This window comes from Neltuma alba, unplaced genomic scaffold (assembly GCF_004799145.2).
Source record: "Neltuma alba isolate B1F8T4 unplaced genomic scaffold, ASM479914v2 tig00011487_pilon, whole genome shotgun sequence".
NCBI lineage: Eukaryota > Viridiplantae > Streptophyta > Magnoliopsida > Fabales > Fabaceae > Neltuma > Neltuma alba.
In genome coordinates, this window is record NW_021636156.1 from 30,636 (window position 1) to 140,579 (window position 109,944).

Below are 109,944 nucleotides of genomic sequence, written 5' to 3' on the forward strand. Positions count from 1 at the left end.
ATTGTAAAAGAAAAATCACATTCCCGTGTAAAAAATGAATTCCAATGTTACTGAGAGGGGAAAAAAGTATTAATTATTTCAAAGTGTGCTATTTTCATTTCATTTCATTCATCAAATGACACGTCATACACTACTTTATTTTTAAAGAATTTAATTATATTCGCTTTCGACCAAATGATGAGGTAACAGCCAATTGGCAATTATTATAGCCTTTGCCATTGATGCAATGATGATGAGCTATCTTTATTTTATTGGACATGTATTATTAACTGATTAACAATTTATATATCTTTTTCGCTATGACATGTATTTTAAAGATGACGGGACAAATATATACTACCTCCGGTCTCAATTATAAAAACTAATTGACTAATTTGAGAACATTAAAAAAATAAATTAAGTTAGTTATTTGTAATAAATAAGTGTTGTTTTTTTTAAAATATTCTGACTAATCAAATGTATTGGTTACAACTATATTATTAAAAGAACTATCTTAAAAAAAATATATAATATAAGAGACAAAGTGGATTGAAATTATATTTAAGATCAAAATAAAAATCAAATAAAATTTTATATTAAGAACCGGAGGTAGTATATGTATATATATTATCTTCAACATGAAAGCCCCGCCACCAAATAGAAGCATCATCAGTGGTGCCTCTTATTTAAGCAGCACCTATCTTTCTTGTTGATTGGTGCCCCTTTGCTTTCTAAACGTGGCTGGGGAACAGACAGGGTGCATATTGCTTATAATTATCATATATATTTTTCATATGATGAAGAATAAAAACTTTTATCTTTTCTATAATTCCTCTCGTCCCTTTTGAGTTATAAATAATTAAACATGCGGATTCAAAAATTATTCAAAATGAGTTAAAGGTAATAAATATATAATAAATACATTTCTGTCAAGCATATCCTCATTTATACAAAGGAAAACTGTTATAATTAACGTAGAATCAGAATAATTTGTGCACGAAACAAATTATGATTTGTGTGTGTCATAATGATGAGTTGAAAATAATTAAATTTTTTACATACACATATAAACATAATTAAATTCTGCACGAAGAGATGGCATGCTTAAAATTTGATTTTTTTTTTTAACCATAATTTTCGTAACTTTTGCCAGCACAGTCCTAACGAATCAAAGATTATTAAAGACGAAATCTCAACCTCTTAATGTGACGCCATGTCCACGCCAGCCACACCCAAACTAGCCAGATTTCTTACCAAAACCACGTCCCTTGATGCAGCCATCTATGCTTCTAATTAATTAATTAACACTATTGTTATGATGAATAGATGCTTTTACATTAAAATTAAGCTATATGATTGTGATCATAAAAACGATTAAATCAATCATCGCACATCCTTGCATTAATTTATATTCCTTCTATCATAAAGATAAAAGTTAGGTAAGACATAGCTATTTATCTTCAATATATAATCTCAATTCATTTTATATATAAGAAAAAATTCATATTGGATGTACCTATGCTTTTTTATTTTATTTTTTAATTTGGTGCTCACTTGTTTTCTTCCTCTTAATTAAATTATTTAATTTTATTTTTTTTAACAACATTACCTCTTATAACTTTGTTCTATTAGTATTTGTAGTCTTTATATAGTATTTGTAGTCTTTATATAGGGGTTAACCATATTGACAGAGCAAAATTAAAAATTTAATTAAGAAAAAAACACAAGGTACCAAATTAAGAATTAAAAAAAAGTATTAAGTACTTCGAAAATGGTTTTTCCTATGTATAATACTTATCATGTTTCTAAACCGATCCACCTAACCCATCAATTAATATAATATAATATTATAGTTATACATGAGTATTTTAGAGAAATTATGTCATATTTATTATAATTAAATAATCCATATCTCCTCCTTAATATATTTAAATTAATTAAATAGGCGTAGTTTATTTTGGAAAACGCTAATTCCGTACACTGCCAGAATTAACATGTTGGGGCATTTTGGGATAAAAGTGTGGCATGTGAGATACCCAACACAACCAAACTAGATTCTAATAGTAATATGAATATTATGCGGTTCAATCCAACGAGGGTTTGGTGCTTCTAATAATCTAATTGCAATTGGATAACCATTCTTTTGTTTAATTATATTTAATTAATATAATAATATAAATGGATGAGGGAATAGTAGGTGACATAAAGCTGTACTATAGTATTTTATAATAAGGATGCAGTGCATGATTAAAGTAATTTTATAGTTATATATGCACACAGCTGGGTTATATGCTCGTGCCTCGTCGTCGTTCCACTTGATGGAGAAAATTAAATAGATTAATTAAACAAGCCCAGCAATAATCCGCCAATCAATAGGTGACGCGGAAACATACTGATGGACACGTGAATGATTGATTCTCATTTATATAAAGGTTTCAACCTTCAAGCAAATTTAAGCATTAATCGGTTTTTTTCCTTTAAAAAAAAAGTACCTTCTGTTTCCCAAAAACTTCTATAATATGTTGTCAGAAATATTCCTATTTTCATACGAGTATAATTTTAATGTATTATTTCTGGTTATAATTATAAGATCCTGTTTGTAGTCTATAACCGAGGTCTTATAATTAGGATCAGAAGTAGTATATGATTGAATAATGATAATTTAGAAAAGCCAACACACATATTTATTACAAATAATTAATTAATTTTTTAGATCTCATATTAAGGAGCGGTGGTAATGTGTTAGAAGAATATCTCCAAGATTTGAAGCTGGATTAGAAAGTAAAATCCTGAATATATAACACTCAGTTATAAAACACTCAATAAAACAATTTGAGCATTATTCATTTCTTGTTTCCAGAACACCAGAATGGTTTTTTCCCCCCTGAAAAACAAAATTTTTTTTAAAAAACTGCTAACAAATTTGTTCTTGGAGACCTGATCTGGAAAAAAAAATAAAAGATTTCTGAAAAGTAAAATTTTTTTAATCTATAAAATTAGAAAGTAAGTGGAGAAAGGATTGATATAATTTTAGTTTTTTAAGTTTATTCTTATCTTGATTTTAGTCTCTTTAATTTCGAATTATATATTTTGATCCCTAAATTTTTTAAATACCGGTTTTTATAATCTGATAAAAATTTGAATTATTTTACCTATTGATAGATTAAAATTAAAATTTATACAAATTTAAAAAATAAAAAATTATATTAACTCATGTAGAAATATTATATTTTCATTAAAAGCAATTATGTAGATACAGAAATTCATTTATTTCATCATTCATGTTAACAAAGCTTGCTTGCTTCGCCCGTCACGATGCACGTGCTCGTTAATGCTTCCCTCCCCTTGGGAGCCATATGTTCATTCACGGCGCTTCCCCCCCCCCCCCCACCCTATTTATTGGAATATATTATTAATTAATGGAACTGCATAAATATGTAAACAATATATTTAAAGAGAGGCAAAATGTAGCATTAAAAAAAATAGAAGCCATGTATAAAATCATTTTTTTTACCAGATGTGTAAAATCATATTCAAACTTTATCTCTCATCCTTATTTGCTGTCCTCTCTGCTATTATTTATATGCGTGTAGGCTAGTCTTGACGGCAACGTATCAATAATGAAGGGTCCTCTCTTTTTCTTTCTCCGCCAAGAAAGGGAGAGGATAATCTACTAAATATCAAGTCAAAGTAAAACGATGGGTTCAAAATTCAAACTTCAAAGTGTGAGATATTAAAACAAAACAAAAAACAAAAAAAGAGTGAGCAAAGAGGGATGTGACTGCTTCACTTTATAAAACTCATGATTTAATAAATAGATATTATTTTTTAAAATATTATTATTAATTATGTATATTTGAATTACAAATTGATAGTAACTCTATAACATATGGAGTTATTATAAAGATTATTTGAGAAAAAAATCAATAAATATTTGAGACAAGATGGATCTGGATCTTATATTTATGATGACTAAATTAAAAGTTAAACTGTCTTATATTAATAAATGATCGGAGCTAGTATTTTCTTTTAGCTTCTGCTTGATTTTGGGAAATATGTGATTTGACTTTTAATAAGGATAAGGAAATCTTTGAAATGTAACAAATTTTTTATGCATTTAGAATTGACTATCAATTTCTATTTGCGTGCAATAGTTAAGCCGGACATATATTATTTGACCCTATGAGCATTTTATATTGGTATTTTCTGGCAAAGGAAATTTATATCCGCAGGCATTTCCTCTTCTTTTTTTCTTCCCTCTCATTTTGTAAAAGTGGTTTGATTACGCAAAATTCAAGCAAGCGGGGTTTTGGTTAGTCGAGTAAAGGAAAAGAAATCTGATTCCAAGAAAAGAAATCTCATCATAATTTATTGTATTAAATAAAGATAATCAAGCCAAATCAAATGGTCAATATGATTGAATCAACAAATAAAAGTTTTTTTTTTTTTTAGGGCAGGGATGGGATTGGAAAGTTTCCAAAAATGGGGGTTTTAAAGGGGGCAGCTGAAAGTTGGAGCGCGACGGGAAAGGGGTGAAACCGTGAAATGACCAAAAAGGGGAAGGTGATTAAAGAAGCTCCCAGGTAATGGGTGGTACTGGTGGTTTGAAAATTGACCCCCGCTACTTACCATTACCAAATCTTGCTTATCCATCTGGTCCTACCTGTTCATTTTACGAGTCATATTATTAATTTTACATTTTATTTATTATTATGCAGGCTATTTTTTCATAAAAATATATATTAAATAAAAATAAAATTGAAAAACGGTTAAATTTTAAGATAGATATAATAATATATAAGTTTTTTTGGATAAAATATATTAAAAAAAACTTATAAATAAAAGTAGGAAGGAAGAATATACTAAACAGGATAAAAAATGTATTTGTTCACTAACGTGTGGAATTTAAAAATAAGTAAGCTGGTCATTCATAATTAAAATGCAGAGAATTTATGACACTATTTAAAAATGTTCTTTCCATTTAATGATCAAAATTAAATGCAAGTAGGTAAAAATGTCTTAATAAATAGGAGTATTGTAAAAAATTAATATAAAAAAAGATTTTATATTTCGAATCATATTAAACTCTTAGATTAAATTTTATTTCGGCTTAACGGGAGCATCACTCACCTCAAACATGTCAACTTTTAATCCCATTTTTATAGGAAACTTAAATCATGCGGATTAAGGTATATAATTAAATAGAAGGGAGTGGCTCTCATAATTCGCGAAGAACATTATTTTGCTGCATGAGTGGAGCCTAATTTAACTTTGAATTTTTAGTTTATGATGGGATGAATTAGTAATTTTCACTCGTGAAAGGGACATCTCAGTGATACGCGAGTCGCACAAGGTACGCATGCGTCAGGCATTTAAGTGAATTCCCACTGTTCACCAGGCTTTTTTGTCAATTCCAGAACGTTCCAGACACAGAATCTTCCTCCTCTCTCCGGCTCCGCCTGCGAGTACCTCATACCACATCCAGCCTGGCCCCTCACAATTATTATAACACCCCTCCCTTCCTAATTTTTCCCACCAACCTGTCCTTTTTTAAATTACTCAGTTTTAAATATAAAATTTTTATATTAATGTATATAATAATATTATATTTAGAATCATAAAAGTAAATTAATTGACATCTCTATATTTAAGTATTCTCGACCTCATTGATTAGTATTATAAACCTTTCAAAATTAAAATCTATCTAATTTTTATATATATTTTTGAGATGACTTGATAAGTATTATTTTTTTTAAATTACAACAATAGGAATTGAATAATTGATTTCTACCAAAAGTTGACGTCGCTCTTTCCAAAGTAAGCCCCCTTTATTTCTTCTAATTATAACAAGTATATTTTACATAGAATAAAAGGTATAAAACATTAGATTAATTATGAGCATTTTTATTGTCCCACTGTTGTAATAAGATTGTGAGATTCATGATTTACTCTTGAAGTTTAAAATACTTCATCCAATTAATTAAGCGCTGGTTATATAGTGACAGAAATTTTAAGTTAAATATTTAAATATGATGATGTCTTGAGTTTAAATCTATATAGGTATTTGGATGGAAACCAAATTATAATTTTAAAAGTGATTTTACGATATACGAAGTAAATATATGAAAAATTTATGTTAATTTCTGAAAAAGTGTTTTTAAAAATTATTTTTAATGACATACAAACACCCTTTTACTAAATATGTTATTAATATATTAATTTTTCCGTTAGCTGAATGTAGATTGTTGACGCTGATTTCTTCGTACTTTTTTTTTTAAAAAAAAAATTTCCCTTTCACCTGAAATTTCTTTCTTCTTTTGGACAGCTAGATTACCTGGAAGCCTCTATCCACAGCTTAAGTACGTACAGCGCATTAAATGTGCCCAGTTACGCGAATTATTTAAAAAAGCAGTCTTTTGTCCCTTCATGCCCTCCGCATCACAATTTGATGTTTTTCAAAGGTGAAAATGTCTTGACACAAAAAAAAAAAAAAGGTGAAAATGTCATTCCATTTGATAAACAAAAGGCGAGTCAAAATTTTGGCAGGTAATATTTAAAAATTACTCATCAATAAAAAACCTCCTATTAATATTAAAAATCGAATCAATTCTCTTATATAAAATAGGCTCTAAATTTTAGGATGAAAACTACTGATTTCAAAATTTTAAAATAAAAATTAAAATAAGATCAAATTTAAAGGACTAATAATATTTTAGCCCAAAAAAAAAAGAAAATTTACAGAAAAACAACTGAGCCGAATAAGCGAAGCCGGGACAGGGCGGGCCGATGAAAGGAGCAGCTGTATGGCTGATAACTTGAAGGTGAAGTTGACCCTACTTAGCCAAGCCATTTAAAACAGAGACCTAATCATTAGCTTCCCAACCTCTGCGCGACAATAACAAAAGGCTCAAAGGCCACGCACTAACCAATCACAAGAGGTGAGAGACAAATCCCATACCGCTAACCGTAGGTGGTTTTTATTTTTAATTTTTTTTAATTCCAGCAAGAAGCTTCCATGACCCATTCGCCGTCTTGCGACGGTCATCCCGCAAGTCCCAGTCCTAGCCGCCAGTTATTTCCGGTTTAGCCATCACTCTTGACTAACTTTATCTTTTTCCTTGTTTTTTTTTTTCAGAAAAGTGGAAAATTAATAAAAACAGTGAAAGCGAGTGCTCTAAGCGCTTTCAACACTAGAATTTGACTCTTTCTATCATTGGAGAGATGATTTAATTTATGATCATCCTACGTAATACACAAAATTTGCGAAACCCATTGGTTTATTTCGTGCCGCCTGTGGAACATCCGCCACGTGTGTTCCTTGTAATTACGTTCGGTCACGCATCGTAGCAGTAGTTCACTTTCATTACGGAAGTGACTCCCCTGCGCGTCCATCATGCGGCGATCTCCGCTAATGTCAGAAAAGCCCTTGCTTCTTCGTACAACGAGATGAAACTGAGCGAGGGTAAAGGAGTATTTTCGTGCATAAGCCTAACTAACTGGAAGGTAGGTGGGTGTTATCCTGTACAGATCGGTAGTTTAACCGAAAAAGTGGACACGCAGCAGAGGATTTCACGTTCCAGAGCCTTCGAGAATGGACGGTGGGATTTCAACGTTTTGAAGATAACCAAACTCTGTCTTGTTCTACGTTAGTATTCCCTCTTTCCTGCTCGTATTACTTTTCTCTGACCGCTACAGAAACCAGAACCAGACCTCATCGATAACACCGTCATTATGTTGATTTACTAAGATACCCTTATCATGTTTCCACGCACTTGCTCCTCAAATTTTATACCCGCCAATAAATGATAAATCCGGCGAGTTATAACTGTAATTCCGTCATAAACACCGAAACGGAGAAACGGCTGAGGGCAAAGAAACGCGTTTTGGACGGCAAGTATTTTGGTTGAACCACCTGACAAGCAACAGCCACCAATATCGCTCGCATTTCTTCTCCGTTATCTGATTTCTTTCCTTTTTTTTTTTTTTGGCCCTTTCTAAGCACAGGAAAGGGAAATAAATTTTAAAAGTTAATTTTTTTTTGAGGTTTTCAGAGCTAATAAAGCGGTAATATTTTACAGTATAAAACTATAAATTATCCCTTCCTTCATCTTTTTCGGTTTTCTAAGCACTCGTTTCCTCTCTTTCCTCATCCACTGTTTCTCCCCGCTTTATTCCTCGCCGGAAAACCTCTTCTTCCGCCGGCAAACCGCCTGCTTCACCGGCGACATACTCCCGTGACTCCTGAGGAAGCCGGCTGCCACTTTCTGATTGAAACGTCTGTATATCATCATAACTTGCTTTGTATGTCTTAGAAGGCTTTGGATCTCTCTGTGGTCTGGTTTCAGCCTTGTGCTCGGTTCTCTGCGAGAATGTGGCGAGTCTGGTTGTTGTTGAAGGCTCGCTTTTAACCTGTAAAATCCAGGATCGTGATCTAGGGTTTGGCTCAGGGATTTGGATTCAGTTTTGTCATTGTTTTTGTGATTTCTTGACCAAGTGGGTGAAGACTGAGGCCTACACGGAGCTACCTCGGGATGAAATGGTAGGTCAATCATGCTTTCTATGTTCTTTTTCCCTCCACCTTGTCATCTGGTCCGTAATTAAATAGTGCTTCAAAGTCTCTGCAAAATGTATGTTCTTTTGATTCATCTTTCAGATCTCCGCCCCAGTTACGCTTCTTCCAGTTTCTTCTCGATTTTCCGTTTTTTTGTTTTTTCAGTTTGAATGATCATTATCAAACCCACTTACCTGGCTATATTATTTCAGCGATTTCATAATTTGATGTGGAGTGATTTACTTTCTAAACCGATACTTTAGGTGCATTTTGCGACGGCCGATTTTTTTTCCTCATATAAATTACCAGGTCTCGTATATGATTTTTTTAATAAAAAATTACTGTAGCAGTTTCAATTCCTTTTCTTCCTTTTCCTAGAAAAGAAAATTTGAAGGTTTAAAGTCTCTGGCTTATTTTCTGGAAGGTTTTCGTGATTCTCCGTTATCAGTATGAATGCTTTGTATATTTTCTGTTTGATTGGTTTATCTCAAGTTAGAAAATAATGATCCGGTAAAGGGCAGACTGTTCAAATTTCCGCCCACGCTTTTGTTGAATTTTTTAGGCCAGAGTTTTCATTTGACCACATCGCGTGCTAACTTTGGATGAAATGGTAACGTTTTCCGGTGAACGCCTCCATGTCGGTGAAGTTGTAGTCATCCAGTCGGCAAATTAATTTTTATTGTCTTAACGGTTATCGGCCAGTTTTATGAAGGAGGCGGCTTAATTTCGATGGAGATACTTTTTAATGTTTGCTGGTACCTGTTTTATGACTTTCATCGCGGGGTGATGGTATGCGGTGATCATCTATTATTTGACTCCAGTGGTAACATAACGAAGAATATCGTTTTCGTTCGAGACCCTTTTTTGGTTGTTGTTTTCCCCATTTATGGTTAATTATTTTAAAGGTTAATTATTTTAACTTGTTTGTCTCCAAAGTGGCTTTTTACCCTCCACTTATTTACATTTTTATCTCAACCCGAGTGAGCTGATGCAGAAGAAACTATGCCTTGCAATTGCGATTTTGTTTTCTTGGAGAACGACTGGACAAAATTTTGCTGCCCCCCTTCCTCTTATAGTTCAGAATTTCCGTGGTGCTAGCGATTCACACTTTCATGTTGCTAATAATAACTCAGTGATTAAATTTGTTCCTTCATTTATGTAGCTTCTACTCTGAATGTCAATTGATGGTTTCTTATCTATGGTAAATGATAACGCACCTATCAGGTGGAAGGAAGAGTTTGTTTGCCCAAGGAAGCTAGAAATATACTAGAACCTTCAAAGTGTAAAAAGCTTCACCGAGCAAAATCTTCGACTGCCAACAACACAAGTGTTGCTAATATGATGACAAGAAGCGGAGGAGATGCTTTAAGGGCTTCGTCATCATGTGGTGTGAGGTTGCATGGTAATGCAAACGCCTTTTCCAAGAGGAAGGTGGATAAGTTTGACATGAGTGATCTAGAATGGACTGAAAAGATTCCCGAGTGTCCTGTGTACTCCCCAACAAAGGAGGAATTCGAGGACCCTTTGGTTTATTTGCAAAAGATAATTCCTGTGGCTTCAAGATACGGTACGACCTATTGAATCTTGTTCTATACTGAATCTATTTAGTGGCCAAGGGCATTCAATGACGCACGAGGCGATACATTGCGCTGAGTGAACTTTCAAGACCTACCTTCTTTTTGGTTTTCTTCTGGGGTTTTTGGGCCCCCAGGGTTTTTTGTGGGGAGGGGCCCCCCGGGGGGGGGGGTCTCTGGTTCATTATGTTTGAAAATGAAAGTTATCATAGTAGATAAGGATAGACTACGTTGCAAACTACCACATATAGAGCAATTTGCTTTGTTTCAATTTTGCGCGGCTGTTCCTTTTTTTTTTTTTTGGAGTTCCTGGCTTGCTGATAAAATTGTGATTCATTATCATGTTCTTTTCCGGTCTTCATTATAGAGGCAACCCTTTAATTTGACTCCTTAATCCCCCCCCGGGGGAGGGTGCATCGTGAATATCTCCAGACTTTTTATTCTGCATGTATGCGATTCCTGATGGGCGGCTACATGATAGACTTGGATTGTATTTAACTTTGCACTGGGGATGCCTAAACTATTCCATAAATCTTCATAAATCAGACAACTGATTTGCGGTGGCCAATAAATTGATAGAATTGTGGCCGAACCTTTTTTCATTTCTGTGGATGATCAATTTCAGGTATATGCAAGATTATTTCTCCTTTGCATGCTTCAATTCCTGCTGGAGTCGTGTTAATGAAGGAGAAAGCAGGATTTAAGTTTGCAACTACAGTACAGCCACTTCGCCTTGCTGAGTGGGATACTGAAGACAAAGTCACATTTTTCATGAGTGGAAGGTAAGTTTTCTATTTATACCTGTTTCTAACTTCAGTTAGCTTATCTACTTAATTTTTAATACAGTTTTAATTCATTCAGAAACTATACATTCCGCGATTTTGAAAAAATGGCGAACAAGGTTTTTGCACGTAGATATTGCAGTGCCGGATGTCTTCCTGCCTCATTTTTGGAAAAAGAGTTTTGGCATGAAATTAGCTGTGGAAAGATGGAAAGTGTAGAATATGCATGTGATGTAGATGGTAGTGCCTTTTCCTCTTCTCCCAATGATCAACTTGGGAGCAGCAAATGGAATTTGAAGGTGTTAATTATAATATCTCTTTGATTATAAAAGTTATCTTCGCATTCATTTGAGTTGCTTTATTTGGGATTTTTACCAACCAATTCATTTGCACCTTTCTTCATGATTTCCAGAAGCTTTCTCGGCTGCCCAAATCCATTTTGCGGCTCTTGGAAACAGTAATTCCGGTATGGTATTCATTTAACTTTAATCAAACTGATTTGGTACGCTTCTTCCCTGTATGACACCATCAAGCTCATTTCAGGGAGTAACAGAACCCATGTTATACATTGGAATGCTGTTTAGTATGTTTGCTTGGCATGTTGAGGATCACTATTTGTACAGGTAAATGCTAGCTTTTTGACAAATTCAGCCCACTAAGAATTTTTGCTGTACATTTTTTATTTAATGATATTTACATTGTTTCGGCAGTATTAATTATCATCACTGTGGAGCATCAAAAACTTGGTACGGAATTCCGGGTCATGCAGCTCTGGATTTTGAAAGGGTGGTGAGAGAACATGTGTATACTAAAGATATTCTGTCAAATGAAGGGGAAGATGGAGCCTTCGACGTTCTTCTGGGGAAAACAACTCTGTTTCCTCCAAATATTTTGTTGGAACATGAAGTGCCGGTCTACAAAGCTGTTCAAAAACCAGGAGAGTTTATTGTTACCTTTCCTAGAGCGTATCACGCTGGTTTTAGTCATGGTAAGATTTTGCACTTATACAACAAAGTTTCTAGAAGTTTTTTTCTTTCTTTCTTTTTTTTCTTTTTGGAAGTTATTGCCTCATTCATTGCTCGCATCCAAGTTATGCATCTTTATTTATCCTTCATAATTCAGGTTTTAACTGTGGAGAGGCAGTGAATTTTGCCATTGGCGATTGGTTTCCTTTAGGGGCCATTGCCAGCAGGCGATATGCACATCTAAACAGAGTTCCTCTGCTACCTCACGAAGAACTTTTATGCAAAGAAGCAATGCTCCTCTATACAAGTTTAGAACTCGAAGATTCAGATTTTCCTTCTGCAGACTCGATGTTTCATAATAGCATCAAGATATCTTTTGCTAATTTGATGCGCTTCGAGCATTGTACTCGCTGGTTATTAGTTAAATCTGGGGCTTGCACAAATGTCTCCTCACACTCTCATGGCTCAATTCTCTGTAGTCTCTGCAAACGCGACTGCTATGTGGCATATGTTGACTGTGACTGTCACATGCATCCATTGTGTCTTCGACATGGTATGCTTCGTTCAATAGTAGTTGTCATTTTTGAACTTTGATCACATGGGATGTGGTTGGTTGGCTCATTAATCAATTGCTTCTTCCGTATTCTTTAGCAGGGAAAAGAGAAAACCATTAATAGTTATTAATAACTTTTCAACGATTGTATTGTATGTAGTATTTTCTGACTTTACGTTTCAATATTATCACTTTCCAGATATCGAATCTCTTGACTTCACCTGTGGGAGCAAACACACTCTTTACTTGAGGGAAGATACTGAAGATATGGAAGCTGCGGCCAAGAGGTTTGAACAGGAAGATGGTATATTGGATGAGATAGTTAAGCAGATCAAGGCTGACAGTAACATTTATTCGTATCCCTTGTCAAGTATGTTTCAGAGAGCTGAGGCCGATGGATATACCCCTTATTGCGAGATAAAATTTGAACCTGTTGAATCTTCTCACTCAGGCTCAGATCACTTAATGAATATTCAAGAGTGTGCTATTCAAAGTCAATGGGCTTTGAGGCATTGCTCAGGATCAGAATATCACAAACCTGAAGTGTCTGATTTTTCCTTCGTTTCTGCTGCTTCTGCTCTTTGCTCTCTTTCAGACCCTCTTGAGAGTTATTCTTATGCTACTAAAAATGTAAGTTTATTTATCTGTTTTATCAGTGTTTTCTTCGTTCTGGTAGCTAATGTTTGTATCTTTGATCTTCCCTCTAATTTGGATCAGATGTAGAATACTTTAATCCTGACATTTGTTATTCTTATCCGGCAATCAGGATGAGGGGCGTGCAAAGTCGGGCATCATTAATTCTGAGGAGCTTTGTGAAAGAATGTCCAGTAGTGTATGTGAATCTTTAGTATCCCCTACACGGAATCGCAACGGCTCGATTAAACCTCAGGGGGGTGATCTTTATAGATTAGAGATGAAATCCATGGTGAATAATGACAGTGATGATTCTGATTCAGAGATATTTAGGGTGAAGCGGCCTTCTTCTTTGAAGGCAGAGAGGAGAAATGGGAATGATCAGATGTGTCCCAAGCATTCTGACCACCAGGTATTGGCAATATTTTGGTACGGTGGATGTCCTACTAGTGTGTGCTTGCTGAATCTTCCACGAGTGTGTCTGTGAAAAAGTCTTGGATCATTAGTCTTTATATATTTGTTGACTGAATTTATGTTTTAATTATTAAAGTGGGTCCTGCGTATCGTATGGAATTTGATGCATGAATCAATCTGTACCTGGCTTTTGAATGGAGAGATTCTTGGTTTGCATTTGAATGGACTTATGATCATCTATATGAATATGGGCAGGGACTAAAACGATTGAAGAAAAACTCTGATGAAGGAAGAAGCGGTCAACTAATAGTAGATTACAGCAGAAGCAGTGAATCAGATTACAACAACTGGAGGTACCCGGCAAATCACAAATTTGATAGCGAAAGCGGTACGAGGGAAAGATATCCGAAGGTTAATAATGGCATTCCCATTTCCATAAGGTACAGGAAATTAGGAAACGAGGACTTGAGTGGCCATGGAGATCACCACAAGAGGAATTGGTTACAACAGAGTATAATGGAGCCATCATCTCCCACGGAGGTTGGGATTGGACCAAAGCGGCTTAAGGTGCGAGGCCCTTCATTCCTGAGCTTATAGAGAGCCAGATGGGGATGCATGTGTCTGACCCTGCTAACTTGATTTAGCTAAATGGGCATTTTCTAATAACACGGGAAATCCAAAGGATTTGATTCTGGAAGCAGCAGCAGATGAAGACGATGACATTAATTAACCACGTAGGGTAAGGATATTACATTCTTTGGTGCGGCCCCTACAATTTGGGCTGCTGCACTGTGGTGATCTCTGGGGTTGTGGGGCCCAGGTGTTTTTCTAACCCGAGCCCCATAACCCATCCTGCAAAAGCTAGAACTAGTTAGGATTGGCTTAGTCACTCCACTCCCCCCTCCTACTGTAAATTTATTTTGTTTTACTTTTGATCAATCATCAGTCGTATAGGTCTTCATAGGAATGGGGTCTCTCCGTTGCTTACTGATTTTAATGCCTCCCTGCTGCTTCCTGCTTTGTAAGTTCATTCATTCTTTATTGTAGCAACAGGTCTACGTACCTTGAACTACGAAAATAATTTTCATAGAAAGTTACCCCTTTTATCCATATGACGCTCCCTTTCGTAAGTAATTCATATAGCACCATAAAAAGGTCACATTTTAGTAGTGAAAGACTGTACAGGTAGGTTACTAATTGCTATTGTGTCTCTGTTTAGCGTTTACTTTCTGGGAAAGAGGGTTAGATTTTTTACTAGTTATGGCTGGGGAAAAAAAGGAGATTTTTTAATATTTATGAATATAATCGATCTTTGCAGCCTTATAAAGATGCTCAATGTGTTTTTGCTTCTTAGAAAAAGATGTGCAGATAACAATAGGAAGATTATAATATAATTTTAATAAATATTACTATCTTCAGTCCTAATTATAAGATTTTATTTGTAGTCTACAAATGGGATCTTATAAATAGGACCTGAGATAATATATAATAATCTCTTGAAAAAAGAATGATATTTTATAAATCTAGTTGTTGTGTTTGATCAGGAAGGGAGGAGCATTTAATCATATACTATTTACTTTGATATCTGCATTGGTCAATAGCAAGTGTGTTTACAGGGGCCGGGACCTTTGTGTGTGACCCAGCGTTGAAATGAAGTGTGGAATGATATTTTAATAACAGATTTTTCATATTAAACATTGCGTATAAATGTAAAGCCCGAAAAAAAAAGAAAACATTGCAGTATAAGGGATTGTAGTACCCTTAAAACAGGGTATGAACCGTAATTGTACTCGCTTGTCGCTAACGCTAATAAGGCCACGCCACTAGCCTGTTCTCTAGTAGTTGCTCTTCTTTATCCGTTCAAAAACCAACATAGTTAACAATTATTTCATAGTTGCTCTTCTACTAATAATGGATCTTAACTAATTCATAATCCACAAGTATCATGGCCTTGTTCACTATTGACCCGAACTGGGTTAGCATTGATTACTTAGTTAGCACTTGGCATTAGAAATTAACCATGCTTTTCCCCTCAATTGTTGGTGACTGTTCTAGTCCGCAGGAACTAGCTTTGTCTAATCCATATGAACAGCCTACAGCTGACTAAATTCTCATCCATTGGTCTTATATATAGCTTCTGTCTTGTGTCGAGTAGGACGAGGGCAGATTCAAATGCCAAAACTTTTTACCATTGTCAAAGTAACACCACCTTTGTTTGGAAATAAGTTGGCGCACATCAATCTAATGTGATCACTTATAACAACGTAATTACTGGGTGTCAAGAGTTGCATCACCTTCCGTTGATGGATCCCAACCTGGGGGTTTGATGTTTGGCCAATCACCGCGACATCCCAATCTTATGTAGAGGCTTTTCTTACCTTCAACAAAGGCACAAGTGAGTGAAATCGGTCATGTGCTAATACATCTCATAACATACTCCTTTCAGAGTCAAGTACATAAAAGTTGTATGATGTTTTTATTAGTTTCAACTGACAGTGATGCAGACTCCAACTGTTATCCTAAATTAAGCATTGAGAAAAGTTTTTTTTTTTTTTTTCCAGCGCCAATTGGCATGTAATGAAGTTACTTATAAACCAGGTGAGTTATTCGCAAATAACCACAAAACTCTAATTTGCACGAAACTACTACAAGAGCAAGATGACATTCCTGGGGGCACAAAAGCCTCCTCAGTTAGGTTTCTCCATTCACTGGTCAAGACCGAAGCTTATAAAATGAATAAGATCTGGTCTGTTCTCTTGATCCAGCATGATAAAAGAGGCAGAAAGAACAGAGAGGACAGAGATGAATGAATAAGTGATTAGGTTAAAAATTTGATTTCACGTATTTAATCAACTATGGGCTGAGAATTTCATCTTGTGGTGAACACCACGCCATAACATAAGATGCTAAACTGGCCTCACATCTCACAACTAAAAGAGCTTGAGTTATTTAGGTTAAAAATTTGATTTCATGTATTTAATCAACTATGGACAACTTTCACTTGGTAGTGCATGATAGTACGATAGAGAAGGAAAAAGGATGGTTAAAAGTTAAAATTTTATTCCTCTTGCTTGGCATGACTGAAGAGTAGAGGCAGTGAAAAGATATTATTTATATTTATGATTATAATTTTATCCAGTTAATATACACACATTTTTCATTAGAGTTTTGAACTCGTTACAATGCACTCTCACCTCAATTTTGTCCCTTACTCCATCCCCATCAAAGCAAGACCCAAAACTTCTAATCATCCCTTTGAACACTCTTATTTTCAAAATTCTCATTTTCATGCCTTAGAAGCACATGCCATTTTTTCCAAGTCAAGGTATCAACCCAACCATCTATTACTGGCTTTTACAATTTTGACATCTGAAATGAAACGGAACTCATTGGATCTAACCAGAAAGCAGAAAAGCCTTGATAATAAGTACCTGGAAGTTTCTTGTCTGCGAGAATTAACTGTTTTAGGGCACTCAAACATGCTTGCGCCACACTTTTGGCATGAGCAGGATCCCATCCCTGAAGCTTAACAACCACATCTGAATTTGTGTACGCAAGCTTGCCATCTTTCATGTTTTGGTGAGTTTCCTTCCTTGCAGAATCTTCATCTGCATTTTAATCAAGCCAAGGCCCAAGAGGATTTATCTCTCATTTTGTAGCAGCTACTATTAATTAGCCATAACTCATGGTTCCTAGCCTGTCATCTTAGGAGAATTGACAATAACAAAATCAACCAAATCCATTAAAATTGATAATCCTATCTAGTAGTTGGAAAGTAAACTTTATAACAATGGCATAGAAAAAAGAAGGGCATTTATACTTGCAACGCTAGTGTGTTTTATCGCATCAAGCATGTTTTTATGTGAGGTAAACATTAGAAAGAATGAGTTAGTGTCAGACAAAGAGATTATGGATCAAAAACACATTGGATGTAGCTTTGCAATGCAGACCAATCCGGAAAAGAAAATGAACGGATGGATGGATGAATCAACCGATAGGCACTGAGAAAAAGAAAAGCTAAGGGCAGATATTGAAGAATTGAAGGGAAAGAAAATATTGTAAATGATGGTTGCCAATCCTGAATAAAGTTGAATGTTCAAGAATTGGTAGGTGCAAAGTTTTAAATATGTAAAATCCCAAGCAAAGCATGGAGCAGAAACATATATCCAGTAAATAGTAATTACGAGAGTGGAATAATAAACTCACCTGGTGCTTCTGTCTGTGATAACCAGACAGTAAACCCCGCATAAAGATGCCGCCAGTTATCAGCTCGTCCAGCAGCACCTTGTTGCCCTCCTAATGTTGCAACTACAGACCGCACATGACTGGAGACCACTCAATTAGAGAAATAAATGCTTTTGTTTTCCAGTTGCTAACTTAGCCAGGAGCAAAAAAATAAATATTAGACTTGCCTACTTAGGCTCTCAAGCACAGCACTTTCTGCTTTTGCAACAGAGTCAGCACCTTCAACAAGCACCCCTGGAATTTTTGACATTTATTAATCCACTACAAAATATGGTATTCACGTCACTTCAAGTATTCAGATGAATAGACTAGTTGAAGCCCGGATGGATTATTACAGTAAGATGTTCCACCTAGCCCCTTCCCCTTTCTGGAATATGGAAAATTGTGCTCGAGAATAGATGGAATAGCCTGAAGCAAGGATGACGACAGACGAATGGAAGACACGGGAAGATTGTGAGAATCCTACTGTGTCCTTTGCCAAAAAGTTGAATCAAGATATTCATATCATGGCTAGCATTCTAGTGAGGCAGCAAATAGAATGGCGTGATTAGGTCACACTTGCACATTAAAGCATCAGCCATTTTAATTCTTAAAAGTAACAGAACTCATAAAACCATTATTTCTTGCACTACCAAATACCAACGACTGATGCTAGAGCTCTAGCTGTAAAGACAGAGTATTGAAGATGTCATGGTATATTAGAGTGTAGAGTGTTGATGTTTCTGTCATTGATTTCTCAGAATCCACAAGCATGAATGGAAGAGGAGGAGCAAGTTTACTGAAAAAGGCAAGGCTTAGGAATCACACTTACATGAATCAATGGTTTGCTTGGAATATGTTTCCAGTAACTCTTTTGTACAGAGTGGTGCGTACCTGAAAAGATATCAGGCGTCAAAATCAAAAGCTGTTTGAGGAGAATTTCATGTCAATTATAGGCATAACTGAAAGTTGCAAGCATTTTTGGAATCAAGCTTAAGCCTATTATGTAACATGAGAATCATCTTCTATCACGAAAAATACAGATATAGATTTGGAATGAAAGAAGCTTCGTGTAAGGTGTTCAATGGTGAACAGATGACTGGAGATTGACTGTCAGAATCCCAAATGCATATACATACCCGAGACCAGTAGCAAGCTCTCGAGCCACTATCTGGTTCATGTCGGTTGAATCACCCACAAGGTAGATTGATGTTCCTTTCAGAAGTTGTGTAGATCCTGCTGTAAGTGATTCCCATGATTCTGTGATGTCAGGCCATTTCAAATCAGGATCATGTTTCTTTAGGTTCACAACCAGTTGATCGTCATCAATGTACCTAAACAAAGTAGACATTTCAACCAAAGGAATCAAAGGCTAAAACCTGAAACTCAAATTGATAACTTTCAAATGCACAAACCATATTGTTTCATCAGGTTTTATCTTGTCAAAAAGATTATTAGTCTCTATGAGTGTGATTGGAGATGCGGGTCGCTGCACCCTGACAGCTAAAGACGTATGATTTGCATCCACTGATATATGTCTAGGATTTTGGACATCTTGGCCTCCTATGTTTATTCTCAACTCTACCTCAGAAGAACTATCAGAAAACTGCATTTATCAGCAAAACGAGCATTAGATGATGTCAAAAGCCATCCGAGAGGGGGGGGGGGGTTTAACAAACAACATGCTTTTCTATGGATTGAATGGATGGGTGGCAAGGACAAACTGACACGGGTTCAATCAATAGAATGTCGAATCCTAGTTAAAAACCCAATTGCTCACAAGATATCTACAGAGTTACATAATGGGTCGATTGTGGGAAAGAAATGCGGTTGTTTTGTTATGCACGTCACATTCACACACTATATTTATATACTCATTACATGGCATCACAGCACAAAGCACCCAATTAGATTAGAGAATTCCGATCACTAGCCAGTTTGAAGGTGGGCCATGCACATCAAAGTTGGATTCAAATGCTTAGCGGAATCTCATGCTCCAATCAACAAATATCAGTTCGACCTACGATAACAAAGTCACCAAGAACCAAAAAAGTTACCTCGTAACTCCTAGTGGCGACAGGGGAGGTGGAAGAGCATTTGCAAGAGAAAAGAGCTTTGGATGATGTCAGGAAGAGCGCAGAATTGCGATAAGAGTAAGGAGAAAAGGAGGGAAGCGATAAGAGATTGGGTCTGAGAAATGCAAAGGAGGGCTTTGGAAGCGAGAATGCTAAAGGCTTGGGGGTGTTGGGGGTTTTGGAGAGGAAGCAAAGACCAGCAGGAGATGACGACGCCATTTTCAGACCACGATCGATACGGATTGTGTTGTGATAAGAATCACGTCGACATTCTCATATAACCCATGTTCACTGTTTTTTTCTTTCCCTTTCTTTTTTTCCTGTGACAAGGGACGAGATTGAATCCAAATATATCCGTACCATATGTATGTTTACTAAATTTATCCATCAAATAAAATTTTAAGTAGTATATTAAGAACTTTCTGGTAAAAAAAAAAAAATCCGAACCGTCTAAAATTTAATTGAAATAGTTAAAATTTGTAATCTTTTTTTTTCAGTAGTATATTAAGAACTTTCTCAGACTTTTCCAAGCAATTAACTGCATCTCTTGGGCTGGAATTTGAACACTGGTTTAATTTTCCCTCAAAGCCTGAATGAGCCCATAAACATTAATATGGGCCTTGTATCTATGCACAAATTGGGCTTTTCCAATAAAGTTGAAAACCGGAGAACAGAGACGTAGCCCATTGACAAATCAGATCTCTATCTTGCATATATGAATGAAATCATGATCAATAGTGTAATGATCCCAATTTTATTATTCATATATGATTTCCCGGACATTATTGACCACAATTTTATTCTTTATTAATCCTGATGGCCCGTTCAGGTATTAAAAGAATAGTAACTGAAAAACTCGTAATACTTTTCAAACAAGTTATGAATTTTCAATTTGTGTGTATCATCCTTGTGCTGTGTAGGGGCCATGCTAATCTCATCCATACCGTTCCAATTTTATTAGATGCTCACGAAGGGACAATGAGTTGTGAATTCTCACCATGCTATTGTTTGTTCTTGTAAAATAGTTTCATTTTTTTGTACTAGATGAAAAATAATTTGGGCTAATGAGAAAAATTATTCACGCAGACAAATTACATTTTTTTTTTCCTGAAAAGAAAAATTAGAGCAGACCCCTTATATGTGTGGAGAGTTTGACACCGAGTGAATTTATGAATAGTATGATTTTCTGCACCAATTATGTTGTATTACATTGATTGATTGATAATTATAAGCTAAGTGTAAGATATTGGTGGGGAGATGAAGCTATGGCTCTGCTGTCCAGTAATATCAAAAGTCTCTAAAATTTTTTAGCAAGAATTTATGAGTCTAAATTCTCTGGAAAAAAAATATTTATGAGTGAGTTATGGAAATAAATTTACAGGAGAAGATATAAATAAATAAAAGGAGGTGATGATGTGAACAAATAAGGATGAGAATTGATTTAGGGGAAATAAAAGGAAAGGGAGGGCGGGAGTGGGAGGGGAAAGGGGAAAAGGGGGAAAGCAATAAAAAGGAGGTAATAATGAATGAATGATTTCAGATGTCAGAATTTTGGGATGAAGATAAAGTCGCCACTGTCACTCTCTCCCTCACATTCACACCCCCCCCCCCAACCTCTCCTCGCCCATTTCTTCGTCACCTTCATTTCTATTTTCCATACCATATTTACCATTTTAACCCCAGATTAAGAATAAAAAGTTGTCACAGCCATATATGACACCCCCCACAGTAACTCGGATGAAGGAGGTTGTGAGATTAAACTCCTAAATGATATGGGAAGTGGGTACGTGGATTAATAAGGTTAAAAAGAATGAAAATAATAATGTAATGGAGATGAAGCGAAACACCATAAATTTTAATTTAGGGAAATGAAACAAATTTTAGTTAGTGAGCCCAGTATTGTTTGAGTCTGATGATGTCATGATGATATAAAATCCAGGACATGACAGAACATGAGAGGCGAATGGATGAAATGGGCCAGGATAAGGCCCAGTAAAGCAATAGCGCTTCGAAACAAAGTGAAGGGGGCAAAAGTCAAATCTGTCGTGCTCTGCGCGTGTGACTCTCTGGGTGCGTGCGTGTGTTTTCCATAATTTTTTTTTTTTTTTAAAAAAGGAATACTCGTCACCAGTAAGAAGAAATGAAAAGCAAGAGCGGGGAGAAGGGTAGGGTGCGGTGGGCCTAGGGGAAGGGGAAGGTATGGTCGCAATCAGTAGATTCTCTCTCATGACCGTGAATGGCTGACCGACTTGCCCCAACGACAAAGCTTCTCTCTCTGTGATGCTAAGACGACAGTCCCGAGGAAAGAGAGAGAGAGAGGCGTCAATCATAAAGCAATGGATTGCCATATCATTTTGCCTCCTCTCTCGTGTTCCTGCTCCCTCTCTCCTCGCCCAACGATCAAGTAACTTTAGCATTTCCCCTCCCCTCATTCGTATAAAACCTACAAAATTCAGTACCATCATCCAAAATTCCCACATTAAATTAATTATACTCTTTCATGTATTTGAACACCCCTCCCATCTGCTCTTATAGTCTTACTAGTTATATTATCTCTTATCTTTAATATAGAAGAGTAACATTCAATTTAGTACTAAATATAAGATTTTAATTCACATTTTTATCATTTTTTTTAAGTTAGTCTTTAAAACAGTTGTATATGTTAAAAGTTTCATTAAATGATAGTTCTAGCTAATATATATGATTAATAAAGATATTTTAAGGAAGGTAACATTTGTCTATTACAGATAATTAACTGAATTAATTTTTTTAAATCTGTTCAAATTAGTTAACTAATTTTTATATTAAAGACAAGAGATGATAGTATTATGTAGTAGTACATTTTTTTGGTTGAATATATCTATATATTAACCATTACTATACTAGCACTATTTACTGATTATGATCTGTACGTCAACTTCAAATTAACGAGGTGGTAATTAAAATACTTCCAGCATATATTTATCGGTGAAGCTTGAATCATTCCCTACTGGCTCCCTTGTTCGTTTCAAAATCCAAACCATGACTAGAAAATGAGATTTATATATGCTTCATTGCTTCCTATAATTCTTATTTCTCTCAAAATAAATGACAACATCCACACACGCATTAACACTGGCCATGTTACTCTCCCCCGCTTTAATTATTTGTCTTTTTTCAGTTGCATTCTCTCCCTTCAGATTCCCACCATAGAGTGGATGGGGATTAGATTTTAATCTGAGCCCAGATGACAGTAGTAGTACCAATATATACGAAACGCAATGTCGTCGTAAGGCGCCTCACAGGTAGGGCAGATTGAGCTGTCACGCGCACATGTATATGTATCATGTCACTGATCATCAATGTCCCTCTGGAATCACCAACGCATTTACATATGAGAAGACTAGGAGCATTGAACGACGTAAACGTCACAAAAACGACCTGCGCTGTGAAGAAACATCAAAATCATGGACCATTCTACATCAAAACTCGTGAACCTTTTACCCTGTTTTCACCCCACATCTCGTACGACAGTTGACCAGTGACCACCATCGTCTCATAATTTTAACTCTCTCTTCATTCCAATCACTTTTCTTCATTCCCATAAATATGAATGGAGGTTTCTTTCACATCAGTGATACATGCACGGAAATTCCATAAGAGCCCAGAGAGGGTGGTAATTGGCAGGTAGGGGACATAAGAAGGACCATCGTATCAGAGTGCAACTTTTTCATGCAAAACGTCTCGAGCTACTCAAGTAGTAAAACCTCTCTCTCTCTCTCTCTCTTGTGATGAGATGAAAACAAGGGCGTCAACTCTGTTGTTTTCTTCCATAACACTCTGAAAACGGCAGAAGAAGCAGATCTGATCGAGGGGCATCGATCCATGCAGGGATGGGATGATGAGATGCAGACATGTGGACTGAGGATGAATCATGGTGTAATGATGAATAAATAATTAGGAGTGTGTGTGAGAAATAAAGAAGAGGAGTGAACTGTGATGTGGGGTTGCTTGCTAAACTGTACAAATTGGTTTGTCTACAAGACTATAAGTGAAGGGAGAGAGTCCTAGCTAGCTAGCACCATGCCCTCTTCAAGCTTTCGCTCTCTCTGTCTCCTTCTGATCTGTACTACTCAATATACCACATTTGGTATTCCTCTCAACATTTTTATATAATTCGACAGTATATATGTTTCTTAAATTATCAACATGCGTCAATGAATGTCAATAGCCTAACATGAAAGATTTTTTTTATAAACGAAAGATTACAGGTTCAATTTTAATTATAACTTAGTGCTTGTTTTTTTTTCATTCAAGTAAATGCATGAATGAATTGAGTTTGCTTTTAGCAAAGGATAAATGTTTAATTTTATCCCCATTATTTTTTTAAAAAATCATGAGTAAATATCACACACACAAAAAAAATTAAGCACAAAATTACACCACTAGACAAATCAGAATATTTGGTGCACCTAAGAAATAATTTAAGAAGTAACATTGCACCTTTACCATTTAGCAATTAATAAAATGGATAGATTAATTATTGAAAGATATGATTGTACAGAGTTTGGGGGTGGCAATGCCAATTGTCACCCTTGCATTGCATGGCAAGTTTTTCCAAAAGTTTAAAAAGTGTCATCTGATCAATTATTATCACAATCATGAAACAATGTGATCAAAAGTCAAAAGAAATTAGGACCAAATGTTTCTCCCTTTTTTCTTTTCCTTTAATTCTAAATTAATTAATTATTACCTTCCTTTTTCAATGATAAGCTCTTCTTTCATTGCAAATCAAATCTAAACTTAGTTTTTAGTATGTATTTATCAGTAATTAGTTGGCTGATCAATTTAATAAGGTAGGCTAAACTAAAATCAGTTGGTAATTAGGTGGCATTTGTTGTAAAGAAGAGGGGGAAAGGGCAAAGAGAAAGTACAAGTATACACGTTTTGATTATATGTCGAATCAAGAATATTATTGATTATTTATTTAGCTTTTATTTTATTTATAAAAAATTTAACCCATTATAAAATTAAAATCTAAGAATAAAGGGAAAAACCTAATCCAAGTGATCATTATCATGCATGTTTGGTACGTACGTGCTTTAATTTTGTTTCCCTTTATATAAATGAATAAGCTTTGACGATAATGATTATCTCTTTTCACCCATGCCTTTCGGCAAATCCATTGTTGAACAAGCTTCCTTATTTTTTCCTCCCAAAAAAATGGCATTTTATTGATTTGTCTGTCGCCTCAATTTATTGATCCGGTAAAGGAGGTTGTATTGCGCATGGCATAAACAATTTGTTTTGCGCATGTAATTTTTCTAATTTTTGAACCTTGATGGCAAAACGCTATAACTTTATACTAATAACCTTCATATAGTAGTAGTTGATTTTAGTCCATTATTTTACTCATGAAATACATAATATATATTGTAAGACAGTAAGACGCAAAATCTGAAATTTAGAAGCTATCTAATTCAAAGTCAAATTTTAATTTAGAAAAGCGTGTGTGTGTGTGTAATGCGATCAATAAATACCCCATCAGTATATACCATAGCTAATTGCACCGTTAATAAATCATAAACAGTGCAATTCATTCTTAAATTCTGTCGAACGCATGACAAACTTTTATGATTATATGTTGGACGACGGAAAGGAATTGATAACACGGCCAAATACACCAATTAAAGTTAGGGCAAATTAGTGAAAAGTTTCTGTTTCAAAATTTTATTCGACAGAATGACTTGATGAACTGGAGTACTGGTATTTTCTGTATATGAAATCTCGCGGAGTATTGGTACTTTTTATGTATAAAAGCATATCAGATAATTCTGACTAATAAAATTTTGAAACATTGATTTTTCACTGGTTTTCCCTCAAATAAGTTATTTAACGTTGAGTAATATTATTGGATGGTGGATGGGGGGGTCTCTTTTTGTTTCTTATTGTTGTTAGGAAAAGATTAAAACAAAAAACAAAAAAAAAGATTGTGTCCCGCTGGAATAGCTGTAACGTGATGAGCCTATGTCATGCATTCATGCAAAACAAAAAAAAGGAATGGGAAATAAAGAAGCAATAAAAAGAAAAGAGAACAAAAGCTAAAGCATGTAAATATTATATAACTTTTTCTTTATCTTCCTCAAATTTAACAACATCTTGTTTGCTTTTGCTTCTTTTGAACAATCCCTCTTTTCATATCCCACATGCTCATCCATCCATCCACCATTCAGCTAACTCCTTCAACAACCTCTCCTTTTAATTAAACCCAGACCCTTCTTTTAAATTTTTCATTTTCTCCTCAATTTTAAAAAATATCACTTGTATATAGTCCCCTTTTTTCGTTTGAATATTATAAATTAAAGTTCCTTTGATTACGTTTTGGGGGTGAGGTTCTAATCAATGCCTCCTAAAAGGAACATACCTCTTTGTTTCTTAAAACAGTAAGTAGTTCTAGCTAGATCTTATACGTACCCTCTTATATTTAATTGTTTCTCTTTATACTTCATTGAGGTACACTTAATGCACCTTTTGTTCAGAGTATTTAAATTCCCAATATCATTTACAATTCGACTAGAATTAAGCGCAATTAAATATTATATTCTTTTCATTTTTTAAATAAATTTATAGTACCGGTAAAAAGTTCTTTAAAATATTTAATTAAGGTAGGCTTATGTGTGTGTGAAAAAAATACGTTGGTAAAACGAAATGTGCATGAAATAATAATAATAATAATAATAATAATAATAATAATGGCACCATGCAAGTTGCACAAATCTTAAAATCTTATTAAGCGTAAGCTGTAAATTCGAACTGTCAATAGAGAGTATATATGATAAACGCGTGGGTTATGATTAAAAAAAGCTTGCTGTTGTATATTATTAAATTATGAGTACATACATAATAAAGAGCCTTTAAAGTCCAAAGTGGTGGAGGGAAAGGCTAAATTAATAGATGCCTTGATAGAAGGATAATTAGAATGAACACGGGTAACTTTGAAGCTTGGAAGAGAGGAAGAAACTTACACAAAAAGGTAGAGAAAGAAAAAGAAAACTTACTATATGCTGAGAAAACTGTCCCTGTAGGACTCCTTTTTGACTGTACTAAAAAAAATTCTGCTTCGTGTTTCTTTCCCTCCAATTATTGATTCCTCTTTACAATTAATTTAATTATATCATATCAATCATTTCCATGTATTCATCGTCTGGTTTCAAATTTTCCTCATTAAGTTCACACTACTCTACAACTTGATTATGCCAGTATATATTCCTTGTCACAAGAGTCACTCACAAATAGTACTGTAAATAAAGAACCCATGATTTTGACACCTAAATAATCTTTTTTTTTTGGCCAAAAGACACCTAAATAATCTGGATAAAATCAAATACTGATCCATCACTTCGAGAAATGCGCGTCTAATCATAGTTATTTAGTGACTATAATTTTACTTAGACTATTAGGCCATCGTTAGATGATGATTTAACTAACCATAATTGAAATGGACGTAATTTTTGTAACAAACGTGATTATTGAAAAATACTCCTAAATTTCTTTCGACAAATTTTGTTTAAGTGATATATATCGAGTTTTATTCACTCAATTCAATTGTCGTTGACAATTGGGCATTCATTTTTCTTTTTATAGTATTGATCTTTTTTTTCCTGAAAGTAATTCAAACCCATAGTCAATTTAAAGGGGTTCGTTGTAACATTTAATAAAAGGACCTGAAGAGTAGTTCAGGCCGGGGGGAAAAAAAAGGACCTGAAGAGTAGTGAATGATATGAATATACTCCTATTTGTGAATACAAGGCATTGTCGTGTGACCTTTTTGAGTCTCTCTTTTTTTTTTTTTGAAGTATCAGAACAAATTAAAATATCGTTCGTACTAACAATTTCTGTGTATGATCATTTCACATAACGTCAAAAGTACGCAGTACACATATAGAATCACCTAATTGATTCCCTCTACATATGTGTGTTATGGTTATGGGTACACTCAGGTTATATTTTTTTGTCCATCGCTCACATAATTTAGATAATTTGCAATGCCTTAGCTTTCTTTTTTGGGCTAAACTAAACGTTTAGATGAATCTGAGATGTAAGACTTGTTAAGGATAAAATAGATATAAAAAAACTCAGAGTTAGGTATCGATAAGATCTTTGTATTATGCCCTTATAAAGTATCCTCTCCAATCTCCATTGCCTTCTAAAAAGATTATTTTATCTATAAAGTAAATCACTTGAAGAGTCATTAATGATTATTTGTTAATTTGTTCCTGTAATTAATACATAAATGTGACTCTTCATATATTTTTTTCCTTCGAAATTCCATTATTAATGGAGATAACTATCATTCATGGATTTATGTGAATTAGTGTCGCGTAATAGAAACCAGGGAATCAGTTTTGGTGTTTATCCTTTTGATGAGCACTCTAAACTCATCAAATTTGAATCATTCATATCTCATTTAGATAGTTCAGATTTGTTTTCTTTTTTATTTATATTTATTCAGAATAATTATTTTAATATATATAATCTAAAATAGTGATGATTTGTTAACTGTCATTTTTTTCAAAAAATAGTTTTTTAAAAAAATAATTAATTAAAAATTTTAAATCTGAACCATTTAAATCGAGTATAAATGGTCCAGATCTGATGAGTTTAAGGTGCTCATCAAAGTATGAGTTGCACCTTTATCAATGAAGTCAACTTTTGTTAATAATGTTTCTTAATTCTTATCAATTTTTAACACTTTCATTTATTAATTATTTAGTTATCACTGCTTCTCTAAATAAAGAAAATGCTAACGACTTCAAGTAATATCATCCATGACCCATTTTATAGATTTGTTTCTTTTTAATTAGGAAACGTATCATCGTCCTTTTATCCTATGATCTAATTAACGGCTAGAAGAGTCGTGAGACTTCATCCAGTAAATGTGCGGCATTTTATGTGCACGTTATTTTGGATCAATTCCCTCTACCGACAATTATTATTATGAGATTAAGACGATGAAACAATATGAAAGAACATCATAAATTAATCAATCTTTCTTGTTGATCATTTTTCCCTTGACATTCAAATTGTAATAGCAAGTTTATGGCATGACCCGATAAAATTACAAGTCTTATAAACATAAATTCATATTCCCTAGTTTAAATTTATCCAATACGACTCACACTTGAATTCCAACAAGTTCATAGTAGAATTGCTTAATTATTCTTTGCTTGTTTCACATATTTCCATGCTGTGTTTTTCAAAGAATCTTTGTTTTCTTCTAGATTGATCGTTGTCATTAATTCAAAACAAAGATGACATGTGCATAATTCTAGTACCTTTCAAACTCAAAAAAATATACTCTAATATGACTTGTAGTCGGCAATAATCATGTGTGTGTATGTGTGTGTTGAAGTAAATGGTTGAATTTCATACGCAAATGCTTTATATGAAAGCGGAAAGAATATATGCTTTAGATAACGATTTTAGGTATGGGCATGAAAAAGGAGACATATTGATTTTCGTATGGGTTAGCAATTTCCTCGGAAAATCAAATTCCCTGAGCATGAGAGAAGAATATATATATATATATATATATATAAGATTCCTTTTTATTTCTTTGTTTTTTCCCCTTTCACTTTATTATTTATCATTGCCCTTTTCATATATTTCAATCATCTCTTGATGACTATGTTTCAATTCTTTTCGTGACTATAAAGTCCATATTCTCAGGTCTTTCCTTTCCTCCGAAAGTGTAAAGCATGTGACGGTGTCTAGCATCGATCAATCACACCAAATTCCTTACATTCACGCGCATATATAACACATTCAGCGAGAGCGATAGATCATAGAGAAGGGAATATTTGATGAGTGAAACAATGTAAGATGATACTTCCTTCTGTACTTAATATAAGAGCTTGTTTGGTTTTTATTTTGGTCCTAATTATAAAATTCCAATTCATTTTGTCTCTCATTTTTATCTATTTTCTTCTAAGGTAGTCATTCTAATAAAGATAGTTCTAGCTAATAAACTTGATTGACAATAATATTTTAGGAAAGATAATACTTATTTATTACAAATAACTAATTTAACTAATTTTTTTAATATACTTAAATTAGTTAATTATCTCTTATATTAAAGACCGAAGATAGTATATTCCACTCACAATTATTACTTTCATTTATGTTACATTTTCTTTAGATATATGAGCATACACAACATTTATATTCAAGATTAAATAGAATAACATACTCTCGTTATATATATATATATATATATATAGGAAAAAAATAAAATTTAAGTATTTCATAAATCTAAATTAAAGTGCTATTACAATAATTACTAGGGATTGCTTCATACTCAGCGATAATATAGGTAAAGCTCTCTCTGATCTCTCTCTCTCCCCTGTCTCTTTCTCTCGCAGATTGCAAAACACCATATAAATCCAATTAGATTTCATATATTTACGAACAAACATAAAATACGTTGATTTGGATCCCACAAGAGTTCTTTTTCTTTCTTTACTTTTTTCCCTTTCTCTCCTGCTCTCTTCTCCTTTTGTTGCTTTCTGTCTTTCTTGTCTCCTTGTCTTTCTTTAGCTCTTTTTTGCTTTGCTTTTCTTTTCCTTTTCATTTCTTTCCTTTTCTTTTTAATTTTTTCCCCCTTCGCTTTCGTATTGTTTAGCTTCCTTTTTCTCTGGTTTTCTCAGCAGGTACCTGATTCTCATTCCAGCCCTACAGATATATAGCTTGCTAGATATCTCTTTCATCAGAGAAAAATATAATTATTCCTTTTTCGAAATGATTAATAATACTACTATATCAGAATAACAAAGAAGAGAGAGAGAGAGAGAGATCTCATATTGGCTGTCCCAAAGTGAACTCCAGATCAAGATTAGGCTTCTTAGGACTTGATCCTGAAATGCTTGACGATGAGCTCCCATCTGATATTCTCTCTTTCTGTAAATTCAGCAAAAGAGTATAAACGTAAGAACAAAAATAAAACACAGTACGGGAACATTATTAAAAAGAAGCCCAAAAAATATCCTTCTGAATTTCCAAGTTTATATATATGCCACTGGATCTGACGCACTCACTCACTCTGTGTGTGTGTGTGTGTGTGTGTGTAGCTGCAATGCTGCATACAAGTTTTTTGAATAATATAAAATTATAATCCGTGCGTGCATGCCGTCTCAATTCCTCGTACATTGAGCAGTTAAAATTCAATAAGGTAAGGGTTTGAGATAATAAAACGCAATGTTACACATAATTTAGATAGTTTTTGAAGTTTTGATTAACATATTATGCATATATACTAGTACTAATTAAGAATTACATCGTCCTTAAAATTTTGTACACCATTATTGGGTCAAAAGGAGTTGGTGGCTAGGGTTTATAGGGTCAAGATTAATTAATACGGTCAATATTAATAAATTAAATGGGATGATAGAGTTAAAGCAGAATTCTTTTTCCACCCCCTTCAAAACCATTGTAAAACTGTGAAAAAGACAGGTCTCCCCACAAATTTGAAAATAGGGAAGGACAAAGCAGCTTTTGAAAAGCCTTTTCCTTTTCCCATCTCCATAAAAACAATAATGTATGTAGTGCATGGTTAGATGGAAAAAGATCAAACGTATTCCCTTTTCCTCTCACCTCCCTTTCAAGTATGCATTATTATATGATAATAATTCCAAACACAGATAGAGATGCTGGCTTAAAAATAAATAAAGCTTGCCAACAAACACTCCAGCTTCGGAAATAAAGGTGATGATGATCAGAGAGAATGCATTAAAAAATTATACCTCAAGACAACTAACATTGTTGTTCCCAACAGAATCAATCTCCTTTGGCTTCCCATGCAACCAAGCTTCTCTGTTACAAAAATGAGAGAATATTTCCAATTACTCAGAGAGCCATGCACAAGAAAAAGCATACTGATAAAAGAAAGCCATCTTTTACTGTCTACTTATATATATATATATATATATATATATATATAAAAGGCCACATGCGAGGAAGTTTGAAATTTCGAAGGGGGCATATAGCTAGCTTTGACAGGAAGATAGTTTTCCAAGAACGGGTGAGAAGGGCTTAGCTTTGACGCTAAGCTTTCGGGGGTCCCATTGTAAATAGGGTTATGTATGAGCCCCACAAAATCATAAAGAAAGAGATATCTCTATTTTTGAGGTAGATTTTGGCAATATCAAACTCTCATGTCTTCTTGGAATATGGTTGTGGTAGTAGTAGGAGGAGGAGGATCTATAGCGGATTTCTTTCTTTTTTACTTCCTTTCCATCCCCCACTAGCTAATACAGATTATTAATTATTACCCCATCATGGAGTTTTGGACAGACAGCACAAAGCAAAACCTGAAATCATCATTTATTCTTTTTGTGATTTTTTGCGCCTAGCTATGTTTGTATCTATATGAGTTTATAGGGGGGGGGAGAGAGATGCTCATGTGAATATATAAAGATAGACATATGCATGAAGACATAATGGTCTCTCTCTCATCACACAAACACACACACACACACACCCTAGTGTTTCTAAATCACATACAAAGTTTGCAACATGACTGGCTAAACATATATATACAGTATATGGAACATTATGAGAACTTTATAATGGAAAAAAAAATGAAATGAACAACGTTTTCACATGGAGCTAATTAAACAAGGAACACATCAATCCAACTTGATCACCAAATGCAAGTGACCGCTGGTTGGAATTTAGATATTTCCTTCTGTTATTGTACAGTGAAGCTAATTGCAAGTAATCATGTATCAATTATAACTATTAAAAGCGTTAATACCTGGAAGAGTTGCTCCAGAGGCGGTGATATTCCTTTTCTTGTTGAACACTTTGTCTTCCCTGCTTGGGAGATAGATCGGATCTTCTCAGATTGTTCATGTCAAACGTTAATTCCTCCGAAGTATCCCCAGATGATCCGTTATCATATCCGTCCGATTGGCCTTCAGGATTAAACAAAAACAAAGTCAGAAAATCAACAAAAGAAAAGAGTTATTAATTAGCCAAGACTAATCTTAATGACAAATTGTGAGAACTTATAATAAGATCTAACCTGTAGAAGAAGCTGCCGCTCTATCTGTGGTTTTCACTGTCCGATACATCTGGAAAATGTTGAAATTTGTTGATCATCACTATCAGTATATGAGAGGTAAAAATCTGCTATCAAATTGTACGACGTAACTACTCGAGGATGATTAGCAGAAACCGAAGAACTTCACAGAAAAGAAGCAACTCCATTAAAAAAAAAAAGAATAAAAAACAAAGAAAAGAAAAGGAGCCTGTAAGGTTTAAATTGGTAGACAGTGCAGTACTAGGTGTGAAGCAGAAGCATTTATGGTTATGGTCTCTGGTGATGTATGGGTGTATGAATATACGTATGTACATGCATGGAACCATGTGACTAACCATGGTTAAGTAGGTACAGGGTTAGGGTAACCCATCTGAGGAAGAGATCATTGAGAAATGATGGTGTTCTGTACTTGCTCATCATCATTTTTTCTTTTCTATAAATCTGATTCGTCATTTTATATAAGAAGTGGACGAAAATATGAATTAATTAACTTCTCTAGGCTTGGCTGCGACTCATTTTGAAATTTCTGGGGGCTTTGTCTTACTCGTTTTCAGAAATCGATTAGTACCTCTCTCTCTCTCTCTCTCGGGGAGAGAGAGAATTGATTTTTTCTTGAACATGGGGGGGTTCAATCTTCCAGGCAAAAAGCTGTTTATGAGCTTGCAGATACAGAGCTCACAGATATAATAAAAAAAGAAGAGCTGAGATATGATACATACGAGACACTCTTTGCAAGGAGAGCCCGTAACTGGATTCCCAGCATAAATATGAATTAATTGCTTCATATGCAATATAGTGAACAAAGAAATTAAGGAAAATTTAGAACATTGCACACAGATCGATGAAAAACAGTTGAATTAACTACCTGTAAATGAGATTTAACGTGGGCTAAAGTAAGATCCTTGACATCCATTAGCTCGAGAACGGATTTGGGTGTAGCCCCTAAAAGCCCAAAGGGAATTATAAGATTAATTAATGAGCTATAATAAGATACACACCAAGAAGAAGAAGAAGAAAAAGAAAGTGAAATTAATCATGGGTGTAAGCGGAAGGAGAAGAAGAAAGGGAAGGGGAAAAGTAAAAGAATGAAAAGAAGGATACTTTCGTGGCCACCCAAAAGCTCAACGGCATGAACAAAGCGAGCATGGAGGGTGGTAGTCCACCGCATCCTGGGAGCTCTCATGCTGCGCTTGGTAGGGAAGCGATGAGACAAGAACCTCGACCTCATCAAACCTTGACCATGATGATGATGAAAAGGAAAAGGGGTGGTGGAGCTTGTACAGGTGGTCGTGTTGTTAACTGCAGCTGAAATAGAAGCATCCAGATTCTGAACTTGAGAGAAAGGAAGAGTTCCGGGATGAGGATGATGAGGAAGGTTCTGGTACACCGGGATTCCTCTGATAGGTCTGAGAAATCCCAGGTCTTGTGTCAAGGGTGGGTGTTGGTGTTGAAACGGAGCTTTTTGGAAGCGTTGGTGAGCGAGGTGATCCGAGGAAGAAATTGAAGGCGTTAATGTAGGAACTGGGTTGGAATTATTGGAGAGTGAAAGGTCAAAAAAGTTACTAGTGTCAGTTTTAGGCACTGATGAAAGCAATGGGCTTCTGGTTTCCAAAGCTCTCTTCCAGAACCCCAAATCAAGCTGATCCTGATGTGTCCCACTATTCCTCCATCCTGATGTGGGCTTCGAGTTTGGAGGACTAATCTGCAACGACAAATCAGGTTGTGCCGGAAAGAACTCCATCTACCAATTTCCCCTTCTGTGATTTTCCCACCTAGCTAGCTATATCTTCTTCTCCAAAAACAGGCAATTTTTCTGCAAGATGTTTATAACACAGTGCGGTATTTGAACTATATACGTGTGTGTGTCTGAGTTAATCAGAGTGGGTTTAGATTTTGTGGGTGTGAGATGAATGAATTGGGAAGGGGAAGAGATGTTTGCAGAGATGTTTGAGATAATGGACAGGAGATGGGGCAAGGACACACGGAGAGAAAGAAGAAATGACAAGGGGATGAAGTGAATGGCTGTTTCTTTTGTGTGAAGTATATGTGAGAAAATGACACTTGAGAGAGAGAGAGAGAGAGCTGTTTTGTTTTGTGGACGTCGGAGAGTATAGGGTAATAAAGGATGTGGAAAGGAAATGGCAAAGGGACGATAGGGAAAAGGAAATTATAAACAAAAGAAAATGATGAAAAGGAAAAGGTGAAATTATAAGTTTTGAAGCTTTTGTTATTCCCTTTTTTTTATCACAAATATACTCTCTTTTTAGCTGTGATTTTCTTTATTTTAAAAAAAAACGAAAGGAAGAAAGCACGAGAAAACTTACTGCTATATAACCTTTAACGTGTGCATAATTTGTCCCTCTGCAACCCATAACTTTCTATCCCCCACACACGTACAGAGAGTTTCTCCCTCTCTCTTTCTCACTGAACTGAAACCTAGGGCTCTCTCTCTCTCTCTGCTCCTTCCTTTTCTGCAGAGCAATACTGGTATTATTATTACTTTTTGTGGGATTTTTATTTACTGCAACGTGACTGATCACAAATTTCAACACCTGAATTATTATTATTTGGGGCTTGGATTTTGGCTAATTATACACCCAATTATTAGAAACCACTCATTGTGGTCACCATGAAACCCTAAATCTCTCCACAAATCACATCATATCATCCACATTCCCTTCCCTCTTTGTTTGAATAATAACTTTAGATTTTGATATTTGGACCCATCAGCATCACTTCTTGTTGTTATTGTCATTTTCCCTCTTTGCTAATCCTTCTTCAAGATAACTTCAAAGGTATATTTGTGGGTGCTTATAGATACTGTACCCACCGTGAAATGTCACATCTGCCCCTCCATTCTTTACTTGTACATTATATTATATGGATGAGATGTATCTCTCAGAGGTTAAACTTTGTCTTCACAAAATATATAGTAGCTCGTCCCTGTATACAGATGGAAAATGTGAAGGGTAAGATGAAATTGGTACAAGATTACTTTGACCTTTTCCCCCTAATTGCAAGATCAGAAAGTTAAATTTGACCCCTATTTTATTAATTTAGTCGGCCACAATCATTCTAGAGTACTAAATTATATAAGTACAGATATCTATTGAATCTTGCAAAAACCGACACAAATCTCTTCTATATTCTTGCAAACTAGCACAAACCAATCCCTAAACAAAAAAGTGATTTACCCGGAATTTTCTTGGATTTTGTAATAGACAGGTGGCATGTGTAATTTGATCTAAATTGAAAGGAGATATTTATGAACTCTACTAAATATGAAGGGTGTTATAGATTTTTTTGGTTCGATTAGGATAGATGGATCTTTAATTTAACAGAATACATCAAGATAAAAGTGATTTTGACGATTTAAAAAGACTCATATGTCCATACATTAAAAATGTAATGAAAACAGATAAAAATATTGATATAATAATTACAAAAAAAATATAATAGACATTGTAGGCAAGAAAATTGGATTAGGTTGATGATATTAAAAACTAGTAATAAAATTACAGGAAAGATGTTCAGCTTATTTTACATAATTAAGATTTCCAAATTTAAATCATGGAAGGTTTATTGCAAAAATTTGCAACGGGAACAATAGGTCAAGAGGTTAATTGAACCTCTTTTTCTGTATATAGTAGGGAGACACTACATAGAATTATAAACAAAGATGAGGAAGCGTAAATAGAAATCGAAGTCCCTTAATTTTTTTTATAGGTCTCTTAAATAATTTGGCTCCAAATTAAACAAAAATTGAAACTCTCTTTAACTCGATTACTTCTCATTACTAAAGCAAATTAAATGAAACACACGCACACATATCATACACCACACACGTGAAACGCCAATGTATTGGTGGGTCGTGGAGCTCTATCAAATATTAATTCTATGATTTCGTACGAATGTTAGGGTTCAAACATTGGATGGTCCTAATAATGTAATCAATGTGATTGTCAAGTTTTACGAGATTCACATATTCATTCACATATGTAAAAAATTACGATGAATGAAAATGTGTCTAAATAATGGCATAAGCAATTAGTCAGAGTGGGTAATCAGTCTCAATTGCAATCAATTGGTCTATATATTTATTGATAATTTTATTTTATTTGTACCTTAAATAAAATTATTGTTGTCTTAATACTAATTCAAATTTATGCCTTAGTTTGAAGTAGATAATAATTTTAAAAAATAATTTTGGAATGGGATAAGTCTCCTAACCTTTTACTTTCATGCCGTGTTTTTGTTTCTGTTGAAGAATGTGTCTTAATTTTGGTAAGAAAATAAAGTTGTGTGATAATGCTTCCTTGCCGACCTTCCAAGAAAATTTATGTTATGATATTATGTCGTTGCGGAAAAATACGTAGGAATGTTGAAGGATATATTCAGAAGTGTGACAAAGGGGGAGGAAATTTTAGATGGTTATAAAATATCTTTTAATAGGACACATATTTTTGTTAATTTTTTTGTCAAAATATTTTTGTTAAATTTAGAGAACAAAAAATCAAACCGCATCAGAAACTAATGAACCAGCCTGGAGTTTGGTTTGGCTCAAAGCTTAAACTGGGAACTCGGAAAAACATTTTGGTAAATGAAACTTTCTGTCGTACTTAGCTGATATGGATGTGTGTGTATTTAGCTGATATGGAGTAGAAGGTATTTAGTCAGAAACTTAAAATCGAACTAATTTGAGCAAAATGAGATCGTTGACATTTCTTGATTCATCATAAATAGCTTTTGAAGAAGTGCCTTTGTGTTCCACTTATAAGATTGAAGATATATGGCTTTTTTAATTTAAGAAAATTAAGTAAATATATAATAACATTTTCCTAAATATTTTATTTATTATAGTATAGCAAATTAAGAATTCATATCTCTTCAATAAATTAATATAATTTTTGTATCTAATTCGTATGATCATAGCAATAGAATTATAAAAAATAAATAAAATATTATTTTTAAATGTGATAATTATTATTTTGTAAGTTCGGAGAATATCATATCATCATTTTTTTTTAAGGACAGAAAAGCTTTGTACTTTATAAGCAACTAAATATTCGTTGCTCTTGAATTTATGGTAAGCTTAATTTTTCCATCTAATTACCACAATTTTGGAAGTTATTGGATAAAAATCAAGAAGAAGGAAAATGTAATTTGGTGAATAATGAAGGGTTAAGGTGCATCCAGCACCCCCAAGTATTTTTCCAGGTGCACCTAGTGACTTAAAATAATTTATGGTGCAATTTTGCCTTCAAAGTAATTAAAATGGTGCACCGGTATCCCATGCTAACAGATCTATTACTTTGACCGTGAAATTGATGAGTTAGCACAAGTTTGACCAAAATAATCTGACCTGGCATGTCTAATAAGCAGGTGACATGGCTTTTCTTATTAATTCCATTGTTTTGTCTGAATATTACTCCTCTGGTTCTATTTATAAGGCACTTCCAACATGTTTCACACAGACCAAGGAAAACCTTAAACTTCATTAACTCTCATTTAAATTTTAATAACTTTCCAACTTTATCCCTATTTAATATACATTATACCTCATATAAACAAAGTCAACACAATAATAAATGAGGGGTAAATTTGTATATCCATACAAAAAATTTCTCTCAGTGCCTTATAAATAGAATCAAAAAATATCTTCTTTTTCTATCCTATAAATAGGACTAGAGGAGTATCTCTGAAAAAATTTCTTACTCTGAAAAAAATTCCAAGAGCCGAAGAGAGCATTTACTGAACAGAGAAAACAAAGCAGTGGCAGACGAAAAAAATTCCACATCACCTGCTTATTAGACGTGCCAAGTCAGATTATTTTGGTCAAACTTGTGCTGACTCATCAATTTCATAGTCAAAGTAACAGATTTGTTAGCATAGGATACCGGTGCACCATTTTAATTACTTTGAGGGCAAAATGCACCATAAATTACTTTAGGCCACTGGGTGTACCTGGAAAAATACTTAGGGGTGCTGGATGCACCTTAACCCTGAAAAAAATTCCACATTACCTGCTTAATAGACATGTCAGGTCAGATTATTTTGGTCAAACTTGTGCTGACTCATCAATTTAACGGTCAAAGTACCAAATCTGTTAGCATGGAATACTGGTACACCATTTTAATTACTTTGAGGGTAAAATTGTACCATAAATTAATTTAGACCACTGGGTACACCTAACAAAATATTTGGGAGTGTTGGATGTACCTTAACCCAATAATGAAAGGTAATTGGCAATAAAGAATTATCATGAACAGGGACTTGCAGTTGTTGATTTGATTTTGATTATTAAAGCTGAACCTATTGAATGTCCTAACTGTAGGCTTGACAACTTTTTGTTGGGTAATTTTATATAATGGGCAAATAATGCTTTCCTCCCTTAATAGATCATTGTTATTCTAATTGCGCGCGTCAGTCACACCAACGTGATTCCCAAAGCAAGTGAAAGTTAATTTCACTTTTTGACCTTAAACTTGGGTTAATTGATCCACGTACAGTTAAAAGATTTCATTCGCTTGATTTGATTTTATATGTCTTTTTTGTGTTCTCTTGTAACTAAGTATCGCTTTCTTTTTTGAATAATGTGTTAGACACAAATTAAATTTGGTCACAGAACAAAAAAGTAAGATTCAATATTATTTTTCATCAGTATTTGGTCATGTTTACGAAAGCATTACATGTAATTGTTGTCCTGTTTTGAGATTTGAAAACAAAGAAAGAAAAATAGAAAATGCAATAGAGACGGTGCCAAATAATAAATCATTAATTACCGAACACAATTATTATTCCATGCAAGGAAAGAGAATTTTGTCGTATTTTTTCTAAAAAGGACTTTGAAAAACATTTTGATAACTGAAACTTTTTTTGGCCTTCTTCCTACGAAATTTCCCACTAATAATTCTTCAAGAAAACACACTACTATACCACCTAATATGCATTTCTATATCATTAAATTTAATTACTTCATTACGACCACCAACAACAGCCACAATTTTCCAACATTCTATCACTGTACTCAAAACTCGTTTTCAAATTAATTTTTCCATGCGATTTTAATTTTATTGTGAATTTCAAAATAATTACTCGAACAATCCCCCCTAAAACTTGTTCATTATACATCTTACTTATTTTGAGGCAATGTTTAGGGGATTTTTTTTCCAAAAAAGATATAACAAATTCAAATATAGTACTACCTCTAGTGTTTAATAATAATTCATTGACTAATTTGAATATATTAAGAAAATTTGTTAAGTTAGTTATTTGTAATAAATAGATGTTATCTTTCCTACAACACTCTTACTAATCATGTATATTAATCAAAACTACCACTTGATAGAATCTTTAACATGTGTTACGAGGATTATTTTGAAAAATAGATAAATATGAGAGACAGAATAAATTTAAATATTATATTTAGAGCCAAATTGAATGTTAATTAATCTGGCTTTTATATTATTGATCAAAGGTAATACAAAATAAGTGAAAGTTTAGGTGCTCATTTAGATTGGGTTATTTAAGTACTTATAAATACATTTCACGTAAATTAAGATAATTTTTTTCATATACTTATCTCGTATTTTATAAATTATAATTTAAAAATTGCTTATAAATTATTCCAAATGAATGCTAACTAGCTAGAGTATTGTACAGCAGGTGTTGTAAAAAATGCAAAGAATAAAAAAAAACTTTAAAATTTGCAAGGTCAGGGGCATTTATTCTGAGAATTTATGCTGAGACCCAAGAAAAGAGGTGTGATGAGAGAAAAGTGAAGGAAAGGGTGAAAGGAAAGATTTTAGTTATGGAGAAGCATAATAGCTTGAAAGCAACAACGGTTTGATTTTCTTCTTTTCTTATTCCTTTCATGAAACAAATTAAAGCAGAATCACCTATTGGGTATTTAGAAAGAAACAAAGAAAGATGATTCATATTGCAATGGAAAGGCTTTATTAAATGCCTTTTACGCAACTACGAGAGAGCTTTGGTATGTGTTATCCTTTACCATTTGGCTTTGCTTTTCCAAAGGCCAACACAATCAAATATCATTCCATACTCCCTCGCCTCCCCTCGCATCTGGTCTTTATTATAAGTTTTAAATAAGTAATTCATAAATAATAAACAAAGAGTTAAAATTAATTAAAAATAATAAAAATGTTAGAAATAGACTGATAAAAAATGTGTGAAAAATGCAATAAGAAAGAAATAATTAAGAGCAATATTAAAAAAAAGCACTAAATATTAAAATAAACTCAAATTGAAACTTATAAAATGGACCACACTCCTTCTCAATTTTGAAGCTTATAAACAAGATTGGAAGGAGTATATACAACGTGTATATATATAAATAATATGATTTTACTCCCTCCAATTTCTTTGATCGGCTAGTCCCTCCAATTCCTTTTATATATAAAAGGAGCCTTCTTAAAATAAAAAAGTTAGTCCAAATTATAAGATGTATAGTTAGAATATTAATTGATCGGTGTTCTATTTATATCCTTAGAATTAATAGTCGTCTCGTGATTCGATAAGGGATCTCTTTATTTAATAAGAATATAATTGGAATTTTTGAATATTTTTGTACAAATAAGACAGTTTAACATTTTTTCTTTAATTTACCTAAAACATCTTATACTCCTGTAAGAGATTAGAGGGAATATTTTTGTACTTGTCTCCTTCCCTCCCTCAAATGCATCATATGTACACAATCTATTTTCGTACTATATGTGTAATGCAACCTAAAAAATAAATAAATAAATCATCAGAATTAGGGACTGATTTGAGCCATTCAATTTTTGAAGTTTTCCTAGCCATTCCTTGTGCAAAATGAAACGCATGTGTCTGTAATTAATAAAGTCATTGTATTTGGGGGTTGCATTTAATTAAACATGTATATATGTACACAGCACAGAAACTTGTATCAGATATTCACAATAATTCTCTATTCTTGTGAAGATCTGGGGTCCTTTCCTTTGTGTGTCTCAGCCTTCCATTAGACTTTGCTCTTTCTTTTTGTGTATAAAGCTATGGTCCCCTCACCCTCCTCCTGTAATCAACCCTAGAAATCTCTCTCTCAAGCTACAAAAATCTCACTCGCTTTTGCCTCTCTCTCTCTCTCTCTCTATATATATATATGTATGTATCTATGTATATGAATATATAGTAGATAGTCTCTCATCATTATCAGCGATATGCAAGCCCAAAGGAGGCTTGGGCTTTGTGTCTGCCTCATGCTACACTTGAATAAGCATCTGCGTTTGTACACTCTCTATATAATAATTGTCTTACCATTAATATTTCATATCAATGCATGATTTTTATGTTCATTTGAAGTAAATGTAGTAGTGAACGCAAATCCTCCAAACATTGGTGTTTAATTAGGAATCTTGATGCGCGAGAGTCGATCGGTTTATTGCAAAGAATCTCACTTGAGCGCACTTAAAAAGATTTTTAATATATAATCCCCCAATCAAAAGTAAGTCACATACGGACATGTAAGTACAAGAGACAAGAGGGTATAATAAACTTTATGTTCAGAATTAAACCAAAAATCTCAAATGAACTTTATAACTTGGATAAACGGAGGGACTAATTATTAAGTAAGGTCTAGCTGGAATGGGAAGTGGGAACAAGAGGACAATGTGGAGATGGTCAAAGGGGCCATTAATTAAGCATACGAATCACCCAACTGCTGCCGGTAGCTTCCTGGACTGTCTCAATGTTCAAAACAGTGAGTTTGACCTTAGCTGCTTCTTTCTTCTTCGTTTCATTATTATTCACAAAACCTAATTAAGCTTTGCTTTGGACAGACACTACTTTTTTAAACATCGAGGACACTTCCCTCATTTCTCACAAAACCCCTTACCTTTAAACCCTTCTCTCTCTCTCTCTCCGTGTGTGCCTTGAGATTAACAAAGATTGATTAATCGAAACTCCCCATGCGAAAATGACATCAATTTTATCGGTACCCCCACGGATGATAGAATTTAATTTAGGGGACCGACTGAGATGCCTGCATGGCCCAAGTCGGTTGACATCGCACGACTTGTTCATTTCACTCCAATTATCATCTTCGTTTAATTGCTTGCTGGGGTCTCAAACAAAACTTCACATGCCATTAAGATCTATCCTTAGGAGTCTGGATCTTCATCAGACTCCGACTCACTCCTCAACTTCCTATTCCTAACAATCATCTTCATCAAGCCAAGCTTTCGGCACTCGATGATCTCCGGCCTTGTTGAGTATTAGAATAGAAAAGAGTCTCACATTGATTAATTAAAGGAATGATCAAAGGCGCATAATGTTAAAGGAAGAACACAACCCCCACTTATACCTATATCCAAAAAAATTTGGTAGCCCCAAGGGAGCCAAGTTGGTTTTGAGGGATTGGCACAAGTTGATCCGATCCCAAAACAAGTGTGCTATGGAGTTGCAGCCAGGAGGATGGATCCAATAAATTAATAACAACACTTTGAAGTCAAACAAGGTGAGTCCAAAATCTCACACATCTCCATCTATATCTATCTGCAAATTTAATTGGCACAATACAGAGTATAAAATGGAATTGAATATACGCTTTGGGGGCGATGTTTTTGCAGCAAGATGGATTAAATTATTGTGTTCTTCGTCGACCTAGGGTTCCCGACAGCATCGAAAACAACGTACGCAACATACAAAAATTAATAGTGCTACTACTAGCAACTTGGGTTTGTGTCTGGTTTTAATGTCCATGCTTCAAGTGAAGGGCATATAATAAAAATCTGACATCTTTGTTTTCGTTTTCAAGTTACGATCCATGATCTTCACTGAATCATTTAATGCCTGGGATTGTTAACGATTTTTTTTAATAACTAGCCAAAGCAATTAACATCAACCATACTCCTCGATCGAGAACAAACATTTTTTTGGGTTTCGAATATTTAGGTCTTGTGTCCATATGTGCGCATTAATTATTGTTGGAGATTTGTGCCTTAATAGAACCATCTAAAATTTGTCTCTTCAAGTGCTTCGTACTACATATGATAAAATAATCCTGGTCGTCGTCACAGTTTTCCCAGGCTCAAGAGAAACGAATCTTAATAACATAATTATAAATCTTAGTGAACAAACGCTAGTTAGGGTTTTGATTCAATTGTAATAAACATTATTATCTTAATTGATCGAGGCAAAAAAAAAAAAAAGACAGATAGAAACAAGCTCATCCAAAGATATGATAATTGAGAATTAAAAAATTCTATATTTTCTTTAATCATTCAATTTTTAGATTCCGTTTAAAAGGAAAGCAGGGGATGATATCGATGCTAGGACCCCAAATAAGAGGGGGGAAAAGTAAATGAATAAAGAAGCATCATAATTATCTATTTCCACCTCTTAAAGCTTCTTATGTGTGTATGTGTGTGCGCGCTTGTTTAGGATAAACTTTAATTCCATTTTATTATATGGGAGACACGTAATTAAGTTATTCATAAATGGGGCCTTCAACATGAATAAAATAATTTTTAAAAGTGAAGCTGTGGCCTTGACATGATTTAACATTTTAACTGCCTAACCGACATCCTCTTTAAATCATTTCACTGCTAGTTATTATTCCCTTTTCACTCTCATCAATATGGTAAATAAAATTATCAATAAAATATCTCACAATAAGTTACATTGCTTGTGCAAATTAAAGTTGTGAATAACACCTTTCGTTATCCGAATTACGTACGTACATATATATAGCATAGCTTGGAAGTTGGAAGCCTATATATGGTAAAACCAATCGTACCCATATATAAAAATTCATTTTTTTCTTCTTCTTAAAATAGTGCTAGTACAACATATATAAAAGATTCAAAGTGGACCAAAAGGCAATAAGAGAGCGAAATTAATACAGATTATACGTTGCAATATTTGAACCACAGAAAGAGAGGAGGGACGAAGAGATTGAAGAAGAAAGAGGATGTATATATATGTATATATGAGATGGGAGGAATGGGGAAAGTGTATAATGAGGCAATTATTCAGAAGTAGAGCTGAGATGGGGACCAAGTTAGAAGAATTATTTAATTTTATGATTGAAGGCCATCATTTTGCAGGCTATGACCAGACAAACTATTAAATGCAACTCACCAAATAAAAAGAGAATTTAAAGACGATAGATAGAGAGAAAACTGTAAAAGTTTCTCTCTGCTTTTACGATCAAAACTTTGGAAACTCCATCTTTTGGGTCAACATTCAATGTTCCTGCATTTTTATTAAAGTCAGTTTAATCTTCTTCAGGTACTTATATTATTTATGACCCATATTGATATAACATCAAATCACATTGAAAAAATTATAATAACAATATTTATGCTTGCTTTATTTATTTGATTTTTAATGAATGAATGAATTGAGAATAAAAGTGAAGAGAAATATATATATAGAATGATGAGAGAAGGAAAGGTACGCGGTTTATGTCTAAAGTGGATTTGATTGTTACAGCTCTGATTCTCATCAGTCGTGGCTTTGGCTGATAAAGTCATCTTTTTATAACTTGGAATCACTTGTTTGAAAATTTGTCTCCTACTCTTTTCTCTCTTTTATTACTATAATTCCTTCTGCCTTTTCTTTTTTAATTTTTGCACCTAGCGCTAGCTATTGGTGATCTAGAATATATAAATATATATGTATGTAATTACTGCTCTAAATGTGGTCTCATCCACGAATCTCCCCAATGCGATTTAGAATATATTTGAAACGTAATAACTCCACTTAATAATAATTACTCCTCCGATATAAAAACCTAATTGTTAAGTTGATATTGGTCTTAAATATAAAACTCTTAATTATAATCAAATAAGAGAGGGAGAAAGATGTTAAGGAAGATGGCTATAATATTTAAAAAAAATCATATTTCTTATAATTAACTAATCTATTTAACTTTAGTTAAATAAGTCTTATATTAAGAACCAAAAGAATATTAATTTTAAGATAATTTGAATATAGTCGTAATTAAAGTCAGTTTCATTCTGTTTCGTTTATTAATTCTAGCCAAATATATCTACATGAATTCTCTATTTTAGCATGAAGAGATGATTCACATTATCTTGTAAGTTATGAGCCTCTCACATATCGCCTTTCTCAAACTCTGAAATATAATTCAAATTATTGAAAGATAATTCAACTTAACATATATATAATGGATTTTAAGGAGACCCAATTGTGTAAGGTTTAAAAAGTGATTTTAATTAGCTTATTAATATAAGCTGACAATCCTCCCATTTTTAGCTTGGCTAATTTTCTTCCGATAAGCCTTCATATTTCGCCTAAAGTTGTCCCAACAATTCGCTCATGTAACTCAACTGAAATAGTTTTTTGTTAAGTTAAATCGCTCCTCCCTGTAGAAATTGATTTTAAGGTGATAATCTTAATAACCACATTGATTAGATTAAACAGAAAATAAGAGAATTAATGGACAACCTTTTGAGACACTTGGGATAAAATCTGAATCAGATATATTTTATTCCTCAATTAAAATCAATAAAAATTATATTTAATTGGATCTTACAAGGCATATCAGTTCAATGATATTCCCTTCCAAATTCCTTTCTTGCCTATTTCTTCATTCAACCCCACACGTTAAAGACTTCAAAAGTGGTAAAAGCTTCTTTTCATTTAATTTATTCCGACTTTTTCATCCACACACACACGCACACTCAATAAATATTTAGGATAAATAATGGATGAAGGAGGTGCAACACGCAAATGAATCTCTCTTTTTTTTTTTGGGTAATTTTTTCCTTTTATATTAGATATAAAATTTAAATACATATCGATCTAGTCTGAATTAATTACTAAATTTTTATCTTTTTCATATTTTCGTCTGGGAAGTTTCAAATAATTAACATCTAATCTAAGTGATGGATCTAATAAATTAAATTGGATTAAAATGGAATGTGCATCATATCCCAGACACATGATATGAAAGATATTGACAAGAAAGCATTAACATAAATTAAGGCTTTGCTGCCTATATTAAATCTGACATAATTTTTCCTTTAGGGTTTGCTTCACTTTCCACAAAAATCAACAAAATTATTCTCTATAGTAAAAAGGGAGAAATAATTGAGGCAGACAGATGGATGGTCCTACAAAGTCTCTTAGGGCATTCAATCAATCTGGAAAATTTGTGGCTTTCACAAACAAGTCAAGCTCTGCAAAAGCTTCCACCCACCTTCATCTGCCCAATTTTTCCCTCCTTGGATTTTGTGATTTTACTTTTTATTTATTTATTTTTTTGCCAAAATAGTAGCATTTCATTGATTGGAGTGCACGTAAATTCACCAGTTCATAATGCAAAACCAGCCCATTTGAATTTAGAATGCAGCGGAGGGATTTTGCTCTATACTCCTTTGTTATTAATAAACAGAATGAGTGAGAGAATTTAATGAATTTTCCCTTTTATCTTATCTCCTTTTAGTAGAAGGATCTGTGGGATATGGGACCAATATATTCATGTAATCAATGATCAAGGTATCCTAACTATTTTCTCAATTACAAAATTGCCTTCAAATATTCTTGCCTCTTAGTTTATGTTACCATTCTCTGTATTTCTAAATCATCTGGATTGTATCAAACAACTTCCTTAATCATTTGGGTTCTTTTTTTCCTATTAGAGAGGGAATCACCAACGTTTAAGATTACAAGTGGGATCAATCATGTGACTTTTCACTCATAGGAAAACTTTTATGCTATTAGATTACAAGGCCATTAGTATTATCCCCATTCGAATAGTATGTAAATCATGCTTTATTATTATTATTCTTTTTTTTTTTGTATTGATCAAAGACAGTTTAGTTTATTAGAAGGCAAAGTAAAGAATTTCTACGCAAAAACCCTTCAAAGATGACAAAGAAATTTAAGATCTTGTGAATGTCCAATAATTATGTGCCCTAATCGAGAATTAAGTCCAATGGATCTACCAAAACCCATAGCTATATCCATTTATGTGAAGATTGATCTAATGTCCAACTCAAAATACAAATTAGCATCGGAGGCAAAAGGCTTCAATATTGACCAAAACTTGACAAGCTGTTGGAGACTTGGAAATAGTACCATTACCCCCCCCCCTTTTTTTAATACCTTTATGTTGAAGATCTTCAGTAACATTTTATTTGCAGTTATAATTTGTACATGACTGCATATGATTATAAAATATGCATGCAGCAAATAAATTAACGTCATGGTATAAATTTCCCTTTTTTTAAAAAAGAAATCATCATTTTACTAGCATCAAATGCCGTCATACTTTCTGGGCTTCTGGTCATTGCATTTTTTTTGTTTGGGTGAATACACGGGCCGAAAATCCCACAAATAAAACGAAAAATAGAGAAGCAAAACGACAAATATGAAATCAAATTTCCGATCCAAACTTCACTAAAAGAATGCGTACAAAATATGGGCTAAAAAAATCCATTATTGGATTAACACACATGGAGGCTTAACTGTAATTAACATGAGCGTGGCTTCGCGCATATATATTTAATAATTCACTAATCCAATACAAAAATAAATCTACGCGCATCTATTTGAAATTGACTGAACTCCAACCATTAAAACTCAGTCCCGAAAAGACTCTCGAGTGATATAACTCATTTGATAGTCCAATTTACACAGTTCAAAGTTCTGTCTGCGACACTAGCAGCAAAATTGCTTGACATCAAAATATGAAAACAAATTTCCTATCACTGATAAATCATATGATTTTTCAATTTTCATCACATTAAGTTCATAAGAAAAGAACATCCTCAGCTTCTCAACAAGCACAATAAAGAGCGACTCCGTAAAAAGGAGGAAGAGGAGACAGAAAATAAAGATGTCATGTAATCCTATTTTACAAATCCATCGCCCATTTTGATAAGCAGTCATCGCTTGAAAGATGTCAAGGCTGACAGAATTAAGAAGCATGTGAAAAATATGAAAACTGGGGAAGTTGCACGTGCAACAACACAATTCCACATACATCGGTTAGGATTTAGTGATTTTAGTTAAACCCAACTAAACTACCCAAATTGAGAGGTCAATTCACACGTTAAAATACAATTCAGAAAATGCATGGCAAATATCTAACGTCGAGTCGCAAATTATAAGCTACTTCAACTCTTCAAGGTACGAGTTCAACAAATAATGCCATTGTAACGACTAAATCAAAATAAACTCTAATGACCACAGTATCAACCAACTTTGGGTACAAAAGTCACAGACAGCAAAGTAAAAGTCTCAAGCCTAAAAGCTAGACTGTCCAGAAACAGGTAAAGATGATATTCACAGCTTCATGTCGACACATAATGCAATCCAAAGACATCACCCCAGAGTCAGATCTCTAACCTCCCATTCAGAGGCAACCTCAGGCTTCACTGCAGTTGTGTTGCTCTTCGTTGATTCACTCGATGATTTGAATGGCATCTGCATACAGCCAGGGAAACTTTTAATTTGGGGTACTCTCAAAACACGGAACAGATAAAATGCATCCAAAATAAATAAGTTCGGTGAGGCTTACACATGTAAATGAGCAATTATCATATCCAAGAAAATAGAATTTGAACTATCACTGAAATATTTGGCAAAATGGCCATTCATTGGAATAAATCAATTTAGTAATCCTCATTAAAGATAATTTTTGGGTTAAATTATGTTAATTTAGTTTTTTTTTTTTTAAAACTGCTGTTATCCATCTTCAATGGTTTCGTGCCACAGGATATCCATCCACTTCCACAACCCATACTGAATATAAGCAGAGGAGATATAGATATCTTGTCGATAACAAATACCGGTGGTCCTGAATAATCATCAGCTTTGCAATAAAAAATCACCCAAAAATGTATCAAACGCGTCCAAGGTAATCTCAACCTTCAGCCACCCGAAGATCCAGAGGTTAAAAGGTATCAAAATCATATCTCCCCATCCGAAGATGTATTTACCCAGATACCCCAACATCCAAAAGGTACAGCTGATGATGAACAGCAAACAATGCCTTCAGGAGTCAATAAGCTTGGAAATGGACATAGAAAACCACGTGCAAGTTTCCAAAGCCAAGTAATTCTAATACAACCCTACCTTGCCTTGAAGGTTTGTTATTGTAGTTCTCAACAGATTATCTCCTACTATCACCCTCAGCTTCTTCACAAAATCATCTCGGGCTATCTTCTTTGCCTGATGATTATAATAATATTTTTTTTAAAAAAAGGTCATGTTAGAGGCATTTCAATCAGAATAGCAATAAGCATGCAATTTGAACTACTTGACGTACCCTGAATTGTTCATAATATAAATTGATGAGCTCCATATCCTTGAGAGGAACTTTATTAGAGATAGCAGCAAAAAGCATAGGGAATGGCATCCAAGGGGACTTTGGAGCTCTTGAAGTGCTAGCAGATGCACTCGCAACCTTCCCCTGAGGTACCTCATGTAGCTAATCATTAGAATATTCAATGCAGAATAACAAATTTATCATATGAGAAAGGCACCAGTCAAGTGATAGACAGTGCATCTTAGAGAAATAAAATGAAATATCAAGTCTTTGAAGGGATTACAACACTTTCAAGAAGAATCACAATCCTAGGAAACATTAATAAGAAAAAGTGTGCATCACTCAACCACATAAAGCAGAAATCAACCAGTAAAAGGGGCAACCCCGAATAAAAATTGATCTTCTTCAAAAAGAATCACAACTTAAGAATTAACACGGGAAGTGTTTGTCATGAAACCGTAAAAAGCAGAAATCAACCAACAAAAAGAGTAGCTCAAAATGCAAATTTATTATTATATTCCCCCGAGGGTGCCCATGTAATCCTACCATAAAAGCAGAAATCAACTACAAAGTTTAGCATAGCGCCAGAAGCAAGATTTCAATACGAAGTCCCTTACCATATCTACTGTAGAAGACTCTGTATGTACAAAGCCTTGAGGACCTTGAAGACCGGCAGCAGTAGTAACCCCAGATATATCAGGCTTGCTCTCAATTTCATAACATTTGCCTGCAGAAACAGATCAAAATATTGGTGCTCTAGTAGTAAAAGTCTTGCAACAACTTGACTGCAGATATATCAGCCGATCTCATTGAAATTCCAAAGTTGAAATGTCGAGACATCTCTTCAATATAAGATAACCAACAACAGGACCCAACAACCAAAGGATGAAGTCCCATTTCCGAGTAAGGATAATTTAAAAGAATTTTTCCAATCCATATGAAAGGACCGACAAGTAAGTTGTGCATAACTAGATATCAATGAACTTGACTCTAACTGATAAAGTACAAGTATGTATCTAAACACATCTGAGTATAAAAACTAAAGGAATAACATATCACCTTCAAAATCAGAAGCAACCTTGAAACTAACGACAAACTCTGGATATATGTGAGTATTCATGTTCATAGTCCACACTGTAAAGCATTTGGGGCTTTCAATATCATCCACCCCACTATCATAATCATTACTACGGGGATGAAACTGTCTACTGCCAGGACAAAGAAGTTCCATGTTCCCCAATATTACACGACATAACACCATGTGCTGTGCTCCATTTTCGTCAACATCACAATAACTTGCCCTGTAAGTCAACGTTAAATACTTCTCTAAACATGTATACTCATGCTGACAATAAGGAAAACAATTCAATTACAAATTTACCTATCGGACAGAATATGGGATTGATCATAATAATGTAAACATCACAATAAATTGGGAATTCAATGAATAAAAATTGTTAACACGCAAATAAAATACTTAAAACCCAATATCGGGTCTCCCTATGTATTATGGTAAATATCTTAGCAACCCATTACTTTGAAATGCAATACAATGCCAATCAATTGCAAAGATCACACTGGAAAACCTAATAAGATAAAGGGAGCCAGTTGCTTCCTTTCATCATGTTTTGATCCGAAAAATTTAATTGCCACAAAAGTCCATCATTATAATTCACGGTATTTTGAACTTCCAATTGGTTAAAGATAATGATTAGAAAACCGAACCTGCTGTAAGGGCAGTTAGCAGCTGCAAGATGCACACCATTGCCATACACCGAATGCCCGAACCCATACTTCATAATTGTAGACAATTCAGTTTTTGAACAAGCCAGCCATGCATATTGAACATTTGCATTCCCCCGGCATTTTTCTGTAATTTCAACTTGCTTCTGAAATAGTTCCAATCGAGCTGGCAGCAGAGTGCTTGAGCAGCTGTATATTTCAACTATGTTTGTACTTCCAAGACTACTCATTCCCTTAAGAAACAACTCCTGTACAGTATTTATGTCCAACTTACCATTTACAGATTTGGAATAATTATCTAAACCTAACTCTAGATTTTTCTCAGTAGCTTCACCAACAGTTCCGTTATCAGGATTATTACTGCTATCTTCAATGTCTACATCATATTGATTGCTGGCAGTTTTTGCATCAATATGAATATGCTTAACTAGAGCATTAGATTCCCCACTACATTCCCTCAGGTTAGATTCGCCAACTCCATTTATTTCAATTTCTAAATGCAAGTTTATCTCATTAGATTCATAAGACTCATTAGATTCATAATGATCATAAATTTTCCCACTTTCATACAGTTCATCATCCGAAGTAGCATAAACTTCAGGAAAGAAGCAGCAGCCGGCCTCATCAAGCCAGGCAATAGGCCGCTGCGAACCAGTTTTCAAGTCCATCTCATACATATGCAAAAAATCTAGCACAACCTGACGGTCATCAAACTCAATCTCCACAGCAGCATTCTTTACCTCAAAATCTTTCCTGACCGCATCAATAATATCCTGAGGGTAGTCTTTCCATTCATTATTCTGATAAAACAGCAAACGTTCAAGCCTCCCACTTTTCTTAAAGTTCAAATAGCATCTAAGTAAAGATTGTCTAAAATGAGTCTCATTGCTTGTCAGCTTGTTTTCATACCCATCCAGCCTCCTCTGCTTCAGAAGCTTTTTCATTGGCAACGTTATGGATGGGCAGTGTTGCAAAACCTCACGGGGAGCTTCACTTAGATACGCAGCATATCGAGTAGCCCGCTTCCGCTTCTGATTAAGCACAACTCTATCCGATTCCTTTCCGATGTTTGCTTCCATATCTATCTACTAGATCAATTCTTATACACAAACTGGAACCTAAAAGCTCCGATAGCACTGGAATAGAACTTTAGACCTTGTTCAGTTTAAAAGCAGTAGCAGCAGTGATGGTACAAACCATGACATCAAGAATGACCTCGCATACCTGGAAATATAAAACATATAAGATTATTGAGATAATATATAGGATAATGCTTTCATAGAAGTAGAGTTAATAATGACAAACAAATACTGGGTCCAGAAAGGAAAGAACAATTGAATAAGCCAGCTATGACCAATATGATGAAGAGGAAAAAATTAATGTTAAATTTAAGAAACATCGCAAAAGAGTAAGAAGCAATATCTTGTCAAAAAAGTACACATCACATAACTAGTAGCCTGGAATGGCCTTCCATTTCATAGGCACAGCTTTCTACTAAAACCAAATTCTTCGCTCCAACACTTACTATGCTTCCTGAGCGGCTGTAATAATATCATTTCACAGCTAATCTGTTTCATACGCATAACTAGCATAACTGAGAGAACTTCTTTCAAACTTGTCCATATAGGATTGAACTCATTCTATGATGCAAACTCCTAGTCTTCAACATCATAGTAGGACTAAACAATATAACCACCAAACTTGTAATGGAGACATAAAATAATAGTTGTTCATTAATCATTAAATCAGTAAAGGACTAAGAAAACCAAAAGCATACATGGACTGAAGATAAATAAACGAGTAATTCATACCGAGCACCGCAGTTACTACTCATATCGGACATGTTTCTCATCTCTATGACCTCAATTTAATTAAATAAAGTAGATCTCCTGCCGACGATGAAGTTTTATAAAGAATTCAAACTTTCATCTCACCCAAGACTGCTACAAAAAAAAAAAAAATGAAGTAACAGCAGAGTTATTCAAGTTAGAAACCCCTCCAAAAACCTCAAAAAGGATGAATCAGAAAGTCAAATTAGATCTCAGACAGCCAATCAAACTTAAGCCATATCTTCCAAATCAACGCAGACAAAACTCATAGCATCAAAAGCTTTAAGTCTATTTTAAACAGGAATAATCGTGAAGCGGAAAAATTAGACAATCCAGCAAAATAGTAATTTGCGTACTCAAAAAAGTAGAACCTGACAGTTTAATATCACCGATTGAAGAAGATTTGATAACAAACTGAAATTAGATTGAAATAAATAATCGAAAATATGTACACACGTATAACATAAACAAATTACTCGAGTTAATAGATTAAAATTCACACCAACCAATCATAGTTCCCAATCACAGATCAAATAGATAGTTGCCAGTAGTTTTAGCCAAAAACATAAAAATATCAACTTGTCAACAACCCAAATATCATTCGCACGAAATTTCACAAAATCACACTAAAATCAACAGAAAAACGATGAGAGACAACCGAGTCAGCTCAAAACCCCGTAACAATTAAGATCAACGCCGATCTAGCAGATCCAATTCCCAAATGAAAAGTCAACGATTATTTCGTAAAAAATCCACACTTTGTTCCAAAACCAAACCCTAGAAACAGCGCTCCAACAAAACAAGATCCGGGGAAAATTTTCTTTTTCACCAAAAAAAAGGGGGTCAATCAAGGGCAAGGATTAAGACGAGACTGAAATTACCTCAATAAACATAAAACACAAAGTAAATTATAATTTACCAAAAAAGATGAGATTTTGAATAGAACATGGGGATTTCCAGGAGGAAGGGTTTAGCGGGGGAATCGATGGAAGGAAAAACCCTAACTCGAGAAAACGCAGCATGAGGAAGGCATACGCCGCCGTAAATTAGGGCTGACCAGGAACATGGCTTAAGTCGGCGGTCTAAGATCGATCTCTCGCATACACACCTGGGGCTCTGCAAGTCGCTTTCGCTTGAACGATAAGCAATTAGTCCACTGACGTTACATATGAGGCTTCCCAATCGTTACCCACCCCGACACGTCATCCCCCTCACCGCCTCATGGGTTTAGTATTTTATACGGCACACGACACTTTGCGTCTACTTCGCTTATCATCTCCATCGTCTGTTCTCTAAGATCTCAAATTATAAAACGGTATGAACATTTCTTTCACTGGTGATTGGGTTCATTATTCTTTAATTTTAATCCCTTAAATTTTAAATTATATAGAGTATTTTGGTTTCTTAATGAGTAAAATAATCTAAGTATTTATTGAATTATAAGAACAAAATTTTTTTTGAGAGACTGAAACTAAAATAAAAACAAATTTGAAGAGTAAAAATGGTATTAATCCTAAAATAATTTTCTATTTTTTTCAGTCTCTGTGTTAAAAACTGGTCGATGTTATATTTTCAAAATATTTTTAATTAAAATAAGTGGACGTATACAAAAATGTCCCCCATGACCAGGCGACATCTTGTCAGAGGGGATAAGCACAATTGAAAAGTATTTATATTAAAGTTAATATATTTACCAAAACTATAACTTTCCAAAAAATTTAAAAATTACACAAATAAGTATTGTGCGGACTTCATAAAAAGCAGCTTCTAAAAAAATATAGTAATCTTTAAAAGTCGATTTCTTAAAAGGCATGATTAACCGAACCAAATGACTCCTTGGATTAGCAAATTTAACAACTTATATTTTTCACAAATCATTTATAACGCTGTTCTCCGACTCCATAGACCATTAATACCTTATTTTAAATTAAGTAATGCTTTGTTTGGTATAAAGAATAAAGGGATATGGTGTATCCAGCATCCGAAATATTTTTTCGGATATATCCAATATCTTAAAATATTTTATAGTGTATTCAATACGTCAAAATATTTTTTAAATACGTCCAACATCTTAAAGTATTTTTGGTATATATAGTACTCTAAAATTTTTTTTTGGGTGCTGAAATATTTTTAATACATCCAGCACTAAGGCAAAAAAAAATATATTTAAGGATGCTGGACATATCTAGAAAAAAAAATTTAGAGTGCCGAATGCATCATAAGATATTTGGGTGTTAGATGTATCCGAAAAATATTTTGATATGCTAGATACACCTCAACCTAAAAATAAAACAAAAACGTGGACAAAATAATTGTGAGATTTCATTATCCCTGATTCCAGTAAAAAAAGGCTAAAAAAATTCATTAATTCATTTTGTATCTTGCTCTGTTATGCACGATTTCCTCATAAAGCACGTTGTATTGATCTTTGATGAGAATAAAAGTTTGAAACTTAATAAAAGTTTCCTTAAAGATTATGGAATACTAAAATAGAATAAAATCCGATGCATGGCATCAATTTAATTACGGAGACAAATTGCAAACTAACCAAATGTATTTCACTATTTTGTAAACTGCAAACACGTAGGAATAAATGCCCTGCCATTAGAATGCAAAAAGAAAAAAAAGAAAAGAATATATTCACTTTCCATGGAAATCTAACAACGCAAATGAGTTTAGATTTTTTGTACTGAAAAATAAATGTATATTTGGAAGGAAACGAAAGGAAGATTCCTGGAAAGGCAATTACCAATGCTTCGTGGTAATTATTAATTAAATATAAATAAAATGACTAAATCCCAGGTGAAGACTTGAAAACAAGGACGCACTGAAGGAGAATCGTGGAAAAATCCCCTCAATATCAATAAATGATGTTGGAATCCAAGAGAATTCAGCACCACACAAAAAGCAAATTTCAAAAATTTCGAGTTGACTTGACGTATTTTTCGTCTGACTTTATTAAAAACTGAAGTCTTGCGCCAAAAATATCAAGCGATGTAAATTCACGTTCATAGACTCAAGAGAGCTTGCCTCATCCAGGACATCAGGGAATTAATGCTAAACAAAATTATATTTATATGTATATATCTATATTATATTGTTTGCAGTTTTTTTTTTAAAAAAAATTTTTTGGACTGAGGTGTGTTAAAAGGCAAATGGCTTGGTAGGTAGGGAAGTGAATATTTGTACATTGGAGAGCAAAACTACAACATTTTGTTGAGAGTCCTATACGAATAAAGGTTGGATCCCTTTTTGACCAAAAAAAAAAAAAGGTTGGATCCCTTACGATTGCGCGAATGAGATTCTCGAGTGTGAAGTTTCATTTACTTCTCCTATAAGTTCCCTTCCATTCCCCACTTTATTGACATCATTGCCAGCATGAGAAAGCAGGCTATGCTTTTGGATTATAATTGGAGGCCACCAACTGGAGCCACAACAACTCAGTTTTTTTTTTTTACCTGAAGTGCTCTGAATTGTGATATAAAAATAAAAAAAGTCATACCCTGTGGTTGATGAAAGGTGAATAGAGTCACAGACTGACTTATAAAAATGATATAAATTTCACGCACAAATCACAATCGCATTGTCTCATGTGGCTCTTGATTCAGTGAGCGCCTTACATTCATTTGGATTGTTGGGTTAAGGTTACATGATTTACATATGATTTTATTTCATCACCATATTTTTAATGTTCTTTTTCATGTTAACACAACAGATGCATAATATAAAATAATTTCAAAAATAGCTGTCACCTTTTTTCTTTTTCTTTTTCTTTTTTTGGGGTGGGGGGAATGAATTCATCATATGTTGGAGCCCGAACGGAACGCGCCCAGATCATTTTGTGAACAACTAGAAATTACTTCAGCGATACTGTCCTAACGTATTAGAATCGAGAGAAGCCTTTTTCAACAAGCTTCTGATCTCTCAAGGTTGTATTATTAGTATTTTAATAAATTGTATTGTTTTTCACTGCTCGTATGCTCGTCTGGGTTAATACAGCACGCAAGCACTAGAAATGGGATAATCATATCCCAAACCGGCAAACACAGACCCAAAAAAAAGAAAGAAAGAAAGAAAGAAAACGATGCCAGCTTTTTCCAAAGAGTCTTAGAAAGTTGTACACAAACATGGATCTTCACATAAATTCTTAGACATTATATAATATGTATATAACAGATAGAAGTCAATCTGTAGTGTTGTACACGTGAAACTCTCATTAGATTATGATACTGTTACTATATCATAGCAAAGTTTGAACGAGAGAATTAAAAAATTGCCTCAATTTTCTTACCCCCTGTACGATGACTGCAGTACTCGGCCATATTGACCTCATTTCCTATTCCTGCATTAGGATCATACCCTCACTTTTTCTGCAGCCTCCTTGATCTGATCAATTGTGAAAATGCCAAATTCATCATCGTCCATGACAGCATTGACAACTGCTAGTGCAACATCATCAACACTAACGGGCGGGGCTAACAGCAGATCAGATGCAGGAAGAGAGTTTAAAGGTTTGGTGAAGTTCTCTATGGCTTTCAGAATTCTCTCTGCTGGCTCTCCCACCAAATCTAAAGGAATCTCAAAACCATCCACTCTTCTCTTCCCGTATATGAAAGCCGGTCTTAATACCACACCTGAAGAATGAAAATGCTGGGGTTCAAGGGAACTGTCAAGAATGCAGGTCAATGAAAAGCAATCCAGTTCATAGTTCATAAGATACGTGCTCAATATTTGATAGTTGATACAAATAGCAATAGGTTACATCTAGTGGTAGGTGCTTAATTACCCATGTTCGCTCAGCTTTATACCCATCAAAAACAAAAAACATGAAAGCCACACCTGGTTTCATAAGCATTTTCTTTTCTGGAAAATGTAAAATGCGCTGATATGCATTTTCAACATACAAACCACAATGATTTCGCTTCTGTTCTACTTCAGAAGCTATCAGATCTTCTAAGGAGGAAAATTCCTCACAGGGGTATCTGGGGTCCTTGTTTCCGAAATTCCCAACACCAAATTTTGTAATGCTGTGACATGGTAGGCATATTTCATGAAGTACGAGATTATAAAAGGCTAGAAGAATAACCTGAATTGGGGTACTTGGAGAGAACCTCAGACTCTGCTTTCCTCTTTCCAGTGAAGTACCCAGATGAGAGTAAAAATGAAGGTAAGTTGTAATCATGAACTGAGATTAAGATGAATTTGGGAATCCCTGCAAAGCAATAAATATATTTTAAGGGGAAAAAAAGGAGAGAATTAAGCATCCAATGCCTTCTGGCCCCACAGTCTAAGATGCATATTAAAACCTGCATAACAGCAGGTCTTTGTTCACCTCCAGGAAGAAGTGCTTTAACCAAAGCTGAAAACTTTTGTCAAGATTTTACGAGCAGAGCTTATTACCTGGCAAAAAACTATCAAAAAAGAGCATCTAGCCCCTAATTTTGGCTTTTATAAATAAAATTAGAAGATTTATGAAGACAAATTTTTTTATAAAAACGAAATCTGTCAACTGCATACAAAAGAATGCACCAGACCAGGCTTGGTTGACAATGGACTTGACACTTATAAAATAGGCAACCATTCCTTTGTGCTAAAATTCAGAGGAAGCAGCACAAGATGGTAGAAAGGGAGGGGGAAGGAGAAAAGGGGGCAAGGAGGCAAGGGTTGAGGGAGAGTCTGAACGTGGATTTAATAATCAATCAAAAGTTAAGCCCTAATACAATTACTAATGGGCAACAGTAAAAATGGAATACAGATAAAACAAAAGGACAATCAGAGCATGAATTTAAAATAAAAGCAATTGAAGTGCCGTTTTCTAGACTTTTATTTCCTAGGGTTCTCATTATTTTTCAAGCGCCTAAAATAATTCTTCCGTGGATTCCAATCACTTCCAATATTGAGCCTTAATTGATGCTTTATCCCTAATTTGCATATAATTTCCCAGTACCACAGTCGACATGTCACTTCTAATATTCTTTTCCCATACTTAACCACTTCTCATCCAGAAACATGGCCACATGCTAGTGCTTTTGTCTAAAATTAATTTGACAATGGCAGAGGCAGAGCCCACAGCTCTTTTTGACATTGCTTATAAACCAAAATGAGTAGCCCCATATCGGTTGTTCAAAAAGGCATGTTATACACATTGCTTTAAACGTTACAAGTCTATATGGAGCACAACAAATATGAACAAACAGCTAAGTACATATTATGAGAAAATTTAACAGCAAAATAAAATAGTGATTCCTCACCGTATTCCTTTGCAGCATTCACAGCAACAACATTAGCCTCACCATTGATCCTTTTCATCTGTTCCTCAGTACCAAAACCCCCAAGGGTTGAAACCACAGCAGTGGCTCCAACAAGTACTTCATCCCAGTTGACGTAAAAAACATCTCCTACAAGTATGAAGCATATCATTCAGAATTCCCACAGAAAACCAAAATGCACACAAACAGAGGTTGTGATGATAATTAAACAGTATCACAGTACTTGATATATGATACCGGATATCTCATAAATTGCAGTTCATACTATTCCTTTGCAGTTTTAATACTCGCAAAGTAGCCCAACTATCTGGTCAAAGGACCCAGTAAGAACTTGTTAAAAATTAGAGTCTTTCTCACTCTATCAGATCACACCAGGAGTGCCTGTCTTCAGGCTGATATACTTCACCACTTGCTAAGTTACTATAAATAGGCTAAGATTAACAATTACGAAATTATTTAGTCACATGTAAATGTACAAAACTCAGCAGAATATCTTAACTGAACCAAGGATGTTTCACTTTGGAGTCATTAGATGAATTCTATTGACAACTAGAAGACAACCACATTGGTGAAGGAAAATGCAAGAGACAAATATTTAAACACGAATCCATTAGGGAATAAAGTGGAGAGGAAAATTTGTCTGAGGAATTATTTGGTACTCTCTCCGGTCCTATATATAAGCTTCACTTTTAGAGATGTGCCTGATCCAAAATATAAGCTTCATTTTTTAGTTTGTCTAAGCATTTATTACTTTTTTTCCTATTTTGCCCTTCGTTGACTGTAGTTAATACTCTCTCTTTCTCATTAATATTACCCCCATATATTCTCTTTCATCATTTTTTAAACATTATTCGGTTATTTGAAGTTTATATATAGGACCGGAGGAAGTAATTATGAACAAATATTTTTTTATATTAAAATTTACATCATTTGTTCACTCCCCATCCCCACCCTAATCTTGATTTTCTTAGAATGTTTTCACAAAAAATATTGTTATTCATTGGAGGAAAAAAAATCATAATCAACAGCTTTTCGTCAGAAAACTACAGTTAACATGCCTGAAATCCAAGTAACCTGGTCTACCCAGTTGCTTGGATACGTAGGACGGCCTGACCTGTAACATTAAAAACCAGTTACAAATTTTATTTTACCAAAGCAAAGAGGAGAGTGTATGTGTTTGTGCGCATGTGTGTGTCCATACAGACATGCATGCATATAATTATATGTATGTATATGTAAAATGAACTGCATATGTAATGTTGGAAGTTTAAACTCTGCATATGCAATGTGAGCTCAACAGGTAGAAACGGGGCCAATTTGGTGCTTCAGTTGATGGCCTGTAGGAAAGAAGTCCAGGCATATCACGATGCTTTTAACTAATTTCCTTTGTGTTAACAGGGTTAATCCATAACAAGAACATAAAAAAAGAGATTCAAGGATCAAGCAGTGATGAATATGCTCATGGTACTAATCATCCATTTCTCACTGTAAGTATCACTCCCCTTAAAATGTATATAGGCATTTTACATTCTGAGGATATATTGATATTCACTCTTTCTAACCCTTCATAATGTCTCGTATTTAACTCCAGGTAAATTTTATATTCCCATCTGCTACATTTACTACACCTTGATTCTATCTATGTACTATGCATTCATAAACACAAAACATGGACACAAGAAAAGCAAGAGCCTCGAGAGCACGGGTGAAGGAAAGGGAGAGAAGGGAGAGACAGAAACAGATAAACACATGTAGCCAATCGGTTAAACAATTCACATACCTGCTTAGGCTGATGACCTCTATGCCCTTGGATACCGCTGCCTTGCATATGGCAGAACCAACAAATCCACTGCCTCCTAAGACGACAACCTACTAAGAAAAGCACTTAAGCAAGAATTATTTTGCCAAAGAAGTTCCAGAAATCAACTTTTTTTCTGTACTTCGAAATTATTTCAGGACAGTTAGATGGGTCCACATACCCGTTCACTTTTAATGTCAGCCGCAACATCTATAGGGGCAGAACTATAGTCATCCCTGATACCTGCCTCAGCATAACTGCTACTAACCGCAAACCTGCAGAAACAAATACATTGACTATTATATACGGATGCAAAATACAGAAATCTGGTCTGAGATCGCACTGCAGGCAAGATCTGAAAAGCAAGAAGAAAAACATATTGTTCAATCACTTTGTTAGATAGTTGGCATTGTAGATTAGTATCCTGATGCTGAGGCCACCTGATTCTAATGCAAAGTAATGCAATAAGCAACATGGGGTTCAAGAACAAAGAAATTCATATAGGAATAATGGGCTCTCTGCAGGATAATCCGGAATATATAGGTTACACGCACTCTAGAATGCGCAATACAAATGTGACGACTTTTAACACCAGGGCTTCTCTTCATTACGACCAGTCGGCCGTTTCTAGGCCAAGCTAAATAATTACAGGCTTGAAGCTTGTCAAATGAGTCGGTTCCGGAGAAAATAACTTCCTTAATGTCTAAAATAACATTACATACTCATCCTCCGCAGGCACAACCATGCAATTTCCCTCATTGTAGGGCCAAATTAATCTCCCAGCAATGGGAACAAGGGCCAGAAATGATGCCTCAAACTAGGACTACTGCTATAAACATTTATTCATTGATCAATAATATTATCACCAGGCCGAATTCGGAATCAGCTCTATCAATTGAAGAGTCTTTATATTAACATAATTATTAACCACAGCCAAATGGGAAAAAAAATCCGCTAATTCAGTGGCTCCACGTTCTAAAACACAATAAATAACGGGAAAAGAAACAACATCTATCAACGATTGCAAGCTTACTACTGACTTCATCAACCAAACACGCGAGAACGAAAGGAAATCAACATGCAAGGGAAAAGAAAAGGCAACAAAGCCTGAGAATACAGAACAGCGAGGTGCGTTAACATTGAATATGGTGAGAAGGATCGCTAACCGCCTCTTGAAATGCAAGGCCGGTCGAGCTGGAAAGAAAGCTCTTGTAGAAGTAGAAGAAGCAGAAATGGCCGGTAAAAACGAAAACGACGCCATTCAAGAGCTGAGGCTGATGTTCGATCCTGCTCTGAATTCACAAGTCCCCGAACATACCGATTCAGTGAAGCTCCTGGTTCCTAAAATAACATAATATTATTAATAATTTGTTCCCTCAGAATTCGTTTGGCTCAATTTTTTCCGCTCTAAATTGAATTCTATAAGAATTTTATAAATATAATTACATTTTCAAAGTTTTATTAACAAAAAGATTGCAAATATATATCAAATGATAAAAAAAGGGAAAATCACAAATAAAGACCCTCGAATTAGCAAAATCACTCTAGGTCACCTGAATATGCCAAATTACCATGAGGGACCCGGTCTCAAATTGTAATTATGAAATCATGGTCAAATTACCAAAATACCCCTCTTTAATTTTTTTTTTTTTAAAAGAAAGCCACTGCCTCACCGGAATCCAGCCACCGGTGCCGGAGCTCCGGTGGCCGCTTCCGGCCACTGTCGGCGGCCGGACGCCGGGGTCCGGCCGCCGGAGCTCCGGCTCCGGGGCCGCTTCCGGCGGCCTTCCTTTGTTTTTTTTTTTTGCAACTTTTTTTTTAAATAGTGGGGGAAGTGAGGTTGGGGGGATTTGATCCCCCAACCTAATACTTCCCAAAATAAGAAATGACCATTGAGCCAACAAATTTTTGTTAACATTATGATGAAAAAAAAAATTTAAGTTAACTCATTTACTCTTGTTCCAGGTGATAACAACAATACATTTGGAAATAACAAGTTCTGATTGTAAAATAACACGTCTGGAATAAAAATTTAACAATATGTTTTTTTTATAACAATAAATTTTGTTGCAGGTAATAACAACAATACATTTAAAAATAACAAGTTCTGATTATAAAATAACAAGTTTGGGATTAAAATTTAACAACACGTTTTTTTTATAACAATACACTTTGTTTCAAGTGATAACAACAATACATTTAAAAATAACAAGTTCTAATTATAAGATAATAAGTTTAGGATTAAAATTTAACAACACGTTTTTTTATAACAATTAATTATTTTATACTTTTAAAAAATAAATTATTTATAACTTATAAAAAATATTTTTAATATATTTATTTCTCTAAAAAATACTTTTTAATCTGTATATCTATACAACTCATTATAAATCAAACAACTTCTTATAAATTATAAAGTATTTATAATAAGGCATTTTTAATCTATTAATCATAGTATAAATTTTATATTATTTCATTTTTAAATATTAAAAATAGTTTTTATATTTAAAGAATAAAATAGTATTTTTAATTATAAATTAGAGATAAATTTCATTTATAAATTTAAGCAGTCAAAAAGTATTTTTAATCCACAATAAATTGTACTATTTATAATTTATAAGAATTAGTTTGATTTATAATAAGTTGTATAGATATATAGATTAAAATTTTAAAAAAAAATTAAAAAAGTGTGTTGCCATTTTCCCTAAATTTTATTTATAAATTTGAACAATAAAAAAGTATTTTTAATCTATAAAAAATTATACTTCAAGTTCTGATTATAAATTGGAGATAAAAATTATTTTTTTAGCAAATTAAATAGATTACAAGTACTTTTTATAAGTTATAAATAATTTATTTTCCAAAAGTATAAAATAATTAATTGTTATAAAAAAAAAGGTGCTATTGAATTTTAATTCCAGACTTGTTATTTTATAATCAGAACTTGTTATTTCTAAATGTATTGTTGTTTTCACCTGAAACAAAGTGTGTTGTTATAAAAAAATGTTGTTAAATTTTAATCCCAGACTTATTATCTTATAATTAGAACTTGTTATTTTTAAATGTATTGTTGTTATCACTTGAAACAAAGTGTATTGTTATAAAAAAAACGTGTTGTTAAATTTTAATCCCAAACTTGTTATTTTATAATCAGAACTTGTTATTTTTAAATGTATTGTTGTTATTACCTGCAACAAAATTTATTGTTATAAAAAAAACATATTGTTAAATTTTTATTCCAGACGTGTTATTTTACAATCAGAACTTGTTATTTCCAAATGTATTGTTGTTATCACCTGGAACAAGAGTAAATGAGTTAACTTATATTTTTTTTTCATCATAATGTTAACAAAAATTTGTTGGCTCAATGGTCATTCCTTATTTTGGGAAGCATTAGGTTGGGGGATCAAATCCCCCCAACCTCACTTTCCCCACTATTTAAAAAAAAAAAAAAAAAAACAAAGGAAGGCCGCCGGAAGCGGTCGCCGGCGCCGGAGCTCCGGTGACCGGACCCCGGCGTCCGGCCGCCGGTGGCCGGATTCCGGTGAGGCAGTGGCTTTCTTTTTAAAAAAAAAAAATTAAAGAGGGGTATTTTGGTAATTTGACCATGATTTCATAATTACAATTTGAGACCGGGTCCTTCATGGTAATTTGGCATATTCAGGTGACCATAGAGTGATTTTGCTAATTCGAGGGTCTTTATTTGTGATTTCCCCTAAAAAAAACCCACACCGTTCTTTCATCTTTTTAAGCTTTAATTGAATCGGCTTTTTAATTTAAAGTAATAGCAAATAGTTTTTCTTTCCAACCGTATGGTTATAGTAAATGTTTCTTTTTGGCCAGAAAATAAGTTATAGTAAATGTTTCTTTTTAGCCAGAAAATAAGGGCAAATATTTTTTGGCCAAATAAAAGCAAATAATTAGCATAGAAGAGGCCACATCCTATATAACGACCATTAAATGCAATTTATTCCTCGAAGTAATGAAGTTGGCTGGGCTCAGTTGATGAAGGGGAATAGCTTGTCTTTTGTAGTAGCGGTAGGTTGCTAGCTGAGCTCTGCCTTGGCTCTGATGGTAGTGTAACTCCTGTTTTAATGTAATGATATTTCAGTTCTTATTCCCAAAAAAAAACAAAAAGAAAAAAGGTTAGCTGAGCTCTACCCCTTATCAGTTTAGGTGGTTCTCTTATTTGGTGTCGGTCCAAAACTATTTCCTTAAATGCATTGGCACCTATCACTGAAATGAAAATTTGTTCCTGCTTTTCTACTTCTATGCATTATGTCTCAATATACTCTTTCAGTCTTAAATATAAGATCTTTTTTTGTTGTATAAATTACACTATAAAAAGAGTTATTTCCATTACAAAAGGGGTCTTATACTTGAAATTGGAGGAATATATCAAGAAACATGTTCTTTCTAATGATATCAAAATATACATTAAATTGATATTTTTCTGCATTTATCTCTATTAAAGAAAGAGTATTGATAAAAAAAAATATGCTATCCGTTTTCTCTCCCATATTTTTCAATTTTTTTAATTGTATTGAGTAGGAGTAAAATTGAAAAAAAAAATTATTAACTAATTACAAGTGACTTATACTGATGAACAAACTTTTCTTCCATAAGTGACTCGGAAATGAGTGGCATATATACACCACAAATAAAAAATAAATAAAAATTTATATTATTTGAGCATGCCTGACTTGAGGGTTGGCCCAAAAAACCAAAAAGGGCAAAACAAAACGAAAGACCCCCAACTCGAGACTCTCTACTGCAGACCCTTCACGTGTCTGGGCTAAATGTGGGCCAAGTTGGGACTGGATTTCCAACGTTGCTGGTGCCTTGAGTGTGAAAAGACGACGTTACCCCTAAGGTCCAGACGACGACTTTGCGAATCGTGTGACCTGGTTCGACCCAAAAGAGGTGAGGGCTCTGCAATCTTCATCATCGAGTGCCAATCGAGACCGGAGAAAGCATCCGTCTAGGAGCAGAGAAGAGTAGCGCCAGTTCGAGGATGGCGAGGTCAACTAGCAAGGATGCTCAAGACCTTCTTCGCGCTCTTTGGTCTGCTTATTCCGCCACTCCCACTAATCTCAAGGTTCTGTCCTCTCTCTCTCTCTTTCCCTGCCTTTGATTCCGCTCTCAAAATTCTAGATTTCTTATCCATTTCATTCGTTTCTACAGATCATTGATTTGTATGTCATGTTCGCAGTGTTCACGGCTTTGATCCAGGTACTTTCCGAGTCGCAGTGCATTTCAGTCTGTGCACCTCGCATTATTTCTAGATCTGTTCTCTTTTAATGTCTTTTATGTGTTTTAAATACGTGAAACGGCGAAATTGTGTTTGTTCTGACGTGAATTGTGTTGACCATTATTGCGCAGATGGCAGTGCGCTTAGATATTGATATTTTTGAACCGATCATTTTTCTTCTGATTCTGTTTTATGTCGTTCGAGATTTCAAGAGGTTAAATATAATAATAATGTTCGTTTTCAGTGAAAATTAAACCGAGCTCCTATGTCTGGCACATTTTAGGGCCGGTATGTTGCTAATGATACATGCTTTGTTGTCATTGTATTGCCAGTCAGATCGATAAAGCTTTTGCTTTTCTAATGATGTCTAGGTTCACATTTTTTTTTATTGAAATAAATTATGGTGAAATAAAAAGAACTTCGAGAATCAATTTACATTGCCTAAGTCTGCCGATGCCTTACCGCTAAATCTTCGCTGGGATTGGAGAAAGCTGATAGGGATATCTGTTTAATAGTATGGTTTGCTTTAACTCACTTTTTGGATTAGTATTGTACGTGAACTTGGATGTCAGGAATTTATACCACACACCAGTCAAGTTGAATTTTTTTATGTCAGAGCTGTGGTTTCCCGTATGATGCCCACCCCCTGAGTAGCTTTTGTTTTTAAATGAAATGAAAATTCAAAATTTAGTGCCTTTCACTTTGCTTTGGTGTTTGCTGTCGAAGTGTTGTAGGAAGGTGTGATTTCAGTTTCTTTGCAAAGTGCAAACAGTTCATAATTCATAGTTTGATTAATTTATGCATGTATTGAAATCTATGGGCGATATTCTCATCCCTCATTCTTTGTATACGAGACATGAGTTGTTGAAGTTGGCCCATGAGAATACAAATTTGGATTAAATTGTTATTATACACGTGGAAAGATAGCTAAAAAAACTTGATAGTCTTGTTGAATTACTGTTAAAGTAGAAACTGTATGCTTCCTGGGCACCGGGACACGTAACTGTGGAGATTGACATTAATTTCCTCGTGAGCTTCAGACGCTACTTTATATTTGTTGGCTTTACTCCTCATAAATAGCTTGTATAAATAAATAAGCAAGATTGATTAATTGTCATTGATAACTCGGGAACTGAGTTTGCTCCAGAGTTGACACTGCTGAAGCCTATTTTCTTACTTTGCTGTAAAAACAGGTAGTTTACATGGCTTTGGTGGGATCATTCCCATTTAACTCCTTCCTTTCAGGAGTCCTTTCTTGCATTGGGACCGCAGTTCTTGCTGGTAAGTGCCAATTGTCTAGTATTGATGTTCACACTAGCAAATTATGCCTATACGGTATACACTATACACTTATCTCTGAACACGGTGAGAATAAGTCATTTGTAGAGGTGTTGATTTGTTTGTTATTGCCTATTCTTCTAATTGTCGTTGTGTTTTCATTTGGGTTCAGTCTGTCTCCGGATCCAAGTAAACAAGGAGAACAAGGAATTCAAGGTAAAATTTCTGCTCTTTGCCATTCTCTTCTTTAACTTTATGGATCCTTCTCTGAGGTCATAAATTAGTGATATATTGTCACCGTGTTCCATATGTTGGCTTGTTCATATGGTGGATTGCAGGATCTCGCACCAGAGCGTGCATTCGCAGATTTTGTTCTCTGCAATTTGGTGCTCCATTTGGTGATCATGAACTTCCTCGGTTAAGTTGAGGCCGTAGCTTTTGTCATGTGCGATGAATCAATCACATGGATTATAAAAACCATAAGTAGCACACCTGCGTCTTGCCTATGTATTAGCCACAACACCCCCGCCCCAAAAAAAAAACGTTAACTTATCACTAGCTTTGAGTTGAGCATTCTTGCGGAGTTTTTTCAGCTATGCTATAAATTTTACATTGCGACCATTGAAATGAATTTTTGGAACAGCTTATTCGCTTTATTGTTGTAGTATAGTCTCACGTGTTTTTTTTTGGGGTCAAATAGTATAGTCTCACGTGTTAATCGTGTATGAGAGTTTACCCTTTCTGACTTTTGTCTTTTATAGTTTCGAGCCATGGATTTTAATTCCTCAAACTTTAATTTTTATATTGTAATAAGAATTTGGATTATTTTGTCGTTTGAGAGAGCCTAAAGCTTGTGAATCAAAATTACAGGGATTAAAACTAAAATAAAAACAAAATGTAAAAACTAAATATTCCTCTTTTTTTCCCCAAAAAAGAAGATGAAGCCCGAGGGGAGAAAGATGCGACTTTAGTACGCCTTGGCCCGTTGTCAATCGGAGGGGCGAGGTGAGGTTATGATGTCCTTATCCTGATCCAAATACTAAACGTGCCACCTTCTGAGTTGGGAGTAGATCACCAACCATCACCGCCTTGCATTGCTCCTTTTATTCTCCCACCCAATTCATCCTCCTTCGGAATTAATGAAATCTAACCAATATCGCACGCACCTTCAGAAAAATATCTGTAGATGGAAGAGGGGCGGTCTTTTTAAGCTTATATTTTACGTAAATTTGAAAAATAGTTAAAATTCTCTTTCTTCTGTAGAATTTTAAAATCATGAAAAGCAATTGGTTTGATTATATGGATGATAATAGGAGATCAGTTGGGGGGATGATATTGCTTCTTTTAGATTCCACACAAAGGTCGTCCTGATTATGGTTTTTTTTTTTTTCCGGTGAAGGAAGAGGCCTAAGGCCCAAAGAGACAAACAAACTCAATCCTCATCAATCCTGATTATGTTGGAACCAATTGATGAAATTTACAACAATTGCTACTATTCGCAAGTGTGTGAATAACTGAATATGCACGTAATTTTATTAGCTCAGGGTTGGTTTGATTTAATAGCTTTGCTTTGGGAATATTAATGGAAAAGTAATTTTTTTATACACTAATATGTATAGGGTGCTTATTATATTTTTCATTATTGCTGCATTTGCTAGTTATGGTTAGATATTTTCATTATTTTTATTCAAGTATGTAAAGAAAATTTCATTTTCAGTGTTTGCATTATATTTTCCTTGTATTTTTTTTTTGGGTTTTTGGAATAAAAGAGAATATAAGAAAAATAAACAGCAAGTATGAACATTGAGACTGCCTACGAAATTATAAGTATCAAATACTGCCAATTAACTCCCTCCTTTTCTTACCAAAAAAAAAAAACTCCCTCCTTTTAAAACGCAATTATTGTTGGGATTAAGTTATCTGCGTAAATTAAACGAAAACGTTCAAGTTCAACATTACAAGGCAATTTAAAAATTCAAGTTAATTTTGCAAGGCATGATAGAAAATGTTCCCATTTTGACTTTATATATATATATAGCTTGACAAGGTCAATATACTTAACGAACTAGATATTCTAATGAGAATAATTCTCTCGATTGAAAGAATCAATAGTTTAAATGAATATCCTGTATTATATAGCTTTCGTTTCAATAGGCCTTGTTTTTTTTTTTCTTTTTAATTGCTTGATATGTATGGCAAGCTCAACTTTTCATTCAAACGGGGAGTCTCATGATTCAGGTTGTTAGTTACAGCTTCCTAAATAAAAGTGCTAGAATCTGTTTTAAGAAAATGAAATAGAACAAAAGAAACGGATGAAAAGAACTGAAAGATTCATGAGTTAGCATGAACATAAGGCGATTAATATTGTAAAACTAAGATTAAAAAAAGGAAGAAAAAAAACTAAATTAACGATACCGTGGGTCTTGGGTACCAGAAATGAACATGCTATGAGTCTGTGCTAAGTGTTGTGAATCTTGTAGAGTTGTAGAGAATGCATGCTATTTTTTAGAGAAAATGTTGGTATTCTTGCCTTGTTGGTGTCTCTTAGGTTCTCCATTTTCACAGGCAAGGCAGTTAACTTCTTCAGTTTAGTACGCAAGAAATGAAAACCCCTTTGTTTCGATTTTTAAAAGGGTAAAAATGAATTTAGTAATTGATTTTATTTTCTAGATACATCCAATATTCTAATCTTATTTGTAATACATTCAGTATTCTAGTCTTACTTTTATAATACATATAGCACACTAATATTATTTTTTTTACTTATATCCAGCACCTTAATTTTTAGAGCGTTCGAGACATAAAAAAAAAAATAGAATGCTAAATATATCATAAATAAAATTAGGATGCTTTTAATTTTTTTTTTTAAAATCAAAGTCATTAAAAAATCTTCTGGTACCAAAGATACAACAAGGGGCTACTGGCGGCAATATTCTCAAAACTACATTTTCTCCTAAAACTCCCACATGCATCTTCATAGAATTTTGTTTACGTGTTTCATCATGTCGTCGTGATCTCATAGGGACCTGCAACTCAGGTGATAGCAAATTTATCCAAACCGCGCCAACCGCTGAGACTGCTCCACGTGTCCTGCCACCCCCAATCCTCAAACGGAACAGTTCCACAGAGCTCCCTGCTTTCTGTTCCGCTATTCGCGCCCTCTCTCCCCCCTTGTGACATGCCCTCCTCCTCCTCCCTCTTCCTCTGGTCTTCGCTTCTCTAGTTCCAGCCCTATGACTGGTCGTCTCCCTGTGATGCAAGCTGCCTCTCTTTTCTGCCCCCCAAATATGACCATGTCTTTCCTTTCGCTTTCTCCACCGCCTTCTCCCTCTTTTTATTCTTCGCTTCTTCTTCTTCTTCTGAATATTTATTTCTCCCTCTGCCTCTGCGATTCTCTTCTTCCAGGAGTTGTTCTTCTTGTTCTTGCTCGCTTTCGAAGCTCAGCGCTGAGGAACGCCTCCTCATGGACAGCCACTCCCCTAACAACCTCGCTTCTTCTGTTTCATCCTCCAGAACTTTCCTCAATGCTCGCACTGAACAAGGTTTTATCTCTGCTATTTTCTTGACATATATGCTAGGATTTTCGGAAGCCTCATGTTTTAATCTGTTGTTACTGAACATTTCTTCTTGTTATATTGCTTCTGTCTGGCATCATTTTCCGGTGAATTCCGGTTTGAGTGGGCCTCAAAAGTAGGATTCAAAGTTCGACTGTATTAGCAGCTGATGGGGAAGTGATTTTTGGATAGAGAATTGACGATGTTTCTGCTTACATGATTTTATTAGTTTATGGGTTGCATGTAGCTAAACTTGGTAGAAGAAGAAAAATTACCGTGGAAAGTTTTAATTTTGTTGCAGGAACGTAATATGTTGTTCTTTCGTTGATATCTGCAGTCTTTTTTGGGACAGAACAAGCAGGATTGTGAAGTTCGAATGTTTAACTGATAAGAAAATGCTTTTCTGATTTTTTATTGACTTGGGATGGAGATTTTACTATGTTTCTGCTTATCTGAGTTTATTCTTGTGTCACTTGTTGCTAAGCTTCAGAGGGGGAAAATAGAATTTTCAATTTTTCGTGGTCTTTTGTTAGTATTTGCCCTCCTTTTTTTCCTGGTTATTTCCGGATTGAGTGCACCGGAAATGTAGGATTATGAAGTTGGACTGCTTAGAAAATGAATTTTTGGCTATATTAATCTGGGACAGAGACCTCGGCTCTGTTTCTGGTTGACTGAGTTTAACCTAGAAAAAGATCAGAAGACGATTATCCTATATCTGATACGAGGGAATTGGGAGGAAAAGAAGGGGAGAAAAAATTTTAATAAGTTAAATTTAAAAAATTAGAGAAATAGGATTATAAAATTTCAATGAAAAGAAGATGTAAGATTAAAGGATAAGAAAAATAATTAAAAACTTTTAATTCTTTTTTTTTTTCAACTTTTTAAATTGTCCTCATTGAATTTCTTCCTCCCTTTCTTTTTCCTCATAGAATTGCCAATTTTTGTTTCAGGAACACGTAATGTCGAATTTCTCGATATTTTTGCCGTTCGTTTTTAAATTAGGGATTGAGTTGACCAGAAATGTAGGATTATGAATTTTGACAACGTAGTTCACTAAGTAATAAACTTCATCCTTGCCAACTGGGGATAACAAAGTGACTCTGTTTCAGAGCTTCTGTGTGGAATCAGGAAGGAAGCAGAAGGAGGATTTCTTCCCTCTAATGTTGCTTCATCCATGGAACAAGTCTATCACAACTACAAAAACGCAGTAAGTTTATATTCATTGGATATCCTCTTCTGTATTTATACTCACAATTGGCTTTTACTTGTGTAATGTGGATATGGTGCAATTGATTTTTAATGCCTTCTATCTCTAATTATATACTCCTCCGATCTAGATATAAGGGTGCACATATATTAATAGAATTAATCAAGTTAGTTATTTGTAATCTGTTTCTTAAAATAGTTTTTTAATCATTACCTGTAATAAAAAACTTATAAGTATATTATTTCGTCCCTTATTATAAGATCCTTTTAACTAAATTGCGCGGTTTAAGAAAACAGTTAAAATTAGTTAAAAGCAATTAATATGTAGTAAATATAATTTTTTACCCAAATATACTCCTATATATAAATGAGTAGATGTGAGAGAGTAAAAATGAGATAAATGAAAAAGAAGAATGTATTAAATGTATTAACCTATGGGTAAAATAGATAATAGTGCATTAAATGTTCGGACAAACTCAAAAAAGATCTTATGAAAAGAGACAAAACTATTCAAAAAATAGATTTTATAATAAGGAACGGAAGGAATAATTAATACGGATAATTTGGGAAACAAATTATAAATTTAAGATGATATATATTAGAACTAAAATAAACTTCTTTATTAGCTTTTATATTTAACACCGGAGGAACATATACTTCTAACATTTAAGCTAGGGACATGATACTTTTCTTATGTTGGAAAAATTATGTTTCAGGTTTCTCGAAGTGGGGATCCACGAGCAGATGAGATTGTACTATCGAATATGACTATTTTCTTAGACCGCATATTTATGGATGTAGTGGTAAGATTGGATTCTACGTTTCTGTGTGCCTTTTGTTTAATTTGCCAGATTTAATTAATTATCATTTCATACGAATATCAAGCTTATAACGTTGTTTTTGTTTCCCCCAGGATCCTTTTGTCTTTAAATCACATCATAAGGCAAAGCGAGAGCCTTTTGACTACTACCTATTTGGTCAAAATTATATTCGCCCTTTAATTGATTTCAGGTCAGTTCATAGCTTTATCACTCATTCTTCATCTCATATTTGTTAGTCTCGTTTTTTTTTTTTAAAAAAAAAAAGCTGGATGTTTACGAAAATGTTCTTCAAAATTCACTCATATTATCGCATATTGTGCCATAATATCCATATAGAAATATACGACAAAAAATGTATCAAGGCGAATCAATTTGATTTCGGAGATAACTCGGTTTTTTATTTTTTAAATAACGTTATATTTTTGCCTTGGTGCAGAAATTCATACATTGGCAACGTTTCCCTTTTCTATGAAATGGAAGAGAAACTTAAACAGGTGCTAATTTTTAACATCTAATATGTGATTATTATTTTAGATTCTTTGCTTGTCCAAAAACATTGATAGTATTTGTATTAATTTTTTTCTAATTAAACTGGAATTTCCTCCGCTTAAAATTGTGAAGACATAAAGAATGGAAAATTTAAATAAGATTGTGCTTGTTATTGCATTCATTTGTCTTTGCTTATATTTTTGCATTCATGTAGGATCCTTCTATTTAATTCTAAAAATTTATGATTGTAAAAGGACAATTCTGAGAAACTGAAAAACCTAATGCAGGGACACAATATTATCTTGATGTCAAATCACCAAACTGAAGCAGATCCTGCAATTATTGCATTGCTAATTGAAAAGTTCTTTCCATATATTGCTGAAAACCTGGTAAATTTTCTATTTTTATTCTCTCACTGCTCAGCAAAAAAAAAAAGTCTTTAATGGACGTTTATAATGCTCAAGTTGTCAGATTCTCTGTTTTTGTCTTACAGACTTATGTAGCTGGAGATAGAGTCATAACTGATCCTCTATGCAAACCCTTCAGTATGGGCAGGTTCAATTTCCTTCAGTCTTCTATAGCATTTACACTAAGATTCATGCTCACATGTTTTCCTAGGTGAATGAAGTTAAGCTTTTGTTGACTTTCGATTCTTGTTTCTAGGAATCTGATTTGTGTTTACTCTAAAAAGCATATGAACGATGTTCCAGAACTCATAGAAATGAAAAGAAAAGCAAATACACGAAGTTTGAAGGAAATGGCCATGCTTTTAAGGTACATGTACTAGTTTACCTGGAAATGGCTGCGCAGTTTGAGTCCTCCATAGTACATCTTCTGTTTGTCGTGTTTATTATAACATGCTGCTTCTTGTGTACAGGAGTGGCTCACAGATAATTTGGATCGCACCAAGTGGTGGCAGAGATCGACCAGATCCTGTAACCGGAGAATGGATTCCGGTAGGTTGTGAAATAGAAGATTCTATTGTAATGTACCTCATGTTGTTTAAAATGATGAGTAACATCACCAATTTTATGGGCTTTCCATTGCTGCTATGAAACATTCAGGCACACTTTGATGCTTCTTCAGTAGACAATATGAGAAGGCTGGTTGAAAATTCGGGCGTACCAGGTCATATGTATCCTTTGGCATTGTTGTGTTATGATATAATGCCCCCTCCTCCTCAGGTATGGCATCCTTGGCTTTAAAGGATCCCACTGATATTTCATTGTTTGTCTTACTGTAATGGGTGCTTAAGTGGGATAGAGAACCCTACCTCAAATAAGTTAAGTGTTGAGATAGGAGAACCAACCCACTTAAATTTATTGAACATTCTATTCTACTCAACGTGGGATTTGGTGTCATAGACTCCCAAGTCTCCATCGTATTGAGACCATGTAGTTCTGCAGGTAGAAAAAGAAATCGGAGAGGAAAGAATTATCTCCTTCCATGGGGTTGGACTCTCAGTAGCTCCAGAGATGAACTTCTCTGAAACTGCTGCTGCTTGTGAAACTCCTGAAATGGTAAGTTAAATCTGGCTAATCACATTTATTACCTCATCATTACACTTATTTTCTTCTGACAACCCACGATTATCTTTATTCGATTCTTGATCACTCAAGAATGTGTCATAACTGTTCCTTTAGCATAACTTGGTCTCAGTAGTTATATTGGTGCATATAGTACACAAGTATTCATACTTGCGGGCTACAAATTGTGTGTTTACATTCCCTTTTCATTTTGATTATGTCTTGAAACAGAGCCCCCATCATATTTGGTTAATTTTGATTGAAGCCATATGAGTTTTTTATATGGTGCAGGCTAAAGAGGCATATACGGAAGCCCTGTACAATTCTGTGACAGAGCAATATAATGTGTTAAAATCTGCTGTGCACGGCCACCAAGGATTAGAAGCTTCAACTCCAAATGTGTCTCTGTCACAGCCATAGAACCAGCTCCAATCTGTATACGATCAGGAGAAGCCTCTTTTATACAAGCTTGATGGAAATTTACAGCTAGTTATATATCTTCTTTTTGCTTTTTCAATCTAAATATTTTTACTGTGCATATCTTGTATGAGGGTTTCATTCATTGTTCTTTTTTTTTTCCAACGAAAGGTCCGGTTAAACTGTTCATTGTACATGTCCGTCTTAGTTCTCTGTAACATTGAACCGTGTAAGGTTACATGTTAACTTACCCAACACCTGGTATTAGGCTCTGCTTCTTTTTAACCCCCTAGCTGAATAAAAGGTAAGGTTATTTTCTTGAAATTGTAAGTTCAGATTTGATCTCTTTCACAGTTTACCATTCATTGGTGGCGACTTTCGGCCTGGCACGGTTTAAGTATACAATTTGGTAAATTGACTTGAGAATTTGAATATCTTACTATTAATTTCCTCAGTCATCATTAATTAATAGCATAAGACAAATTCAAAACAATTAGAAGTTCCGGAATACTATTTTTTTTTTTGCCCACTTTCACATGAGCATGCCAAGTATCAGTTGACTTAGCTTTATTTATAGATAACTGTCATGTTACTTTAAATATAAAGAATTTATTTCACTCCAATCCAAAAACACTTGATCTAGGGGGAGTTTAAGCACTTCAAAAAAAGTATTTTCACGTAATCAGGAAAAAAAATCCATTTTTTATATTTATCTTAAAGTCACTTTTAAAAAAGTAATTCAAAGAACATGGGAAAATTTTAAACGCGGGTATTTAAAAAAAAACTAAAAATCATGTTGTCAAGAAATAATTGCGTGTATTTTATAGTGAACACGGCTATTGTCTACGATTGGTCATGTTGGAATCCCATGAAGCGGAGGAGGCAGGTGCCGGAATGATTTACATGGGCTTTTTGGTCAATTAGTCCAGATTCTAGAATTTGCTTCACGAACCAGGTAGTCCGCTCAAGCTGATCATATCCAATAAAGGCCAATAGGAACCAACTTTTTTTAAAAAAAAAATATTAAGTGACAAAAAATCGGATCATTAATGATTGAAAAATCAGAAATCCAACTTTAAACTAAGGTGAACAATGAACCTAATCATGACGAAAATGATATAATTTAAATTATATATACAAAAAAATTGTATCTACCTTTTAAAAAGAGTAATGTCTAAATAAAAATCCATTAATTTACTACGTGTAAAGAACTGCTTTTGAGAAAAATAAAAAACTTCGACCAACATGATTTGGGTATTAATACCAACGTTAAGAATACAAATTATTTGTACACGTCATGTCATGTGCGTAAACAGAGAAGGGGCTCTTTTAGTTTTCCTCTGGAGAGGACGATGCATCGAGGTGGAGTGGGAATTCGAAGGGAAAAGCCAAGCATGCGCCCCTTACGCCCCTCCTACTACGTGCTTCCCTTTTCTTATTCCTTTTCCTTTGGATTAGGATTCCTCTCATCTCAATCTCGTCCATATTCTCTCTACTCATTCCCACATTTTACATCTCGTAGCCTTTCCATAGATCCCTCCCCCCCTTTTCTGTTCATATCTCATGCCCACACGCCCCCCACCTTTCCCTCGTAAGGGCTGCTCGGATTTATCTAAAAGTGTTTTTTAAAAGCACAATTTTATAAATCGAAACAAATTCCTCTATGTATTTATTTCATATACTGTAACATTGTTTTTAAAACTATAGTTTGGTTTCTATTCAAAAACTTCCTAAATTACTTTCTCCCTTTGATTCTATATTTGTACTCTTCTTAATGTTAATGCTTTTTCCATTTTTTTAAAAATAACAACAATAATTATTATTATTATTATAAACAGGCCACACCATGTAAAGGCACGGCTCGGCCCCTGATTCAAGGCCTCTGGATTCTCCTCACGGAAAAGATTAAAACTTAAAAGCACAACAAAGCTTTATTCTTTTTTTTTAAATAAAATAAAAGGAAAAGGGGAAAAAAAAACACGTTGAATCCTTGTGTCGTTTCAAATAATCCCGAAGGGGGAAAAATGGAGAGATGACAGTACGTGCATGCACCGCTGAACAAGGGATTTTTGAAAGTGAGTTAAGGAGCAGCCCAAGACGCACAGTAGGCGCTGTTTTTGTTTCTCTTTTGTTGCGTTGTGTTCCTTCTTCCTATAAGATTCCAACTTGCCTTTTCTTAATAAACCCGACAACATCATTAATCAAATCAACAATTTTTAACTTTGCCATTATTATTAAGAAAATGCCCATTGCCAGTGGGGCTGTCCCCACAACCGCCCCGGACGGACGTTCACTGCATCTCCGTCTTAATTACTCCTTCAGCTTTTCATTGTAAAAGACATTTGATACTTATAACGTATTTTTATATATAAGAGACACTTAAAAGTTGTTTCTATTTTTTTGTATTGATTTTTTATTTTACTCATATTTATTGTTTCCAACTCACACTCTCTCTCCTTCCCACTCCTATTTTTTTGAATAATTTACCATTGTTCTCTTTCATGCTCTCTCTCCTTATTAATGAAGGCTTTTTTTAAAAAAATTATATCTTTTACATATTGATTATTTTTAACTAATTTTAACTGTTTTTTTTATTAACCTAATTCAGTTATTGATCTCTTATGACAGGAAACGTGAGGAGTAACTCCTAAACGCTAACAACACTGTTTATGGTAATCAAGTGTAGGGGTCATGTCATTTGAGTAGATACCATACACGCTATATTTCAGTCTCGTGTATGCTTCCTTCTTCCCGTCATTAACTGCTTTTTTTTTTTTAAAAAAAAACTACATTCTATTCTTAATATAAAAATTACTTAACTAATTTGAGTAGATTAAAAAAATTAATTAAACTAGTTATTTGTGAACAATAGGTATTATTTTTCTTAAAATATCATTCCTAATTAAGTATATTAGTTAGAACAACAATTATTATAAAAACTATCTTGAAAACAAAATAGATAAATATACGAAACAAAATGAAATGGGATCTTATTTTTAAGATTGATTAAGATAAAAGTCAAGTAAGATCTTATATAAAAAATCGGAGGTACGACTTCTCAAGCATGAGATCTGCCTAATGCATGAATAAATCATTCAGTATGCAAGTAAGAATTCCTCATTAAAGCAACCAGGTCTTTGTTTAATCACACTTATTGATAGTTAAAATCTTACGCCTTTATATTATTTCAAGTCCCATTTTCTAATTGAATTATCAAATTAGAATTTTTAACCAATTTTCTCTATTTTTTTTCACAACTGTTATACCATGTACACACAGTGCACATCACATTGAAGTTGTAAAGCAGGAGGAACACAGACTGTTGCTATCTGTGAAGAGCCGTTCACAAGTTTTTCTTTTTTTTGGCCAACGGTTGTTTTTTTTTGTTTTTGAAACACGGATTGATGGTTGAATTACTAAAAAAGGATTGCGGGATATCCGTTTAAGGGAATAATTGATGAAGTTGATTGGCCAAAAAAGAATAATTGACGGAGTTGCGAATGAGTCCAAAAGGTGAAGCTGATCCTGCTCATAATACACGTGGAAGATAATGAGAGGATCCCACTCAGGGACATTTTCCAACGTAGATTTCCAATATCCAAGGGATCGCTTGATGCTTTTCATGAAAAAAGAATATTTCCCCACTCGAATAATCAAATAAATTTTATTTACAATTATCTCTTTTTTTTTAGCTGAATATTTACAATTATCTCTTATTATAAGATTTTTTAATTCAATTATATAATTTAAAAAAATTAAAATTAGTTTAAGATAATTAATATGTAGCAAATATATTTTTTTTCAAATATATCCTTATATATAAATAGGTAAGTGTGGGAGAGTAATAGTGAGATAAATAAAAAAAGAGAATATATTAAATGTATTAAATTAGAGGTAAAATAGGTAGTAATACATTAAATGTTCAGACAAATTCAGAAAAAGATCTTATAAAAAGCGACAAATCCATTTAAAAAATTAGATCTTATAATAAGAGATGAAGGAGTACTCTTTTTTTTTAAATTAAATCATATTTTAATTTAAAATATAATTAAAATTTAGTTAGGCTCAATAGATAGCAAAATGAAATGAGACGTATAAGCCATATATATACGTGTGTGTATTATTAATTTACATTTTTTATTTTTTTTAATATGTCCAGCACAGAACCAGTTAATTCGACCATTATGTTGGTAAGTTTGCAACAGCAAATGGAGCGTGACAATTAGACGTGATTATTTTTTAAGCTTCTATGTCCTTCGTTAAGGTTTTGATTTGAGATATTACCTTCAAATCTTAATATGATATTACCTTCTATTCTTAATATAAGATTTTATTTGATTTTTATTTTGATCCTAAATATAAGACCACAATCTACTTTATCTCTCATATTTATTCATCTTTTCTTAAGATAATCCTTCTAATAATAGTAGTTTTAGTTAATAAATTTGATTAGTAAAGATATTTTAGAAAAGATAACACTTATTTATTATAAATAACTAACTTAATTTATTTTTTTCAAATTAGTCAATTAGCTGTTATATTTAATACCAAACATAGTATATAATTTAAAAACTAGAAATAATACTTGTTATCATTTTAGTGTTCTATAAGTTATCGTATCGTTTTGGGAGGCACTTACGGAGATGAGTGATGCTTTGCTCCTCCACATCACTCTTCTATCTTATTTGGACCAGCATTCGAAATTATTTACAAACACGTCTTATAGAAATCAAATAAAATTCTTTTTACATATTTATCTCATATTTTATAAATTATTATTAAAAAAATTTATAAATCATTTTAAACAGTCATTCATCTGTGTTTTTCATGGCTATATGGTTGAATTTGCGTGATTTTTTTAGTTTTAGCTTTTAACCTTATCACGACTTGAGCTTTTTCGATTGGTTTTTTTGGTTGGTGTAACTTATTTTTATATCAAAATGTTTGTTGATTGTTGATAAAAAAACAATGTAAGCATTGTCAACAGGGTCTTCCTGGCTGCCTCCTGCAGAACCAACTAATTATGAATGGGGACAATAATTAAAATTCAACGTAGCAGTATTTTTTTTGGACTGACAGATTCAGTGTACTGTGAAGAAAAATATTTTAGATTGTTATTTGAGCCAAGAGTATACTCTTTTTTAATAAACTAATAGTACGTAATTTATTTTATTTTTGTGTATATCAAAATGTAAATACATAAAATAAAACTTACGAGAAATTGTGCTATTTATGATCCTTTTTTTTTTTGGAGTAAATTTATGATCCATTCGGTTTCAACTTTCAATATAACCGAACACCGATCGGCGGGAAAAAATCCCATCCAAACGCCGTGAAAGCAACTTGACAGCCGGGGGGGTAATTCCACGCGCCTCTTCTCATGATTGATGATGGTACCAAAAGAGCGAGAACGTCGCAATTTCTACCACATTTGCATGATTATTTTTATGTAAAATATAAATAAGAAAATTTTATAAGTAACCGGTCTAATGTTATTATTTTAATGTATTTTATTTGTTATGATAAAAAAAGTATGAGAAATTGATTATGTTAGGATATCCTCTTCCTAACCCAATGTAAAAAATTAATTATTCATCCGATCCTAAATATAAAATCTTTATACTAAAGTTTTATATTTAAGACCGAAAAAGTATCTTTAGAATAATACTAAAAGCTGAAAATCGTTTTCAGTACTAAATTATCTCTCTCAAACTTAATCATAGGGGTTTTTTTTTTTTTGCCAGAAATTTAACTATACCTTCACGATGTCTGTTACTATTTAGAATCTTCAACAAAACATGATAGCATGTTTCGAGGGAAAAAATAGGTATAAACTTTTTATTGAAAGTTAGATAATAAACACTAAAAAAGAAAATCAACTTAGAGTGCAATCAATTGGGGAAAATCAAAAGACAACCAGAAGCTTTATAAAATCAAAATGGGAATGATAAGATTCTCTCCACTTGGAGCACGAAAATGAAACAATGTTTCCCAAATCCCTGCACGTCACATTAATTTGAAGCCTTGCCTTTAGGCTTTTGTCCAGATTTTTAATTTTACCGGAAGATTGACAATTAAGCTGCCTAGGAAAATTCGTGGCCTCCGAAAAACCTAATGAATACTGTTAAAAACAAGACAGAGCGTTATCAAGTAGATCAGGACAATTTCTTTTATTTTTTTTGGTAAAGCAAAGTTTTAGATGAGTTTGATTTAAGAGGTTCACTAAAACCAATGCATGTTTCTGGGCTTAAATAATGCTTATAAAGATACTCATAAATCACCTATCAATAAAGTCATCATATAACCAATAGGGATTAGATTTAATAGAAGGGATCAGTCTCCCACAATGTAGTGAACTGATATTCAAATTCCTGTCAAAAGAGATGCCCACATTTAGTGTCTGACAGTGTTTCAAACAAAATTGCTTTCCATAAGAGAGCACTTGTGTTTACCAAAATAAAAAAGTTTTCACATAAGTAGCTGAATTTGAACTTATAACTTTATGAGTTATGAGTTGATTTTTTGACTAATTAGACCAACTCTTAGATTTTTGCATCAAGTTCAAAATGAACCACGCTAACAATTTGCGAGCAGACGACTTTATGCAGTCTTTTATGTTTTAATATTTTATATTTTTTTAAACCAGCATTTTAAATCAATATATTGATAATTGTCATGAACTATACATAATTTGATACGCACATACATATCTCGTTCATTCTTAACGCACCAGAGACATTATAGCCTGAAAATACATGGAGAAATGCTAAAAGAATTATTAAAAAAAGGTACGTGGAATTTGAAATAAATCCCATTATTTAGATATTATGCATAACATAATAGTGATCCCCCTGTCAATTTTATATATAGATAATGTTTTATACCTTGCATTGATACTGCATCTTGTTATTTATATACTGTTCATTAAACCTTCCTCGTGAATTTCATTCTTTTAAGAATATCAATTATAAAACATTTTGATATTTATATTTTTAACTGTCCTTTTCAAATTTTTGAATTTCATTTTCCTCATTTGAACAGTAGCCCAAATCATTGTACGTCTCACTGCCAAGTATATAATTTCGCCCTCCTCGTCCTTTATTTATTTATTTATTTTTCCCTTTTCTAGTGACGCCTTCTCTTTCGCTTTCTTCTCGTGTGAGTCGTTTTGGTAAAATTAAAGAAAAATGGCGAATCCCCTGAAAATGACCAGAAACATTATGTGTCACAGTCACTCTGTCCGAATTATACTACAGGACGAAGCACAGAGCCAAAAAAAACTCCCAAGTTTTCAACGATCATCAACCCAATGCTTATTATTTCCCCACTTCTTCATCATTCATCCTTATTGCTTTTTCCATCCTCATTTCCCATTATCTTCTTTGCTTTTTCCCCCCTTTTCATAAAACCATCCTTCTTTAATGCATCATTATGTCTGATTTAAATCATAAGTAATCATACGCAGCCACTAATCTTGAATTTTATGGCACTTAGTCCCCAGCACTTCACAATTCTTTAACATTTTTCACCATATCACCTTCAAACAAAATATAATGGTTACTGCTCACCATCTTGCTCAGGCACACTCAATTTTTATATTCATGCGTATGAATATGTTTTTCAGATTATTTCTTGATTTGTGCGTGTAATCTTTGTGCAGAACTATGTTATTATTATCACCTGCATCGTTCAAACGTCATGGGATATTCTAAAAAAAACTATGCATATCTTTTTAAAAAAAATTTAATCAAAGTATTCCTAAATCACTTGATTTTAGCGTAAAATTTTTTCATCTCTTTCGTGTTTTTGAAATTTGAACTCAGATTATTCTCCTTACAAATATAAGATTGCTTATCACCTTATCTAATTAGGCGTATGAATGTTTTATGAGTCATAAAAAGCCTAAAACATAAGTTGCGTTGTTGATAATTTATAATTGAAATAATTTGTTATAAATTCGTGTGAGGATAGAAGATGGAGATTTGGATGAAGGTGGACAAGCGTCAAGGGGTGGGGGAGGATATGATACTTTAGGGGGTATGCATGATATGAATATCCTTACAAATAAAAAGTGACAGGAAATTAAAAAAAGAATAGTTTTGTAAAGTCACAGCTTACCACATGACCTGCTTCTCTGTATAACTGACAAACAATGAAGTCATGCACATAAATTAAACCAAGTCTTGAAATTAAGACTTGCGTCCTTGCTTTCTCTCTTTCTTATTTCCTTGCCACCAGTACACTCCGCTTCCCCTGCAGTCACTCTCTCTCTCTTCTTTTCCCTAGAACGCTCCCACGCTGCAGATTTTTTGGGAGTGAAAAATATTTCATCTTTAATAGCACTCTCCTAGCTGAGCCACCTCAACTTGTTACTCCTCACTACCTAAGCAATCCGTACTTGTTTTTTCTTATTATCATCACAAATCCAGCGAAACCCAGAAGCCTTTGAGATTCATAGACCCTTTCCTTTCCTCTGCTATCTGTTGATATTGACAAGCTCCAAAAGATTTCATTTTTTGCACTAATCTGCCTGAACAAGCTCTCCACAAATCTCTACACTGTTGCTATAATCTGTACTTGTCTTCTTTCTCTGTTTTTTTCCCCATTCTTACATGCCCAGAAAAAACCAGAAGCTTAGAGTGTATGAGCTTTTCTGGGGCCCTTTTGCTTGATAGTTGATATCGACAAGTTCCAATGCACTCAGAACCTCTCTGACCATCAAATGAGTTTTTGGGTATCTCTCATCTCTTTCTCTTGGGGGGTGGAGAGTGAATGGGGTGTATGTTGTCTCAGTTAGCGGCGAAATTTGCCTTCTTTCCGCCGTCTCCTCCGACGTACCAGCTCAAGAAGCGAGATGACGGCAAGCTCACGGTGGTATCACCCTCGTCGCCGGCGGTGTCTATTTCTCACGCCGACGACAATTCCTTGGACGTTTTGTTGGTCGACACGAAACATGGGAACAAGATTGTAGCTTTTTATCTGAGGAACCCATACGCTCGCCTCACTCTGCTCTACTCTCATGGCAATGCTGCTGATTTGGGTCAACTCTACGACCTATTCGTGCAACTCAAGGTCAATCTTAGAGTTAATCTCATGGGGTTAGTGGTTTTTTCTATTTCTTCATCAAACAAGCATAAAAAAGTGTTTCAAGCTCATTCATTTGATGATTTTAGAAATGAGTTCCGTCTCACTTAAGAGTTCAGAGACATCACGTTGTTGTTGACCCTTACTTTGTATCATTAGGGGACTGTACCGCAATAAGTATGAAATATGTTTGTTTTTAATTGGGTTGGTGTTGGTTTTGTCGTGCTTCGATTTGAAACCATGAATTAAGTATAGCAATATGTTTCTGATTGATGACTTATCCTGGGCTTAGTAGATCTGATGAATGACTGTACCCGAAATGCAAATGTCAATGCCTTTTCCAACTTTTCAAGCAAAGGGTTAAACCGAGAAAGTAAAAGAAGTGCGTTTTGGCCTAACGATGAAAAGAAAAAAGCAAAGTTAACAACAAAAAAGTTTAGTTGTTTTGTAGCTCCTCGTCAGTCCGTAAAGACTAAAGAGCCTCCCTTTTTAATGTTTTATGTTTTATGTTTTATTTTTTCTGAGTTTCTGCATTTATTTGGCCGCCTTTCTACTCTGCATAAAGTAAGCAAAGTTTTTAGCGCTGCATAGATGTGGACATTGCCTGGCCCCGTCTTTGGTGTTTTGGCTTCATTTTCCTCCGTTCATTTTTTGGTTGGGAAAAAAAAAAAAAACTCGCTGGCTGGGCTTAATAAATTCAATCAAGTTTAATTCGTAGTTTCACTTTCACTTAAGTTATCTCAAATCTAAACGTTTGATGCAATTTAATCCCATTTGCTTAACTTTTTCCCCTTTTTTGGGTCTATTAAGAGTGAGATTGATTACTCACTAGAGCCTGAGCTTCGGTTGAACGGGCAATATTACTAGTTGCTCTGCCAACTTCTGGATCAAACGTGAAGCTGATATTTCCCTCTGATTTTATTTTTATTTTTATTTTTGCAGATATGACTATTCTGGCTATGGGGCTTCTACTGGGAAGGTACCTTTTGATTTAAGTTTCTTTTCCTCGGATGTTACATTAATAAGAGCAGTTTGTACTGACGTGCATGGGCTCCTTTTATTCCTTTAGACCACTTTTCACATTTCTTCTGCTGAGTCTGACTCAAAATATAGTTTTATCTCTGTTGCTTGATGAGAAATTTAATGGATGTCATGTTACGTCATTGATTTGTAATACTAGTGTTTTCAAAATCTGCAGCCTAGTGAATCCAATACATATGCTGACATTGAGGCAATATATGAATGCCTTGAGACCCAATATGGAGTGAGCCAAGAAGACTTAATCTTGTATGGACAATCAGTGGGAAGTGGGCCAACTCTGCACTTGGCATCTAAACTGCCAAGGTTGAGAGGTGTCGTTCTACATAGTGGCATTCTTTCTGGACTCCGTGTGCTCTGCCATGTGAAGTTCACACTTTGCTTTGATATATACAAGGTAAATATACGAGAATACTACTGTCTCAAATGGGAATGTCTAACTTAGGGACTTCATTTACGTTGTACTTGAAGAATACCGAATTTTACTGTAAATGTTTGCTTTTGGTTTCTTCATCATGTACTATGATCCGTAAACCATCATTTCCTAACCTGTGCAGAACATAAACAAAATAAAGAAGGTGAAGTCTCCAGTACTGGTGATACATGTAAGTATATGATGCTCTTATGATTCAGAGCTTATCTTACTCTGCATTCAATTGAGCTTCATACTACCTCCAGTTTTTAATATAAATGTTAGATAACAAATTTGGAGATATTAAGAAAATTAGTTAAGTTGGTTATTTGTCACAAATGTGTACTGATTTTCCTAAGTTATACTCTTTATTCATGTGTATTGGATCAATAGAATTGTCCATTTGTGGGAATCTTTTACAATTAATAGAGATATTTTGGGGTAAGATGGAAACAAAGTGGATTGAAGTCTTATGTTTAGGACCTAACTCAACGCCCAACTGACTCTTATATTAAGGACCAGAGGTAGTAGTATGTATTTGTCATATGGTGCATCACAAGCTGTTATCTTTTGAAATCAGACTATTTGAAGGGTGTCAGTTGTGAAAGATTACGAGATGAGGAAAACAGAGTGCTGGGGAATATGCAAGACAAACTGTGAAACTCACATTTCATGTGCTTTGTTCAAATCTTCATGCATGGAATTTTATGAACATTGTTATTTGATATCCAGAGTTTAACAGAAGAAACGTGATCGTAAAAATATACCTTTGGTCGTTGGTAATTGAAGGTGAAAAATGAGCAATCAAGAACCCAGGCAAATGTTAAATCCACTGAACAAACAAAACAAGGGGAGTTTTTCTGACATGGAGAGAAGGGAATAGGACACCATCTTAGTCAGGAATCTGAATTGCGTGACAAAACATGAATCCGCCACTGATAAATTAATTTCTTGGCCTGGATTTATTTTGGACAATAACAACTTACTCATTCTTAAAACTGCCCATGGTAGAATCGTAAATTAGTGGAAGATGAGGACCGCTATTGTTTTTAAACCAAAATGTCAATATAACAGCAGAGGAATATTCTAATGTGTTGGAGATTCCTCATGTAGGCGAACTTGTTTTCTGATATTTTGATTAAGGGCAATATTCAGTCTAATTTACTAGTTGCTTCAATTGGTAGTTCGAGTTCTATGTTATGTTTCCATCAAATGCCCATGTAGATTTATGATCTTCATTTAATATTGTAAATTGAAGTTTCCTGGGCTTTTAAACTTCCACTTGGTCTAGATTACTGGAATTTTGGGATGTCATTTTGGAAGTCTGTTAAATCGCCATGTTAAAGCTTATCAACTGAATATCAAGATCAGAGTATGGTTCCCTTTATTCTAGGAGTCCAGACCCCCTGTTTATTAAATTCTTTAATGATCACGGAAATTCTAATTGAGAGTTCATACACAATCATATGATAAAACAACAATCTCCCTCTGTTAGTGTACCATCTCTGTGCTCCTGGGAATTGGACAGTCTTGGAGAGTTTCTTCCACAAAATTTCATGGTTATTTACCGAGCATATATCTGTCACACTTTCTCAGTCCACGTTGAATATGCTCTGAAGAAACCTCTCACCACTTACATTGATTATATAGTTTCTTGGTGTGTGCTGTGTATATACAGGGCACAGAAGATGATGTGGTCAATTGGTTACATGGCAATGGATTGTGGAAAATGGCAATGGAACCCTATGAACCGTTGTGGATCAAAGGAGGCGGACACTGCAACTTGGAGCTTTACCCTGATTACATTCGCCATCTCTGCGGATTTGTTCAAGAAATGGAGAGCATGACAACAGAGAAGCGCCTCAAAAAAATCAGGCAAAGCATCGATCTGCAATCAAGATCTACCTATGGCTCCACCTGCAGATGCTGCGGAATGAACTGCTGTAGATTGAAATGTCCAGAATGCTCAGATTGTAGCTGCATAAAATGCTCCTGCTCCTTCAATTGTCTTGCATGCTGCAGAAGACCAAGTTGCTCCAAATGTTGCCAAGTACCCAAAATAAGCTGCTCCAACTGTTGCCAACTACCCAAAATGAGCTGCTCCAAGTGCTGCCAACTACCCAAAACAAGCTGCTGCAAGTGCTGCCAACTCCCCAAAATAAGCTGCTCCAAGTGTTGCCAATTACCCAAAATAAGCTGCTCCAAGTGTTGCCAATTACCCAAAACAAGTTGCTTCAAGTGTTGCCAATTACCCAAAATAAGCTGCTCCAAGTGTTGTCAATTACCCAAAATAAGCTGCTCCAAGTGTTGTCAATTACCCAAAATAAGCTGCTTTAACTGCTGCCAATTACCCAAGTTCTCAAATTGTTTGGGCACAAAATGCTGGAGACCAAGCTGTTGTTGTTGTGGGGAAGGTTCATCAACTGTCTGCTATCCAAATTGTCCAAGGCCAAGGTGCTGCTGGAGCATGAGATGTTTCTGTTGGCAGTGTTGTGTGGGAAAACGTGGTGGAAAATAGAATGGTTAATGGTGGTTTCATGATTTGATTTGTATAGAGGACAAGCCTTGCTTGCTAACAATCTTCAATACTCTCCAGCAATGTACAAAACAAGTCAGGTCGGGAAGGAATGACAATTGTAGAAAAATCATATGTCCTCTATTTTGTTTCTTTTTAATCAGTAGTTCTGATAAATTATTGGGGATTTTTATCTCTTTAGAAACTTGATGTTTCTCTTGTATTACCGGCAGCTGATGAATGACCTGATTGTTTCTTCCGATTTGTAGCCATTTTACGAGATCTTGAGAACTTGTCCGTTTCATCATTTTCATTTTCTGCAGCTGAGTATAATGATTTAATATGGTCGCAACTGGAAAGTAGACAATTTTTTCAGTGTGTCTGCTATTGCTGTGAAGTACTTCTTGGTATTTTTAACTACTGACTTTTAAATATAAGAGCTAGTTAGTCAGTTTTAAATGTAAAACCTAAATTTATTTTGTTTTCTAAATTTTTAATATGTTTTCAAAAACATTCTTATTGATTATAAAGTGTTTTCATTCAAGTATAGTTTCAATGTATATAATTAAATCAATGGTAATTTAAGAAAGTCAACATATATTTTTTACAAGTAATTAATTTAACTAATTTTTTTAATTTTTTAAATCAGTTATCTAACGCTTATATTAAATATTCAGAGGTAGTATAAGAGTTCGTTTGTAGTGCTACTTCCTTCTATGTTTATGACTGGAGGCAGTATAAGATTATAAGATTTAATTAACTACTGCTAATTCATAGTAATTATTAAATTAGTCAAATTGGTTATTTATAATTGTTATGTAAAAAGTGTCATTTTTAAATATTTATTTTAATTAAAAATATTAAATGTGAAAGGCAATTATAGTGAGCAAATAAGGAAAAAAGATAAACCAAGAGACAATATAAATATTCTTGTAAACTACAATTAACTTTTATATTTTATATTTGAGACCGAGTAGTTTTCTTCTAAATATTTTTTAATTATTTAAATTTGACAACGAATTTTTAAATTTATGGCACTTAAATTAGTTTTCTAAATATATTTTATATTTAAATTGTTAAATTTATGGCTACGATTTTTGATTGGTTATTATTTTATTGACAATGAAAGTAATTATTTGCACATAATTTCATATTCACAACAGAGAAATCACGACATTTCAAAAAACAATTTTTACCCATAATAAAATTTAAAATTTTTGTAGAATTTGCCCACAACTAAATAAAAATCACTAACCAACCAATCAAATTATTATAAATCATGAATAGAAAAATAATTAAAATAGAATCAATGAGAAGGGTTAAATATCAGACGATAAACTGTCCATGCCATCGCACAATAACAGCATTTTACTCTTCAAACTCGTATATTAGAAGCCACTATATGCCGTACATTGTGGGTACAAATTCTCTTCATTCTATGGACTATGGAGCCTCAAAACGTAGGCTTCCGTAGGCGCATCACTTTTAATCTGTCGAGTTGATATTAATACTTCTATTGGCTCATTATCACATAATGTACAAATCGGAGTGATGTTCACTGTCGTGCAAAACTTGACAAAGCTCACTTTTGGTCTGTTTCCTCAAATCTGACGAGCATTTGTATTGTTTTCGAGCCCTTTCTCTTATCTCATTCTAACGCCTTGGAAGCTGCTTCAACAGCTTGATTAGCTCATATGTCCTCAAGTCTTGACCAGAATGTAGGCAAAGGTCAAGTGGAGTTAAACCATCCTGAGATAAATGCAAAGCTTTCATTAATTTACATCCTCTATATTAAGCATGAAATCAGTGACCTGTCCCCTAACTCTGAATAGACAAAGAATGACCAGATGAACGTATGGAACTTGCTTTCTAGATTTTCACTTACTCCCATCTCTCTCTCTCTCACTCCCTTACTCACTTCACAGTCTTCATTTGGAAAGATGGAAGATCTAGGGATGCTTTGCAAACAATGATTGAGGATAATCGCAAAGAGTTACCTTGTTTTTTATTGTCTTGTCAGCACCTTTAATAAGTAGAAGCCTCACTACATCCGTTCTTCGGGCTTGAACAGCGACATGTAAGGGTGTCCACCCATCCTGACAGAGCAAATCATTGAAGTTCTCAAACAGCTCATGCAAATGAATAATGCTAAACTAAATAGGAAAAAGAATTAACCACACATTGTCCTGAAGATTTATATCAACATTATATAGTAGAAGGATTTTAATCGTCTGGCTGGAAGCCGTCTGTACAGCATAATGCATCAAGGTTGCCCCCTCCTGTTTTTCAGTGCACATGCAACGAGGTGGGTGCACAAAATGTTAGTGATGGCCAAATAAATATCTCATAACCAGGGCTGAGAATAAAACTATGTATTAATATCTCCTAGAAACAATCCAATAGCACCATTACTACGATATTTTTTGAAGGGACAACAAAGGAACAGAGGTTTGAATATGAGCTTCCAAGGAAAATATCTTAAGCGCTCACTGGTAATATCCCTCCCCAATTGCCTTGGAACAGAGTGAACCATGCAAGTGGTGTTGTGTTCATATCTGTAAGTAGATGTGTAGAAAGGATAAGCAGTTGAGTGCAGGGTAAATTACTCACTTTATCAAGTATGAATGGATTGGCTGAATTTCTCAGAAGGTAGTTGGTTATGGCCTGCTTTTTACCAATTATGGCCTTGTGAAGAGCAGTCAAACCATCCTGAAAACAAGTAAACCAGAAAATATATTTATATATATCTTATATATATAAATATATTATAAGAAGAACATTCGCATGTTTAACCTCCCAACATGGAAATTGACAATTATATACCTTATCAACAGCATTGATATCAACATTATGTTTCAACAAAGAATCTACAAGGTAAAATTCTCCGGATGCAGCAAGAGTGTGCAGAGGCAGCCATTTCTCCTGAAAATGATTTCGGAATTGGTTACAGAAGAAAACCAAAAGGCCACTGAACTTATTCACCAAAAGAACTACGTATAAGCAAAGAAGCATCATTACTTTCCTGTCGCCTTTGTTTTAACCATAAAATCTTGCAACTGCGGTTCTTATTCTCAAGAAATCCAGATCAGTAAGAATTATAATCAAGACACTGGGAACTTTTCTAATAATTCAAGTAAAAAACCAGAATATACTAAACTGATAAGAGAATTAGAAAGAGAAGAGGCAACAGTAAGCATTCATTAGACAAAGAAAACTCACAGAAGTAGCGGCCGCCAAATTTGGAATCCGCTTATTCAATAAAGCCTTCTCCTCCTTCGTAAACAACTTACGACGGCCTATTCATTCAAGCATAAAAGAATAAAGATGGCGGTCTCAATATGTAAGTCACGTAAATACAGGAGGAGCTTAAATTAAAAGACCATTATGAGCTCAATTTGGCAATTTAACATATCAGTTAAAAATTGCAGTTCAGGAAGAAGTACAACCACAGTTTGATTCAACATACGGCGAAGCATTAAACAAAAATTTTGTTTTTCCAAAACACTCACACATTAAGTCAATAACTGCAATAAGATCATCGCCCGCTATCACAATTCACAAACCAGCAGTTGAATCAAACAAAAAGGCTCAAACGAAAGATTGAAAGAGACGGAATACCTTGACCTTCGGTATTCTTTTTGGTAGGGTCGTACATCTCACTATTGAAAAACTCTGAAACGTCCTCCAAACCCCTGCCGTAAACTGCCCACCTAGGATTCTTAGGCTTTACGCGTTCACTAGCAGACTCATTAGTCACACCAAATTCTCTTCCAGCGGGAACCTCCTCCTTCACCGGAAAACTTGAAGGGCTGTCAAGAACCAAGGGCTTCAGCTGAGCCAATTTGGCCTCCTTGTACGCCTTATATCCTTCCAGGTTCATATGCCTCAGGGGAATCATCCCTTGTTTCTTCTTCTCGACCCTGCTATTGAATTCAATTTCCTGAGCAATCTTGCGCCTCTCTTTCTTCGTGATGTTGATCTCCGCTGAGCTTCCCTCCATCGGTCGGGGACCAAATTCTCAGGTACAATCTCCGGGACATTTTTCTTCGATTTAGGCTTGGAATTTTCTGAGCCGGAATCATCTATGCTCAAGTTTTCATGAAGAACTGGGTCTTCGAATATGCCGTCTTCGAAGACAACACAATCGCCAATAACATGTTCTTCCAAGTCGTCAACCGGTGCCTCATTGGAGGACTGAAAAGCTAGTCGCGGAGAAGGAAGCTTCCTCGGAAATTTCACAATCCGAAAAGAACAAAAATTGGGTTGAGAAGCAGAGGAAGGGAAAATGGGAAGAGGATAGAGGATTTTGTAAGCTTGAGGATTCAGCAGAGACGAGGAGGAAGGCGACATGGCCTCTTGTTCGAGCTCGCTGAAGCAGCAAATCTTGGAGCTGATAGAATTTTATTTTGGGCTAACGAAGTCCTCAATCACTCTGAGCCCATGTCTGTTTCTAGGCCCAATTACGAGCTTCTCCGTTGGGTTTGGTTCAATAGTGCTTTGTTATCCATGTCCATTGATTTTAAGTGGTCCAATGGTAAAAGAGGGGAATATTGAATTAAGAAATAAACTCCCGGACTTTTTATTTGATGATGTAAGAAGACCAAATTTGGGATAAAGGCCAGGTGGAAAATGAAGATTTCCTATGAAAAAAATTAAATTAGTTATCGATAAAAATATATTAATTTCTCTAAAATGCATGTAATCAATAGCGGGTTTAAGGAAAAAAATTATAAATTTGGGAGGCAAAGCAAATTGGTAGCTTATATTTATGACTAAAGTAGACCCCTCTAATTATTTTTGTATTAAGATCGGATGGAGTAATATTTTCTGTGAAAGAACAATTCAGTTGAGACTCTTACAGAGGGGTGACATTGGAATAATTTTGTTACGGACGGAATTGAGATGGAACTGACTTCTTGTTTTGACATTGATGAAAGGTAGGCAGGTGTCATCGCGTGAAGTGAAGACATTAGCCTAGTAATTGATCTATTGGGCGTTCATATTGGTGATGCAATTATAGCAGAATGACTTCAAAAGAGTACAGAATTCATTCATTTATTTGCCAAAAAAATTTCATTTATTTGCTTTCAAAATAACTATAATTTAAATAAATTAAGCGTGTGCGTGCGCGTGAAATAAGACTATTTTCACGTAAATTAACGATGTAGCTGATTTTTTTTTTAAGAAAAAAAATATGGAGAAGGGATATGATGTGATTTAATTAGCCCAAAAAAAAAAGTAAACAAGTCAAATGAAAATGATCGGGCAGGCATTTGCAAGCTTCCAAACAGTGATTTTAAATTTGGTTGGTTCGGTTCGTGCCCATTCACATCTAAAAATAATAAAACAGCATTCAATATATCGACATGTGGAAATAAAAATGAATGAATTTCGTTTTCGATGATGTTATGAGTGGAAAATTGAAATACACTACTAGACTTGGTCAATGTGGCCTTGTGACTTCTCGTTCAACATCAGCCCCATTGCTGACATGCTGCTCTAAAATTAATACATCGACGTGAGAGGCCCGTAAGGTCAATAATCCAAATCTGATCAAAGGCAATGTTTATACTCTAGTTATTAGCTTGTTTGATATAAATACTACTCGTCTGGTACTTAATGTATGACTTCATTTAAGAGTTAATATTAGTTATGTATATAAGATTTATTTTACATGTTTATCAATTTTTTAAAAAAATTAACCCATTGATATTCCTCGATAATAATCAAGTAAAAAGAGGAGGAAAAGAATTAAGAAAGATGATTAGGGTTTTAAAAAAAAAATTACATTAACTAATTTAACTAACATCTTGATCCACTCAAATTATTTAATTAGGTCTTACTGGAGGAGTATATTTAAAATATATTACACACCCTTTTAAGATATAATTAGGAGCACATTGAGTCAGATTTGTAAATCAAGTAACTCTCATTGGACGAGCATCAATAGCACAAGATATCAAAGTATAGCGTCACATACCTTTGAATTAACTTATTTTAAGTAATTTTGCGATTGCATGAGTAATTATCCTCTTCTTTTTTTTTTTAATGAGTTAGTCTGTATTCTCAGCTCTATTGAAGCGTTGAACATGAATTAGGTTGGTTGGGGGAGGTGCATGTTGGATGCTGACATTGAAGACTGTTTCACAAAGCAAATGAAACCCAACACTTTGCTGTGGCTGATTTGTTGCTGAGTTCTGAATCCTAAGTGCCTGGTTCTGTTGCAATGGCCATCTAATTTGATTTGAACCATAATTGAGGTTTCACTGTAATTGACGTTGATGGACGGTGGGTAAGCGGAGGGTGGGACGTCAATTACTACCATATTCGCATGGTGATGATTGATGAATACGACAATGCCAGCATCACGTAGACACACAGACAAAACACTATGATTTAATCAAACCCCAAATCTATGCAGCCTCAGAATGAATCCATGTTATATAGGAGGGTGGGGTATTATTATTATATTATTAATCTTTTTTTGCCAAAATTATATTATTAACTGAAAAGAATTATGTTACTAAGGTTGACACCCCCCGCATGTCACTCCCAACTCAAAATCAAACAAATGATTGAACTGAGAGGCCACCATTCACGTGGTCCAGTGGGGGAATGTTCCTTCTTTGCCCCATCTTCAGCCTTGAAAGTTTATAAGCCTCTCATATTCACCATTTTCATCCACATCCTCCTCTCTATTTTCTCTTTGTTAATATCTATGCTCATAAGTGAGGGCTTACTTATTACATACTTTAATATTTTACATGGATAATAAATGTTACCTTTGATTTTAGTTATAAACACTCTTATCAAACTTGCGAGTTGACTTTCCGAGTTTAACGTTTTATATTTTTAGCTAATAAAATTATGTTGATTCGCTCTTAAACTCGTGATACTTGTAAACTCAGTTAAATTTTTCATTACTGAGTTTATCGTTTCTACGTTTTTAACTTATAAATCATGTCAACTTGTTTTAAACGTGTTAAATTTTTTTAATTTGATTATGTTTAGTGACTTCATATATGAATTTTATAAAAAAAATTTTGTTGAATGTGATAAATTATAAATATTGATGGATATAATTTGAATTATTTAAATTTAAAATATATTTAAATCAAATGTTCTTTTTTTTTATATATTAATTATTTGATTATATACTTTATACCAATTATTAATAAAAATAAACTTTTATAAGTTCATCATGTAAGTTTACGATTCAAATTTATATCATTATCATGATTTTGTTTTAAATTACGAGTTTCACATTCTTGATGTGAGACCTGAAATAATATCTATAATTTTAAAACGGAAACTGTGGTAATATAAAAGAAGGAAGGCAAGCGCGTTGTGGGGTGGGGCGAGAGAGTGCGCAATAATTACGGCGAAGAAGCAGAAGCAGCACATGCCGGTTCGGAGCCTGTAAAGGAGGAGCGGTGGAGCCCACACAATGGTCGTGGGGCCAACACACAGCAAACATGCGCCCCTCAATCTTCGTGCTCAGAACTCGAGGCATGTGCCCCCGTGAACCTCGAATGTGAATCCCACATTCCCACTTTTTTTAGCTTCGGCTGATCTCATTACCTTTTCATCCCCTCCCTTGCCTCTCTCCTCCCTCGTTTCTCCCTCTTTTTTTTCCCCCAAATAAATATACCGCTAGCTTAATTTATATTTAATTTGATTTGAATATAAAATTTTAATTATTTTATTTTTATATTTATTTATTTTTAAAATAATTATATAATGACATATTTAAAAATTTTATCAATTGGTAGTTCTAACTAATACACATGATTAGTAATTTTAAAAAAAAAATAACACGTATTTATAATAAATAACTGACTTAGAAAAATTTAATATATTCAAATTAATCAACTAGTTATTATATAAGGATGAAAAGGTACTCTTTTGATTCTTGATATAATACTTATTTAATTAATTTGATTAAATTAAAGAAGTCAGATAGTTAATTAATTATAAAAATATGACATATTTCTTAAAACACTATAATAAATTTTTTTAGTGTCCTCCTTCTCTTTTCCACTTGATTATAGTAAGAGGTATCAATAAAAAATAATTTCAAAAAATTAATAAATATAAAAAATTGGACTTACATTTAACATAAAATTGATCCAATAAATTAAATTTTATATTAAGGGTCGAAAGAATAGTACTCCTCCGGTCCAATTATAAGACCCAATTGACTTATTTGAGAGGAGATTAGGGAGAAGTAAGTTAATTGATTATTTATAATAAATAAGTGTTGTCATTCCTAAAATATCCTTGCTAATTAAGTATATTGGCTAAAACTATCATTATTAGAAGGATTATCTTGGAAAAAAATGCATAAATATAAGAGACAAAATGGATTGGGTCTTATAATTAGGACCAAATAAAAAGTCAAATTGGATCTTATAATAAGGAGCGGAGGAGTAATAGATACCAATAGATCACGAGGGGGTTTAAAAATTGTATAAATTCCCCACGATTCGGACAAAGTATAGTGTATACATACATTTTTTGGGATCCCATGTGCATTCTGGCACGGGACAATTACCACTTTTTGACCCGTGGTAGTGTCTTAATTAGACTTTGTTACCACTCTTTTAAATTGGTATAACCTAGCATCCCATTTCTTTATGTGTTTTTCTTCTTACATCACGCCCACATGTGTGCGCGTCTAAACCCTTCCTACCTTCTTTCTAACACGCTTGTTTCTGTCCGCACCAACACGTTTGGCAGCAGGAATTCTTTAATACTACTACTATCATTTCTTTTTTTTTTTAAATGATAATTGGTGATTTTCTGATTAAAAAATCTCTTGAAAATTTCTCAACAGAACACTAATTTTATTTATATTTTTTTCCCTACTTCTTTATAAATACTGTGACTCCCCCACACGTACACACAAAACGTAACACGCGCACGCAACAAAGGATGACGTGAACGTTAAATAACAGGATTTGGTTAGGCTGCGTATGGGACTGCCAATTGAACGTCCGCGTTCCAGCTTTCAAGTGAACACAGTTGTTGATTTCTGGTGCCAGCTATCATCCACAACTTTCCCACAGTGCTAAGCCTTCCCGAATGCTATAAACAACAAGTCACTATTTTCTTTAAATATTAGAAAAAACCTTAAATAAAATATATTCTCTATATTTGCTAAAGTGAAAACCCACAATTAATCCTCTTGTTGCGTATGTTTACTTGGATTCCTTGTATTTGTTGCTTACACATAACATATACCTCTAACTGGTAGACTAATTTAAGTAAATTAAAAAAATTAGTTATTTTAGTTATTTATAATAAATATATGTTGTTTTTTCTAAAATATCCTCATTAATCAAATGTATTAGTTAAAATTATTTAACAACTCCCTTAAGATAAAATAAATAAAAATAAGAGATAAAATAAATTAGGATATTATATTTAAAACTAAAATAAAAATCAAACACATTGTTATATTACCATTATCTTATAACAGTAATTTCAGAAAAAGACATGCAAGAGATTCATACGTGGGATTCATTCTGAGTTTGTCTGGTGCGTTCTTTTATCTGTTCTGTCTAATTATTTTTACTTTATTGGAATAAACATATTTTTGTTTTTACTTTTTTCCCCCTCCTAATCACAGCAGCGAAAACAGTCTTATATCTAATATAATAAATAAAATAAAACTATGCATAGCCAATAAATGTGGAACATGGCTCTTTTCAGCCAATGAGTAAACAAATACTTTTCTGATTCTAAATATAAGACCCTTATACATACTAATATAAAGGTCTTATATTTAAGACCAGAAGAGTAAATCAACATACAAACACACAAAATTAAAAATTTTCAGAAAGAAATAGATATACAAAATTATAGTGAAGAATGCTGTAGCTTAGCTGTTTACATAATTCGTGCCTTTTCTTCGGGAAAAAAATCACCTCATTTCTTTCTCCCATTAAATGCTCTGATTTTTTTTGTTCGAGAGAATCAAAATAAAATCTGCATTAGCCCGTAGTATTTCCTGAAATTGAAAAAAATCATCTCATTTGACATTCCCCTTTCAGCTTAAATTTTTTTTTTGGCCAAAATTTCAGCTTAAATGTTTTGATACACCACTAGGCTGCTTCTCCCTGTGGGGTGGCCGAAATTGATATACCCTTATTATTTTTCTTTTCTCGCAAATGAGATATACCTTTGCTAATTGCTACTACTATTTTTCTCTTATGAGATTAGATTAGATTTTTTTTCCTTTTTCTTTTGTGAATAGATTTTTTCCTGACCAACCGTATATTTTAGATGCATCGAATTAGATGATTTTTATTTGGGAGTAATATTTATGATTTATGATTGAATCTAATCTTCATTCAAATGCAATGAACCGTATGTGTCGAATTCATTATTCACCACTTCAACGTACATTTTCATTCAAAACAGCAGGGAAGCCAAAAACAAAGTGCGAGAGAAGAAAACACATTTTCCCGCACACAAAAATTCCCCAATAGCCGCGTAAGAACCGCCTTGGATTGAATCCACGTCATGCTGTCAGACTCGTCACATTTTTGGATTCAGCTTTTTGTGTCCTGGAAATGAACGCTCTTTTTGTGGTATTCAAATCCGAAGAATCTTCTTCCTTCAAGTCTCATTTGCAGTTCCCTTTTGTCAACTTCTTTTCCTCAGAACAGACTCCCACTTTTCCCTCTTCATTCGTATGTAGTTTTTCTTCGCACCCGTTGTCGTCATTGCTCTGCCTCAGCGGAGCCGGTGATTCATATAAAGCTCACAAATATCAATACACTAGACGGTTTTACGCTGCCGGCATTGATTTTTTAGGCCAAGGATCATTGTCTCCGTTGGAACTGTTAAACGGGGTTTGGTTGGAAGATTTTAATTAAGGTTTTGGAAACTTTTTGATCCGGGTTGGACCTGGTCGGAGGGAGGGTGAGTGGGAAGACGGCGAAATCTGACAGTGTCAGGCAGACACGCGCTTGCTCCTACTTGCTCTGGGACAAATTTCAAACTTGTGCGGTTGTGTTTGAGTTGGTAAGACCTTGAAGAAACTTCCTTTGCGTTTTGTATTGTTTATTAATATTATTCACGTTTTAAATTGTTGTGAGGTTTGAACTATTCTAATAGCTTCCTCTTTTAAATCACTCTCTGCTGATATAGTAGTCGTGGGTTGTGTTGGATCATGAAATTCCAGGTCCTGTAGAGGAGGATAACTGGATATTACGATGGCCTCGAAGTCTCAGTTCTTGAGAGGTTCATCAACTGTTCGAAGAATCACCCAATTAAGCAATGATCTTGATGCGGAAAGTGAGAATGGGAACAATGGGAATCTTGCCACCTACACGGTTCACTTACCTCCTACCCCGGATAACCAGCCGATGAAAATCACCATGGAAAGATCGTCTTCTCGGAGAGTAGAAGATCAATATGCATCAAGTTCTATGTTCACTGGTGGTTTTAATCAGGCCACACGAGCCCACTTGAAGGACAAGGTGATTGAATCCGAAACGATTCATCCCCAGATGGCTGGTGCAAAAGGGTCGCCTTGTGCAGTGCCTGGCTGTGATGGAAGGGTCATGACTGATGAGAGAGGATTGGAGGTATTGCCCTGCGATTGTGACTACAAGATTTGTGCAGATTGTTATAGAGATGCTGTGAGAACTGGTGATGGGATTTGTCCTGGATGCAAAGAACCTTACAAGCAGCTGCAATTGCCCGAGTATGCTGTGTCTAATCATCAAGTTCAACCAGCGTCACCTTCTGTTGGGCTTTCAAAGATGGAGAGGAGGTCGTCCTCGATAAAATCTAACTCAGGGGCATTGATGAAGAGCCAAAGCAATGAATTTGATCATAATCAATGGTTGTATGAAACTAAGGGAAGCTATGGATATGGCAATGCTATGTGGCCTAAAGATTCAGATAATGATTCCAGTTCTGAGTGGATGACTGGCGATCCCAAGGTATTCCAAGAAAAACAGTGGAAACCTCTGACACGAAAATTGAGTATCTCCGCTGCAATTCTCAGTCCATATAGGTATGATTTATGATTTCCTTTCTCTAGCCCTGAATTTTTTATCACATGTACTTACCCTAACCTTATGCATTGCTCGTCTTCTTTTTCACTCTATTTATTGCGGTGTTCTTTCGTGTTGGAATCTGATCACTCTGTCTGATACGAACAATTTTTAAATTTATTCTCTCTTTTTTTCAACCTTTCAGGCTCTTAATTTTTGTTCGGATGGCGGTTCTCGCTCTTTTCCTAAAATGGAGGGTCGAAAACCCCAATGATGATGCCATTTGGTTGTGGGGCATGTCTGTGGTTTGTGAAATTTGGTTTGCCTTTTCTTGGCTGCTCGATCAACTTCCCAAGCTCTGCCCCATAAACCGTTTTGCTGATCTCGATGTTCTAAAAGAGAAGTTTGAAACTCCTAATCCCAGCAATCCTGCTGGCAAGTCTGATCTTCCAGGAATAGATGTTTTTGTGTCAACTGCAGATCCGGAAAAAGAACCTGTACTTGTTACTGCTAACACTATTCTCTCCATTCTTGCTGCTGACTATCCTGTTGAAAAGCTTTCATGTTATGTCTCTGATGATGGAGGTGCACTTCTAACCTTTGAGGCCATGGCTGAGGCTGCCAGTTTTGCCAACTTGTGGGTTCCTTTTTGTCGGAAACATGATATTGAGCCGAGGAATCCAGAATCTTATTTTAATATGAAAAGAGATCCTTATAAGAACAAGGTGCGCTCTGACTTTGTTAGAGATCGCCGGCGGATTAAGCGGGAGTATGATGAATTCAAAGTCCGGGTCAATAGTCTCTCTGATTCAATCAGACGACGTTCTGATGCTCTTAATGCTAGAGAGGAGATCAAAGCAATGAAACGTTGGAGAGAGGATGGAAATGATGAACCGTTAGCTTTGAAGCTTCCTAAAGCTACTTGGATGGCTGATGGTACTCATTGGCCTGGTACTTGGACGACTTCTGCACCAGAACAATCAAGGGGTGATCATGCTAGTATCATACAGGTGATTATCAATCTTTGAGGGTTTTGTTGTCTTCTTCTTTCGTTTTGAACTGGTTCACATTTTATACATGCAACTGATAATTATCCCATTATCTTTTAATCATTATATACATTTTGGCTAGAAATCCTTTAATTGCTTTTTCGTTGTGACTATAATGCTCTAACTTGAATGTGCTAATAATATATTTGGCCTCTTTCAAAATGCAGGTAATGTTGAAACCCCCAAGTGAAGAACCACTTACAGGCACAACATCAGAGTCAAATGCCATTGATTTCACTGAAGTTGACATTCGTCTTCCCATGCTAGTCTATGTTTCTCGTGAAAAACGACCTGGCTATGATCACAACAAGAAGGCTGGGGCCATGAATGCTTTGGTCCGAGCCTCCGCTGTTATGTCCAATGGTGCTTTCATTCTTAACCTGGACTGTGATCACTATATCTATAATTCCCAGGCAATGAGGGAAGGAATGTGCTTCATGATGGACGTTGGTGGGGAGAAGATCTGCTACGTTCAGTTTCCACAGAGGTTTGAAGGAATTGATCCTTCTGATCGCTATGCTAACCATAACACAGTCTTCTTTGATGTAAACATGCGAGCTCTAGATGGCCTTCAAGGTCCTGTATATGTTGGCACGGGATGCTTGTTTCGAAGGACTGCACTTTATGGCTTTGATCCACCACAAATGAAAGAAAAGACCAGTTGGTTTGGTCGTAGGAAATCCTCCTCAACAGTTGCCTCTGCCCCTGAAGTTGATTCCAGTGAGGATCAGTCTCTATACAATAACGATGAAGAAATGGGCATTGCTCTCATCCCTAAGAGATTTGGCAACTCAAGTCTTCTTGTTGACTCAATTAAAATAGCAGAATTCCAAGGACGTCCCCTTGCTGATAACCCAGCCATAAAAAATGGAAGACCACCTGGTGCTTTAACCAGCCCTCGCAGTCCTCTCGATGCATCCACTGTTGCAGAAGCTGTCAATGTCATCTCATGCTGGTACGAAGACAAGACAGAATGGGGCCATAGAATTGGGTGGATTTATGGTTCTGTAACTGAGGATGTTGTGACGGGTTATAGGATGCACAATAGGGGATGGAGGTCTATTTACTGTGTGACCAAGAGAGATGCCTTCCGTGGGACTGCTCCTATAAATCTCACTGATAGGCTACACCAGGTCCTTCGATGGGCTACCGGTTCTGTTGAAATCTTCTTTTCTCGAAACAATGCCCTCTTGAGCAGCTCAAGGATGAAGTTTCTTCAGAGGATTGCTTACCTTAATGTTGGAATCTACCCCTTCACTTCAGTCTTCCTCATTGTTTACTGCTTCCTTCCTGCTCTTTCCCTCATTACTGGCCAGTTCATTGTTCAGAGCCTTGAAGTAACCTTCTTAGCCTACCTCTTAGGCATCACGTTGACCCTTGTTTTCCTTGCGGCCCTCGAGATCAAATGGTCCGGCATCGACCTGGAAGAATGGTGGAGGAATGAACAATTCTGGCTGATTGGAGGTACAAGTGCTCATCTTGCTGCTGTGCTTCAGGGCCTACTTAAAGTGCTGGCTGGAATAGAGATTTCCTTCACACTGACATCAAAATCTGCTGGAGATGATGAAGATGATGAGTTTGCTGATTTATACATACTCAAATGGACATCTCTGATGATACCACCTGTGACAATCATGATGATAAACTTGATAGGCATTGCCGTTGCATTGATCAGAACAGTGTACAGTGAAAATCCAGAATGGAGCAGTTTGCTTGGAGGTGTGTTCTTCAGCTTCTGGGTTTTGGCTCATCTGTTTCCTTTTGCAAAAGGGCTTATGGGAAGAAGAGGGAGAACACCGACCATTGTGTATGTGTGGTCTGGTTTGATAGCCATCTCTATATCACTACTTTGGGTTGCCATTGATCCTCCCTCTGGAAGTGGGAATCAAATTGGGGGAGCTTTTCAATTTCCTTGATGAGTACTGTGCGCTCAACTTTTTTTTCCCCCCCTGGTAGCACCTCTTGTAAGTAATCCCTGATAGAACCTTGTGCTGGTATAGATTATTTTTTGTACTTATCATTCATTATTGACCTTCATATTGCTTAGAATTTTTTCATTACGCACTGATTGTACAACTCTCTCTCTGATTCAGCCTCCTCCAGTCGTCCCTCGCTCATGCGCCCGCAATTTTTTTCTTAGTGGGTTTCTTTTCAGTGATAGTCGTATAATAATCTGTGTTTTTTTTTTTTTTGGTCTTTCTAGCTTACAATTAATCGGGCGGTGTCTTTTCAGCTCAAAAGTGAATTATATTATTAAATATTTGGCTTTTTCAAAACCTTAATTTATTTTATTTTTTATATTTTTTTATTTTTTTAAAACAGTTTTTATAATAGTTGCACATGTTAAAAGTTTTATCAAATGGTAATTTTAGGTAATATATATTATTAACAAGAATATTTTAGTGAAAACAGTATCTATTTATTACAAATAACTAACTTAACAAATTTTTTTAATCTACTCAAATTAATTAATTGGTTCTTATATTAAGCAGAGAAGGTAGTAGTAAAACTACTCATACTGATCAATTTAATAAAATCTAGCCTCCTATAATTGCGTCATTGATGTAGATTTTCAAGACTATGATTTATTTAAAGGGCAGAAGTAAAACTTGAAATAAATTGAAGAGAATGTCAATTTCTAGTTGCGTTAAATATTAAATTTTAGACAAAATAATGTGTTTTGAAACATCGAATGCCTATAAATATTTTCATAAGATGATGGTGCGTTGTTGGGAAGAAAAGCCAAAAAACATTATGCAATTTTTTTTTTGTTGCCCCTGAGCACTTCCCTAAGCACAAGTATCCTCTAGGTATTAGGTATAGGGTACTGTCAGGTATTAAATGTAAAAATCTTTTCTACTAATGATTTAAATGTTAGTTTATCACGTTATAAAAAATTAGTTCTTTTCGTTAGACCCAACTTATTGGTAAATTATGAACTTTCATTTCCTTAAAAAGAGGCAACCTCAACGACATGTTTTTCTTTTCCTTTATTTTTTTTTTTGATAAAACAACATGTTAATATGAGAGTTGAACTGGGCTCATGAATGGGTCAAGTCCTTTTTTTTTTTTTAACTCCTGTCCAATGAATGGGTCAAGTCCATCGCTATTGATGTGGACAGCCCCATATTGTACACGTCCTCAAATCGAGTTCCTTAAATGCCTTCTTTTTCTAGGGTCGAGAATTGATCAAATCTGAGGCAAGGCAGCATAAAAAAACAGTATAATCAAAGTTGATCCAGTTACTGAGAATTAAATTATGTAAATAGATTTCAGAAAACACATTCTTTTTAAGATTTAAAGGGTAAATAGTATCATTAAAAAAAAAATTTCCTTTATGAATTTCAGTATAAATGAATGAGTTCTATTTTGATTTCACTATAATACTCGGCTTAGCTTTGCACAAAATTTATTTTTAGTTAACACTTGAATTCGACCAAGTTAGAGTTGATACCAGTTAGGCCGGGTTTGGTAGATTTTCATGCCCCATAAAATCACATTTCTGTAATTTTAATTACGATTACTTTCAATATGAAACCAAATATGCACTTAACTTGATCTCACTAGACCTAAAATGAATAAAAAAAACTTTTTCTAGATATATTGACATGTTCATACTAAGCAATAGAGTCATGTGGACGTGAGAAATCCTTTCTTTTAGTTTACATTCAAATGGGCATCAAATTTATCTCTGTTGGAGTTGTTAATTTGTGATTTCAGGCATTTACCATAATTATTATATACCATTATTAATATAAGAGTTATATAACTAATTTGTAGATAATAATAAAATTATTTTTTTACCAGAATAATAATAAAATTAGTTAACTAATTGTTTATAATAAATAAATATTGTCTTCCTTAAAATATTCTTATTAATTATGTGTATTAGAACTACTTATTGATGGAAGCTCAATCACTATAGGTATTACTTAAGGATGAAATAGATAAATATTATAAACAAAATGTATTAAGGTTTTATATTTAATACTACCTCTGGTCCTAATTATAAGAGCTAGTTGACTAATTTGAGAAGATTAATGAGAGAAGTTAAGTTAGTTATTTGTAATAAATAAGTGTTAGTTTTCTTAAAATATCCTTGCTAATTAAGTGTATTGGCTAGAATTACTATTGCTAAAAGGATTATCTTGGAAAAAATGCATAAATATTAGAAACAAAGTGGATTGGAGTCTTATATTTAAGATCAAAATAAAAATCAAACAAAGTCTTATATTAAGGACCAAAGGTAGTACTAAATTAAATATTTAACTAACTTTTATATTAAAGAGCAGAGATAGTATTATGTTTTCAAATCCATTGCACGTAACCTTTTTGGTTTACACACATAACCTCTTTTATGTTTAATCTTTTTATTTAGTTTGAATAAAATTATCTTTTAATTAAAAAAAACCCTTTGGTTTAGTATTACGCATGTCAACTATAAGAAGGTTAAGCTGGTTCAAATTCACAAGCAAGTTAGGTGGTGACATTTTCAGCTCTTTAAGTTCACATCGTTGACCTAACTTTTTCCACCAAAAACTTCATCTTAGGAAATCTCAAGGAAGTAGAAATTTGAGGTGGTGGTTGACCAGATAGGGTTTTAGGAATTGGACAAATTTGTTTCACCGGACAATTAAACTACTGAGTTGGGAAGTAACCGTTTTGACCATATACTTTTAAACGATTAGGTGAGAATTTTTGCTATGTATGTTGAATTTCCAGAAGGCGTTTCACTCAGACCAGCTATTCATCATGATAAATTTAATTTTTTATAATTAGCTAGGTAGCCTTGCATTTAAAGAGTAAATCACAAAAAAATAAATAAAGGAAATTATTTCACTGGACTTGTTCAAACCTATCTTTGTGAATAATGTTCTAAACTCAAACCGATGTTAACAAAGATACGAGAGTGCTTGAATTGATTGCATTAAAAAGAAAATCTACCTCTGTGAGTAAGTTATTTTTTACATAACTAACCTCCACTATAAATAGAGTTTACAGTGACTTGGTCTAACTAATGATGATGATACCTTAAATTTCTCATACAATCAAGGATGCTTCGGATTCTGTTTTAACTGCTCTAAATTTATCTAGTGGCCACTAGTTGTAACAACGAAACACAATGTCATAGCTATCATATAGTACAGCTAGAATGTTAAATGGACAAGCGATCAATAATTTAATTAGTTGGCACACCGCACATTTGAACTGACACGTTATAATTACTCTTCTAATCTTATTTATAAGTCACTTTCAATACACATAGAAAAACTTAAACTTTATTGGCTCTTATTTAAAATTCAACATCTTTTTATCCCTATTTAATATACATCATACCTCACGTTAATAAAGTCAACACAATAATAAATAAAGGGTAAAATTGCTTATCCATATAAAAAATTTCTCTTGTTTTCCTTTAAATAAGACAAAAAAAATATTTTCACTCTATGTCCTATAAATAGAACTAAAGGAGTGTATATTATGTCTCTCTCCATGCAACTATATATTTTGGGACAGCTTAGATTTTTATTGTTAAGGGGGAAAAAAGACACATTACACTTATTCTGATCTTAAATATAAAATGTTTTTAGCTATTTATAAAATATAAAAATGTGTGAATTTATTTATAGGAGACAAAAAGGAATAAAAATTATATTATTTATGATTTAATCAAGACTTTCAAATGAACCTTATATTTATTTAATATCGGAAAAAGTAAGCCTTTTCAAAAGTTTCATATCTCCGCATATCATTGTTATAAAAAAAAACTATATCAATAAAAAAATTCATAAATTTAAGCCTTTTTTGGGGACAAATAAGCTTAAACCCTTCAAAATTTTAGACTAATATAATGAATGGATTAAACTACTGGCTGTTAGTAGCAAAAATACGACGCAGTCATTGGAAGAGGGTATTGATGGGATCACATTGGTAAATCTTTTTTTTTTAAAAAAAAAATCACATCACTATAACTCTGCTGGAGACATATATATATAGTCATAAAATCAGTACCTTGAAATATTGAATTTTAAAATTTATAAATCACATGATTAACCCTTGTCATGGTACTTCTTTATAAAAAAATAATGAAATTTTCCCTATCAAGTTTTACAGATCAGGAATTGTTACATTTTATATGCATAAATGATTTTTGTCCTGTTTGAATGTAACGTATGAGACAACACTGAATCGGCCATTCGAATTGTCATTTAGTAATTATCAAATTCACATTCTTATTGTTATACTCTTTCTATTCTTAATAGTAAGACCTAATTAATTAATTTGAGCTGATTAATGATGCTAGTTAAATTAGTTAATATGATATATTTTTTTCTAAAACACTTTAAACATCTTTTTTAATTTCCTCTCTATCTCTCTTACTTGATTATTGTTAGAGAAATATCAATAGGATTAAATTAAAAAAAATTAATAAACATATAGAATTCGTCTTATATATAAGACTACTGTTAACTCTCTAATTAGCTCTTATATTAAGAACAATAAGAGTATTTAAAAAAAATTAATCAAAGCCACGGAATACTAAATAGGCCGATGAAATTGATTCCCGGAAGGTAAATGAAGCTATGAATTCACAGGTAGGTTATATGTCATTTCAAAATTACAATATATTAATTAATTAATTAATTATTGGTTTCAACCAATTGGACAGTTCCTTTGGTTTTGATTAGTATGCTTTGAACCCTGAGAGAACTATACAGTGCTCAGAAAAGACACCAAGATGGTATGCATGTTGACTGAGAAATGTTCATCATTCATATTTTTTTAATTCTAATATACGTCATTCTTCTGGTTAATAGATATTGTTATTTAATATTAGAATGAGTAATTTAATATGACATCACTTTCAATTGAAAAATACTACCAACATATCATAAACAATTTCATGATTAACAATATTTGATTTCTCTTTCTTTCTTTTTTTAAGTAACTCCAGTTTCTCATTTGCATCCCTAAATTCTGGTAGAACATATTATTAATCTTTGTGTTTATTAGATTTCTTTCTCTATATTGTGCTTATGCATGAAAGAGATTATCATTTAAAAGTTTATTTGAAGATTTTTTTTTAATGTTTCTATTACAGCCTGTAAGTAGGTGGTCTAATTGATCTCAACAGGATAATTAAATGCTGGTTAGACAGGTTAGTATGAAAATGAGTGTTAGCGGATTAATTGTGTTTTTAGAACTTTTAATTGTGTGATGAAATTCATATTTGAGGTCAAAATCTGACCCAAATTAACACACATCTGTCATGAATATTAATTACATGATCACACATCACATATTCAAAAAATCGAACATATTATTAATCTAAACATTTTTATTATTTTCCTAGAGAAAAAAATGCAACACAATATTATGTACACACGTGCTCAATCATCAATCAGCCTCATCACTATCATCCACCGGAGCAGCATTTCGGTTTCTCCGCCTGGAATGTCGGCGGTGGCTGCCACCAAACTTCAACCTACCGCTCTCCTTAAATCGTTGCTTCTCTGTTGGATCAATGACACACTCCGGCAATGGCAC

At 34.2% G+C, this 109,944-nt stretch overlaps 11 protein-coding genes and 1 non-coding gene across 18 annotated transcripts in view; 5 read left to right on the forward strand and 7 right to left on the reverse strand.

The window, feature by feature from the left end:
- Positions 1-7,968: 7,968 nt before the first annotated feature.
- On the forward strand, positions 7,969-14,563 carry LOC114714163 (lysine-specific demethylase JMJ706). Its single transcript, XM_028898870.1, has 11 exons — positions 7,969-8,518; positions 9,755-10,097; positions 10,730-10,886; positions 10,966-11,185; positions 11,299-11,352; positions 11,430-11,509; positions 11,597-11,874; positions 12,009-12,404; positions 12,604-13,034; positions 13,171-13,449; positions 13,707-14,563. Exons 1-11 carry the CDS (start codon positions 8,516-8,518, stop codon positions 14,046-14,048), a joined length of 2,583 nt encoding a protein of 860 aa, XP_028754703.1. The 5' UTR covers positions 7,969-8,515; the 3' UTR covers positions 14,049-14,563.
- Positions 14,564-15,302: 739 nt separating this feature from the next.
- Positions 15,303-20,039, reverse strand: LOC114714135 (probable inactive shikimate kinase like 2, chloroplastic). Its single transcript, XM_028898836.1, has 8 exons — positions 19,733-20,039; positions 19,091-19,281; positions 18,815-19,009; positions 18,508-18,569; positions 17,864-17,930; positions 17,658-17,776; positions 16,883-17,059; positions 15,303-15,829 (listed from the first exon to the last, which is right to left on the reverse strand). The coding sequence occupies exons 1-8, from the start codon at positions 19,967-19,969 to the stop codon at positions 15,720-15,722; spliced, it is 1,158 nt and encodes a 385-aa protein (XP_028754669.1). The 5' UTR covers positions 19,970-20,039; the 3' UTR covers positions 15,303-15,719.
- Positions 20,040-20,620: 581 nt separating this feature from the next.
- LOC114714175 (U6 spliceosomal RNA) lies at positions 20,621-20,727 on the reverse strand. Its single transcript, XR_003737415.1, has one exon. It is a non-coding gene; the product is annotated as a U6 spliceosomal RNA (small nuclear RNA).
- Positions 20,728-30,469: 9,742 nt separating this feature from the next.
- LOC114714125 (probable transcription factor KAN2) lies at positions 30,470-34,899 on the reverse strand. Its single transcript, XM_028898825.1, has 6 exons — positions 33,930-34,899; positions 33,694-33,770; positions 32,811-32,859; positions 32,541-32,700; positions 31,528-31,597; positions 30,470-30,685 (listed from the first exon to the last, which is right to left on the reverse strand). The coding sequence occupies exons 1-6, from the start codon at positions 34,567-34,569 to the stop codon at positions 30,584-30,586; spliced, it is 1,098 nt and encodes a 365-aa protein (XP_028754658.1). The 5' UTR covers positions 34,570-34,899; the 3' UTR covers positions 30,470-30,583.
- A 13,981-nt stretch (positions 34,900-48,880) lies between these two features.
- On the reverse strand, positions 48,881-54,805 carry LOC114714124 (inactive poly [ADP-ribose] polymerase RCD1). 6 transcript variants are annotated; one of them, XM_028898818.1, is made up of 8 exons: positions 54,560-54,805; positions 53,661-53,789; positions 51,832-53,073; positions 51,166-51,407; positions 50,724-50,833; positions 50,107-50,268; positions 49,914-50,009; positions 48,881-49,262 (listed from the first exon to the last, which is right to left on the reverse strand). In XM_028898818.1, the coding sequence occupies exons 3-8, from the start codon at positions 52,926-52,928 to the stop codon at positions 49,161-49,163; spliced, it is 1,809 nt and encodes a 602-aa protein (XP_028754651.1). In that variant the 5' UTR covers positions 52,929-53,073; positions 53,661-53,789; positions 54,560-54,805; the 3' UTR covers positions 48,881-49,160. The 6 variants fall into 6 exon arrangements, with proteins under 6 accessions (XP_028754651.1, XP_028754655.1, XP_028754653.1 ...); XM_028898822.1 differs by having other exon boundaries at positions 48,941-49,262; positions 54,684-54,803; XM_028898820.1 differs by having other exon boundaries at positions 48,941-49,262; positions 53,661-53,792; positions 54,598-54,799.
- Positions 54,806-57,770: 2,965 nt separating this feature from the next.
- LOC114714171 (uncharacterized protein At1g32220, chloroplastic) lies at positions 57,771-63,079 on the reverse strand. Its single transcript, XM_028898879.1, has 7 exons — positions 62,912-63,079; positions 61,927-62,020; positions 61,728-61,816; positions 61,006-61,061; positions 59,930-60,076; positions 58,765-58,890; positions 57,771-58,312 (listed from the first exon to the last, which is right to left on the reverse strand). Exons 1-7 carry the CDS (start codon positions 63,004-63,006, stop codon positions 58,032-58,034), a joined length of 888 nt encoding a protein of 295 aa, XP_028754712.1. The 5' UTR covers positions 63,007-63,079; the 3' UTR covers positions 57,771-58,031.
- A 3,580-nt stretch (positions 63,080-66,659) lies between these two features.
- LOC114714136 (dolichyl-diphosphooligosaccharide--protein glycosyltransferase subunit DAD1) lies at positions 66,660-68,997 on the forward strand. Its single transcript, XM_028898837.1, has 5 exons — positions 66,660-66,843; positions 66,930-66,977; positions 68,190-68,277; positions 68,447-68,490; positions 68,613-68,997. The coding sequence occupies exons 1-5, from the start codon at positions 66,760-66,762 to the stop codon at positions 68,694-68,696; spliced, it is 348 nt and encodes a 115-aa protein (XP_028754670.1). The 5' UTR covers positions 66,660-66,759; the 3' UTR covers positions 68,697-68,997.
- Positions 68,998-71,369: 2,372 nt separating this feature from the next.
- Positions 71,370-76,611, forward strand: LOC114714134 (glycerol-3-phosphate acyltransferase, chloroplastic). Its single transcript, XM_028898835.1, has 12 exons — positions 71,370-71,816; positions 72,938-73,035; positions 73,751-73,837; positions 73,948-74,045; positions 74,292-74,349; positions 74,632-74,733; positions 74,838-74,899; positions 75,008-75,118; positions 75,222-75,300; positions 75,409-75,528; positions 75,751-75,864; positions 76,162-76,611. Exons 1-12 carry the CDS (start codon positions 71,738-71,740, stop codon positions 76,288-76,290), a joined length of 1,137 nt encoding a protein of 378 aa, XP_028754668.1. The 5' UTR covers positions 71,370-71,737; the 3' UTR covers positions 76,291-76,611.
- Positions 76,612-84,440: 7,829 nt separating this feature from the next.
- On the forward strand, positions 84,441-89,608 carry LOC114714132 (alpha/beta hydrolase domain-containing protein 17B). 2 transcript variants are annotated; one of them, XM_028898832.1, is made up of 5 exons: positions 84,441-85,385; positions 86,314-86,350; positions 86,570-86,806; positions 86,967-87,014; positions 88,500-89,608. In XM_028898832.1, exons 1-5 carry the CDS (start codon positions 85,060-85,062, stop codon positions 89,337-89,339), a joined length of 1,488 nt encoding a protein of 495 aa, XP_028754665.1. In that variant the 5' UTR covers positions 84,441-85,059; the 3' UTR covers positions 89,340-89,608. The 2 variants fall into 2 exon arrangements, with proteins under 2 accessions (XP_028754665.1, XP_028754666.1); XM_028898833.1 differs by having other exon boundaries at positions 85,225-85,359.
- A 1,001-nt stretch (positions 89,609-90,609) lies between these two features.
- Positions 90,610-93,695, reverse strand: LOC114714133 (ankyrin repeat domain-containing protein, chloroplastic-like). Its single transcript, XM_028898834.1, is given in 8 exon segments — positions 90,610-91,085; positions 91,334-91,432; positions 91,517-91,615; positions 91,947-92,045; positions 92,160-92,258; positions 92,556-92,632; positions 92,961-93,326; positions 93,329-93,695. Coding segments are annotated over 8 exon segments (1,293 nt in total). The 5' UTR covers positions 93,687-93,695; the 3' UTR covers positions 90,610-90,989.
- A 6,196-nt stretch (positions 93,696-99,891) lies between these two features.
- On the forward strand, positions 99,892-104,456 carry LOC114714131 (cellulose synthase-like protein D2). The gene is made up of 4 exons (XM_028898831.1): positions 99,892-100,367; positions 100,528-101,367; positions 101,553-102,357; positions 102,564-104,456. Exons 2-4 carry the CDS (start codon positions 100,559-100,561, stop codon positions 104,310-104,312), a joined length of 3,363 nt encoding a protein of 1,120 aa, XP_028754664.1. The 5' UTR covers positions 99,892-100,367; positions 100,528-100,558; the 3' UTR covers positions 104,313-104,456.
- A 5,170-nt stretch (positions 104,457-109,626) lies between these two features.
- The window catches only part of LOC114714118 (probable xyloglucan endotransglucosylase/hydrolase protein 30), a 3,063-nt gene continuing 2,745 nt past the window's right edge, over positions 109,627-109,944 (reverse strand). Inside the window, exon 4 of the mRNA XM_028898812.1 lies at positions 109,627-109,944. This exon is cut by the window's right edge and continues 373 nt beyond it. Coding sequence (XP_028754645.1) covers positions 109,795-109,944 — 150 coding nt within the window. The 3' untranslated portion in view covers positions 109,627-109,794.

Coding starts and splice junctions, on each gene's coding strand:
- LOC114714134 (XM_028898835.1), top strand. CDS start 71,738: ATGGACAGCCACTCCCCTAACAACCTCGCTTCTTCTGTTTCATCCTCC. Junction 73,838..73,947: donor GCATATTTATGGATGTAGTG/GTAAGATTGGAT, acceptor TGTTTCCCCCAG/GATCCTTTTGTCTTTAAATC. Junction 74,046..74,291: donor CGCCCTTTAATTGATTTCAG/GTCAGTTCATAG, acceptor GCCTTGGTGCAG/AAATTCATACATTGGCAACG.
- LOC114714135 (XM_028898836.1), bottom strand. CDS start 19,969: ATGGCGTCGTCATCTCCTGCTGGTCTTTGCTTCCTCTCCAAAACCCCC. Junction 19,282..19,732: donor TCGCCACTAGGAGTTACGAG/GTAACTTTTTTG, acceptor TGATAAATGCAG/TTTTCTGATAGTTCTTCTGA. Junction 19,010..19,090: donor AAACCTGATGAAACAATATG/GTTTGTGCATTT, acceptor TACTTTGTTTAG/GTACATTGATGACGATCAAC.
- LOC114714132 (XM_028898832.1), top strand. CDS start 85,060: ATGGGGTGTATGTTGTCTCAGTTAGCGGCGAAATTTGCCTTCTTTCCG. Junction 86,351..86,569: donor ATGGGGCTTCTACTGGGAAG/GTACCTTTTGAT, acceptor CAAAATCTGCAG/CCTAGTGAATCCAATACATA. Junction 87,015..88,499: donor CTCCAGTACTGGTGATACAT/GTAAGTATATGA, acceptor GTGTATATACAG/GGCACAGAAGATGATGTGGT.
- LOC114714124 (XM_028898818.1), bottom strand. CDS start 52,928: ATGGAAGCAAACATCGGAAAGGAATCGGATAGAGTTGTGCTTAATCAG. Junction 51,408..51,831: donor GCTAACTGCCCTTACAGCAG/GTTCGGTTTTCT, acceptor GTTGACTTACAG/GGCAAGTTATTGTGATGTTG. Junction 49,263..49,913: donor TAACAAACCTTCAAGGCAAG/GTAGGGTTGTAT, acceptor GGCTGTATGCAG/ATGCCATTCAAATCATCGAG.
- LOC114714131 (XM_028898831.1), top strand. CDS start 100,559: ATGGCCTCGAAGTCTCAGTTCTTGAGAGGTTCATCAACTGTTCGAAGA. Junction 101,368..101,552: donor GCAATTCTCAGTCCATATAG/GTATGATTTATG, acceptor TCAACCTTTCAG/GCTCTTAATTTTTGTTCGGA. Junction 102,358..102,563: donor ATCATGCTAGTATCATACAG/GTGATTATCAAT, acceptor TTCAAAATGCAG/GTAATGTTGAAACCCCCAAG.
- LOC114714171 (XM_028898879.1), bottom strand. CDS start 63,006: ATGGCGTCGTTTTCGTTTTTACCGGCCATTTCTGCTTCTTCTACTTCT. Junction 62,021..62,911: donor GCCTTGCATTTCAAGAGGCG/GTTAGCGATCCT, acceptor TTGTTTCTGCAG/GTTTGCGGTTAGTAGCAGTT. Junction 60,077..61,005: donor CCAGGTTACTTGGATTTCAG/GCATGTTAACTG, acceptor TCATACTTGTAG/GAGATGTTTTTTACGTCAAC.
- LOC114714125 (XM_028898825.1), bottom strand. CDS start 34,569: ATGGAGTTCTTTCCGGCACAACCTGATTTGTCGTTGCAGATTAGTCCT. Junction 33,771..33,929: donor GCTTTTGGGTGGCCACGAAA/GTATCCTTCTTT, acceptor TTGGGCTTTTAG/GGGCTACACCCAAATCCGTT. Junction 30,686..31,527: donor ACAATGTTAGTTGTCTTGAG/GTATAATTTTTT, acceptor CTGAATTTACAG/AAAGAGAGAATATCAGATGG.
- LOC114714163 (XM_028898870.1), top strand. Junction 10,098..10,729: donor TCCTGTGGCTTCAAGATACG/GTACGACCTATT, acceptor GATCAATTTCAG/GTATATGCAAGATTATTTCT. Junction 11,510..11,596: donor GAGGATCACTATTTGTACAG/GTAAATGCTAGC, acceptor TTGTTTCGGCAG/TATTAATTATCATCACTGTG.
- LOC114714136 (XM_028898837.1), top strand. CDS start 66,760: ATGGCGAGGTCAACTAGCAAGGATGCTCAAGACCTTCTTCGCGCTCTT. Junction 66,978..68,189: donor TGTTCACGGCTTTGATCCAG/GTACTTTCCGAG, acceptor CTGTAAAAACAG/GTAGTTTACATGGCTTTGGT. Junction 68,491..68,612: donor AGGAGAACAAGGAATTCAAG/GTAAAATTTCTG, acceptor GGTGGATTGCAG/GATCTCGCACCAGAGCGTGC.